A 121,896-nucleotide genomic window follows, 5' to 3' on the forward strand; every position below is an offset into this window, starting at 1 on the left:
AACCTACATGTGTCAGCAGTGCAGGTGAACAGTGTAAAACTTGTGAAACATGGAAACATTTTTAGAAGAAAATCCTCTTGGTTCTCTCATAGGGCTCATAGGGTTAACTCATAGGACCACATTAGCATTCATACTGCAAATGTAATATGACCATATGCGCCTCAGTGAGGATAAATGTTCTCTTGTGTCCCTGCATAGATGGTGATGTATGAGAAGCCACTCTTTCAGGGTCAGAGTAAGGAGCTACTGGAGAACACACCCAGCCTAGAAACTGCAGAGGGAGTACTTCATGTCTCCTCTCTTCGAGTCACTGGAGGAGTGTGAGTGTTTTTTTTTCACACACACACATAAACAATTTTTCAGCAAGCGCAAAGGTGCTAGTGACTCTGTTACAGTAAACGATGCACGTCACACTCTTTTCCAATGAAGGTGGCATTTCTAAGGAAATTGTGCTGCATCTGGTCGTGTAATCGTGCATACTTGTGAATAAGCGTCGATACCCAGAACCACATTACGCGTGTGTGTGGGTGTGAGCACACTTATTTTACGTGCTCACAATCATTTCCTTCCATCCACTTAGAATGACCACAGATGGACATTGTGTGTGCATGTGTGTGTGTGTGAGAGCATATGAGTAAAACATTACTGCAGCAAGACACAACTTAAACAAATTTGTTGTTCTTGTTCCCACCTTCTGCAAACAGAGCCGATAGTTAACACGCTTAAGAGCAGTTGTGTGTTTTAAAGGGAGCACGTGTGAGTGTGTCTGTAAGAGTATATAAACAGATTGCATCTGTGGGCTCTAGTATTTGGGTGCGGAAGATGGCTGATATGAGTTTCTTTGTTTTGCTGACATTCCCTCTCTATTACCTGGGACAGGGATTGCATTTTCACGACTCTTAGTCATGCACTTATATGGCAGTACTGAAAGAAAAGAGATTTTTACTGTATGTTTTAATGGTTGGTATGTTTGTCAAGATTTATAAGATGTGTATTCGTGTGCATTTGGTGAGCTTATTCTAAGTTCTGTGCTGCGATGATTCAATGGTTACTGTGGCAAAGGTTACAGTTATGCACACTGTCTTACAGGTGGGTGGGCTATTCGTCTGAGAACTACAGAGGGCAGCAATGTCTACTGGAAGAGGGCGAGTACAGCGACTGTAGTACACTCTTCAGTGGACCAGGAAATGTTCTAAGGTCTTGCCGCTTCCTTCAAGCTGTGAGTACACACACACACACAAACACAGACTAGCTGATTTGTTATTATCTTGCTAATAGTTTTACTAGTAATTATTTTTCCCATAGTTAAAAGAAAATACACAGATCAGGCATAACATTATGACCAACTGCTTTGGTTTGTGTTGGTCCCCTTTTGTTGCCAAAACAGTCCTGAACCGCATTAACAGCATTAACTTCCAGTTTAGCACTGTTCCTTCATTGGACTACTTTTGGTAGATTCTGACCACTGCAGACCTGAAACATCCCACAAGAGCTGCAGTTATGGAGATGCTCCGACCCAGACATCTCGCCATCATAATTTGGCCCTCGTTAGGCTTCTAACACATCAGCTTTGAGTACAGAATGTTAATTTGCTGCCTAATATATCCCACCCACTAACAGGTGCTATGATGAAGAGATAATCAGTGTTATTCACTTCACATGTCACGACATCATAATATAATGCCTGATCGGTGTACGTTTATATTGTATATAGGTTGTATATATTTCTTTGCATTTTTTATTTTTTTTTAAACAATTTATTTGTGTGGCAAAGAATCAAACCTCATCAATTTGTAATGTCTACAGCAGATTCTGAAATGTTTTAATCTTTACCTCCAGTCTTAGCATTATTGAGCTGGCATATGTCACTGATTTGACTTTCTCCTGGCTTTCATGTAAAGGTGTATGAAAATGTTAATTAGAGCAAAAGGATATTAATTAATTTTTGACTGAAGAATTACCTCCAATCAGTTTGAAATGGTTTTTTTTTCTATCTGCCTACTTCTCCTTTTCATCTTCCTGACTGTTTATACCATTGACACTTGACATACCCACAGTGTTAAATGTGTTGACTAGTCAATGTAACCCTTGATGTATACACTCGCAACATACGCAAGCACACTGGCATTCACTTAAATGTGCCTATTATCATCTTTCTTTTATAACATCCCGTTCACTAGAATTTTTAGAGAAGTCATATTTGTGCATGTGGTGGGGCTGAAACTGGGTCAGAATTTGATGCTTTAAGGCTTTGACCCAGTTTGACTCACATGTTTACCTCTTATTAAAAGGCACATTATAATCCATAGTAAGTATTTGCTATAGCCAGCTAAAAAACACGTAAAGCCAGAGAAGTAGTAAAGGGAGGAAGTAAAGACGGATAGGTGACTGTTATGGGTAAGGTAAAGATGTTTCAACCGTAGCCTTTTATTAAAACGTTCAGGCAGATGTGGTTTTTTTTTCCTGCTAATCTAAGGAACTCCTGTTGCTGGATCTCATTGTGAACATGAATCTGTGGTTCAGCAATGATTTTTACAAACAAGCCAGTGTCCAACAACTATTTAAATCATTCTGTACTTTAATAGAAAAAATTTTATAATTTTCTATTTATAATAATGGTTCCTGGAATTGTCGAGTGGGTTTTAGTTAAGGTGGAAATGTTGTGGTTATTTCAGGATTTCATTGAGCCTGCAGTGTCGCTTAATAACTGTGGAGAGCAGGTCGAGCTTGTGGACCAGGATGCAGCAGACCTGCAGCAGAGTGGGTCGGTGAATGATGCAAACACCATCTATGTTAAAAGTGGAGTGTGAGTAAGACAATAAAGCACTTTTTATTCATTAGCAATTTAATATATCACAGGGTCTAGTTCCTCAAAAATTCTGGGCTCAGAATTTTATTTGATGATATATTCTTGATGATTTACAGGAAGTTCAATTTTCAATACCTGGTATTGTTCAAGTTTATAATCATTTAAACCTATTTACAATGATAATTAGAGGCACGTTCACAGACTGCGAAGTATAACACTCATATAATGAATTTGTTAAAGATACTTTAAATGCATAAGGGAGGTTGTTTTAAACATGCATTTTCTTTATTATTGTGCATTTTTTTGTCTGTTACTTATTTGTTCAATAAATGACTGCGTCATCTCTAATGCTGTTCATCTGGCAAAATATTTTGTCCTATTTTTGCTTTTTTGTTTTAAATTACCTATGAGAAAACGTACAGCTTTATGCACACACAAGCATTATTTTATTAAGTTCCCAGGGATTCTGTCCCAGATTTGATTCTTGCATTCACATTAAACTCTTGGTTAATTATTGTTGAATTTCTATGGCTTATGCACTCTAAAATAATTAGCTGTAAATAATAAACCATTTGAGTAAACCTGCAAAAAATACTCTGAATATAACCAGATTATTTGCAATGTTTTCAGGTGGGTAGCCTACAGCGGCAAATATTTCACAGGAGAACAGTGTATACTTGAGAAGGGCTGTTACTCTGGATCATTAGATTGGGGTGGCATTAAGAGTTCACCTATCTCTATTAGGCCTGTACGGAGGGTAAGTACACCCTGGATTGTTGGTATACAAGGTTTAATAATGGACCATTTTTTCTTGTACTTGTACTTTAGTTTCTGAACTTATATATAAAAAGAATTTCAGTCAATGTCCTAAACCGAAAAGCCTCAAGTGGACATGAACATAACTGACTTTAAAATCAATTTACTTTTTAAGGAGCTTTGTGGAGAAAGGGATCCAAAATTCATGGTGAGTTTGTTAAGTGTATCAAAATAAAGCAGTTATTTGCTGCTTAAACAGATTGAAACTACTTGTAGTTGACAATTCTGTCATAATTGGCAGTCTGTAATTGCACTGCTAAGTCAGCTTTCTGTCCAAGTTTGCTTTGTATCTTATTGTGTGTGTGTGTGTGTGTGTGTGTGTGCGTGTAGCTGTGTGCCTACAGCAAACCATGCTTTGTAGGAGAGAGCAGAGAATTTGACAACGCGGTGGCAGACTGTGGCATGTTAAATCCTATGTCATTTCGATTAATTCAGGGCAGGTGAGATGTCCGATTCCACTGACATGAACACCTTGTTCAATACACCCCCAGTGCTGCAGTAAACTGGCAGATACAGTTAGCATTTACAGTAAAGTCTCCCTGTGTCCCTGTCTTTCAACATTTAGGTGGTTGCTGTATGATGAAAGGGGTTTCTGTGGTAACCAGTTTGTCCTTGAAGAGGGCCTTTATCCAGACCTCACCTCCTTTGGCTGCATGGCAACAGGCGTTAAATCCTTTAAACCCATTCAATATGTAAGCCTTGATTCAGACGCGTTTATTTAAAAACTTTTTTTTTTGTAGTACTTCTAAATGTGCTGCATTTAATAGTAACCGCTATTAAATTAAACTGAATTGAAAGCCTTAGTTCTTTTGCTATCTTGCTATTAGAATATAGTTTTAAATGCTCATTGACGTAACTGCTGAAAATCTGAAGTGGTCACATTAAATTATAATTTATGCATTTAATTTATACAGCAGTCATACCAAATGACGCTTTTAGTTCACAGATTATGATTATTAATCTAAGCCTGTCTGTGTTACCCTTCGCAGAGTTTCTCTGAACCCTCCATCAGTCTTTTTTCACTGAGCTCATTCGAGGGGTTGGAGACTGTGACAGATTTACCCATGGAGACCATGAGCAACTTCTTTACTCAGTCTCTTAAAGTCAACAGTGGCCTGTAAAGCTTTTGATTCTAAATATTCATTCATATATATATATATATATATATATATATATATATATATATATATATATATATATATATATATATATAAATATATATATATATATATATAATATATATAAATTTATATATATATATATATATATATATATATATATATATATATATATATATATAAATTTTGTCTATATAATAATGGGTGTATGTCTGTTGGTGACCCTTACAGGTGGGTGCTGTATGAATTCAGCCAGTTTAAGGGCCGGCAGCTGCTACTAGAGCCTGGTGAGATTCAATGTTGGTGTGATTACAGTGGCTGGGACACCATCGGATCCCTCCACCCACTTAGACAGGTAAGCTGCAACCAGTCAAAATGTGATAGAACCTGACCGGTTGTATGAGAGAATGAAAGTCTCACTCAATGTGTATGAAACAATTAAAAACTATCAAAAATTCTGTACAATACTGCCTGGCCAAAAAAAAAAAAAAAAACACTAATAGTTGAACTGCCTTTTGTCTTTGATTAAGGCACACATTCATGAGATTGTTTTGCTAAGCTTATGCAACATCTAAACATTTTTTCCCATCCAGAATTACATTAATTTCTCACCAAGATCTTGTATTGACAATGGGAGAGTCTGGCCACTGCATAAAATCTTCTTCAGCACATCCCAGAGATTCTTAGTGGGGTTAAGGTCTGGACAGTGCGGTGGCCAGTCCATGTGGCAAATAATGTCTCGTGCTTTCTAAACCACTCTCCCAAAATTTGAGCCCAGTGAATCTTGGTATCGTCATCCTGGAACATACCCATGCCATCAGGGAAAATCCATTGATTAAAAAAATATGTTCCAATAGTATTTTCAGGTAATCAGCCAACCTAAATTTTTGTGCATATAACGTTGCTAAAATAAGACCTAACTAAGTGAAGCAACCTCAGATCATAAAGCTGCCCCCACAGGCTCTAGGCACTAGGCATGATGGATGCATCATTTAATCTGACTCTTTTCTTACTCTGAGAGGAACAGGGAATAAATAAATAGCCACATCTGGACTCATTAGACCACATGACCCTTTTCCATTGGTCTAGAGTCCAATCTTTATCCTCCCTAACAAACTGAAGCTTTTTTTTTCTGATTAGCCTGACTGATAAGTGGTTTAAGTAAGGCTACACAGCTGTTTAATCCCAATGAGTCTTAATATTCATGCTCTTTCAATTCAATTAATTTTTATTTGTATAGCGCTTTTTAACATTGCCTCAAAGCAGCTTTACACAGATGATGCGGTTATAAAGAATGAATAAGAATGTTCTTTATAAGTGTAAGTGTATGCTCTTGCTTTCACCATTAACATAGCCATGAGTTCTGTTTTTTTTTTTTTTCTTCACCAAAAGTTTTGTGATCTCTAATCATGATCATTGAATTTTTTTTCCAACCACATTTCTTCCTCGAAGATGACGGGTTACCACTGTACTTCCAGGTTTTAATAATGTGTTGGACGGTTCTTAACTCAATTTTAGTAGTTTCAGCAATCTCCTTTTTTTTTTCATTTGACCATTCTAAACCAAAGGCATCTTTTCCATGACCACAGGATGTGTTCCTACATGGTTGTTAAAGAAATGAGAAGGTACTTACTGTCTCATTTAGGTTTAAATAACTTGCTTCCAGCTAAATCATATTAATTGCTGCAGTATTTATCCAGTGGATAAAATCTTACCGATCTGCTTAGTTAAATTCAGACTTTTATTTGCCAGGGAGTGTATATTGTAACAGAGAATTGCTCATGTTTTTTTACTAGTGCTGAAAATAGACTAAAAATTAAAATAAAGAGAAAACGAATTCTCTCTAGCATCTATATTCTTTCTTGTTTTCAGTTGTATTTTTCTGAAAAACGTAATTTATTCAGCGCAAAATCTCACCCACTCATTATCAGACTTTTGAGACTTTGTGTGCGTGTTTGTGTCTGTGCAGTGGTCTGTAGTGCCCTGATAAAGCCCACTCATTCCTAAAAAGATATGCATTTACATAAGTAGATAGTGCTGACAGCAAGGTCTGCGTGTGTGTTTATGTTTAGATACGGCCTGTGTGGGAGTGAAGATGTAGGATGAGCGCTTCAGGGATTTTCTTTCTTTAATTAGGTTGTTAAAACACCTATGTGTACATCGTATTACATTATCATCTGTTTAGTTCAGGCGAATGTTTGCTAAGGTTTCTATGTACAAATATGTTGTTCTTATTAAGTCTCACATCTAGTACATCTCTGTACTGTAGTTAAGAAGGTGGTGATTATACACTGCTATTTAACGTATAACTAAAGGTTCTTCTCTCCACAGCGACGGGTGTATGTACGGGTGCAGAATCGAGCTCTGGGGATGGCACTGACTTTAGAAAGTACCGGAGGACGCCCATGTCCAGCCCGAATCTCACTGCATCCTGCTGAACACTCACTACACACACAGCACTGGATGTACACACAGTCTCAGCTCAAGAGCAAGGTAAGCAGTGCTGAATATAGAGGAAGACTGGAAAATGTGCTTTTTTCCATTTGATCATTTGATCATAAAATTACATGCTATAGTGGGGTCCAGTAGTCTGTGAGCTTTAGAGAAAATGCTGCTATACTTTTCATTATTAAGTTACAGCTCTAATTTAAAAAAAAAAATATTAAGTGGTTGTCTAAATTATATACAATTATATATATATATATATATATATATATATATATATATATATATATATATATATATACACACACACACACACACACACACACACACACACACAGCGGATAAAATAAGTATTGAACACGTCACCATATTTCTCAGTAAATTTATTTCTTATGGTGCTATTGACAAATCTTTACCAGATGTTGGTAATAACCCATCCAATCCACACATGCAAAGAAATCAAACCATACATGTCCATAAATGAAGTTATGTGTAATAATGTGAAATGACACAGGGAAAAAGTATCGAACACGATGTATTTAATACTTCATACAAAAGCCTTTGATGATGGTAAGCTTCAAGACGAGTCCTGTATGGATGTGATTTTGGTGTGATTAAGGTGTGATTTCGGCCCATTCCTCCACACACTTCCGTAGGCCTCTTCTATGAACTCTGATCTTTAGCGCTTTCCATAGATTTTCAGTTGGATTCAAGTCAGGTGATTGGCTGGACCATTCTAGCAGCTTTATTTTCTCCCTCAGTAACCAACTGAGAGTTTCCTTGGCTGTGTTTGGGATCGTTGTCCTGCTGAAATGTCCACATTCGTTTCATCTTCATCTTCCTGGTCGATGGTATCAAGAATGTCTCTGTACATTTTTCTATTCATCCTTTCTTAAATTGTATGAAGTTGCCAGTACCATATGCTGAAAACCAGCCCCACACCATGATGTTCCCACCTCCAAACTTCACTGATGGTATTGTTTTTGGGGTGATGTGCAGTGTCATTTGTCCTCCAAACATGGTGTATTATAGCATCCAAAGAGCTTAATTTTGGTCTCATCTGACCAGACTATATTCTCGCAGTATTTCAGAGATTTGTCCAAATGTTGTGTAGAAAAACTTTAAACGAGCTCCAACATGCTTTTTCTTCAGAGGTGGAGTCTTGCGTAGTGAGCGTGCACACAGGCCATGGTGGTTGAATGCATGAATTATTTTCTTTGAAACAATTGTACCCACTAATTCCAGGTCTTTCTGAAGCCTTCCACAAGTGGTCCTTGCCTCTTGGATAACTCTTCTGAAATCTTGCGAGGATCAGCTTGTGTCCGGCGTATGGTGAAATGATGTTTTTTCCACTTCCAGATTATGGCCCCAATAGTGCTCACTGGAGCATTCAGAGGTTTTGAAATTCTTCTGTAACCAATGCCATCAGTATGTTTTGCAACATTAAGGTTGCGAAGAAAGCTCTTTGCTTTTACCCATCATAAAATGTTTCTTGTGTGACACCTTGGTAATGGGACACCTTTATACAGGCCCTCAGTTGGGATTGAACCAGCTGATATTAATTTGCTGAGAAAAATGGTGACGTGTTCAATACTTATTTTGTAAGTGTGTGTATGTGTGATGTGATATATACAGTGGTACCTTGACCTACGAGTGCATTAATGTACGAGTTTTCAAGGTACGAGCAGTCACTCGGTCGATTTTTTGCTTTGTTACGCGAGCAAAAAATTGAGGTACGAGCTCGAGACGCCGCTGCTAAATGCCGAAGCGAAGCCAGAAAGTGAAGACTGTGAAGAAAATTAGGATAAGCAAAGAAGAAAAAGTAAAAAATAAAGGTTTAGGGATACGTAGTGTACAGGAGTGATAGTAAAAAACGCGTTTTCCCTCCGCCTCCGCTTATCGCCTCTAACAATCCCCCGCCGTTTTCGTTAGCTCAAGTCGTCTCATCTCCAAGGTAAATAAACTGAATAAAACCTTATTATATATTTACATACTCTTTCTATTATGTTTTATAAAAAAATTGTTATTTAGAAATGTATTTTCCTAATTTAATAACATGAAACAAAAACGGGGTGGCATTTTGAGGGTTGGAACGAATTAATGCCATTTTAAGTATTTTTTTAATATGGAAAATTGATTTGATGTGCGAGCAAATTGAGATACGAGCTCGTCCACAGTACGAAATTAAACTTTTAGGTCAAGGTACCACTGTGTGTGTGTATATATATATATATATATATATATATATATATATATATATATCAGCCAAAAAAATATTTATGTAAACATTTGTTTTACTGATGCCCCACGTCTCAAATCAAACACCAAAATCCACCATAATGCATACATCCAGCAATAAAAAACGTCCGTGTGGAAACATAGCAATGGTTCTGTTGTATCCTGATGATTAAAATAATTTAAAAACACCACAATTATTTAAAATCATTTACAAGAATATTTTTGTTGAGTTTGATTTTACTAATAATAAACATACATTTGCATAAAGCATCAATATTTGTCCATGTCCATTAGAGTATTAAAAACTTGAACGGTATTGATTTTAATGTATATTTAGAACAGATAATGCAATTAATCACGAGTTAACTCATGACAATCATGCAATTGCAATTGACAGCCCTAATATATATATATATATATATATATATATATATATATATATATATATATATATATATATATATATATATATATATATATAAATATATAAAACAATATCATACTATATAAGTAAGTAGTAAGTATAGTAAATAAGACATGAAACAATTTTTATATATTTCAATACTCTGGTTAGTGTTTCTATCATATAGAATAGTGAAGTTTTCTTGTTTGTTTAATTTCTTGTAATTGCACAGTACTGCTCACTGGTAACACGTACTATTTATGTAATTATATGTATGTGCTAGTCCTCATCATCCATGCACAGATTCAGCTTTCCATAACAGACTTGGCTGATATTGCTTTTTTTTTGTTGTTTGTTTCTCAGTCTCAAGAACTTAAGTGCAACATGACTAAAAAAAGACTTCTAACTATAGAGCATTATGGAACTTTAAACTAATTGTAGTGTTGCACATGTCATCAAAACCTGAAGTTTAAATAAGCATAGATGTTATGAACTGGAGTCTGAGCTCTGCACAGTGAAATGTAATCTTGCTCAATGCACAGCTTAGTTTTCATTACACAGCATTGATTGACACATTGAATTATTAGTGACAGCATTACAGAGCACGACTGGTGCTACGTGTAGACCCTGACCATTTTGTAACTAGCATGGAGATGTTTTTGATGTAGACAAAGCACTTCTGCTCACTGTGGATATGGATGTCTGACAAATGCTTTAAATGCATGTACAGGTAGGAAAAGGCTGCATGTCTGTGATTGGTGGAAAGGCCTGTGTGGGTGCCAGAGTGGCTTTGTGGGAAGAGCATGGGCGACTGAATCAAAGGTGGAGTTTAAATGAAAATGGGACGATCTCCTCTCATTTGAACCCCAGCCTAGTCCTGGATCAGAGAGGTATTTTTTTATTATCTAAACATTATTTTGCATACAAAGCATTTAAGAACATTTTATTGTAAAGAAAATAAAAATGTTATTTCCATGCCACTTCACACATTGCATTTTGGAAGCCTAACTGAAGCCTATCAACTGTTGGTGTTTCAGGTGGAAGTGGAATAGACAAGGACCATCTGATCCTGAATGAGTTCAGTCCTGATAGAGCCACACAATTCTGGGACATAGAGGTGCTTTAGTGCTGAGGTCAGAAATCAAATTCCCTGAAACATGCTGGACAGTTTTATATGAAACTGCACTGCCTCCACACAGCTAAAAAGGAACTGGCTAAAAGAACCACTGTTCCTCAAAACCTTCTCCTAAGGAGCCTCATTCTGCATTTTGACCCAAACACACCAACTTGTTCAACCCATTGGGTGACGTTGAGGCAGTTTATGAGCAAAATCAATCATTTGATACAGATTTGATGGAGCAAATAAGGATAAATCTAAAACTGAAGGCTGTCTTTTATGTTAAGGCTTGGAACAAAACCAGAGGCTCAAACTGGACGAGGAGGAAAGCCTGTTTTATCAAGTTTTTCTCATTTTTAATACTCAACAACCAAAACCATCTGCATAATTCCGTGACTATTCAATGGCCGAGGAGGTAGAGGATAAAAGGGGCTGTTTGCAGTTCCTGTTTGAGGCAATATAAACAGTCTAATTTATGCTTGCTGATTTTTCCTTCTCCAAAGCACATTTGCACTACCAAGATCCTCACTTGAACAGGAGTGTTCCCTCTCGTAAGTTTAGTATGTTCCTTTTGCGCGAAACGATGTCCTCTTTCAACCATGAATGATGTCAAGCTCCCTTTACTCAGAAAAACACAGGCCAAGAGCAAGTGCTTACTTCTGTTAGCCAGGCTATGTACAGATAATTAATTAAAGCTGGTCAAAATCACTGGATTTATCACTGAACACTAAGTGTATGATATTCAGGAAGAGATGTATGTATTGAATGCCATGTGCAAAGGAAATAATATGTACAGTTAATAAGTGCATTGTTTTTAAATGTTATTAATATTAAAGATATATTACATTCTTGTGTTCTGGTTGAATGATATAAAGGATGACAGTGACACATGAAACATTTTCAGGTTCCACCCTTTTATCTGATGATTTCAGAATCTGAAATATAACAGGAGCAGAGAACAGGAGAAAGTGTGTGTGTTGAAGTTCCTACAATGGTACTGAGAGGATCCTTGCAACAAGTCAATCAGACCCGCTGCTTGCATCACTACACAATAGCCCAGTTTATAGCAGAAGAATAACCTCTACTGTTATACACAGTCATGTGTCCTTCTCTCATGTAACCATTACATCCATCTGCTGATATTCCAATTGGTAAAGCAGCTTAATCCTGTTTTGACAGTCCAGAGATGCAAAGCAGGTCCATGTTGCTTATAAACAAGACTATGAAGTGCCTATCCATTTCCCTCAACATGACTTCTGATTGCCTTTTTCTTTTTTTTACTGAAGAATTTCATTTTTACCCTCTATCAAATATCAGCTCTTTTCTAGTTAGCAGACCTGCAGTAATCCCTCTGTCCAGAGTCCAAGCACAAGGCCGAGTTTATCAGCATCCTGCTGCAGTGGCAGCTCAGCCACACGGGGGCGCTCTCCATTAAGGAGCTGCTGCAGAGCAGGGAGGTGCAAAATGGGGAACTCCAGACCCTGCAGCATAAATGAATAGAAAACAGAAGCATAAGCATGGGGAAACCTGTGTTAAACAAATAAAAATACCTCAACCTTAAAATTAAACTTATTATAGTCTAGATTTGTTTGCCAGAAAATTCTATTTAGTAAAATTTCCACTCACAAAAACCCAATCACTTAGAAAATGTTTCACATCTTAAAAATGTTTCTTCAACGGCTCTTTTTTTATACCAATATTACTAGTGTTATTTCATTATTACCTTTTGTGTATAGTTATACATGAATCACAATAACTTGGACCAACATAACTAACCTCCAGCTACATACAATTCAGCTGAATTATATCACCTTTAATGCAGTCTCATCCTCTTCGTCCTCCTCTTCATCATCTTCCTCATCAGAAGGATCCTTAGGCCCCATCATGTGTGTTTCCCTTTTGTTCTTCAGCGAGTGTAGCACGAATACTGCCAACTTCATAGCTTCGTCCTAAACATGCACGCGGAATGTTTTTTTTATTTTTTCCATGTAAAGTTGGACACAAATACTAGTAGGCTCAACCGAATCATGCAGACATACCGTGTTGTTTGGACTGGGCTCCAGGGTCAAAACGATGTGCTCTCTAAACCGCACACACACCGAATCCTCCAGCATTGGCAATTTTCCAGCTTGAAGGAAAAAATGGGAAAATAAAGCTTATCAGCAGGTGCACCACTCTGTTTTTACACATTTAAGGGTAAATGCACACATTCGGGTACAGTAACTGGTCCTTATATTTTTTTTGGCTTTGGAAGGTCAGAGGTAGCATTTATTATCTGGAAGTCAACTGGATATAATATACATTTCCACACACACCTGGAGCAAGGTCTTCCTCTTGCAGGTGGTATGGTGGCAGTCTGTTGCAGATGAAGTCTCTCTTCATCTCGGAGGAACGCAGATCATGTTCGTCCTGCTCCAGTCGCTCTGCTAGCTTCCTCAGAATCATACTCACCTGCTTCTTCACATCAGAGCCCATGTGTGCAGACTTAAAAAAAGGAAAAGATACGGTCAAAGTTAAAACAGACAGAAGCCATTCAGAAATCAAACATTTTCTAGAAAATACAAGTACATGTACAACCCCAATTCCAAATAAAGAACTGCTGATTGATGATCAGCTAATATCCTGTATCAGACATGAATGGGACAACAATCATCTTTACCAGCAACTGGACTTCTCAGTTCACACATGTATACAGACTGTTGGTAAATTGATAAAGAACGTTACACAGTTCTACAAAAGTGCCCTGTCGCAATTTTTTTTTCTCGATGCAGTGCAGCCATCCAATTCAAAATTACCTTTAAAATTGTACATTTCAAAATTTGTTTGTTTCTGTGTTCTATTGTTAATAGAAACATGGGTTTATACCCAATGCATTCTGTTTGTGTACATTTAGTTGTAGTTTTTCAGAATGCATATGAATATACAGATGCTGAAAGAAAATTCCCTGTTTGTTTAGTCATGATGCCCCTATCTTTATAGTCCAACTTTGTGTAATTTATAATGCAGCACATTGCATTATTGTGAGATACTGTATCACCCTCTACAGTAGCTCACAAAAGTGAGTAAACCAGTCACAGTTCAGCAACCATTTTATTACATGTTTTCAAGGGACAATACTATAGTGAAGGTAATGGAGTGGCCAAGTATGTCTCCAGACCTGAACCCTATTGAGCACCTGTGGGGCATTCTCGAGCGGAAGGTGGAGAAGCATCATGTGTCTGACATCCAGCAGCTATGTGGAGTGGAAGAGGATCCCAGCAACAACCTGTGCAGCTCTGGGGAATTCCATGCCCAGGAGGATTAAGGCAGTGCTACATAACAATGGTGCTCACACTAAATTTTAACACTTTGGACACAGTGACATGTTCACTTAGGGTGTACTCAATTTTGTTGCCAGCTATTTCGACAATAATGACTGTATATCGAGTTATTTTTCAGAGGACAGTAAATCTGTACTGCTACACAAGCTGTACACTGACTACTTTAAAATATATCCAAGTTTTATTTCTATAGTATTGTCCCTTGAGAGGATATACTAAGATGGTTGTTGAAATGTGAGGGGTGTACTCACTTTTGTGAGATACTGTACATAGCATTGTGTGAGCGTTTCTAACACAACCTTCTGTAGCCTGGTAGAGTGCAGAGTCCAAAGTTACAATTTCCAATAACAATAAATCCTGAAGTGTTTTATTCTTCTTATACCACAGCAATTTGCCAATCTTATTAAACAACCACTTTTCATCCTTTTAAAAGTCACATTACATGTTGAGAAATGTCCACAAGACAAGCTAGTTTCTGTTATCACCTATGATACTGTGGCTCTTAGTTGTTTTCTCACCAGCTGCTTTCTTTTAAAGTTGAGTACATAAGAAAATGCAGCATTTCAGGTCACTTAGAAATCAGAAAGCACACACTCCTCTGTCCTGAAGACTTTCAAGCAGTGCAAAGCAGATCAACCTTTTGCGAAACATTCACACTTTTAAGAACTTATCTAATAAATGTAAACACCTACTACACTTTTGTTGATTATTAGACTCTGATTGCTTAATGGAGCATGTTATACTGTCTGGTCTTGTGAATAATGTGATTCTACAGAAAACATAAAATTAGCACTTTAAATTGAGCCTGTGATTTGCTTTCTACCAGCACTGTCAGAGATCATGCTGATCTCCAAAAACCAATCAATAACATCTGACCTATCAGATTAAAGAATTCAGCATCACTGTAGTATAGGTACATTAGTCAGGAAAATTTCTTGACAAAATTAAAGTACAGTAATACCTCAGTTCTCATCTGTATTGTGCTCCGAAAGTCATGATGAATGTTGAAACTGACAAAAAAAATATTTTTTTCTGGTTTGTTTTTAAAGTACTGTCTGTATAAGGAATAAAGAAAATAAATAGTACAATGATGTTTTGAAGGGCATACAATCATGTAATCACATACTGTATAAAAAATATTTTACTTTACTTCAAAGTGGTTGTAAAGGTTTACACTTTTTTCACTAAATATCTTCTTGTGTCCCTTAGTAAAAAAACAAAACAAAAAAACTAATTGCTATTCTTTCCAGGCTTCTTGGTAGCATTTTTAACCACTTTAGAACACATGATTCGGTTTGAAAAACCCATAAGGGAATGCTTTGGAGGGCACTTATTGGTGTCCGTTTTGCCACGAGACTGAAACGCTCACGAGTTCCATCGCGAGATTCGGGTTTGAGTTCATTTTATCAGTCGTCATAACGTGACGAGTAACTGATTTGACTAGTCCCACAGTTGACAAGTACCGAGGTATTACTGTACTAATTAGTGTGGATTGACAGCATGTACAGAATTTTTTTATGTGGTCCTGCAAGAAGTAACAAGAAGAAAAATGCTCTTACAGTAAGGAGGTTTCTGGGTAAACCATGACGCAAGCTGAGGTCATTCTTCATAGAGTCAAACATAAACCCAGGAAAGACATCCAACACAAGGTCACCCCATGACCTTGGGAAAAAATGACAAAGATATAGTTTATACAGAAATATTACACTACCTTATGGACACAATTCATCACTTCAGGTGGTGTGAGCTCACATACATGATTTGATATGCGCTGAGAGTGAGGTGTGTAGAGTGCTCCACTCCTGCTGGTGTGTCTGCTTGGTGAATGGTTCCTCTGGGGAAGTACAGCAGATCACCTGCCTAAACACACACACACACACAGCAAAACCATAATGATGCACAATGGTAACATATGCAAGCAAGATTAAAAGCACTGCCCTGTGGGAAAAAACATCCAAACAGACTCACTTTAAATCACTAAAGGAAGGGAAATAGTTAACAATAAAGCGTACACAGATTTCTGTCCATCGGTGAAAGAATAACTGAAAAGGGATGACTAATATTCTGCCAAGGAAACTGAAGTGAAAACATTAGCTCAATCTTAGTAACGCTTTTCAGCACACATTTGCAGTTCACTACAGGATCAGCAGAGGGAAGCAGAGTAAACAGTTCAGCATCTACTTGATGGTTCTTGTGCACTGTGCTCAGGGTTGATCCTCTCTGTTGTTACCTTCAGTATGATGTCATGAGTGGGCTTTCCAATGCGCTCCTCAGGCTCTGTGCTGTACTCTCGGGCCAGTGGAACAGTCGGCTCGTACAGGCGCCAGTGCTTTTGACCTTCCAACTGCAGAATAAACACCTACAACAAGGGAAAAAGGCGCTCAGAAAAAAAAAAAAAAAAAAAAAACAGCTGTAGGTTTACCAGGGGACACCAACATGGTGCCGGCAGGCAACAGGTCACACACAAGGACCACGTGAGTCGCCTGCAGGCCTTTTCTAAAAAAATAGCTCACCATAGCATCATTTCCCAGCGAGCTGCATCTATCTGTTTCCTACCTTGTTAAATCATTGTTGTTAATTATTGTGAGAAATCATTAACATGATCAGTGTCTTCACATAGATGAATATTTATTTAAATATTGTTGTTTTAATAGTTGTAGTAGTTATATGTGTTACTCGTTGTATTCTTTGTTGGATAAATCTCGCAGGACCTCAAGTGGGAGTTGAGCATACAATTCAACATACAATTCAACTTAAAGTCAGTGAAGGTGCACCTGACTAGACCTTCATCATTGAGTCAACTCTTACCTACTCCATCACCATCAGGATGCTACTGCCACTGCTAAAGGCAAAGTCAGACTGCAGTTTGTCATTCGCTTTGCTGAGAAGCTGGTTGACTGCAATCTTCCACCTCTACAGGACCTCTACAGGACCATGAAGCAGGCAGCTAAGATTGTATTCACCCCCTTTTGGCAGGAGGCTGCGTTTTACCAGGACCAAAACCGCAGGCCGCAAAAAACAAAAATCCAACCGCAACCGACCTCATCAACAATACCAAGGACTCACCATCATCTCTTGTCTGCCTCCATAGACATTACATTCATGCAAATCCCACAGTCATTCCATATTACAATAACTTTACATTAACGCAATCAACAAAGACTGCTATATTGCTATCAACTGCTTCTTTTCCTTATTAGCCGTTAAGTCTAATTACATTTGTTTTATGGTGACATTTTATATTGCTACAATCCTTCATGCATTTATTTGCTAATTTTCATAGAAAATGAATGCAGGAGAAATTGTGAACATTTCAGTAAATATCAGTGTGAAGGCATCCATAGGAGGGGGCTTTTTTATTTTTACTTGCCACTTGTACATTACAGTACAGTGAAATCCCAGCATCATAGGAAGCTGGGTTCAAAGCGCAAAGTAAGCCAGGATACAGTGTCCCTGAAGCACAGAGGGTTAAAGGCCTTGCTCAAGGGTCCCGGGTAGCAGCTTGGTGATACTAAGGCTTGAACCAATGACCTTTCAATCAGTAACCCAAAGCCTTAACCACTGAGCTACCACTTCCACTACCATTAAGGAATACTGGCACATAATAGTACTCAAACATCTCCAGTGCGTATCGTGCGGAGTCCCGCCCACACTTCGGCTACTCAAACCACATCTCCGTTATGATAATGGAGAGAGACAAAACTAAAGAGATGGTTGTTGACTTCAAGAGAGCACAGAGCTGCCATTCACCACTGATCATTGATGGATTCTCTGTGGGATTGTCAAGAGTGGTGTTTCTCTAGTGGAGAACTTCACCTGGTCACTCTACCCCAGCTCAATCACCAAGAAAGCTCAGCAGTGCCTCTCCTTCATGAGAAGGCTGAGGAAAGACCATCTCCAATTACCCCACCCTGAAAAAAAGCCATGATTTTCAATGCTACCTCTACATCATCATAGTGAGGAGGCAGACCCTGAGAATCCTCAGGTGTGATGTAGACGTTGGATCCGACCAGCGACCCGAAAAAACACTCCAGTCGCTCCTGAATATGCCACAGCTCATCCTGTACACACACACACACACACACAGACAAAAAAAAAAGTCTGATTTTCACTTCATCGTCCATTTCACACAAACATTTCTGCTTTCATGTTGAAAATCTCCATCACTCACCTTAAACCTCTGTGGCTGGTGAAACTGAATAGTCACTTTCTTCTGAGTAAAATCCTTCCTCAGCTGGTTATATTTCACTCGCCCTTCATTATTCATCACCACCTTTTCACCATTTACGCAGCGTACTACGTTCAGATCTCTGGCGTACTCCAGGCCCTGGGCACACAGTTGCTTAAGATCTGACAGCTGAAAGAGGGACTGGTAATAAGCTACGAGTGCTGGGTCTGACCTCTGCAGCAGCAACGGTTTCTTCTCCCAGTACTCACGAAAGAACTCATCCGCAGTCGTGGGTGAGATCAGACTCTGGAAGAGGCTGGCTGGTGAATCGAAGCACAGTGGAGACTCAGAGCTCGTGGAGTCCATCTTTCTGTGTTTAGCAGGCACTTTCATGTCCTCCTGCTTCTTCTTCGCAGGACAGGTTACTGCTGATCTGCCTTTTTTAGGCATCTCTGTGGAGCACAAAATTAATGGCATTATCAGTTTCAACTTCAATTCAAACATGACTTTCAAATCAAACCATAAATGAGTCTGTGGAACTTGATCATATATTCCCAACCCTTAAAAGCAAACAGAGCAGGAGGTATTCCTGGAACAGGATTGAAAGGCTGTGCAGTAGATAATAAGCAGGTTTTTGTGCCATGATTAAGTACAACTGCTACTAAGGAACAAAATATGATGGAAAAACAAACGCATTGCATCGCTTTTAAACATGACATCAAATCCAAAACCATCACATTCTCTGTTCATTTGGTCTCCAAAGTGCCTCCTTCATTCTAACACATTTTAATGCTCTTAAGAGTTTGATGTACAACATAGACGTGGCTTTTTAGTTGCCGATACTTTCTCTACATGTGCACTATTCATCCAAGCCTCATTTCTGTTATTTAAACAGTCGACACAAATCCAAACAGTTACCTTCTGATAGCGACGTCAAAAAAAAAAAATCAATGAAACATGTAACTGCGTCCCACGTGAAAATGTCGTGTCACAACGCTAAGCCTCCGATTAGAAACACGTTTTCACTTAGGTTCCACTTTGTCCTAATATTACCGATAACTGTACTGTTCAATTCAGTGAGATTTTTTATTCTTTTTCCAGTCAGACAGGAGAAGAAAATATTACCAAAGCAAGAAAATTAATTAAAAAATCTACATATCTACATACAATTACATATATATCAATATATCAATATATCACTCACTGCACTGATCCATATGGTCTGTATTTGTGAGTGCAACTGACAAGAAAGTCATTTTAAATAGCTAAAACAAATGTCTATTTTAAATAATACATGTCTGCTCTACCAACTTTTTTAGTTAGGTATATATATATATATATATATATATATATATATATATATATATATATATATATATATATATACACATGCACTACATAGCCAAAAGTTTGTGAACACCAGACCATAACATTGATATGTGATTGTTGAACAACACACTTGCCAGATTCTTCCCTTCTTCCCGTTGTAAAAGCCTCCACCCTTCTAGGAAATCTTTTCTCTCCATTTTGGAGTGTTTCTGTGGAAAAGTGCGTTCATTCAGACACAAGAGTCAGAGGTTGTGAGATCAGGCCCTGAGTTGTTCCTCTCCTTTCTTGGCAAACCATGTCTTCATTAGAAATACTTGCACTGGTACAGTATCATGGTGGAACCTGTCTGAGGCTTTTAGTTTCAGTGAAGGGAAATATTAATGTTACAGCACATAGTTGGAACTTGTTATACAACATGGATTTAACCACATGGACACCTGCGTGAAAACACATCCATCCATCACGTGAACATACTCTTTGAATTCTAACGTTTTACATAACAGGACAAAAACCATCTGGTCCTCTGTGGGTCTTAAAATTACATAAATATGACCACACATACATGACACATTACACTGTATCATTATTTATTTGACAAAGTAAAAATGAAAAAGCTTTACTGCTTCTATAGGAATTTAATGGTTAAGTAGCAGCCATGTGCTGCAAATTAAATGCCTTCGATTACTTGATCAGCAAATGTGACCACCTCCATAAAAACAGAAAAAAAAAATTTCTGATCTGAACTTGTAACCCACTCAGACTTACAGGTGCTTTTTTGCAGCATGCCTCAATAATAGCAATATCTTTAAAAAATTTTATTATGGCAGTTATTGTTATTGGTTGTGTTGTAGTTGGTGAAGTGCTCAGGTTTAATTTGTGTCATTTCATCAATGGCATTGAATTAGTATGTTGATATCAAGAGTTATTTATTAAATCACAAACACACAAAAAAGGAACATTACAAACACAGTTTTAATAAATCGCTCTCCACTTCATATTTTTCCATCACTCATCTGACCAATGATGAACCACTTAATATGCATACATTTTTACTGAAAGGTTGTTTAAAAAATAAAAAAAAATAAATTCATTGCAATTTTCATCAATGTATGAGATTTTGTGTACATATTGTTTGAATAAAATGATCCAGAAACCGTAAATGAGGCAGACAGTAAAGTGTTTGATTCATTCACAAGTCTTTAAGGAGAGATAAGAGCTGATGCACCTGCATTCTAAGTAGGTGCAGCCCTGCATCTCGCTCCGTTTCTGGGTGCACAGGCATCAAACATCTCAATGTCTGAATGTTGATCTGGGATCAGCTGTCAGTGCACATATTAGCTGTATACAGTAATCGGCAACAGACTGATCCTAGCTCAGCACTCGGAGGTTTGACATGTGTAGCCTGGGATCACTGTGGAGACTCGATCGGTGGCTGTGGCTCCGGGAATTCAAGTTTCTCACACAGTGTAAGTGTCAGTGGTAAAAGCTGAACGATCTCATTAGGGTCTGTGAACAAGGCTGGAGGAACATGCTGCAAAGAGAAAAGAAAGTGGTATGAACAGAAATGACCACAGCAGAAGGCAAAATAAATAATCATGATTTTTGATCGTCAAATAATTAATACAATACTATATTCAGAGAAAGGTTTTTAAAGCAACGATATACCTGTAATAGCCACATTAACGGATTATATTTAAATGTTCATATCAAACATCTGAATGTGGAAATTGTGATTACTTTGACCCTGACGTTTGATGGTCTGAGTATTCGTTTTTCCGAATCTGACAAAAATGGAACCCATTTACCTCCTTGTTTGATGTGTTGTGCATTCTGAAATGCTTCTGCTCCGATCTTTGCAGTCGAACAGAGTGGTTTCCATAACCTTCTTGTCACCTCAAACTGGTCTGGCCATTCTCCATTGATCTCTACACATTTAAGTATTTCCAGATGCAGAACTGACACTCACTAGATGTTTTAGTATTCCATGCCAATCTGTGTAAAATCTAGAAACTGTAGCATGTGGAACTTTGAAGTCCTCAACCATGTCCTGTTCGAAGTCAATGAAATCACATTTTCCTCATTCTAACGTTCAGTGTGTACAATTGCGTATGAATAGCGGGACTGCGCACAAATTGGCAGGAGCTCCTATTAATGTCGTCAGTATTCTACATTTTTTTAAATGGAAGCACAATTGCTGCTTTTATGAATGCAAACTGGGACGAAGAAAAAGTTGGTGGGAATTTGAAAATATTTCACAATACATTACTACTGAAAGGCATTAAAGGCATTAAGGATTCTTAAAACAGGTTATGGTGTAAATATGATGCTTTCTAACAAGTTTAAAGTCAGTGAACAGCCTTTAGCATAGCTAAATTGGAGTTGCTTTCAGACAGTAAGTGTTGCTATGGTCTTTCAGGGGAACTTAATTTAATTTCAAAATGTAATTTTTTTTTACCACTTTGGAGCGAACAGGTTTTAAAATGCTCCAACTTCTTTATGCGGAATTCATAAATGAACAAAATGTTGGAGAGGGAGTTTTTATATAATTTCTTATGATAATTTCAACAACTATGGGTCAGATCTCTGCCTTTCCAGAAATCAGAGTAAATTCCTCTCCATCTAGTTAAACTGTGTATGTGAACGAGGTGAATGAAATACTCGTTTTTAGCAAGACAGAAACGTTTATTTAAATGCAAGATGGCTAATAGGGTAACGATTCTCACCTGAAGTGCTGAAACTTTGCTTTCTCGTGAGCTGAACTCCCGCAGGATGTAATTTTTCCCAGCCTGCAAGCAATTTATTTTTATTTTTCACTGTTACTACTGCTCAAGCTGCTTTATAACAAAAAAAATATGTATCCAACCATATTTTAAATAAAATAAATACTAATGCTGCATTCAACTTATTTGTAAAGTCATAGAAATAAGTTTTTATTTTTGAGCGCCAAATCCTAACCACTAGACCACCAGGGAAAAGTCATAGAAGTAAGAACCTCACCAAAAAAAACCACTGATATTGTAACTGTTATGAGCTGTTTACCCATTTTAAACAGTAACACACTGTAAGTAGTAAGTGTTCTACAAAAGACATACCTTTATTCACTACACAATGTGGAAATTTCTAATATGGAACAAGCGAATATGACTCTGAAATAATCTAAAGCAAATACTTAAATATATATCAAAACAATTTTGAAGGGAAAGGTATGATTTTTTCTTTTCCTATCCTTAAAGCTGTGAGGAGCCACGTTTATGAATTCAGGACTGAGATCATCCTGAGTTCCTGACTAGGAATTCTGAGCTGAGAGATTTTTTGGTGGTATTTTCAGTGTAAGAGGTCAAAAATTATGAGCAAAATTCATTTATAAGTGGCCTTTTAAGGGGATAGGGCCTGAGTCCAATTTCAGGGCTAGAAATAAAAAATGAATACAGTTATAAAATGTACATGTAAAACTGACCAGTAAACCAGTAGTGCAAATCCCAGTAATATAAAGATTAACATTACATATTCATACACAGTTATTCAGTGTTAAATATACCTTATTTTGTGCCACAGTGGGGACATTTTAAAATTAAAAAAAAAATCAGTCCTGCCATGCAATATGAATTAAACCAAAACAGATTTGAGTATTTTTCTGTTTTATCCAGAGAATGTTTTGGAGTAAAACTAGCTTAACCCACCTCATGATAGAGCCGTGTGTCGCTGACCCGAATCATAACTCCATCGACTCTCAAGAAGAAGCGCAGCAACACAAAGAAACTAGTGGGCATCACTCGCTGAAACACACAACAGAGCACCGAGATTGAATTTAAAAACCTACAAATGATAATCTTTCTCAGTGTCTCTCGTAATATTACTTTTTATAGATATGCAAACCAGTGAATATCACAATGAAAGAGTTTTTTGTGCTAATTAAATGCATAAAATCGAAAAATGAAACACTCACAATTTTCACACTAATCATAGATACGCCATGATCGTGAAGCTCATCCTCGAACAGCAGCACCTCATCAAAGAACATGATCTGCTCCCGAGCTTTCAGTTTCTCCAGGTCTATCCGCTCTGATGTAGAAGACACCTGAGTATCACACACACATCCTTTAGGGTGGGCAAATAAATATTGTTCAGATTTTAGGGGAAGAGAACATAATATTCAATCACTCTAATGTGCCAAATTACATTTAACTGCAGGTGTTCACCAAGCAATGTCCCTTTGTAATCTGTTGTGTAGGTCCAATCATAGCGCTTTACTACGTCCTTGTGCTCAGAATCGGCTCTGCAGTAAAACAGAATTCCAACACAAAGTTTAAAAACAAAGCTGTATACTGTATGATTTTTTTTTAAATGTTTTTTGTGTTTTATTTTTTGTTTTATTTTCCACCTGCTTTCCTGCCACTCCTGGGCACATGCCACTTGCACCGAATCTTGTAAATTGTTCACGCGCTTGAGAGCGTCGATAGCATTGAACTCGATGCCGAAACCGTCGGTGTGCTGAATCCGCAGCACGTTGTCTCCAAAAAGCATCTCTGGTAGAGACGGCATGTGCATTTCCTCCGCTAGCCTTTACAAGAATTTATCAGAAGCAAGATCAGCACAACAATCTACAGGTGGAGATGATGCTAATACACCAACCAGGAATAACATTATGACATTATAAATAGTGAAGAGAATAACACTGATTATCTCATCATCATGGCACCTGTTAGTGAGTGGGATATATTAAGCAGCAAGTGAACATTTTTCTCCTCAATGTTGATGTGTTAGAAGCAGGAAAAATGGGCAAGCATAATGATTTGAGTGAGTCTGACAAGGGCTAAATTGTGACGTCTAGACGACTGGCTCAGAGCACCCCAAAACTGCAGCTCTTCTGGGATGATCCCAGTCTGCAGTGGTCAGTATCTATCAAAAGTGCTCCGAAGAAGTAACAGTGGTGAACCGGCGACAGAATTGTGGGCGGCCGAGGCTCATTGATGCACGTGGGGGGTGAAGGCTGGTCCATGTGGTCCGATCGAACAGACGAGCTCCTGTAGCTCAAACTGCTGAAGAAGTTAAAGCTGTTTATGCTCCATGGGTCAGTACTGTTTTGGCAGCAAAATGGGGACCAACACAATATTAGGCAGGTGGTCATAATGTTATGCCTGATCAGTGTATCTCTATGAACTTGATCCATAACTGACATAGCTGACTGTCAAAATACTCACCGCTCAATATCTTTAGATTTCATAATGTGGGTTTTTGCTGATGTGACTTTCCATGGTCCGAATGTGAAATCTTGCTTGCTGCTTTTAAAGCCATGGGATATCATCGCCATATCTAAAGGTGTTTGGCTGACACAGGGAACAAAATCACTGAAAGTAAGGAGATCTTTTATGCCGCCATCAGTAAATTAAACTACAGGTTACCAACCCTGGTCCTGGAGAACCCTCTACCACAAATGTTGGTGCTTTCTCTGTTCTAACACACCCACTAACACAGCAAGCAGCTTGCTAGTAATCTGGTTTGTTAATTTAGGTGTAGTTTAGCACAGAAAAAGCACTAAAATGAGACACGCTAAGCCAAGGTCAGAACCTGTGCTCTGTAGTATTCAGCAAAACCAGTCTTTACATGCTGTACGTACAGGCAATATTTATACAATTTAGAAAACTAGTTCATTGCTAGCAATCTCACAGTGTGTCATATTCTCTGTAAAATTCATTCCATAAGTTAAATTAGATCAACTAAGGAGATCAACCTCGTCTGACGACCGATCATAAACAGACCTGATACTGAACTGACAGCACCTCATGCTACTGATTGTGCCCCAAAACACAGCGCTTAGCTGCTAGCATGAAGTGTTTTTCTAAATAGATACATATATATATATATAAAAGCCAGCGGCGCTTATTAAACGGCTCTGATTGGCGACTCAGAAACATATCGCTACAAATCACGTTAAGTCTTCCTTATATTCAACATGTAACGTGTACACAATATAACCAAAATCTACCTGCTGGGTCCATGTACATGAAGTTCGACAAGAAAATGTTTCCGATTTGAAACTCGAGTCAGAATTGAATAGTTCCGCTATTACATCTGTGGTTGCTCTTTTCTACAAGGGAAAAGAAATCGACCACTTTTATGTATACTGAAATAATTGAGCTTTTTTTTCTTTTTTTTTTAGCTTTTTGCTTTCTCTCTCTCTCTCTCTCTCTCTCTCTCTCTCTCTCTCTCTCTCTTTTAACTATAACTGTTTTAATAAAAAAATACCGAACCTAAGGAAACACTGGCTATGAAATTGAAAACGATTTTAAAAACCCTATATATGGACTTATAGTCATGTGAAAAGGAACATACACCATCTTAGCCTCTTTTAATTCTTTGGTTTTAGGTTATAGGTCTAAGTAAATACAATCTTGGATGAACAACACGATATATTAAACTGTGTTTTATGTGGAAAAACTACACCTTATGTTCCATTAGTTTAAGGAACCACCTTTAGTAACAATACATTTAAGTAATCATTTACTGAATGATTGTCAGTCTTACACTACTGTGGGGGTATTTTGACTATTTTTTACGATGCTGCTTCAGTTCATTGTGGTTTGTGGCTAATTGTACAATGGGTCAAATAAATACTTGATACACTGCAAATTTTTCAAGTTTTCCCACCTACAAAGAATAGTGAGATCTGTCATTTTCATTGTGCAATTTCTGCAATTACTCTCTAGTCCCCTATGGCTGAGTCCTTAACCTGGTGCATAGTTATACCAAAAACACTTTAAAAGCCTTTCAATGTATGTACTGATTATGGTTTATTGTGACAAATAAAATTTGAGCAGGAAAGAGTGTATGAGTATGTTGAGAGTTGGAGTCTGTGGTGGCCACATTTGTAGGCTGTGTGGGCTACACTGTACAGAATGAAACCGGAAACTCTACCAATAAGAACCATTGAAATAAACCTTTGAATTTTTTACCACAGAACTGCATTAAACACATTAAGGTTAGCCTTGCCTCCTTTTTCTTTTCTGTTTTTTTTTTTTTTTTTTACATTAGACTTATATCACAGATCCACTTCTCAGATCATTTTCAATATTGTAAACCACAGTCTATATTCTATACATTTATATGTCTTTCACTACAAAATCACATGTATAGTAAAAGGCTTTCAGCTCTCTTACTTTGCCTTAATACAACAAGATTGTGGGGCCTGATGTGAGCTGGAAGAAAAAGTGTTCCAGCTGGTAGAGGTGCGTATTTACTAAAGATGCTCCTGTCTATCATGTAATTAAAGGTGTACCATGTAATTACCTAATTAAAAAAAAAGAGTGCTGGGTCTTCTATTTGACTTACCTTTTTAAAGTCTTCTTCTTCTTTCGGCTTCTCCCATTAGGGGTCGCCACAGCGGACCATCCGTCTCCATACCCCCCTGTCCTCTACATCTGCCTCTTTCAACCCAACTACCTGCATGTCTTCCCTCACCACATCCATAAACCTCCTACTTGGCCTTCCTCTTTCCCTCTTCTGAAGTGATTTCTCGAAAATCAAGCAGCATGATGATAGAACAGACAGCCATTGACTTTTATGAAGGTAAACTTAGAAAAAATCTGAGATTAAAGAATATATATAAAGAAATGTTGTTTCCCAAGTAGTAATTTAAAGTTAAAAGAGTATTTCTTAGTTTCTTTTCACAATCAGAAAATTATGAGGACTTAACTGTTAACTTACATTTTACAAGCGTGGGTAGACTTGAAAATGAAAGATCATAACAGCAGTAGAAGTGGGCGGCGGAATCAGGGACATACCCTAAATAAAGTCCTTTTTTATTTTATCATGAAAATAGACAATTGCTCCTGGTGTATGTATGTATGTGTATTTATTTATTTATTTATTTATTAGCATGAGACAGTTGCTACAGAGAACGTTTAAAATGGTTAAATGTGACATAAAAACTAGAGTGACCTTGATTGAGATTTAGGGCAGAAATATAGAGAAGATCAGAAAACACATACTGTGCAGTTAAAATGTGCAGATGTGCATGCTAGCCAGGAAATTTGACATTTAAGCTGAATGTCATTTTTGTTGTTTACTCTGTTTATGTGGTTTGCATATTTGCAATGAAGAATGCAATAGAGGAAAGTCCCATCATAGATTATTGTCATAAAAAGTGACAATCTGTATGTCTATATATATATATATATATATATATATATATATATATATATATATATATATATATATATAAATACAGTAAAAGAGAACATGATTGTTACATATGTATTTATTTCTCATTCACTAACACAAAAAGTATAACTGACCTGGTTGTTAAAGAACACTTTAATCTCAAATTTCTTAAATATTCAAGAGCCAAGAAATACAAATTTCCAATGAATTCTTTTTTTAATTGACATTTCCCAAGGAAAGTAACTGCAGTGAGACTATTTTAGTGTTTAGTTAGGAAAAATAGACGAATGAGCATGGCCCTGATTTTAAAGTCATGTGAGTCAGTGATTCTCATTCATTTGTTTATTAACTTTTTATTTATAAGACATCAGCTGTTTTTATACATCAGCCAGACTCATAATAAACTAAACTATACCGTAAGAGTGACAAAAGAAATACAACAACGGACATTTAGACATTTAGTGCCACCCAGATGAGGATGGGTTCCCTTTTGAATTTATATCTTTTTAAGGTTTCTTCCTCATGCCATCTCAGGGAGTTTTTCCTTGCCACAGTCGCCAATGGCTTACTCATTAGAGACAAACATTCAATTATAAAGAACAAACGTATACATTATTTATAATCGCTTTATCTCTGGAAATCTTTCTGGTGACAATGTCTATTGTTAAAAGCACTATACAAATAAATGGAATTAAATTATACTATGATTGCTTCAATCACCACACTATACACTGTTATTGACCTACCATTGTGTTGTGATTTTAAAACACACAAAAAAACTATAAAAACATTAGAAATACAACAAGTACTGTTATATGCTTTTATAATCAGCTGCTTCTGGGTGTGAGTAACACCCCTGGGTTTTATGCATGATGCTTGTTGTGCACAGAAAGAAAAAACATTAAAGAGGAAAAGGAAGAGAAAAAGAGATAATTAAGTTAGACAAAAAATAACATAATAAGAATAAAAGGCAATAGTAATATTAACAATAAACAACAACAAAAATGGAAATAATACTTATAATAAGAATAGTAGTAACAATTAACAAGTTAGATTCCTAGCAGCCCAAATGCAGTTTCACAAGACATTTTTTATAATGGTGTCTGAAATGCAAAATTAATTAAACAAAATTAACACATAATTCAGTGGGTGCATAATTCACATTTTTTTAAAGTGTTCGGTTGTTAATGAGTGTCATAGAGAGAGAGATGGGCTGCCATTGCTATTGTTTCTGCATGGAACAGGCTGATGGCTCCCAAGTGTTGAGTAGACCTCTGGAACAGGCTGATAGTCTCCCAGTGTTGAATAGACCTCTGGAACAGGCTGATAGTCTCCCAGTGTTGAATAGACCTCTGGAACAGGCTGATAGTCTGCCAGTGTTGAGTAGACCTCTGGAACAGGCTGATGATTTCCCAGTGATCCCAGTGTACGATGAGACACAGGCTCAGGCAATGGAGCTGCTTCTACTTCAGACCTTGAAGAATTTCTTTTTCCTAAAAGGACATTTATTATTAGCAAACTGCCTTGGGATAGGAGGAATACTCTAAAGGCACATTTCTTACACTCCTTGTTGATTTCGTTAGGTAAGTTTTATGCAAATTCTATACTATATACACTTGATCCCTAAGGCTTTTTCAGTATTAAACTATGTTTATTTTTTTTTTTGAGAACATAATGTAGCTAAAGACACACATGTACAACCATGTACAAGCCAAACATCAGTGGTCACTCTGAAAATAAAATTTCCACTCCAGTTGGGGGTTCAAAGTTAATGGTGCAACATTCTCAGCCAGCAATCGAGACAAATGTGTTAGCTTCTAAGGGTGACCTGTCTGTGGATCTGATTGTTTGGATGAGGCTACAGTGATCATCTACTGTCATTAGGATGGTGCATGTGAAAAGAGAAAAACTTTGTCAAGCCAATGAAAATAAAAATGTTATTAGGGTTCTGTGGGTGTACATGTGGATTTACATTAATAACTCAGAGACTCCTATAGCTAACATTTCAAGTTTGCTTGCTTTCTGCAGTGGTGGTTTACTGAGGTAGTTTTTGTATGCTGTACTTGTTTGAATTAACATTTGTTTTGTGCATTTCATTTAGTTTTAGGTGCTGTTAAAGGGGTATGGCAATCAGGCAGTCCTACGTATTGCAACATTTGCTGAAAGGCTTCTGATCTGATTTCCCTTTTTTTTTTTATTTAAAGAAAAATAGAACTGCAATTATCATTTTAAATGTTTGTGATTGATATTCCAGTTACTTTGCTTTTCGTAGTAGTTCTGTTCCTAATCGGTAGCTGAACATGCAGTATTTTGTTCTGGGAAACTGTAAAGAACAGCACATTTAGATTTAACCCTTTTTGTGTTTGTGGCACAAGGCATTAAATTTGACTTTTTTTCAGGACTATTTTCACCTACCAGTTTTTTCAGCAGAATATACATTGCTTTAATGCTTTAATAATTTTAGGATATATTTGCAAAATATCTGCTGAGTATTGTACCAACATTTATATAGTGTACTGATGAAAGTAAATGTAAAGAAGACTGGCTAAAACACTAAGTATGATTGATGCAAATATGCCGGTTTCCCTTAATAACAAAATCTTTCATCATAAAGGCATGAACCAGAGAAAGAAGAATTACTTAGATGAAGTGAACAAGACATGATGAAACTTACTGGAACATTTATAACATCCGGCAAGGATCAGCCCAATACCAGCGATCACACCACAACTGATTCCTGAGACTAATGTAACCAACACTGAAAAAAATTACAAATACAATTATACATATACATATACTTTACACTATACACTTGTATAATCAAAACTTACACAAAAATCTGTACCTGTTAATCTCTCTTTTATCTCAGTGCACTCAGTAGAAGTAATGTTTACAATTATTGGCTGACTCAGGGCTGAATGATTCACCCAGCAGTAGTACACTCCTAAGCCTGAAGACAGGGGAAGGGATGATGTAATGCTCCAAGTCCCATCTGTGTTATGTATTTGTTTCCATCTGATATCAGAGGAGTTCAGGACAACAGAGGAGTTTTGGTAACTGTTAGGTTTTTCACTTCTGAGCCAGGCCTGCTTCAGCTCATATGGGTAAAAGCCTTTAGAAGTGCAAAGCATGGTAAGAGATCCACCAGGCCCCTTCTCACATGACACAGATACAGATGGAGATGCTGCAAAGTTTCAGACAACAGACAATGAAAAATTAAACTAAATCCAGTTTTATTCGTACAGTGCTTTTAGCAATGAATGTCGTCACAAGTCAACTTTAGGGAAATCAATATAGTTGGAATTTTTAATTAATACATTTATTCCCATAAGTAATTTTTTTTTATTGGAAAAGGGAAATGATTGGAAAGGGCGTGATGGCTTACTTGCTGTTTCTGAAGCAGTTTTTTTACAGGGTCAGGTTGCTAGCCCAATGCCCAACTCTCCTCCTTTCACAGCTGGGCTTGACACTGTCCATTGGAGAGTACTTTAAATACTTTATCACAACTGAGCACCTGGTGGGGTGTTATTGGGCCTTGCTCAGAGTCCCAAGAGTAGCAGCTTTGTATTTGTCCGGGACTCAAACCCACAACCCATGGAGCCAAAGTTCAATGACTTAGCCGCTAAGCTACCACCTCCCCCGTCCGCATAAAATCTCCCTGAAGAATCTTTGAGTGGAACCAGACTCAGGAGGAAACCAATTCTTTTCTGGTGACAGCAAATAGTGTGATTATAAATCATTTCCCTTTTACAATATGTGGTATACATAGACATGGACAACAAGTGCAATTGTGTAGTCCGAATATTTATTATGATTATTTTACCCGTTTACCTTATTTCTGTTTTGTAGGTTTTATCAACTTTTCACTGAAGAAGACTTAAGTGCACACTGGAAATAACATTTGCTGATGATTTTATTATCATAGCATCATATCTATGTATGTTAAGAAATTTTAACAATGAAGATGCTTCTGCTCATCTAGTCTTTGGGAAGCTGGCTGTCTATACATACTTGATTTAGTGGTATCTTGGGAGCCCTTTTTACCGTTCAACACGCTTTCTATCTTCTCTAATGTGACAGAAACACTGATAAAATGATGATGCTGTTTTCATATCATATTATTCTATACCAGATTTCTAATAGATTTTGGGTTTGGTGGACAGACTTAAGCAGTACAATGTTGGGCCACAACGCTGCTGGTAATTAACACTTTGGTTCTATGCAAGGTTTAAAGGTTTATTGAATTAATTTCATAAAAACATTTTTATTTATTTATTTTACACAAAATATTTTCTGCAATGTAGTGGTCATAAAAAGCACAACATTATAATGTATGTGACAAATAAAATAATTTAAAAGAGCGCCTCGAACGTATTTGACTTACAAACAAAAAGACAAGTAATTCTAACGTACCCTTCACATATGCCATATGCTAGTTGTATTGTAATGTAAAATGAAGAAAATTAACACATCCAGTTAACAGTTATAGCATATATAATAATGTAATAAAAGGTATGTCAATAAATATATTAGCCAATTAATCATAAACCATGACCATACACTCTTGACATGACTCATATTTAATGTTTTATTACCATTTACAACAAATTATTTTATTAATTAGATTTATTTATTTTGTAAAGCTGTATTTCTATGCCATTTAAAATAATGTACTAATACACACTCCTTGAATTTGTCTGGGTTTTGTTTTTTTGAGTACCACCTATAAATGTTATGGATTATTATTATTTTATTTTTTTTACAGGAAAGTAATACACTAATTACTGTACAAGGAATTACTTATTCATTATTCTACATTTGTAATAATAATAATAATAATAATAATAATAATATTATTATTATTATTATTATTATTATTATTATTATAAATTAAAAAGAAATGAATAAGAAAAATAAGAAAATTTTATTTGTGAAATACTATGCATATCCTACATACATGTTAGAAAATAGCAGTAAAATGTAAAAACTAGCACTTTATATTTATAGGCTTTTGCTGGATCATTGGCAGATCTATTAAATGATAATTTTCATTTTGCTCATTCCGCACATTATTTACTACATACTTGTGTTTTCATCTGCCAACATTAGCAACATCAACATATATGTAAAATATATGTAAAATAAATGATCTATTAATCATCCGGATCCAACCATACAGAAGTACAATGTCATCTAATTAATTTGTAATAAATCAAGGCTTGTAGAGGTTTCAAAATATTTCTCAGTTTAAGGATTGTTAGCAAACACCTTACCTTGGACATCAATGAATATGCTCTTCTGTGCCAAACACCTTGTAGGAGGTGGTAAATAGTTTTCCACAGTACATTTGTATATGGCTGAATTATTAAACTGAAGATTTAAAAGCTGAAATGATATTTCTCCTGTTTGTGGTGTCCATTGAAATTTTATGTTGTCATTGCAGATTTGTTTACTCCAGGATAGTTTATCATACTTGTATTTACACAATATGTGTTTTGTTTCCAGAGATACTACAAGCTGTTGACTTTCATTCCTGTTGTAATGACAATTGATGGTTGACAGTTCCTGATGGATCTGATGACCAATGATGGCCTCTTTCTGCAATTCAGAGCAATTCTCTGTTCTCACGGCTGAAAAAAATAGCAAGATATTTTCATTTTCTCCACAGATCAAAACAAAACTATACATGTATGTATACAAGCTACATCATGTTGATTTACAGAGAATGAAGCATAGCTGTGACCTTTTCAATTATATAAAAAAGTAAGAATGCTAATAACAATTATTATGCACAATTATCACTTAGAGCACAGAACACAAAAATATATTACCTGAAGGAAAACACAGAAGTATCCACACAGGGTACATAAAATAGCTCCTTACTGCCTATGAAAAATACATTGTTTATAGCTTTTTTTTTTTTATTCTGAAGCATAAAATGATAAATTAAGCATGTTTTACAATTATTAATGATGTTTCAGTTGATAAAAAAGATGAAAGACAATATTTTTCTTTTCACAAATTTACGCTAAGAGTAACATAATGCCAACATCCCATAGCTTAAGTTGATATGCAGTGATTTAATTAAACCTAAAATATATTGTACAGCAATATAGTAACATCTTTCTTACCATTGTAGACAATGCAACATTTATGGACCCATTCCTCTAATGATCATTTTGTCTAATGCAGCCTGAAATACAACAGGACTGTGCTCTCTCAGGCAGGTTTGTGGCTACAGTTTCCTTTTTGTGAAATGCAAGTCAGCAACAGTTGCTTACAGGTCACACTTACTACAAAAAATAGACCCTTCAGACTGATGCCTCTTTTGGTGAAAAGGCTAGATTTATATTATTTTACATTTATTTATTTATTTATTACCTCAGTAGCCAAGAGGCAATTGGCTAAATAATATTCCTATCCTGGATCATATTATAATACCAGATGTAAAAATAAATAACTGCTCAGGGTTTTATAAGAATCTGAATTGTTTTGAAGAAATCTGAATATGGAAAACCCTTAAGCATGATGACATAATGACTAAAGTCTAATGTAAATGTATTACATTAGATTTTTTTTGTTTTTAATGCCCTTATAATGTACTCATCAAGAGATACCAACTCAGATCAAAAGATTTATAGATTGTATGTATGTATGTATATATACCACAAGAGAGGATCAAAGATAAGAATGACGAATGGAAGGTGCGAGGTGCTGTTTGTAAAAACACAGGAAGTGTGCAACAACACAACAAGTTGGACCATATACTTTAAGCTTGTTTAATTTGATGAGAAGAATTTGATTTGATTACATTTTATTTCCTATGCTAAGAAGAGAACAGGCAATCCTTCTTACACAGAAACAAGGGTTTTTGTATTTAAATTTCATGTCTGTAGTTTTCATCAGAATTACCTGTAAACATTTTAAACATGACCAAATTTTCATAATATGGCATGTAAATATTGCAAACAGAGCACACACACACACACACACACACACACACACACACACACACACACACACACACACACACACACGCAACCCCAATTCATCACTTTTATGTAACTATTACTCTTATTAATCCAGTGTGTCTAAATCATGTTCACATATGGCTTCTTCTTTTCATGATAGAGCTTAATCCTTCTTTTGTTGATGACATGGTGACCTTTGTTCACAGTCAGTGATTTCTGGCTATTTTACTAAGCTCATGCAGTGATTCATTTACAAAATCATGGCTGTTTTTAATGTAATGCTGCCCTATAACCCAATTTTATGATTAACATTATTCATCATTATTATTATTATATTTTTTCCACAATTTACAGATGCAGTTTTTCATAAATTAATGAACCTCTGCCCATCTTCACTACTGAGATATTCTGCCTTTCTAACATACTTTTTTAAAACCTAATCATGTTTCTGATCTGTTACAAATTAACTTAATCTAATTAGTTGCAAAAGGTTCCCCCAACTGTTTTACTTCTTAGTTACACTTTCTACACCTTTTATTGCCAAATACCTTGGTATCACCAAACTTTTGTTTTACTGATGCACCAAATCTCAAATCAAACACCAAAATCCACCATGAGGCACAAATCAGGCACTTAAAACCATACGTGTGTAAACATAACAAAAGTCCTGTTTGGTGTCCTGATGATTTCTGTAATAAAATAAAAAATAAAAAAGTCAACTTATAAAAAAGGTTCAATGTTGTTTTTTTTTGTTGTAAGAAATCTTACTGGTTTATGCTGTAGGTAAAAACCATCCCACACAGCCTATTTATTCTACCCTCTGTACCTCCTGCTTTTGTGTTGTGCTTAATACAACCATAGTTCGGCTGTGGGCTCTGAGGTAGATCACAGTGGTCACAATTTCCTTTATGTAAAAATGATATGACATTTAGCCATGACACTCACACATTACACACACACACACACACACACACACACACACACACACACACACACACACACACACACACACACACACACACATACACACACACACACACACACACACACACACACACACACACACACACACACACACACACTTAGGAAAAACTAGAAAAAGTTTCTATAAAAACAAAAAGCCCACCACAGTATAACAGAAGCATTTATTGTATACATGCTGCACTCAAACACTTGTCAAGGTATAAAAAAATAGTGGAATATAATTCATCAGACTGAATCATTTTTTTCCATATTGTTGTTGTCAGCTAAGCAGTGTTTATGACTCTCAGATTCACACACACACACACACACACACACACACACACACACACACATATGACCAGCTGTATATCTTTAGCAGAGGCCAGAGGAAACAAGTGATATAATTTTTTTATTTTTAAATAAAAATGGAAATCTTTGGTCACAGTCACAAAAAATTACATTTGCTAAAAATAGGAGTTGTATTTAATGAAAACAACACCATGCCATTGCTTGCTACTATTAATAGAAGAAAAAGAATAGAAAAATAGGGGTGATTCTATTATGCTTTGGGGTTGTGTGGCAGTGTTTTGCAAATACAGTAAAACATTGCACAGGGTTAAGGAATTAGAGTAAAAAAATGGTTGCAAAGAAAGGAAAAAGAAAGGCTTTAAAGATAGTCCTCATTGTCATCTTATTTAAACAGTCAAAATTTGTGAATAGATCTTAAATAGGCCCAAGAATATCTCAGAACTAGAAACACATTTTATTATCTGAAAATAGCTTGCAAAGACAACATAAATAAAAAGTTTTAATTTGAGATTCATTCGCAATCTGATAGCCACAGAATCAGTGCAACAAAAGTATACAGATGCTTTTATTCAGTACATATGTCAAACATGTTTAGGTGTTTTTCCTTGCTCTTACATGTGAAAAATGTTTTTTTACTGTGCTTTGGAAAGTACATGTGACAAGTATAAAGCACCTTTAGTGCATAACTTTTTGTGGTGTGTGCAATGACAGGAAAGGTATGAGGGTCCATCTGTGTTGTTTTTCTTGTTCGAGTCAGAGGTGTTCAGATTTTCTTCATATATGAAGAATTGTAATCTCAAGTTTATTAGAGGGACCTCGTGCAAAGCATTCTGCGAGCACTGTCAGGCCCTTTCACACATGATGCAAACACTAATATATGTGCTGCAGGATGACAATGACAAGACAACAGTGCTGTAAACACAATATATAATACAGGATATATAATTATCATTATAATACATGATATATGTTTTTCCTTTCATAGACTGCTTTAAAGTTGAACTGGGTTTTATGTCTACAGGCTCTGCTGAAGCTTGATGATGTCAAAAAACCTCTGTATTGAGTGTGCAAAGGTATGAACAGTTATTCACATAAAACCCAGCCTGTTTTTATCTACAATTAAAACTGAGTACACATAATATTGTTTTTATATTTATATTCATCAATTGGATCAAGGATTATGTTTAAATATAAGAGTAAAAAATAAAATGTTAAATGCTATAATATATAATCGCACTTACAATTTACATGAATAAATATTCTCCTCGGTCACACATCTTGTAGGAGGTGGTACATGCTGTTTCACACAAAGCGTGTAAATGACAGAGTTACTTATTTGAAGATTTAGCAGATTAAATGCTATTTCCTCTTTTTCTTGAATCCAAAGAAACGGTACGTGGCTTTTACACTATGCTTTAATTCAGGACATATTTAATAAGATTTTACCATTTCCAGTCTGCGTTGTATTCAATTCATTGCAATTCTGTGTTTTTACAGCTGAAAGAAGCAATAAAATAAAGAACTAATAAATAACATTTAAAAAAATATTGTTTTTTATTCACAAGCCAATTTAGTTTTTTACATTAAATAATGAGAGAGAAAATGAAAGTTAAAATACATTACCTGAAGGAATAAACTTCCAAATAAGGTCTGTATATAATATGAACAGTCCTAAATAGGTCAATTATTCTTCAAATTGATATAATTTTAATATTTTGATATTTTTTTATATATTGTGAAGCACTGGGTATATTTTAATGTCCTTGTTTGTACTACCATTTTTATACAGTAGCTAAAAATGACTTTCCATTTGACAGAGGTCTTGTTTCAAAATGAAGAATTTATTAAAGGCAATTTTGGGGTACCAACAAAAGTTCCACTATTACATAACATGAGCAGATACAATAGATAACAACCTAAAAAAGGGTGTTCAGTGACAACATTTCCCTCTTAGTAAGTGGGGGTGTACTTGCAGGGTTAAATTCATGAGAACACAGGAAGTTTGTGACAGAAAAACATTGTCTACTTACTGCCCTTATTTAATTTTTTCACCCTCAACCACAGCTCAGATACATGCACAGGTCTGAAGAAAACAGCATATGTAGCATGGATACTTCATATGACATTTAGTGAAATGTCACAGATACTGTCCGTGATATGGAAAGCTATTCTATATATTGACGGTAATGAAGGGGGGGTTTGAAACGGGATTTAATTGTCTAAAGAACATTTAATCATTGGAATAACGTGATTAAAATTCTCAAATGATTTGGTCATATAGCTGCTCAGTATAATTAGACATGCACCACTTTACAAATTCGTTGATTCTCTCTCAATTTTCTAGAAATGGTTTATGAGAATCATGGTTATGATGAGAATAGCAATGAAACTATTGTGATATTGGCAGATATGTGATGTGACTAATAACAGTGTGGAACTGTGGAGGTTGTGGTGAGGGTAAGGGTTGTGACTGCATTATGGGTAGATGGCAGGAGGCTCTAGATTTTACATATACCATTATGTATGTGATTTTACAGTACCATTAAAGTATAAACGCAGTTAGTACTGTAATTGACAGCTGACTATAGATTTTTAAAACTCAATTAGATCAACAGAAGGAGGCAAGCTATTCTTTTACCAGACTAGGCTCAGATGTAGAAAGCACGTTCAGAGACATTGTGTCCACATAAACAAGGTACGAGGCTCATAATTACACTACAACAAGATTGGCAAGATTTTGCAGAGCTGTTGCTGAACTTGAGTAGACACATTATACAGCAACCTACAAGTACCTAGCAGAGTTTGCACAAGAATTTGGGAGACTGTGACCTCTGCTGGCTCTTCTAAAGTCATCAAAACCGTTTCTTGTTAGCAGAAACGTTTGTTTCAGGCTTCGCTGTTAATAGATTATAAAAGTGAGTCAAATTCACAGGGGGCAGGCAACAATAGCAATTAATTTATAATATCACGTGGTAAAAGTTTAAATCATGCCAAACATTACTGAAAAAACAAATTGTGTTTACTTTGATTACTAACTGTGTATATGAAATACTAAAACATTGCTAGCAAACCTTAAAAAAAACAATGGCAATTGTTTGCGGCATTTTTTCAGACGCCCTTATCCAGAGCGACTTACAACTGAGCAGGGGAGGGGTTTAGGGCTTTGCTCAAGGGCCCAGCAGTGGCAGCTTGGTGGTGGTGGGATTTGAACCTTTGACCTTCTGATCCAATGCCTTAACCACTGAGCTCCCACCTCCCCAATAAGCCAAAGATGATTCCAATGACTATAAAATGCACAACTAAACCCGCAGCACCTGTAAAGACATCAGTGTTATGAGGAAAACACTGCACTATATTGTATAGTAGCAAAGAATACGGTAATTATACATTGGTCTCAAAACTTGGCAAAACATTTTAAGGCTTCAATCATTTGATTTTGTATTAATTCTTAAAATAGAACAGTCTGACTTGCATGTTTTATCCTGCATTTCACCACTGGATCACTCTAATTCATATGGTCATATTCAGAATGCTTGATTTTTTTGTTTATGCATTTATTTATGTATTTTTTAAGAAAAATATAAATGTATAAATAAAATTGAGTTATTAGGAGAGAGTTCGGAGTTGGGACAGTTATAGGGTCAGTTGCAACATTTGACTTTTCATCTATACAATAATAAAAATTGTATGTATTATGTATTATTCTATAATCATATGCGCATATTTTGTGTCAGGATAGCTGACTGATGTGGGTTGGAAGGTATAATGAGCATGCAGAATATTTCAGTTTGTGACGACACTATTTCTTTATGTTTGTTTGTTTGTTTGTTTAGTTGTTTGTAAAACCCTTTATTTTAGATTGGATATCTTTTGGTGGGGGACCACATGCAAACCAGAAATTCAGAGTTTAGAGATAATGGTTCGGCATCCAAATTTTCTGTCAGCCCAAACCAGTGTCGTGGGTTGGGCCTATGTATTGGCCAACAATCAAACTTATGAATGGGACAAACCTTCTTCTTCTTCTTCTTCTTCTTCTTCTTCTTTTCTTTTCTTTTACTGCTACCAATAGGGGTCGCCACAGAAGATCATCCGTCTCCATAGTACTCTGTCCTCTACATCTGCCTCTTTCAAACCAACTAACTGCATTACTTCCTTCACCACATCCATAAACCTCCTCCTTGGTCTTCCTCTTTTCTTCCTTCCTGGTGGCTTCATCCTCAGCATTCTCCTACCGCTATAACCCATGTTCCTCTTCTGCACATGTCCAAACCATCTCAATTGCGCCTTTCTCACCTTGTCTCCATAACGTCCTACATGCGCGGTCCCTCTAATAAACTCGTTTCTAATCCTGTCCATCCTCATCACTTCTGATGAAAACCTCAGCATCAAACTTAAGTAAGGGCTGTGGGCTAAAAATAAACGTTGCATTATACCAAGCTTTATATAAAAATTAAGGTTGCCATGGTTCCTCTTATTTATTATTTAAAATGGAAAACGAAATAAAAAATAGAAAACATTACTTTGTAACTTTCTAAGATTTAAACATTAATTCATCTTGCAGAATCATAAATGACCACAAGGCGGCAGTTTAACGCGTGTTAAAGCTCCTGGCACAGAATCCATTTCGAAATATTGGCACATTAATGGACACTTAATGGGTAGAAAATGACAAAATACAATTTATCATTTATGATTTTGCTTCTGATTAGAAAGTGCATAATAATCTGTAGGGATGGAAACACTCGTGTCGCTTAAATAATGGAGAAAAATCCAGTGAATTTGAAAGTGCATTAGAAGCTCACATAATAAAGCTAACATGTGCCTTTACAAGAAATATAAACCTGATATACTGTATACACAATATATACACACAAACTCAAATCTTGGAAATAAGCATGACCAGGAAATTATTATGCATTATATTGTGTTTAATAATATTTCTGAGCTGTCAGAAATGTCAAACCTGCTAAAATCAACATTAAGTGACTTTTTTGGTAGATTGTTAGATATACGATAGTTTTGTCGTTTGTTTATTTATTCTACTTTGTCAAATACACACTAACAAATTTCAAGGCTTTTTTTTTTTTTACTATATATTACATTTTGGATCTAATGATCCGCTGTGGCGACCCCTAGCGGCAGTCAAAAGATGAAGAAGAAGAAGAACAAGAGGCAGAAAAAGAAGACGAATACGATTAATAATAATAATAATAATAATAATAATAATAATAATAATAATAAAAATATAAAAATAATAATAATAAGGAGAAGAAGAATTAAGAATAATAATAATAATAATTGATAATAATAATAATAATAATGATAATAATAATAATAATAATAATGAGAAGAAGAATTAAGAATAATAATAATAATAATTGATAATAATAATAATAATTAATAATAATAAGAAGAAGAAGAAGAAGAAGAAGAGGAAGATTTAAGAAGAAAAGAAGAGGAAGAAGAAAAGAAGGAAAAGGAGAAGAAGAAGAAAAGAAGAGGAAGAAGATTTAAGAATAATACGAAGTGGGAATAAGAAGAATTAGAAGTATAAGAACAATAATAATAATAATAATAATAATAATAATAATAATAATAAAGGATATCTAAAATGATATAATTTTAACTAATACGTTTTTTTAAATCCAACTATTTATGCATCAACTACTGTAGTATAAATCTCTAATATATAAAAATAATAAATCTGATCCACAGACTGAAACTTTTGTATAGAATTCATGGTTATAGTTAAAAATCTGTTGTTTGTCTGAGATGTTCAAATTTGTTGGACTAATGAACTTGTGCATGCTTCATTTTTATTCATTTTTTTTTAAGTTAAAGGGCACCACAATCATGAACTTACATGACTCTTACATCCTGAGACTCTTGGATATTTCGAATGTGCTAAATCATCATTTACTGTAACGCATTTTATGTTAGTAAAGATGTGTGGTTATTTTATTATTATTTTGTGTGTAGTAGGGGTTGGGGATAGAGCTGTGAACATGACACGGTCTTCAAGCTATTTGCAACAAATAAATCAGGCAATAATGTGATAATCACGAGAGTACCCAAAATCTGTGTACCTTGTAAATGCTCTAAATTTACATTTATCATGGATTCTCTGGTTACTGTTTTGTTAAAGCCACAGCCATTGTATAAAAAAAGGCATTCAAACCAAACCTACACAAGATCATGTGAGAATTCAAGAAGGAACGCTGACTTCACATAAAAACATAAAAATAACTCCTTGTTGTTTTATTCACATTTTTTAGAGATCTTTTATAACTCTATACAAAGATTTTTTTATATTTTATTATGATTAATGACACCTGTATGTGTGGAAATGCTTGTGGCAAAATGTGTTTGTAGAAGAGCTAAAAGTGGATGGCACTGAAAGAGCTGCCCTGAATACGTGTTTACCACAAAGTTTTTAACTGTTTCCCCTCGATTGTGGTTGGTATGTCTAATAGGTGTTCGGTTCTTTTACGTGCACATACACCACATCACATCAAGTCCTGTCAAGATGAGCTCAACAGCTGCAATCTCCAACAGCTGCAAGCGATAAAACAACAACTTCACAGCCACTGCCTAAAACTGACTATTAGGGTTTTTATTCCAAAAGCAATGCAATGCTGCTGGCAACAAAAGTGAGTAAACCCTAAGTGAACATGTTACTGTGTACAAAGTGATAATATTTAGTGTGAGCACCATTGTTATGTAGCACTGCCTTAATCCTCCTGGGCACGCAATTCATCAGAGCTGCACAGGTTGTTGCTGGGATCCTCTTTCACTCCTCCATAATGACATCACAGAGCTGCTGAATGTTAAACACATAGTGCTACTCCACCTACCGCTTGAGGATGCCCCACAGATGCTCAATAAGGTACATGTCTGGAGACATACTTAGCCACTTCATCACCTTCACCTTCAGCTTCCTCAGCAAGGCAGTTGTGTGTTTGGGGTCATTATCATGTTCGAAAACTGCGGTTCGGCCCAGTTTCTGAATAGAGAGCATCATGTTCTGCTTCAGAATGTCACAGTACATGTTGGAATCCATGTGTCCCTTAATAAACTGCTTCACAGTACCATCAGCACACATGCAGCCCCAGACCGTGATACTACCACCACCATGCTTGACTGTAGTCAAGACACTATTTTCTTGGTTCTCCTCACCAGGGTGTTGCCAAACATGCTGGTCACCATCTGAGCCAAACAAGTTTATCTTAGTCTCATAAGACCACAGAACATGGTTCCAGTAATTCATGCACTTAGACAGGTTGTCTGCAGCAAACTGTTTGAGAGCTTTCTTATGAGCCAGTTTCAGAAGAGGTTTCTTTCTTGGACGACAGCCTGCAAACCGACTTGTTGCAGTGTGTGGCGTACGGTCTGAGCAGTAACAAGCGGACCTTCTGCTTCTGCAACCTCTAAAGCAATGATGGCAGCACTCATGTTTTTTTGAAGCAGCTTCTGCACCTGACACACAGCACAGGAACTCGGCTTTTTATATCGACCCTTGTGAGTCCTGTTTCAAGTGGAACCCGTCTTTAAAAAACTTTTGTATTACCCTGACCACTGTACTGTAACTCAGTTTCAGGGTGTTCCTGATCTTCTTATAGCCTCGACCACCTTTGTGTAGAGCAACAATTCTAATTCTCAAATCCTCAAAGAGTTCTTTGCCATGAGGTGCTATGTTGAAAATCCAGTGGTCCGTATGAGAAAATTGTACTGAAATAACAAATTTTAACTTTAAATTTGAACTATAATACAACCTGATGGAAATGTTGGGAATAAAATAAAAACTAAAAGACTTTCAAATGACATGAGCCAATATTTTATTAATAGAACATAGAAAACATAAATGTTTAAACTGAAGAATGTGACAGTTTTATGCACAAAATGAGCTCATTTAAAATTTTATGGCTGCTACAGGTCTCAAAAAAGTTGGCACGGGGCAACAAAGGAAGAAAATAAATCTTCTAAATATTTAGCTGGAAAAACATCTAGCAACTAATCAAGTTAATTGACATCAGGTCTTTAATATGATTAGCTATAAAAGGGATGTCTTAGACAGGCAAAATCTCTCTGAAATAAAGATAAGCAGAGGCTCTCCAATCTGTAAACGAATGCATAAAATGATTGTGGGATACTTTAAAGATAACATTTCTCAATGTCAAATTGCAAAAGCTTTGCAAACCTCATCACCTACAGTACATAACATCATCAAAAGATTCAGAGAGACTGGAGAAATCTCTGCGTGCAAGGGACAAGGCCGAAGACTTTTGTTGGATGCCCGTGGTCTTCGGGCCCTCAGACGACACTGCATCACTCATCCGCGTGATTGTGTGATTAACATTTTTTAAATGGGCCCCGGAATACTTCCAGAAACCACTGTCAGTAAACACAATCCACCGTGCCATCTGCAGATGCCAACTAAAGCTCTATCATGCAAAAATAAATCTATATGTGAACATGGTCCAGAAGCGCATTTAAAATTAACTGTTTCAAAGTGGAAAAATGTTCTATGGTCAGACGAGTCCAAATTTGACCTTCTTGTTGGAAATCATGGACCTCCTGGCTAAAGAAGAGGGGGACCTTCCAGTGTGTTATCAGTGTTCGGTTTTAGAGTAACATATGCTCCCCTCCAGACGACGTCTATTTCAAGAAAAGCCTTGTGTATTTTAGCAGGACAATACAAAACACATTCTGGAGCTATTACAACAGCATGGCTTTGTAGTAGAAGAGTCCGGTTGCAGAATTGGCCTGATTGCATCCAGATCTTTTACTTGTAGAGAACATTTGGCGCATCATTAAATGAAAACTACGCCAAAGACGACCACAAACTCTTCAGCAACTGGAAACCTATATCAGGCAAGCATGGGACTAAATTCCAATCTCAATGCCCAGACACTCCAAACTGTTTTGAAAAGAAGAGATGCTACACAATGGTAAACATGCTTTTATTTTTCATAAAAAACGTCCCAAAAATCAGGTTGTAACAAACAACATTTTTTCGATGTTCTTACTAGTTTTTATTAATGTTTTAAATGATTATTTTACATTCTTTTAGATCAGTGGTTTTTAACCTTGTTGGAGGTACTAACCCCCACCAGTTTCATATGCGCATCCACCGAACCCTTCCAATGATGGCCAAGCGGGGCATGTCATCACGAATCCTATTAGTCGGGTTTGTGTCTTGACCTCCGCCGAACCCCTGAGACTGACTCACTGAACCCCTGGGGTTCAATCGAACCCAGGTTAAGAACCACTGTTTTAGATCAAATCTACTTTTAATGTACAGTTCATCAAGCTGCAAATTTATATAACGTCCTTTGGACAGAAATGCCACCCATTGCTTGAATGGTTCTTATATGTTGATGCGATTTGACTTGATAGGTGTGTTTTTACTCTCATGACTTAACAGGAAGAAGGATTCATCACTTTACAAGTAAACAAAACTCCAACTGAGATGATACGGGGTCGAACATAATGTCACAAGAGACATTCAGATGAATTTTTTATGAATAATGACCAGTGAAGCAGAAAAGGCAACTAAATCTGTGGCTGGCTTGTGGTGGAAGTAAAATTTAAACAAAATGCCAACTGCTGTAATGCAAAACTACTAACATCTATTCCTCTTAGTGGATTAAGATGTCCAACCATTTCACGCATGGGGATTGTCAAAATGACACGTTGAGCCGTTTGTGTATGTGCATAAAAACTCTGGAAACTGGAAGGAGTTTCCTCTAAACCTGCTTCCCATTGACTTCAAAGAAAACTCCTAGTCATGCATTACATTACAGTGGACCCTGGGGTGCAGCCTGTCGTTTACCCCACTCACTTTAATCCTCAGACAATGCAAAACTGTTAAAACAGAGCTTGAGTGCTTAAGCAAGCACAGGACATAAACCTTAAGCTGAAGCCTGCGAATTTTGCCTTGACCAAATAAACTAAGTAGGTTATCGCTTCACTATTCAAGCAATCTCTCACATGCCAATGGTTAAGAATACCAAAGCATTACAGCATTTCTTCAGAATGGCAAATAATTTCCCAGATTTTAGCAACTGTGTTATGCCTCTGAGAAAGCTGACAGCACAAAAAAACAACAATTGCACTGGTACCAACAGTACTAGCAAAGACTTGACAGACAGACAGAGGGAAAGACAAAGAGTTGGATACACAAAGGTGTGTGTGTGTGTGTTTACATGTGGGAGGAACACCCATGGGATAAACTGGAACATTGTCTACACTCCAGGACTCGTTGAGATAAGTATGTTTTAAAATCTGTAGAAAAAATAATACTCTTATTTGGGTGAATTATTTATTTTAGCTGAACTTACATTGATTTGCTTACCTTTCTAAATTTTGTGCATTCATAGGGCTGCATTAAAACACCTTATTTTGCTATATTTATGAAGTTATTATTTTAAATAGTGGTCAAATGATGTCAGAATCTTGCATCAGTCAGAAAACATTGCTTTCTCAAAACTCCAGCAACTAGTCTCATAGATATATACAGATGAAAATCAGAGGGCTCTGTCACAACTTTTCTTTAAATGTGTAGCAGCCATCAACTTCAAAATATTTTTTTTTTTTAATGCCACATTTCCTCAGGGTAAGTTTACTGAACGATGTATTGTATTGCAACAAATCCAAAAAATGGCAAGCCAAAAAACTGTCACAACATTTTGAGATTTGATGCTGCTATCAAATATTTTTCCTCCTTAAAACGGTACATTTGGTATGTTTTATATTTTCTGTTGTGAATAAAATACAGGTTTATGAGATTTGCAAATCATTGCATTCTGGTTTTATTTACGTTTTATACAGCGTCAGAATTTATTTTGGAATTGGGATTATAAACATTTTATAATGAAATCAAGTCAAGTTGAAATCACAATCCAAACAAAAAGTGGATAAACACTGAAATCACAAACAGAAAAAGAAAACAAAGGGAAAACAAGAAATACAGTATAAATAAGATAAAGGGTAATTTAAATAAACTGTTAAAGCAGTCAAATAGAGCATAGACTATCAGCAAAAGGCTCTTGATTTATATAATCTCAAAGTTTGCCAATAGTGGGTTGCTGAAATTGATGTAAATATATACTGTGTTGGAAGGAAGGAGCAATAATGTGAGCTATTACACGATAGTGATAACACAAAGTATTATAAAGCTCTTTCTTGAAGTAGATGCATTTGCTTCAGCTCGTGTTGTTGATAGACAAGGTTAGACCCTAGTGTGTGAGACAGGTTTAAATAGAATCAGCAATAGACCAGAGATGGTGTGCAGCTAAAAATGCAAAAGTTAACAGTTGTTACAGTTTTTCTCAGTCACTTTGAACCTTTTCTCAGATCAGAAATGAAATTCTTAAAACTACTTGTTCAACCTCCACGCCATTTAGTCAGTTTTGCACATCGTAAAAATAATTTCTTGTTACTTTGATCAAACTGCGAATGCTTCAGTACATACATTTAATCGATTGTGTACAATTTTCTACTGTTCAGTTGTTTATGCTATGTTGAGCAAAACATATTATACTGGTTTCAACTGAATAGTTTTAACCCCCAAAACATCTCAGCATCAGTTCATTGTATAAGTCACTGAATGCAAAATGGTTGAACCAGTTGTCATAATTCGTCAATCTTAAACTTTTTTTTTTTTGTAAATTTGACTGAATTGGTGAATTGTGCAGATGAATCTTGAATATCACTAATGAAGGATGGCATCAGAACAACCAATAATCAACTAGTTATCTAAAACAAGTCAAAGGTAAATCTTGTGAACCTTCCTTTTGCAACAGATCAAAACACAGAATTACAATTTCTGAAAATAGATGAACAACCAAGAAAAAAACGGACACTTGCAATGAATATAAATCAAATATGCAATTAAATATATAAAAACAAAAGAATTTCAGCTTTGTGCATTTTCAATCATTGTAATCCAAACTGTAGTTTATATCAAGAAATACTGAAATTGTGCACCGTCGTACTGACAACATCATAAATATTTCGACGATCTTGTTTGTGAACAATGAAAAAGGGACTTTCTGATGGGAATGAAAAGTTCATTGATACAAATACTTACCTTTGAGAAAAGTATAGGCTTTTGCAAGATACAGAATGTGTTGGGCTGTTAGTATAAATTGTTTTGCGAATGCATTTACTGGTATGCAAATATTAGGTTGAATTAAGAAATGCTCCAAAGCAACTGAGAAAAACTATAATAATAATTAAAAAAACACACTAATATGTGTTTACTGTGATCATATAGTGTAGATATACTGTGTAAACAAAAACTTACTGAAATGTTGATAGTAAACTTCCATGAAAATAGAAATGGCAATCAGTAAGCCAAAGAAGGTCCCAACAACAATGAAACGCACAACAAAACCTGTAAAGGCATCAGTAGTAAGAGTAACACTCGTTATTCTTTACATAATTGAATACCAAAAGTCAAACAGTAAAAAGTTGATCATTAATCCGATGAAAATTAATCTGTCGTTCAGATGCAAACTTCATACCTGTAAATTTTACTTCTTGCTGAGTGCACTCAGTGGTGGATATGCTAACAGTGATGGGTTTGCTCAGTGCTGAGTGATTCACCCAGCAGTGGTACATCACCTGCTCAGCTGTGTTTGAAGGCAGGTGAAGGTATGATGTAAGGTTATAAGATCCATTAGTGTTGTTTCTGTAGTTCCAGATGATTTGAGGGGTATTCAGGTTAGCTTTATATGTTGGTGTAAATGAAGTGTTGAGGTAACTGATATATTCTCCATCTTTGAGCCAGGCCTGCTGCAAATCAGCAGGGTAAAAGCTCTCAGAGGCACAAAGCATCGTGGGAGCTCCATTAGGCCCTTTTACACATACCAGAGAAACAGATGGAGATGCTGCAGAGGGTGATATTGAGAGAGAGAGAGAGAATATAGAAAATTATACCTTCTGTCATCTTTACATTTTTAGTCTTTCATTTAAATAAAAAAAGGAAGACAGACAGACAGACAGACAGACAGACAGACAGACAGACAGACAGACAGACAGATAGATAGATAGATAGATAGATAGATAGATAGATAGATAGATAGATAGATAGATAGATAGATAGATAGATAGATAGATAGATGGCCACATTACAAGTACTTCCCATGGCTTTGACAATGGATGTAAAGGTGAAGGAGGAGAAAAACTTGAGATTTAGTTAAAAATCGAATCTCAATCTACCTTCTTCTCCTGTGGAGAACACCTTTCACCATCCCAAATCATGGAAGTTGCAGGTGAAATTTTTCTATGTGTTCATGCCCCATTCAGTCACCCTAATCTCATAAAGGACCACATTGAGCCACCTACAGTTGTAGTGATACACAACTGCCCCTGCACAAGAAACCGGTGGTTTGGGAATTGGGGAGGTGGAGGTACAGAATCTGGGCTTACACTTGGATCATGGGAAGGTGCATGCCATAATTGACAACAGCAATTATGGCTTACCCAAGACCCATAACTAAAAAGAGCGGAGGGATTCTCTGGCTGGTGGGCTATTATTGTTTTTTTGTATCTAATTATTCATAGACTTTCATTCATGTAAAAGCTGGACTTTGTAGTTGACCACTTTTACATTACCATCTTTTGTTTAACAGATGGATGCACTGAGCAAGGAGCTCTCTTCAAGAAACATTACAGTCTAAGTGTAGGGGAAAAACACTTTTAACCTAGCTCTCATCACATCCCCTTCAAGCTGCTAATATGGCTTGATGAAAATACAGAAAACTATTTCAAACCATTCTATATGCAAGCATCTTCAAGTATGTAAATAAAAACAAACAAACAAATAAATACATTTACAATTCTTACCTATAACATGAATGAATGTTCTCTGGATAAACAGACAATGTGTAGGAGGTGGAATGTGCTCATCTATTGTACAGGTATAAACACCAGATTGATTTATCTGAATATTTAGCAAGTCAAATGATATTTGAGCAGTTTCTGGAATCCATACAAGTCTGATGTTGTCCTTACACAACTGTTTAGTCCAGGACAGGTTCAAATAAAAGTATGTACACAGTAAATTATTTCTTCTCAAAACGACTGTAAAAGCACCATTCCTGTTTTTGAGACACGAGTCCTGTTTTTGAGAACAGTTGATGGTGGTTGACAATCCTTGATGAACTATTTGGGTTGAATTATATTTGCTGCAATCCCATGCTTTCACCACTGAAAGAGATGTTCAGAAGTATGATCCAATCATCTTTTTAAAAAGTGAATAAAGTGTATTTTTTATGTAATGCTGTTGTAAAACAAAAAATAAATTTTAAAAGTCTAAAATGTATATTTGTTTTAAAACTACTTATCTAATAACATTCATATGTCTATAATTTGAAGCACAGGAAGTGGAATAAATGAAATACCTGAGATTAAAGATAGAAGTGTCCACAAAAAGCGAACCAAAATCAAATATTTTAACAGTATCTAAAAATTCAAAGGAAAATTAATCAAACAGTTTTGAGTTCTAACATTAGATATGCAGTATACCAGATTCAGTTAAATTCATTTTTATTTGTATATCGCTTTTAACAGTGAACATTGTCTCAAAGCATCTTTACACAGATTATGTGGTGATAAAAATGAATAAGATGTTCTTTATAAGTGTAAGTTTGTCCCTGATGAGCAAGCCGGTTTGATAAGAATTTTAGATTTAGCATCAATGATGATACAAGTGAGTAAGAGTAAGAAGTGCCACTCTGAGAGCATATGAATAGCCTTTAGGTGATGTTACCTTAATTGTGACTATTATTAGCCTGACCAACCACACTGTGGCATTTTTATATTTAGGAAAGAACTTTAAAAGAATATTATTAGGCACTTACCATATTCAGAAAGGTAAAGTTTCCTCTTGAAATAACATCAACTGCAGGGGGGCTATTGTGTCTGAGTTTCTGCAGAAACCACAAACAGACCACTGTGAAGACAGGAACTGCAACACCTCTGTACCAAGTATATACTTTAGCCTTCAGCCTCTTTTTTTTTTTACAAACTTACTAGGTAAGCAAAACATGTTTTACAGAAACTTTATTCAAGCCACGCTTGAAGTCACATGCAAAAATAAAAAATTGGTTAGTTTGCTTTTTGGATGTAAAGGCTACAAAAGGAAACTGTAAAAAGCTAGGGTCAACTGTAACACTTCACACCACAGGATGTTGCTTGCTTTCTATGAGTTACGTGCATGCACCAGTTCAGGTTCTTGTGAAAAAAACCTGTTCAAGTTGCCCAAAGTCACAAACTACCTAAAACAAAAGTGCATGTGTTTTTTTGTTTGCTGAGATAAGCTTTTTAATAATATTTAAAGTTTAAATATTTAGCAGAGCAAGCAAAACTACACTAACTTCCAGTTAATCACTAGTTCGATCTCATGAATATGTGTTGAGATTACACCACAGTTACATAATGGCACACTGCTGCATGCTCAGGTAGTCAAAGTAAGAATAACCAGCTGATGGTGCCTAAAAGACATGACCTTTTTAAGACTTTGTTCTTTCATCTACTACTTACAGCTTTCTCAGTTGCTTTGGAGCATTTCTCAGATCAGAAATGAAATTCTCAAAACTACTTGCTCATCATAACAACATTTTATGTTGCCTTGATCAAATTGTAAATGCTTTTGTACATTCATTTAATTGATCAAAATATATTATACTGGTTTCACCTAAATAGTCCTAACCCCCAAAACATCTCAGCATCGGTTCATTGCATAAGTCATTGAATGCCAAATGGTTAAACCAGTTGTTTCATCTAAATTTCTATTAAACTTTTTTTTGTAAATGTCACTTGAATTGATGAACCTTTTTGAAGATCAACCAATAATCAACTAGTTCTCTACAACAGGTCAAAGGTGAATCTTGTGAACCTTTAATTGGAGAGTGTATACAGACAGAGCAAAACAAAAAATTATACAATCTGAAAATGGAACTAAGAAACAAACTAACACTTGTTTAGTACAGGAAACGTACCGGTCTCTTGCAATCAATATAAATCAAATATGCAATCAAATAAATAAATCTGTGCATTTTCTATCATTGTAATCAAATTGGAGACGGAGACGGATGATCCGCTGTGGCACCCCCTAATGGGAGCGGCTGAAAAAGAAGAAGAAGAAGAAGAAGAAGAAGAAGAAGAAGAAGAAGAAGAAGAAGAAGAAGAAGAAGAAGAAGTAGTAATCCAAACTGTAGTTTGTATCATGAAATAATGAAAATGTGCACCATCATACTGATAACTTGACTAAACATTTTGACGATCTTGTTTGTGAACAATGAAAAAGGGACTTTTTATTGTGATGGGAATGATATGTTCATTGACACATACACTTACTTTTGAGAGATGATCTAAAGATTTTGAGAAAATGACAGGCTTTTCCAAGAAATCCAATGTATTGTGCTGCTTGTACAAGATTGCTTGTTTTGAGATTGCACTTACTGGGCCACTCAATAACATTCACAGAGTTGTCCTGTAGCCACTCCTTTGTTATCTTAGTTGTCGTTGTCCTATTGGAAGATGAACTGTTGCCCCAGTCTGAGGTCCAGAGCGCTTTGGAGCAGGTTTTCATCAGGGATGTCTCTGTACATTGCTGCATTCATCTTTTCCTCAATTCTGACCAGTCTCCCAGTTCCTGCTGTTTAAAAAATCCCCACAGCATGATGCTGCCACCACCATGCTTTACTGTAGGGATGGTATTGGCCAAGTGATGAGTGGTGCCTGGTTTCCTCCAGACATGACGCTTGGCATTCAGGCTAAGGAGTTCTATCTTTGTTTCATCAGACCAGAGAATGTTGTTTCTTATGATCTAAGAGTTCTTTTAAATGCCTTTTGGCAAACTCCAGGTGTGCTGTCATGGGCTTTTTACTAAAGAGTGGCTTCTGTCTGGCCACTCTACCATACAGGCCTGATCGGTGGAGTGGTGCAGAGATGGTTGTTTTTCTGGAAAGTTCTCCTCTTTCCACAGAGAAATGCTGGAGCTCTTACAAAGTGACCATCTGGCTTTTGGTCACCTCCCTGACTAAGGCCCTTCTACCAGATCGCTCAGTTTGGCCATGTGGCCCACTATAGGAAGAGTCATGGTGGTTCCAAATCTCCCTCTTAAGGACTTTTAATGCTGCAGAAACTTTCTGTACCCTTTCCCTGATCTGTGCCTTGATACAATCCCGTCTCAGAGGTCTACAGACTATTTCTTGGACTTCACGGTTTGGTGCTCTGACATTAAATGATAACTGTGTGTGCCTTTCCATATCATGTCCAATCAACTGAATTTAGACCTGATCTCAAGGATGATCAGTGGAAACACAATGTGTCATGGCAAAAGCTGTAAATACTTATGTACATGTGATTTTTTTCAGGTTTTATTTGTATTTTTTTTAAATAAATTTGCATAGATTTTAAACAAACTTCTTTCAGATTGTCAGTAGGGGTATTTTTTTGTAGAATTTTGAGGAAAATAATGAATCCATTTTGGAATACACAATGGCTGATAGGGGAGAAGAAATTGATTTTCTGGAAAGGTCAGCCAAAACAGTCACCATTTATACTGTTGCATTTTCTGTCCCATAGACTTTGCACAAAAACACGCAATCTGCTTTAATTTTAAATCACCAGGAAAACCCTAATGCACAGGGGAAAAAAACGAGTTTATGAGGTTAATGTTTGCTTCTGCTAGAAAAATGAAGACTTGTAAAATTGTGTTTACTCTAAAAAAAAGAAATGTGTGCTTACTCTAAACAGGATTTTTATTGATGTTACTGCTATGATGGTAGCAGCTGAATGAACTTGGAATAGTATAGAAACATTTTGTCTGCCAATTTACAGAGGAATGCATCCAATCTATTTTGGAGAAACGTCATCATGTAGCAAGATAATATACTAGGAATATATGAACTTGTGAAAGACTTTTAAATTTGTAATTTGAACACTGCCAGTTGCTGACAGTGGTATGAAGTCATGTAACAGGAGTGAAGGGGGTTGAGATGGATGCAACTGCAGGAATTGTGTGAAAGGAGCAGGCAAACAATACAAAACCTTAAGCAGAATCAAGGTCAAAGGAGTTGACTTTATTTACAAAATATATTATACAAATTAAATGTTACATGATAATAAGGAAAGTGGATATAAGTGCAGATAATTTATAAAATTGAAATTTATAAAATTGCCCCCACTGCAGTTCACATACCTCCCAAACCGCTGCACCAACAACGCCATCTTCACCACACTCCACCTAGCCCTCAGTGACCTGGAACACAAAGACTTATATGTATGACTGCTGTTCATAGACTTCAGCTCAGCATTCAACACTATCATTTCTCAGCAACTGATTGGAAAGCTGAGCCTGTTCTCAACACCTCCCTCTGTAACTGGATCATGAGCTTTTTAATCAAAGACCTCGGGCAATCTGGATCATGAACAGCACCTCTAAAACCATCTCACTGAGCACTGGTGCCCCCAGGGCTGTGTGCTCAGTCCCCTGCTGTTCACCCTGCTGATGCTTGACTGTGTAGCAATGCACATCTCGAATCACATCATCATGTTTGCTGATGTCACGACTGTGGTGTATCTTATCAGCAAGAAAGATGAGTCAGCCTACAAAGGTAAAGTACGGGGTTAACAGAGTTTTATTCAAACAACATCCTGTCTCTGAATGTAGATCAACAAAATAGGTGGTTGTTGACTTTAGAAGGACACGTTGTGAAAAATTTGCAAATTTTTCTGCTGCTAGTATTTATTTTTATATGGACATTCCATTTGCATTCCATCTTCTGTACCATACTGGTCGATGATACAGTGTCACTGTGTTTACTGTTTTAACAGTCACTGACTACTTGCATTAGTTGTTCCTTTTTGTTTGCACTAAATGTTGTTAGTTGGTTAGGGTTGAGCTTTGTGTACTTCTGTGCTCCTTTTTTTGTTGTCTGAAGTAGCACCTTGGTCCTGGGGGAACATTGTTTCATTTCACTGTGTACAACACAGTATATGGTTGAAATGACAATAAAAGGCTCCACCACACTACTTGACACAACAATACTAAGAAAACTTCAACTTTTGCACTTTTTTTATTCTACGGCTCCTGGTGTGTTTCTTTGTGGGCTGGGGGTGACGTCCTCCACAGGACCAGCAGGATAAGTGAGATCTTCAGTAGAGCGGTTCAAAAGCAGGTTGTTGGAGCAATGCCTTCCGCAGTGCAAAATGGCAGAGTGACATCCTCCAAAGGACTGGCAGACAGATCAATGTCCTCTGTGGCGTGTTTGTCTTTGGGTCAGCCGGCCTCTCCGTGAAAAACTCCATCAATAGCTGAATATCAATATGTCAATATGAATTGGCCCCAAATCATACTTTGGGTTTGTCTTACAGGTGGTCCCCAAAAATCTTCCAAATCAAGCCCAAAGGCTGGCTTTCCTGAGCACCTCTATTGATATCCCAACCAAGTAAAAAAATGTTTGAAATTAGTAAGTGTCTAGTTACTTTTACATTGAGCAAAGAAAAAAAAAAGAAATCACACTACGCTCTTAAAACAACAAAAAGTAATACATAAATATTAGAATCAACATTGGTATGAGCCAAATTTCATGTTATTACTTGGCTGTCAATCAGAGTGCATCAATTGCAACACCACAGGTGATGCTAAAATGCTAATGCTAGGGGGCATGCCGACTATCAAAAATGTCTCGGGTTACTTAAGTGTAGGGCTAAAACGATTCCTTAAGTAATTTGATTACAAAAATTCATAGAGACAAATAATTTGCCTCAAAGCTTTATTTAGTCCATTTAACTATACACAGAGCATTGTGTTTCCCATGGACCATTATTACTGACGCACCACCAGCTAAACTCTGGAGCGCCCTGAACAGGTAAAAACAGTAGATGCTGCAGAATAAAAAATGGAGCAACCGAGAGAAAACATAGAGGGGCGAGGAGAACATTCAGGCCAAAGAAAATGACAGAAAGTTTGGGGCCATTTTAAAATAAAACAAATAAAACACCGTACAGTGCAGTTGCCATTTTTAAAAGTACTTTGAAATTGATTTTTGTATTTTTATTTTTATACAGTGCGTACAAAAAGTCAGCAGTGGCTGCGTAGAGTAGGTAGTGGAGCACAAGCTGGAGATAAATGCACGGAATTAGTTTGTGGAAAATTACAAGCAGTAGTAGTTTTCTTATTGCCAGTTTCTCTGAAGGTGCACTCGTTTTGACACTACGCTTTACTGAGGGAGATTAGGTGTTCAGTGTCCTGAAACGTGTCAGGAGGCAACCAAACATATAACATTTTCGCTAGAGACCACTACCCCACTAAAAAAAACAGTGTTTGCAAGTATAGTACAGCAGTCCCTTGAGAGAGAATGTCTCATGCCCCTCCCTGAGGGGACACACTCCCATGGTCCTGGGTGAACAACCCTCGGATGTCTTCTTGGACAAAAAATATTATGGGTGGCCGCAGCCACAGCCCCTGACACCTGAACACTGAGGGGGAGAATTTATAGGGGAGGCCTCCAAGAACCTACTGACAATTGTATCAACAGAGTCGCAAATAGACTAGAAGGTAACACGGGGCCATCTAGGAGAAGCACCTCATTCCTATCCCTGATGCCCATAAGATTGAGTCACAGATGTCTCCACTATTTGCTTGGGTGCAAAGAGAGACACATCCATGGCTTGGCATAGCTCTGAAAACGCCTCCTCACTAATTCCCCCGTCCGTTCTCATGTCCTTCTGCAGGTTAGCTGGTACACCTGCAAAACCACCCTGGTGGCTTGCTGCCTGGAACACCTTTCCCACCAGTGCAGATGTAGATCTGCATGGCTTGGTGGGGAGGGTGGCTTCTAAGCCATGACACACTGTCAGGAGAGAGATAGCATTTAAGCGTCTATTTTACCTGGAACATCATTGTATACCCCTGTACCCTTGCACCCATGATAGTCAAATAAATTGAAACTTTGGGCACAAATATGTCAGAAGAATATGGCTTACTCTATGAGCCAGATACACTATATTGGCAAAAGTATTGGGTCACCTGGTCATAAGTATGGTAGGTGATTTTTGACCACTGCATTTCACATTTAGTCCCAATTTGCTCTTTTAATTCTCTTCACTCTTCTGGAAAGCTGTTCCACCAGATTTTGGAGTGTGCTAATGGATAGTGGTGTTCCTCAGCCACAAGGGTATTACGAAAGTCAGGTACTGATGTAGGTGAGAAGGCCTGGGGTGCAGTCAACATTCCAATTTATCGCAAAGGTGTTTAGTAAGGATCATAGCTCTATAGCAGGCAACTCAAGATCTTCCTCTCCAAAGCATGTGAAGGAGCATATCTTCAAGGAGCTCGCTTTTTGCACAGGGGCATTGCCATGCTGGAACAGATTTGGGTTTCCAAAGATGTCCTATACATTTGAGTGCCCCCAGCTTTGTGTTAACAGTTTAGGAAAAAAACATATATAGCAGGAAAAGTGAGGTGACCCAATACTTTGGCAATATAGTGTAGCTCACTATGGAGATCGGGGGGGATAAAATAGGAGGGGTTGACGTTAGGGTCCCGCCACCTGGCCACCAGAAATCTGTCGTCCAGGTTGTAGTGTGTGGGGTTCTCTTGCTCCCGTGGCCAGTCTTAAGCCTTGACACCACACGAGTCACCACCTCGAGTACTTCCCATTTCTCATCATGTGAGGTACACCCAGAGGCGGGAAACGGGCACAGGGAAATAGTGAATTGGCGAGAGCACAAGAGTAGGGTGTGCTTGCTAGATATGATTTATATACTGGTATATATATATATATATATATATATATATATATATATATATATATATATATATATATATAATTTTTGTTTGTTTGCTTTTTAAACAGTGCATGCTGAACACACAGCACACACACAGTGTGGTCTCTGAAGACAAAGAAACCTGAAGGTGTTTCTACTTCATGCGCATTCAGATGATGTCACCCACCGAGGTTATATAAGGCAAAATCTTGGCGTGTTTGACACATGTTTTACAACCGGTCTAACAAAGAATGTTCCCATAGTGTTATGAAATGCAGCATTGAGTGTAGCTTGTGAAAGGGTACCCCTAAAAATGATTCAAAAACTGGAGATGTGAAATGTAATGACGTAATAAATTATCAAGTGCAATAAATGGACATCTGCTAAGATATGAGCAATGCTGTATCCATCTGCTGATGCTTATCCCCTGACATAAACTAGCGTACATTATTCACTGCTAACAATGATAGGGGCTTTTATATATGACTCATCAGATTAGACCATATGCTTAATAAACAGCCTACTGCATGACATAAAGGTGCTGCCAGTGGTAATACTGGTAATGCAAACTTTTGCTGAACTCCCTGAGCTCCACAGATACTGAAATAGTAAGTATATACATTGGTAAGAATGAGGGTGGGATCAAAACTTACATAAAGCCCAGTATTGTTAAACTTCAACTGCTAAACTTCAACACACATAATCTTGATCAATATTTACTAATGCACCTTTAATTAAACAAGCTGTTCATTTTATTATTATTTTTTTTTATTTTCCTCCCCCCTTTATTTCTTTATTTTTCCTCCCTCCCCTACAATTTTTTCAACAATCCCCCCTACCCAACCACAAAAAAAAAAAAAAAAAACCCACCTCACAAAATCACAAAGTTAAGACATAAACAATGAGGAAATACTGAACAACATTGTTGGCCCATTGCACCTTGCATCTGTCAACATTACCTGTTACAATACGCACAAGCCTTACAACTCAATTTGGGGGAAATGCTACACCCTTTCCAAAATATGAGATCATTGGAGTCCATACTAAATAGAAAAGTTTGGTGGATCCTCTAAGATGAGTGTTTAATTTTTTCCAACTCCAAAAATAGCATCAGATCTTTAAGCCAGAGTGAGACTAAAGGTGGTTTATTTGATTTCCAATCGAGTAATATTCTTCCCAGAAGACACGCAAAAGCACAAGCATCTTGACATTTCCTGGGCATGACCGTACCTTGCTCAGGTACTCCAAAAATTGCCATTTCAAAACAAGGCTTAATATCCCTAATATATGCCTCAGACAGGATTTTAAATATAGTTGTCCAGTAATCAAACAGTCTGGGGCAAGTCCAAAACATATGAGCCAAATCTGCCCCAGCAGAGCAACAATGCTCACACGCGTCATTTACATTGGTGTAAATCTTGGACAGCTTAACCTTGCTGTAGTAGAGTCTATGGAGGACCTTGAACTGAATCAAGCCTAAACGAGTGCAGGAGGTCGCCCTATTCACCCTGAATAATGCATTTTTCCAGGTTTCCTCTGATATGTCAACTCCTAAATCTCTTGTCCATTCCGCATGGATTTTGTTCAAATCTATATTTTTTATTGACATTAAAGTGTTATAAACATTAGAAATTACTCCCTTCAAGTGTATTGAAATATTTAAAACTGCATCCATTCCCGCACTAGAAGGAGCGGAGGGATATGTGGGACAGTGGTTTTGGATTAGATGACGAACTTGAAAATATCTAAACAAGTGTGATCTTGGCAGACTGTATTTTGAAGAGAGAGCTGAGAATGAGGCAAAAACATTATCTATAAAAAGATCACTAAATCTGACAAGACCCGACTGTTGCCACTGACTGAAAACTGAGTCCAGTTGACCTGGAAGGAATAGGTGGTTCTTGCATATAGGGCCGGCTATGGAGAAGTCTCTAAAACCAAAACACTGCCTGAATTGAAACCAGATCCTGAGGGTATTAGCTACAACTGGGCATTGCATGTATGATGAAATACAAAGGGGCATTTTGGATAAAGCTAAAGCAGGGAGGGATGAAGAGGTACAAGAATACGCTTCTGAAATGCACCACACATCATTGGGGTTATGAAGCCAATAGAGTACTTTTGAAATATTTGCAGCCCAATAATAGTATCTGAAATTAGGTAGTGCTAATCCCCCTTGAATTTTTTGTCTATGGAGAAATTCCTTCCGAATCCTAGGTGTTTTCCCACCCCATATAAATGACGAGATTAGGCTGTCTAAGTTCTGAAAAAAGGATTTGGGTAAAAAGACTAGGACACATTGAAACAAGTATAAGAGCCTCGGTAAAACGTTCATTTTTACACAATTAATTCTTCCTGCAAGGGGAAGAAACAGCAGGTTTCATTTTTTTGAGATCAAGTTTTAACTTGTCAATTAAAGAAGCAAAGTTTTCTTTGTAAAGATTAGGAAAACCCTGTGAAATATTTATCCCTAGGTATTTAAAACCTGATACAGACAATTAAAACAGAATATCATTCCCTGAAATTTGGAGGCCCCTACTGTTTACGGGAAAACAAACACTTTTTGAGAAATTTAATCTATAACCTGAGAATTCTCCAAATTGATTAAAAATCTTAACTACTTGTGGAATACCTACAATTGGGTCCGAAAGGTACAACAACATATCATCAGCAAAAAAAGACACCCTATGTTCTATGTTTCTACTGCTAATGCCGGTAAAATGTTTTGAGCATCTTAACGCTGTGGATAGGGGTTCGATGGCTAATGTAAAAAGTAAAGGGCTAAGAGGGCACCCTTGTCTTGTACCCCTTGATAGAGGAAAAGACTTTGAACGTACCCCATTTGTAATTATCGACGCCACAGGAGAGAAGTATAATAACTTATCCAGTGAGAGAAAATATGTTCCAAAGCCGAATCTTTCCAGCACCGAGAATAAATACTTCCACTTAAACCTTTCAAACGCTTTTTCGGCGTCTAGTGAAATAACAACCTGAGCAAGTTCAGATGAGTGGATTACCCCCAGCAGTCTCCGAATATTACTAAAAGAATGACAACCTCTGACAAAACCCGTTTGGTCACTTGAAATTAAATTCCCTATTACTGTATCTAAAGGCAAGGCAAGGATTTTTGACAAGATCTTAGTATCAGCGTTAAGGAGTGATATTGGCCTGTAAGAATTACATTTTAGGGGATCTTTGCCAGGTTTTAACAATAGATTTATGTTCGCCTCGTTCAAAGTTTGCGGCAAGCTTCCCCTTACAAAAGAGTCCTCAAACATATCAAGGAGAATAGGGGCTAATTTAGTTGCAATTTTTTTGTAAAAATCTATTGGGAAGCCATCTGGGCCAGGGTTTTTTTTGTTTTGCATTAATGTAATAGCATTTAGAATTTCCTCAATTTGTACATTTCCCTCCAAATAGGTTTTCTGCACTGAATCAAGAGTGGGTATATCTATACTGTCCAAAAATTCCAGCATTCCAGAGTTTAATGTTGGGCTTTCAGACGCATATAAATCTAAAAAGTAGTTCCTAAAGGTTGTATTAATTTCAATGGGATTAACGATTAAATCATCACCGTTTTAAATTTGAGGTATAATTTGAGAGGCAGCTTTAGATTTTAATTGGTAGGCTAAAAGTCGACCTGCCTTTTCCCCATGTTCATATATATATATATATATATATATATATATATATATATATATATATATATATATATATATATATATATATATATACCCTCTAGCACGTAATAAGCACCATTCAGTTTTATTTGTTGAGAGCAGGTTATATTGAACTTGAAGGCTCAACCTTTCCTTATAAAGTTCTGGTGAGGGGGACACAGAATAGAGGCAATCCAGTCTTCTAATAGAGTCATTTAAATTGTCCAATTTTAGTTTACGCTTTTTATTAAGGGTTGAAGTATATGAGATTATTTCTCCCCTCATGACTACTTTAAGTGTTTCCCACAATGTAGATGCTGATATAGATTCTGATCTGTTATGTAGTAAGAAGTTATCTATGGCCGTAGTTACGAATGTACAGAATTTAGGGTCTGATAACAAGGACGTATTCAGTCTCCAAAGAGGCCACTCATTGTACCTCAGATTGCAAATGAGATCTAATTGCACAGGAGCATGATCTGATTCCACAAGAGGTAAATAATCGATTTGTTTAACAGAAGGAAGGAGAGCTTTATTTATAAAGAAGTAATCGATTCTTGAATAGGAGCGGTGTACTTGCGAGAAATAGGAGTATGCTTTACTGCGTGGGAACAGAAATCGCCAAGGATTAACGGCTCCCACTTGATCAAAGAATGTGGATAAGGCTTGGGCCATCTTAGAATGGGATAATGACCTGGGGTTAGAATGATCGAGGGGTGGACCTATAACAGTATTCATATCACCACCAAATATCATAAGATGGAAGTTAAGATCTGGCAGAATAGAAACAAGCTTATTAATAAAACTCACATCATCCCAGTTGGGGGCATATATGTTAACTAATAAGACAGGAACATGATACAAACTCCCATAGACTATAACATATCTACCCTGGGGATCCGTAATAAAAGCAGAGACCGTAAATTGAATGTTTCTGTGTATCAAAATGGCAGTGCCCCGTGCTTTAGAGTCAAAATTAGAGTGAAAAATCTGTCCCACCCATGATTTCCTGAGTCTAAACTGGTCGTTAATACGTAGGTGGGTTTCCTGTAGAAATATTATTTCAGATTTTAATTTTCTTAAATATGCCAAAATCTTGCCCCTTTTGGTTGGGCCATTTAGGCCTTTTACATTCCAGCTAACAAATCTAACTTTTGACCCCCCAGGAAATTTAGCTAAATCGGCCTTATTAGCCATGTGCAAATATAAATTTAAACATTCAAAAACAGCACTCAGCAATACAAGTTTCCTCACCGTTAAGAACTTCTGAAGACATAACATAAAACAAAACTTCTTAAAATAAACGAAACGCAAAACCAAACCTCCCATAATACTCCCTATGCTTGTTCCCACCTACGTATACAGCCTCAGTGACACTATTAAATACTACATTGTATTTAATATCATGTCGCCTGGCCCAGTGCAGTGCCCTCTCCTTTTCCTGAAATCGGTGGAAGCAGACAATGAATGGTCTTGGAGATTGTCCTGCACCAGGTTTGGGGCGAAGCGCGCGATGTGCACGCTCAAGTTCAGGAGGACAAACACGCTCTACATAGTTTCTTTAATCAACCCTGATACGAATCTAAGGGGGTCTTTTCCATCTTCACTGCCTTAATCGTCGCTTCCGCTGCGACCAACCTTTCAAAGTTTTCACCAGCTAAAACTTCAGTGGACGTGAGTCGATGCTGAAACGAGCTTACTGTCTCCCTTAACGTGTCAAGAAAGGCTTGCAACGGCTGGATTGAATCATAATTTAAACTTGCCATGTCCTCCTTTAAACTGGCCCGTTGTTTTGCCAGTTCGGAGATTAGCTGACTCATCGACAAATTGTCTGTGTTGTCTTTAACAGGTGAATCCTTGCTGTTAGCAGTTTCGTTAGACACCATGATTGCTAACTTGGCCGCTATAGTTGCACCTGATCGTGTTGCTGGTGCAGTACCTTGCTTCTGCTTCAAGTTGCTCATTTCTCCTACCGAATTAAGTGTAGATCTTATATTTTATATCGTGAAGCAATTAGATTTAAAAAAAAGAAGACGCTTTAACAGGTTTGAAAGGAGTGTGGTTGGGAGGTCCTCGTCCCTGCTGCTCTCTCTCACATCGTCAAAACCGGAAGTGGAAGCTGTTTATTTTTAATAGATTTATATATCATTTCTTTTATGGAATAGATTTTAATTATAGATTACTGCAGTGATAGACCAATAATAGAATGGATAGCACTGTCTCTATAAAGTTTTTGTACAGTGTAAATTATTTATTTGTGTCTATGATAACCATGGTCCATGATAACATTAAACTGTTTGCTCATACCCTTGTAAGTTGCATTGGAAATTGTTTAATTTTTCATTATGTTAATACATTTACATCTAAATATAACGTGTATGAAACTATTACTTTATATTACTTTGCACTTTGTTAATCATTCAAGAAACACTGTGGTCTTTTTATTTAAACCACAAATGCTGTGAAGAGCTATGTCCTGAAAATGTTGCAACAAAATTGCAAGGACCCAGGTTGTGCAGCATTTGCCATTTATTTACATTTATTTACAAAACCACTGAACAGAGATGACACTAGTAGTCTAGGTCTGCTTCTATTAAATACAATATAATAGCGTGACCCCAGTGATAAACTAGTGACTAGTCATAAATACAACATAATGCAGAGGCCAACACTGGATCCGGTTCTTATTTTATGATGGCAGTTGTTTAGTAATTGTTAGTTCTCATAGATGCATTCTTCTCTCTGAGTCTGCCTGATTGTTTGTGGATAAGATCCTGTAGTACTTCTTTTATTTGATGTGGCACCAAGCTGAGCATTTTGTGGATTTAAAACTGGGTTGATTGTAGTAGTGGAAAACGTGAAGTTCTCGTAGATTTTATTTCTGTAGACTATAGATCCATTTGCAGCAGCCCGTTTCTTACCTGCCCATTTACATAGAGACAGAAACAATTTTTGTATGTTAAAAGAAATTTCCCCAAAATGCATTAACTGCTGTAAATATGCTCTCTATTAACATCTAATTAGGAAGTGTTAAAGATTTTTGTGTTTAACCTTTATTATGGGCATTTAAACATAAGTACGATGTCAGCAATTCAAAGCAGTGGGTTTTTGGGAAATATACAAGTTCCTCTTTAAATGACCTAAGCTTTCATGTGAACTGGATAAAAAACCCAAAAACAGATTTTTGTCTATACACATTGTGTATATTGTAAATATATGAGATGACTTGATATACTAAGTTTAATAAAGGGACTTACATTTGAAGATGGCAAAACCAAGAACACAAAGAAAAAGCAGCCCTGCACATGTACTGATAACTGCAATGATAATCCATTGTTTCTTGAATTTTGTTGTTTTTTCTCCTTTCTTACAGCCCCCTGAAACATACAAACACACACCAACACACACAAAGATTTAATCAAAATACACTGCACTTTAAATAAAGGCAGGCAGTTCTTTGTATTGCCTTTAAAAAAATGAAAATAAAAAATTGTGAAGGAAGGCGGGTGAAGTAACAGAAGCCACTTTAAGATTTTCAGAATTCACCGAGTCATTCTTGCTCTCTGATTATCTCAGATATCTTCTCTATACTGTAAAGAAAAGCTGTAATGTACTGAAAGTTGAATATTATGTCAATGTTCTTTTAAATAATTTAGCCTTTAATTATTTACTATTAAATCTCCACTAGAAACTACTGTTATTACAAGTAATACTTATAACATTATTAACCATAGCTGTAATGAAAGTAGAGATTAGGCCTGTTACAACCATGACAATGACTATACAGTTTATAGTACAGTATAATAAAATGTAGTATGAGCTAAATATTATCACTGTCTGTCTTATATAAGGCAGTTCTAACACACATCCAGTATCCAATAAATAAATGTATTAGTATGTTTACAAAATATGTATGAAAAAAATTACTTTTTGGTGACTCATGTAAACTGACCTAAAGTAGAACACAATTTATGTATGTATGATAGAAGAAGATTATAATAGTATTATAATAGTTCAAACAGCATTTAAACAGCTCTGCAATACTCAATTCAATACTTTTAACTACAGCTGATGCATATCTGCCCCCACTTTCTATTTAAAAAGGTCATAAAGAATCACTAATTGACATAAAAAATGTTTTTTGATTGATTTAATGAGACCTAAAATAGAAGACAAGCTATGTATATATCGAATATTAAAGAAAATTATAATAGTATTATAATAATTAAATTCATTCTCACAGCCCAACAATTTTCAATTTAATGTTTTTAACGTAAAGTAAATAAAAACCACCGCTTAGAGGTGTTCTTTAAACTGTTGACAAAAAAGTCTCAGAGACTGTCCGGTTCACTCCAAAGGCAGGGGCTGTTCATTTTGGAAGCAAAATGTAACATGTAATAATTATAAATCCTTCGAGAAACAAACTATTTAAAAAAAAAACAGTGGGTATCATGTGCAAAACCTCTGTACGCTGTATCCCTCACTATGGGCCTTATTCAGAGTTGGCAGCTTAAATCTAAAAGCAATGTGAATATATATACACATATGCAGATATAGACTGTGCAGCTGATTAGAAAATTAAGAGTAGTAGAAAATGTGGACAGAAGAAGAAATGATATTGTATATTACATAATTGTTTTCTATCAAATATATGATAAACGGCAGAGCTATATAAATTAAACAGGTTAATATACTGTATAAATGATGCTATGTAATGATATGGTGTACTGTGTAGTGTAACGTGCACACAGGAGGCAGAGTTTTTTATTATGTTATTAACTTTGAGTTGTTTGAATGTTTAAAACTTTTTTTGTTACTCTAATGTTATGTAACTTTCAATCAATTAAAAAATTATTCCTTAAAAACTGATAAGATAAATGAGCAGATACCAAAAATAACAATTAATACAACATAATACTAAGTGCGTCCTATTTATGTGTTAAATGTATTCATAATCCAAAACGAACAACTTTGCATCCAATGTCAGACTTTGGAACTCTACTTGGAATTCATTCTCTCATTCATGTATGTATATATGTATGATATAATATATGTTGCATATGTACACTGCTTGAACAGAAATGGTCACACTCTGTAAAAAACTGTCATTCAAGTGCCCTTTGCTTTGATAATGGCATGCATTCGCTCTGGCATTGTTTCACTAAGTTTAGGCAATGCCAAAAAATTTGTCCTAAATGCATTCATTTAATAAGGTCTTCTTCAGCACCTCCCAAAGATTCTCCTTGGGGTTAAGGTGGACTTGGTGTGGAAAGATCCATATGGAAATATTGTGCTCCAGAACCACTCTTTGACAATCCTGGCATTTGCATTTTGGAATATGATGTGATATCAGGAAAGATAAAATCCACTGATGGGAAAACCTGATCATTTAATACGTTCAGATAGTCAGCTGACCTCATATTTTGGGCACATAACGTTGCTGAATGTAGATCTGACCGATTGAATACAATGTAAATATAAAATGATTTATGTCATGTAAATATAAAATATAAAAAATTATATTCAGTACTGCTTAGTGCAAACAAGGTGTGTGTGTGTGTGTGTGTGTGTGTGTGTGTGTGTGTGTGTGTGTGTGCGCGCTTTTATGAAACATGTTTTTGAGTTGCTGGCAATAAAAAATTGCAATCGAATAGGGGTGTAACCGTACAAATTCGTGGTCACAGTACATACCTCAAATATCAACAGTTTACATTTTTAAAACAATTTTAAATAAAATGCCTGCTTGGTTACTTAATATATAAAATAATATATTTAAAAAATGGAATAAATCACATTAATGCAATACACTTTATTGTGTGTGTGTGTGTGTGTGTGTGTGTGTGTGTGTGTGTGTGTGAGACTACTAATTATATTTCGGTGCAATACAAATCGTATTTCCGGTACTGAATGAGTAGCCACAGTAATACTGCGCTAACTAGTTTCTTTTTTTTTTATACCCCTGGCATTGTTGTGTATGTTTTCAAGTTGAATATGAATAAAAAATAGAAAAAAAAAACAAGGCTCAAAGTGCAAGGCGGAGACTTAACAAACTTGAGGTCTGCCACTTAATATGTTCGTGAGGGAACTCAGTTTTAACAATGTTCCACATGTAAAAAGGATTGCATTTAGTACACATGTGTAACGATGCAAAAGCCCTGTGCCGAAAAAGTTCAGTATGAATACATGTACCGTTACACCCATATAATCAAATAATCTTTTAATAATTGTGGTAGATAAAAAAAAAAGGCTAAAAACCCATGTGTCATAGTTCTTCAGGTTGGTTTTTGGATTTCTTTACGTAGTTTGTGGTCACAATGCTACTGCGGCGAAAAATGTTATTGTACAAAAAATGGCACACTGGGTTAGCGGAAGCAAGATTTTGAGAAATCATGTGATTGAGCAAGTAATGAAGAAATATCTATTGAACAAATCTGTGAGCAAATTATTGGTCATGTGAACATTAAAAAGAACTAAAATCCAAACTGTCTTCTTTTGGTTTAATCATATATCTTAGATGATCTACCTTGATTGAAAATAAATGTCTACATTTGAGAGTAGGTAAAGGACTTACCAAAGTTGCATGGAAGTGAGATGCTGGTGACTATGACTTTATTTGAGTAATTAGCATGGCACTTGATCGTATCTCCATCTGTCCAGTTTGGCTTGCAGAGGGTCAGTGTGCTGCTTATATTGCTGGATGTATGATGGAGGTAAAGACCTGCTCGAGTCCAAGAGAAGTTCACCTGCTGTGATTTCAAACTCTGCACAGAGCAAAACAGCTCCACACAGTTGACAATAGTGGTGTTTATCCACTGCAGGGTAAGAGATGGTACTGAAAGTAGAGAGACAACACTGAAGTCAGAACATCATGGTGATATTTGCTTGTGAATTCATACATTACAGTATATTGTACAGGCTTCCTGAGATAAACATTATTATTTAACATATACATAACATAATAATATGCATGTATTTTATACATGTAAGAATGAATATACTGTACATATACACATTACAAATACTTAACAGAAAACATTTTAAAAGTCAAAGTAAATATAAAAAGAAAATTAATCATCATTACCATTAAGCCTCAGGATAGTAAATGTATCCACTGCTGGTGGTGGTATTACTCTGGTCATCACACAATTGTAAACACCAGCATCGCTATTTTCAACACCTGTTATAGCCAGTCCTTCTATATTCACTTTAAACCGGGGTTTGCAGCTATGGTCATGAATTGTATTATTTTCAATAGAAAATGTACATAAATGTAACGCTTTATCCTTTATCCACTTTGCACCAATCTTCATAGAGGTGTTAGAAATGGGAAATTGAAATGGACATGGTAGAAAGGCAGTCTCTCCATTCGACACTGTAATGTTCACTTCACCTACAGATTAAAAGAGGGAATGCATAAAGAAATTACAACTAATTTAGAACAAAACACTTACTTTAAAACTATCAGGCTTGATAAAATGACAACATTAAACAATAAGGCAATACAGCAAGATGTTATTATCGTCCTAAATCGAAACTCTTTTTTTTTTTTTTTTACCCATTGTTTATGTTCCCCCCAAAAGGCTAAATAGTTATGTGCTAGTTATGTATCATAATGCCTTGATGTATTGTACTATGAAACATCAACACAATCACATTGCATAATATTTTGTGAAAAGGCTTGATCTTTACATCCTTAAGTACAGTTTCTTACAGATAGGTAGAATTAAGAGCACAGGGAATCATTTTCTTTACTATGAAACCAAATATAGATTTAAGCTACTATTTAGAAACAATTTTAATGAACTATAGTTATATCAGTTTGAAGAAGTTTAAAATGTGTCTGTCTTTTTTTCAGCTATTGATCTAAATATAAACATGACTATGTTCATCCATCAGATGGCACCCTAAAAAGTACAAATAAAAAATAGTCAAACAATAAATGCAATAATCTATGCAATAGGTTTCTCAAAGCTGTTTTAAAAAACATTACAAATTATGCTTGTGACCAGCATAAGTATAAATTGACATCTTATTTAGTAATGTAACACTATTTTAAGAGGCATCTGTAGTTAGAGCTTTGCGATAAACAGATCATAAACTAAGCTGAAATTGAGAATAAAATATCTTACTGGTGATCACAGAAGACAAAAGTTGTAGCACTAGAAGACGGCACAGGAGTTTCCTTGATAACATGATTAACACAAAGTTTGAAACCGTTTTTCCTCGACTAGAGTGGCTGTGTGTAAAAAGGGTCTAGCTTTTTCCTACACATTCTCACACGCACACGCACACACGCACACACACACACACACACACACACACACACACACACACACACACACACACATCACAGCAAGTTCTGTCTAGATGAACTCACATTTCCATTTCACACTAGTGACGAAATAGTGACTACGCTGCACTCTACAGTTAGCAGGACTGCCTACAGATTATTATTAACATTCGGATAAAAAAAATTTATATAATAATGAGGTAAATCCTAAATAAAACCTAGAAAAATTAGATGTTTAATCTTACAATGATTTCCTTAATACTGTTTAAGGTTTGTGTGTTTAGAGCCATATTTTTTTTAATCACAGATAAACATAGTGACATTAGGGAAAGATAGTGAGATTAGGGAAATGTTTTGTCCTAACCTCTAACAGTTCTGCTTTCTGTAGAAGCTTACATAAAAACAGGTACTTTAGTATGCAGGAAATGCAAGCCACAGCACTTTGTTACAGAATTTCGTAACAGCAGCTAAAAGTAACAAAAGCAAAAACACAATGTTATTTAGAAATGTATATATATACACAATTGTGCCAGAGCCACACACACTACTGTGTAAAAGTCTGTTCTGTGGTGAAAATGGTACACCACGCATTCAGTCAGTGGTGGTCCCTGTTCTACTGATATATATATAGATGCAAATAGGTCTACACCTGACTATAATTTAATTTGAAGTATACATTACTACTACATTTGTTTAATAGTTTGATTTGAATTTATTTTTAAGTTTTAATAGCGTTCTATTGTATTTTCTGTAGTGTTTTCTCTCTGCTGTAGCAATTAAATTTTTCACCTAAGATTAATAAAAAACAACAACTAGTGAGGTGACAACTTTGTTGGTGTGGGAGGTCAAATGGCCTGACTGATTCGAGCTCGCAGGAAGGCTGTGATATAATACACACGTAAAGTCTTGATGTTGGGCTACAACAGAAAAACATTTTGTCGTTCCACTTCTTATCAGCTAGGAAAAGAATGAGGCTGCAGTAAGCATAAGCTTGATCTGATGAATTTAGATTACTGCAGAGATGCTCGGCCTAGTATTTAGTGTTTCTAATAAAGTGACCATTTGAGTAATGTTTCTCTAATTAAGAAAAAAAGATTGGTCTAATGATCCTAAGTTTGAGGAAACTAATGATCCTCTAACCTGCTTTTCAGGAAGTGGTTAACACTATGTAATTTTAGGACTGATTACATCACAGTTGCAATATGTATCACTGTATGTATGTGTAAATATATTTATATATATATATATGCAGTGGTGTGAAAAGTGATTTTTTTTTTTTTTTTTGCATGTTTGTCACACTATAATGTTTCAGATCATCAAACTAATTTAAATATTAGTAAAATACAACACGAGTGAACACACCCTGCAGTTTTTAAATGAAGGTTTTTGTTATTAAGGGAAAACAAAATCCAAAACTACATGGCCCTGTGTAAAAAAAAAAAAGGGGTTGCCCCCCCTGTTAAAACTGTGGTTTATCACACCCAAGTTCAATTTCTCTAGCCACACCCAGGCCTGATAACTGCCACACCCGTTCACAATCAAGAAATCTCTTAAATAGGACCTGCCTGACAAAGTGAAGTAGACCAAAAGATCCTCAAAAGCTAGACGTCATGCCGCGATCCAAAGAAATTCAGAAACAAATGAGAAAGAAAGTAATTGAGATCTATCAGTCTGGAAAAGGTTATAAAGCCATTTCTAAAGCTTTGGGACTCCAATGAAACAGAGTGAGAGCCATTATTCACAAATGGCAAAAACATGGAACAGTGGAGAACCTTCTCAGGAGTGGGCCAGCCGACCAAAATTACCAGCACAGCGACGACTCATCCAAGAGGTCACAAAAGACCCCACAACAACATCCAAAGAACTGCAGGCCTCAGTTGCCTCAGTGAAGGTCAGTGTTCATGACTCCACCATAAGAAAGAGACTGGACAAAAATGGTCTGCATGGCAGAGTTCCAAGACATAAACCTTTGCTGAGCAGAAAACATCTTGATGATCCCCAAGACTTTTGGGAAAAAACTCTGTTAGGTTTAGGGGGCAAACACTTTTTCACACAGGGGCATGTAGTTTAAAATAAGTTTTAAATAAGAAGTAGAAAATCCTTCATTTCAAAACTGCATGTTGTGTTCACTTGTATTATCTTTGACTAATATTTAAATTAGTTTGATCTGAAACATTAAAGTGTGACAAACATGCAAAAAAATAAGTAGTAGTGGGGCACCACTGTGTGTGTATATGTGTGTGTGTGTGTGTGTGTGTGTGTGTGTGTGTGTGTGTGTGTGTGTGTGTGTATGTGTGTGTACATATAAACACTATATTTCAAAAGTATTGGGTCACCTGACCTTTCCTGATATATTTCCAAACTGTTACCACAAAGCTGGAGGCCCTCAGTTGTATAGGACTTTAGATGCACTATAATAAAATTTTGCATTCACTTGAACTTGGAAACCCAAACCTGTTCCAGCATGGCACTGCCCCTATGCACAAATGTCCTGCTATAGAGCTCTGATCTCATGATCGGAACGCTGACTGCACCCAAGGCCTCTTCACCTCACCTACATCAGTACCTGCCTTTTGTAACACCCTTGTGGCTGATGAACACAAATATCTATAAATATCCATAAGCACAGTCCAAAATCTAGTGGAACGTCTTCCCAGAATAGTGGAGGGAATTATAAGAGTTTTAAACTAAATGTGTAATACAGTGCTCAAAAATCACATACAATACTTATGAACAGGTGGCCCGATACTTTTGGATGGATGGATGGATCTACATTATGTGCATGTATATATGTATGCCTATCGAAAGTTGTCTTCTTTTGCTTCTGTCGGCTGCTCCCGTTAAGGGTCGCCACAGCGGATCATCCGTCTCCATACCCCCTTGTTTATGAAATACCAGACTTGGAAAAGTGACCGTAGCACTAGCTGTGTCAGTATCGAGAACAAGAGTTTGTGTTTAATATTATTAGTATACAGTAGGTGTGTATAATATGTATGGTATAGTCTAGTACAGTAGGTGTGTAATATGTAGTTCACTGTAATGGCTCACCATCAGAAATACGTCTGGTGTTTTTTTTTAACCTTAAATCTGTTTTACATGCTCTGTTCAGCCACAGCACCAGATAAAGCAACAATTTGAATGACACTATTCACTGTTACGATGTGTGTTAGACTACAATATTAGGTCACACGGTGTGAAGATGTCACTGATCTCATTAATGCTGAAATTTCCAGAAAGAGAAGAAAGCCCCCCATTTGAGGCTATTTATATTGTGAACACAAAATGCACTAAGTGTCTTTGTAGCCCACTCCCTTGGGTCATTGTGGAGAGCCTAATGGAAGAGAGGAAGGAATGGGAGGTAGGTGACAAGATATTAGCTACAGAATTGACTTTATTGTGCCACAATCACTTTCACTTTTGAGCCTTTTAGCATTTAACACACACACACACACACACACACACACACACACACACACACACACACACACACACACACACACACACACACACACTACTGCATGTACATCTCTCTCTCCTGAGGCTTCAGTTTTTTCACTTTTATCCTCTTGGCTGAAGGGAACACTCATTAATAGAAATGCCACATAGGTGTTTGATCCTCACCACTCACCTCCTCTGGCTTCACCCCCATTCACAAACTGGCATTCAAACACTCCCCTGTTACTAGTTTGCTTTACCAGAACAGACGATGTCTTACTTAAAAAATGTAAAACTATATGTGAAAAACATGTAATGATATTTAGAATTAGTGATAATGTAATATTTTATATTCAAATCATGTATAAAGAGTTTAACAGGAAATATGTAATTACTAATGATGCATCTACTAAAAGGACACTGCCACTGAGGAGGAAAGTGCTTACATTTCTGGAAAACATCAAAACAATATGTAGTACAAGAAATATTGTTGGATGTAGGTGAAATTGTACTTGCTATACTGCAGTAATATTCTTTTGACATATATTTCATGCCAAATATATTAAAATATCCAGCTACATTAATTGATTTACCACCTTTCTCACAGGTCGGTGTGTCTGAAGCTCTTCCACATTAATAAAAGTCCATTAGATCTTTTTCTCCTGCCATCTGGGCCTTGAAATTGAAAATAACAACAAAAAAGAAAAAGAAAAAAAAAGCCAGACAGACAGCTGTATGTCTATATGTTACTTTAATAGGTGTTAAAGGAATAACATTTGCGTCAGCAGACAGTGTTATGACGTAGGACTTGTTGAGAAGGGTAATGGCAAAGGGACCCTTTTTCTATACAAGGGTTTCAATAAGGCAAGGCTGCATTGACAACAGGGCTGTAACAAGCATGGCGTCATACAGTACGAGTGACACTAATTAGATCAAGCACACGTTGTACGAACTCATTTGAGGACACGGAAAAAGGTAACCCTTAAACAAGACTGCTTTAAAAGCCAGTGGACATACATTCTTGTACACAAAGGAATAAAGATGACCATTTGAAATGGATGCAGAATCCAGATTCTTAAGACTCAGACGATTTTGGAAAAAAGTAACAAATTAGCTTTAAACAGAGGGTTTGGCAACTATGCCGTCAAATTCCCTGTTTTTTTTTTGTTTGTTTCCTCGTCAAATATATTCGGATGTTTGATTATGGGATGATGTTTCTTTTAAATCATTTTAACAGAGAGATGATACATTAATGAGGCCATGTAGCTCTTCAAGAGCCCAAATTCGGTGTTACATTGATGACTGGAAATTGTTATAAATTGTATCGCAGTTGGGAGCAAACTCCTCCATACAAAGCGGTCACGTACAGAAAGACTGGAATTGGAATTAGAAAAATACAGGTACAAAATCCATTACATTCAAGAGACAATTCTAGCACAAAAAAAGGGTATTATATTATAAGCTTTATAACTATTATAGGAACTCGAGATTCATAGAGGCATCTTCTACAGTACTTCGAAAAAACGGGAATGACATTTAATGGCGGCATCGGGAAAAGGATCGAACCTCATTTATAAATCATGCAAGGATGTTCGAAGAAGTGCACCTTCAATCAACGCATTATTGTACATAATGCCAATTTTTCAATGCAATAATGTGTCTTCAAATACAGAGGGCTGAATAATCAGAGCACGTAATCATGAAAGGGGACGTGGCCATGGAAAAGGGGGAAAAAATTATTCAGAGGGTGACATTTTGGTTTGGGTTTAAGGTGCGAATACAGTTTTTGTAAAAGAGGCATTTTAAAAACACTTTGTACACCATGCCAACCTGCAGGTAAAGGCTGAGGAAATTCCATCAGAAATATAGAATTTATTGTGCTAACATTATGCATTTATGCATTTATTACCTGAAAACAGACTCACCGACTAGAATGAACTTTCCTGGTTTGTCCTTGCACACTATCAGATTACTTAAAAGAGACAGCGCTCCCTTGTCTTTGGCAAATGTCTGGAAAAACAAACTACCCACTTGTTAGTTATTAGCTTATACATGTATGACAAGTTGGCCGTTTATTAGCTACACTTGCAGCATGCCTAATGAACTGTCAACTTGGTGTGTATCAGGGGTGGACAAATGAATAAGCTAGATCCAAGACTGGGCTTCTAAAGTACATCCAGGACTGTTTTTACTCACTATGACCTCACAGCTCAATAGACTAGATGTCACAATCTTTTTTTTTTTTCTCAACTTTTTTTCCCCACATTCGCAAAACAAATTGTGTTTGTTCCTGGAACAAAATGTTCTTCATGTTGGTCAGGCCACATTGATGCTTTAACCATAGTGCACAATATTTTTTCGGACACTTTGGCTCTGCCCGCTGTACTATATCTAAATGCTTTTAACAATGGGATTCAGCATGTAGAAGAGAGACATACAACCTAATATGTGATAAGAAAACACCATAATGAATGTAATAGTATAACGATTATGGCCGAGGTGTCCTCTACCTGCAAAATTACCGTTCTGGGCAACCAAATCCTTCGCACTGTGTAGCACATTAGAGCTTTATTCATGTCCAGTTGGCTTAATATTTGTCCACCCCTGCTGTATGTATCCATATTTATAGCCACAAGGTTGCCAGCTTATTAGTTACACTTACGTATAAACAGCAACTCTTTTACGATTTTATAACGTACTTTCTTCCGTTATAGCAGATACATGATGGGAAGAACTTGTTTGCTGCAAACCTGGATGTGCACGAAACACTCGGGAAGACATCTCTTAGCGAAAGTTGATCTTAAACGTACATTGAGAAATTGTGTGAACTCACTGGAGCGTAAGATACTGATCAGCCCAAGTATTTCTCATTACATTATCAGTTGGAACGACTCATCCTTTTCCTCAAAGACCACCTATAAGGTTTACTTCTGAGAAGTTCATAAATAGAAATGCTTGAGATTTGCTGAAAATAAAAATAAAAAAACTCAAACGTCTAAACACCACAGGGAATATCAGTCTGTAATGCCCTGATCCAGTGGACATTACAGGGAAATATTCCTCCTACCTTGTTTGAACACCGTATCGGCGCTCGTTTGAGCCCGTTAACCCTTTATGTTCAAACACAATGAGGTTATATCCCTTGGCTCTGACTAATTGTGGAGAACAGAGGGACATTCAGACGCTCACAGGTACACACATCTCACTGTGCTCATTAGATAACAGATAAACATGGCAGCGCCGGCTGCCTCACATGTGCATTCCCAAAAAAGCAGGGACTATTTCTCTAGAAGCGGTGCATTATTTCAGTGCTCATTGGCTTATTATAATTATATATATAAATACACACACAGTATCTCACAAAGGTGAGTACACCCCTCACATTTCAGCAAACATTTTATTATATGTTCTCAAGGGACAGTACTATAGAAATGAAACTTGGATATAGTTTAGAGTAGTTAGTGTGCAGCTTGAATAGCAGTACAGACTTACAGTCCTCTGCAAATAACTCCATATAAAGCCATTATTGTCAAAATAACTGGCAACAAAAGTGAGTACACCCTAAGTGAACATGTCACTGTGTCCAAAGTGTCAATATTTAGTGTGAGCACCATTGTTATCTAGTACAGCCTTAATCCTCCAGAGCGCACAGGTTGTTGCTGGGATCCTTTTCCACGTGGCTGGTGGATGTTAGAGACATGGTGCTTCTCTACCTTCTGCTTGAGGATGCCCTACAGGTGCTCAATAGGGTTCAGGTCTGGAGACATACCTGGCCACTCCATTACCTTCACCTTCCTCTTCTTGTTGTCATTTTGGCGGTGTGTTTGGGGTTCGGCCCAGTTTCTGAAGGGAGGGCATTATTTTCTGCTTCAAAATGTCACAGTACATCTTGGAATCTATTTTTCCCTCAATGAACCGCAGCTTCCCAGTACCAGCAGCACTCCTGCAGCCCCAGTCCATGATGCTACCAGTACTGTGGCTGTAGGCTGTAGTTGACTGTAGGCAAGACAAAATTTTCTTGGTACTTCTCACCAGGGTGTCACCACACATGCTGGACACCATCTGAGCCAAACAAGTTTATCTTAGTCTCATAAGACCACCGGACATGGTACCAGTAATTTATGATCTTAGACAGGTTGTCTGCAGCAAACTGTTTGAGGGCTTTCTTATTAGCCAGCTTCAGAAGAGGTTTTATTCTTGGACGACAGCCTGCTTGTTGCAGTGTGTGGCGTACGGTCTGAGCACTGACAAGCGGACCTTCTGCTTCTGCAACCTCTAAAGCAATGCTGGCAGCACTCATGCGTCTGTTTTTTGAAGCAGCTTCTGCACCTGACACACAGTACGAGGACTCGACTTCTTTGATCGACCCTTGTAAGTCCTGTTCCCAACATACAGCTGTTATCACTTAGGGTGTACTCACTTTTGTTGCCAGCTATTTGAACATGAATGGCTGCATGTTATTTTCAGAGGACAATAAATATTTACAGCTATACAAGCTGTACATTGACTCCTCTAAAATATATTAAAATTTCATTTCTATAGTGTTGACCCTTAAGGAAAAAAAAAATATATAGTAATCCCCCGCTTTATCGCAAAATTGCATTTGCCACAAACTAATTAGTTTGGCTGATTTTCCCGGTCTCTCGCGGATAACACGACAGACCAAAAAACTTATTGTTTTTATAGAGTTTTATGTTAAAATAATGACAATTATTAATAAAAATATACTTATTCATTATAAAATGAAGTAAAATGTTTACAGTACAGTACTGTATACATATAATAGCATTTTTCGGGGTGGCATGGTTTTTGTTTATCACAGGCTTTTTTGGAACGTAACCACCGCGATAAACAGGGGATTACTGTATATAAGATTTGTATACGATTTATTGTATATGACAATAGTCTTCATTCAGTAGAATTGACCTTAGAATCATACAAAAGAAGAAAAAGGCCAGCAAAATAACTCCCTAAAGCACACTACACATTTAAGGGAAAAAGGAGGATCGTATTATAGTTCCTAAAAACATCTTACTTAGAAAATGCGAACTTCACAGATGCGATTTGCGAAAAAACTGAAGAAAAAAAAAAAAAAACAAACACACAAAAAAAAAAAGCATCAGTCATTATGATGTTGGAAATGTCTATTAGAGTGCTCATTGTGAAGTCGATATTGAGCTTTCCTTCATTTTGACTGAGAGATGAGCGATCTGAACGCAGAATCATGAGGGTATTTTTTTTTTCTTTTGCAAACCTTTCATTCCCAGAGGAGGTTGAAAGAAAGGCTCTATGATGGTTTATTGGAAAAACAAAAACAGTGCATGTCGAGCCAGGAGCAAATCATCAGCCAGGTGCGATCCTCAGTGCTATGGGCACTGCGTGTTACAGGTTACATGCACGAGAGAGAACTAATTCTCTGCTCGATTTGCTACTCTCCCCCTTCTCTCTTACACTGGAAACTCAAAGGAATGGGCAGAAGCAGCAAGAAAGCCTAACGCCATGTAAGAGAGAAACTGCGTACGACTTCTGCTGGCACGAGACTAGGGGTAGGAGGTGCATCAAAATTAACACTGTTACCTCATCCCAGAAATGTATTATGCGCACGTTTAGTGCGAATGGTAGAAAACCAGAAGAGAAAAAAATTAAATTGCCTAAAAGTCTGAGCCACACTGAGGTGCCAGTTTATGATGCCATCTAGCAACAAATAAACTGCCATCTGGTGTAATACGGTATAGCTAAAAATTAGTGCAGTGTCTGTTACGAAACTACCTTAGGAAACTAGTAGCACTCTTTTGGATTAGCTATCAAGACTCAAGCACACACACACACACACACATTTGGATTTGCTATCAGGATGCTACACGCACACACACATACACTCATACTGTTTACACACATCCACCCACCCACATTGCAGGAAGGTCAAGTATTGACATAAAATGCATTGTATCATTCAAGTATACTGCTCTAAAAAAATCTATTCATCTATATAGCTGTGCACGTGAGAGCGGAAGGGTGCCCAGTACAGTAACGGGGAGCTGTTAGAGAAAAAATAAAAAAGAGAGAGAGAATGGCTTCTGACCAGGTCAGTGTTCAATCACTTATTAACTTGTTTGCTTTGGATCACAAACGTGCACTTTTGCAGTCTCACTCACGCTGCTCTTGTGAGAGATGCAGTCATGGATGCTTGCGCTGGATCCAAAAAGGGTCATTGACCAGAAAAGAGGCATCTAGGCATTAATTGTGCATTGTCAAGGTGAAGCCTGCGCTGAGAGGGACTTGGGTTGAGAAGCAGGCTGGCTGTGAGGTATGGGGGCTGTAGAGCAAAATTACACACGCGCGCACACACACCTAGTGTGCAATGCATGTGCGTTTGGCTCTGGGCAGGAAAGAGAGCAGGAAGCCACAAGATTTTCCTCTAACAGAGAGAGGTTTTATGCAGAACGGTTGAAAATGAGAACAAGACTTGAGAGAGCTTCCCTAGGTCCATTTTCTCATATTGCAAAAAAAAGAAAAGAAAAAAAAAAGGTTTACTTTAAAACAGCAGCCATCTCCAGTTTCTGAATGTCTAGAGCAAATGGAGGAAGCCAGACCACACCTCTACATGATCTCTCGTGTTTGTGTGTGTGTGTGTGTTTGTTAAAGCCTCCATGGTAACCTAGTAGCGCATCTTCCTCCTCTTCCATTTCAGCTTGCTCCATGCGCTCTCTTTCTCTCCCTCTTTAGAACTCGTTTTGAATGTGTATATATATTCCCCAGCACAAAGCTCTCAGGTACGTCCCAATTAAGTCCACTCGCAGAAGAGGTCAACACCCTCACTGATCAGCACAAGAGATCAGCATGGGAGTCTGAGGTGCCATGTCCTTCACCTGACCTTCAGCAGCCATGCTCACTGCTCGCTGCCCTCTGAAAGCACACGCACATACATGCAATTATTAAGCAGAGAGTTTTTACACATATACACTACTGTGGTTTGTATGCACTGTAATTCTTTGATTCATCTTTATTATTTCGAACTATTATTTCTACAGAATTGCGAACATGTCGATTAAAAAAATCATATTACATATTTAGACAAAAAAATCGAATTAGGCGTGCTGGGTATTACCCACAAAGCCACGGAAGCTTGTGTGACTGTCCAAGCCTATCGACGCTATCTGTGGAACAATGCTTAACAGCTAATTTATTTATATAACTGCACCTGAGACCACCCCTCTTCACGACGTTTCACGTTTCGAAGATTTACATGTAATGTGTTTCCATGTGTGCGTGTTTGTGTGCCGTTACACACCGATGCACGTTCTCCATGGCGGCGACCTCGGCGAGGGCCGCTAGGCTGAAGAAGGCCGGCAGGCTGCCAGACTCATCTGGTCCGTGGTCAGTGGAGCAGCTCTCAGTGTTGCATAAAGTCTCATGAGTTAATGGCTTTCCATCCTGATCCTGGGTCAGATCCTTCACTTTGTCCGCTGCAATGACAAAATCACACCTCTTTAGTTTCCTGTACAATTGCAACATGTCTCACATGACGATCAGTATGCTATTTTTGTTCAACTCAACTTCAGACTGAAATCTTTTGTAATAATGCCGAACGGTGCCAAAACACACCCAACAACAAATATTTTGGGGTACATTCATGCATTTATCCTGTCAGCCAATCACGGCAATGCATTACATCATGCTTATATGCACCAAGAGTTTCAGTTCAAATGTTTACATTAAAAACCACAATGGAGGAAATTTTTTTATTCTGCGACAGACTGTTGGCGCCAAATGGGTCTTTCAGAGACTGCGGATTTTCTTGCATAACAATGTCTAAAAATTATACAGTGACTACAGAAAAGAAATCTAGTAAGTAGTATATCGTATAGCAGAAATGCTATGATGGAGAGAAAGGTTAGAGCTGGTTTGAGCTGACAGGAAGGAAATTCATTGCAAATTAATCAACATTCTAAGAATTTCAAAGAACACTGTGTGAAATTCATGTCATGGAGTCAAAAGGCTGTTTTAACAGCACTGTGCTAATATTCAGAAATAGTCTAGCAAGTGTTTGCGCCTTCAATAGTTTTTAATGAACTGATTTGGTTCTGTTTCTTACAATATAAACCTAACCATGACACTGTCAGGTGTATACTGAGTATATATGAGCCATACTGCATATAAGAAGTATAGGCAGATACTGAAGATGAAATTAATGTAGTGTATGTGCATCAAACAGCAGCACATGTGCATCCCACGCCATCCAATTCGCTCTCTTGCTAATGAACATGGCCTTTTCCTCTTCACATTTTAATCAGGATGAACTGCACTTAATGTCGGTTGCAATTCAAACCACAAAAATACACTGAGCAGGCATAACTTTATGACCACCAATCAGGCATAGCATTATGACCATCTGCCTAATATTGTGTTGGTCCCGCATTAACTTCTTCAGCAATATGAGCTACAGGAGTTCGTCTGTTGGATCGCCAGCCTTCACACCTCATGTGCATCATTGTGCCTCGGCCGCCCATGACCCTGTCGCCGGTTCACCACTGTTGCTTCTTTGGACCACTTTTGATAGATATTGACCACTGAAGAACCCCTGAAGAACACCCCAGAAGAGCTGCAGTTTTGTAGATGCTCTGACCCAGTCATCTAGCCATCACAATTTGTCCTTCGTTAAACTCGCTCAAATCCTTACGCATGCCCATTTTTCCTGCTTCTCACACATCAACTTTGAGGACAAAATGTTTACTTGATGCCTAATAATATCACACCCACTAACAGGTGCCATGATGAAGAGATAATCATTGCTATTCAATTCACCTGTCATAATGTTATAATCTCAATACTATGCCTGGTCCATGTAAGTAACAAATAAATGTAAGTTGGAGACTAAAGTCTGTTTTTATGTTACTGACATTATATTACATTTTCATTTAATAAAAAAAACGTAACATATACTTTATAAAAATGTATATACTTTTTATGGGGCAGTGGTGGGTCAGGGGTTAAGGCTCTGGTTTACTGAACATAAGGTCAGGGGTTCAAGCCACAGCACCTCCAAACTGTCACTGTTGGGCCTTTGTGCATGGTGCGGAACCCTATATGCTCCAGGGGCACCACACCATGACTGACTCTGTGCTCAGACCCCAGGGATACGCAAAAATGACAATTTCCCCTTCGGATTAATAAAGTAGTCTTTTTATTTTTATTTTTTAAACCAAACTAATTATGCCATGCATGCCATTCATTAAGAGCAGCACAACTGTCATTTGATCAGAAGTTTTGACGAAAGGCTACTGAAAGTAAACCGTGAGTTGAATTTGTATTTGATCAGTATACACTCCTAGGCAAATGTATTTATTTATTTTATTATTTTTTTTTACAGATTTGCTGTCAAGAAAATTACAAGCTTATTTATTTGCCGTGTTGGGCTTGACCCATGATAGTACGAGCAGTAAAATCGATTGTGACAGCTTCAGTGTGGGTGATTTTGTATGCTTTGTGACTCACCCTCAGCAGGCGACAGTCGCCCGTCGGCTGTGCGCACCAAGTGGGTGATTTTGCTTTTTCTGGCTTTTCTTTTCTGGCTACCCACAGGCACATCGCCCATCTTACGGGTCTCAGTGGAAAGAGAAACGACGCCCGGGGAGTCGGACTTCACCGTGCCGGTGTCACTGGCTGTTGATTCGGGCTGTGCTATGGCTACAGACAGGACACATCGACAGATACAGCATTAATAGAAATGCTAGATGAAAGCACTACAAATAACATGCTACAGTACACCACACTTCTGGCTACAGGGCTACATTTAACTCTGCACGGTTCACTTTAATGCAGTACTGTAGTGAATGTAGTGGGTCACATAAGAATTTGTAAAAAAAAATAAATGTTTTATGGCTTGTTATTATCTAGAAAATAGATTGTGTCCCCCCTTTTTTTTTTTTTTATGTGACCTACTTTGTTCAACAGCAAATGTTATAAACCACAATAGGAATCAAATGGCTTAACCACTGATCTGTTGAGCTACATGAAGTTCTAAGCACATGTAAACACACACACCCACACCAGGTCACTCATGCACACACAAGCAAGACCCCAGAAAGCTGATCAAGAGAATGAAGCCGATGCAGAAAGTGCAGACGCATGATGCATGTGTTCTCTGCGTCACCTTTGTCCAAAGTTCCAGCCTTTTCCTTTTTGTGCTTGTACTTGCTAACAATCTTGTGGAATAAAGTCTTTTTCTGAGATGGGGATGGACCTGATTATACATAAAACAGAAAAGAGGAAGACGGCATGCTATGTTAGATGGTTATCACGACATGCTCTGAAGCACTTCCTGTTGGTATGACTAAATCAGGCAATGAGTGAATGGGTTAGGAGGAAGTGATTTAAAGGCGACATACTCACCCTTGTTAGGCGCAGGATTTTCCAGAGGGTTGGCTCCGTTGGCTTTCTTCCTTTTGATGACCGCTGTGCTCTTTTTGTCGAACGTCAGTGGACTGTACTGGGGGAGGCTGTTAAACTTCTTCTCGAACTCCTCCTCCAGCTTCCCTAGGTTGCTGCAGATAAAGTAAATAATCATTTCCTTAAACCTCCCTGTGTGGGTTTTTCCTCTTTTTTTTTATAAACCCAATGGTACTTCCTTTGCAGCCAATAAACCTAGTCATTTGTTGTAAACTACTGTTAAGACTCATTACATAATATACACATGTACACACACTTTTCATCATTTCATCTCTGATTAAACTAATGGAGGACTTACCCTGGTGCTGGCTCTTCTTTGGATTTGGACTTTTTCAGTTTTTTGGGGTTGCTGGCAGCAACCTGAGTGAAATTACAGCTTTCATCTGTCCATCCTATCTCAGACTCGGACACAGCGCCACGCATGGAGCCTCTCTTTCCTGAAAGTCACACACAAATATTCCGATTTATTCTGTATTTCTATCAACTTGGTGACACTTGAGCATTAACAGGGTAAATGATGCGAAACGTAAACCAAACACTTAAAGCGTAATATGTAATCAAATGGAAAAAGGAAAACGTCCAAATAAGGTCACGTAAAATGTATTCCTGTAAGTATTAATACTGCTCCTCCCAAACACTACCATGATTACATAATCCAATGATAGTTATAAGCAAAGAACTTTAAATATCTCGTGTTATTTTCAGCTGGGGGAAGTTTCTTTTTTAAGATTTTTATAACATTTAGGAAAACTCTGATACCTCTGTCCACGTTGGCCCTCAGTGATGTCAGCATTCCTTCAGACACCAGGGTCTTGTACAGTGCTCCCTTACAGCTTCGCTCTGATTTCCGAGATCCGCAGGCTTCAGGTTTGGGCTCGATGTCCTTCTCTTCTGTTTGAAATACAACTGGTTTAATTTCCAGGTCCCTCTCTTCTTCTTTGTTTGGCAGTGGAGGGTCCGCTTCTACACATGTGTTTTGTTGTGCTGTAGAGACGTGTGGCTCTGAATCCTCCACTCTGTCCACTTTAACATCAGCTTCCTTTTTGCACTCCGGATTCACCTCTGCTTCATCGCTCAGAACAGAGCATTCCGTCTCGAGTTGCTTGCAGTCCTCTTCTTCTACCTTCTCCTCTTCTTCCTCCTTGGTCCTGAGCTGTTTCTTTGCTTTGGGTTTGGTCTTTTTCTTATCTGCTGTTGAAGGCTGATCCGCGGCACCACTTGAAGTACGTGGCCGCTTCCTGGTTGTCTCCTTCTCCTGTGAGCCCCAGGCTCCTTTGGCCACCGCCTCAATGGTGTACAACAAGCTCTCGAGGTCCGAGTTAGACGAAGAACGCTTCTTGCAGGGTTTCTTGGGCGAGCCAGGGCTCTTCTCGCCTTTTGCCAGATCGCTTGGTTTCTTCTTCTTCTTCTTACAGGACGTTGGGGAGGATGACGGTGGTGTTGGTGAGGGAATGTCCGTGGTGGGGGTTATGTTGGGAGCACTGTCCTGCGCACAGAGAGAGGACGAGTCCATGGCTGGTTGGGAGGAAAGGGCCTCCATTTTCTCTGCTTCAGAGGCTAAACACATCTAAAATACAAGCACAGCGATCCACATAAATATATCTACAGACTCTCTGGCAGAACAATCATCTGATAAAAATGAAACACAAGTGCACTGATTACTGACCAGATTAGAAAAGTTTCAAAAAATTTCACACCATCTAAGTAATCTAAATTGGTGTTTAACAAGCAGTCGACATTCGAGTGAACATCGAATCGGTTAAAACTGGTAATAAACTGGTGGTAATACAAGCAAAGGCCAACAGGTGGCAGCATTTGCATTCACACAGGTACATTTATTGATTCCCGGGCACACAATGGATGACAAGGATGACACAGGCATCATGCGCACACATATGCATACATATACAATACTTTGCAGAAGCATTAGACATCCTTTTTAATACTATTCATTTATTTAGACTGCCACTTTTCCAAACAGCTCTCTGACAAAAAAAGACAAGATATTTCCTTACAGTGTTTCTTTGTATGTACGCACAATATATTAAAGTGTTTGCACAGTACTGTAGATGTCTGTTACTCTCAGTAATTACATATCAAATGCATCAATAGCAGTGCACAGTGTATGTTGTGTGTGTTTTACCTCGGCAAGTTGAAAAAGAGCAGACTGGCCACACTGCTTGATCTCAGATACCGACGCCTGAGAACCGCTGGATGATATCTGCACCAAAAAAAACAAAACAATTACCCGGTTACAGGTACTGCATACAGGTACTTCACTTTTTTTAATACCTGGGTAATTCCCACACAAAACATTATACATTTCTGAATATCATTATGTTCATTTCATTAAACAGCTTCCACATTTAATATTAATATGATCACTCCAGTGGCCATACTTTGGAAACCCCAAAAAAAAAACACGGCAACCCACAGCGGCCTTCAAGTTTTACAGCCACAACCACTGTGAACGGTCATGTTCACCACATTCTTGCACATTTTATTCATCAAAGCAGGTTGACATGCGTTTCCTTTTCTTTGTGCACTCAGAATACGACAACTTTTGGCACAAAGTGAGAACTCAACAAACATGCTAAAGTAATGGTTCTTGGGATTCTTGTGACACTGTTATGACTGGATGTTATGGGGACGGTAGCAAAAAATGGATTCAGTTTAAACGCATGCTGCTAATCTTGAATTGTAACAAACTGAGGATGAGGTAAATGTAAAAAGATCATTCGACACCAGCCATGAGCTGGGAAGATGTTCCACTAGATATTGGAGTGTGCTTATAGATATTATTATGAAAGGCAGGTACTGATGTAGGTGTGGTGAGGAGGTCTGGGGTGCAGTCAGCTTTCCAATTCATCCCAAAGGTGTTCAGTAGGGATGAGATCAGAGCACTCAAGATCTTCCTCTCCAAAGCATGTAAACCATAATCATCATGGAGCGGATATATATATATATATATATATATATATATATATATATATATATATATATATATATATATATATATATATAGGGGTTGGGGTAGAGGCAATAAGCAGAGGTGGAGGGAAAACTCATTTTTTACTATCACTCCTGTACACTACGTATCCCTAAACTTACATTTTTAACTTTTTCTTCTTTGCTTATCTTAATTTTCGCTTTCTGGTGTTCTGCTGACAAACTTCTTACATGCCATTTCAGACATTCGATCTTGAGATGACCTTCATGCTATTTGGATCAAGGCCAAAAATCTAATCAGTTCCCTCGCTGGCGAGAATGTCCACTCAAACACTCATTCTTGTGACATCGAACAGAAAAATCTTTAAGGCAGACAAAAGGACACAGATAGATGGACAGATGCAAAATCCATCCCAAAACTGTTAGAGATGATCAACTTGCCAATTTTCATGAAGCCATTAGAAGTCAAGCAAACACACAGATAATTCCCACGTCTCCTGTATTTGTCAGTGTTGATGCAACTTCTGTTTTGGTTAAAGGAACGACCAAATGACTTCCTTTGTATCTCAAGGATAAAAGACTAGAGTTGCATTATTATTAAACATCTGCACAAATATAGAAGTAATTCCAGTGGCAAAATCATGACTGATGCTGCTGACCTGCCTGAAAGCACCACACTGAGCAGCTGTTGCGTAAAGTTTGAGCCTGAAGTATGTAAATGTGTACGTGACCATCTCTGTTTGGCAAACAGGAAGGAGGCTTTTTGAAAAGAAAAAAAAAACATGCACAAACATTGCTGTGACCTTTCTGTGCCCTTAATGCACCACTCAAATCGATACCAAAATCTAATCTGTTCATCTGCTGGTTTTACTGATAATCCCACATAAATTCTACAAGCATTCAAATGAAATTTGGATGCTAACGAGAATCTCAGACAAGCAACTCAAAAACATAATGCTTCCTTCACTGCAAGGTTTTAATATAGCAGAGGCGTAACATCAGCAGAACACCACGTTGTGATAAGCATGAAGATAATTTACTTTGAGACCTGCCCTGAACGCCACCCTACGATGAATGATATTCTTCTAACAGCATGCTCCGTCAAGTGTGTTTTTCCACACTCAAAAACATACACGCACCACACCACTGATTGTTTTTTTTTTTTCTGATTAGAACAGCACAACCATCCAACAAGATTCAATGAGGTTTGCATATCATCACTCCTACAGCTTTTTGGTAAAAAAAAACAACTTATTTCGGTTCTCTTTAAAAAAAAAATGCAGAATGATGTTCTATTGGCTAAGAAACATATCAAACTATAACTACCGTATTTTCCGGACAATAAGCCGCTATGTTTTTCCCACACTTTGAACCCCGCGGCTTATGCAATGAAGCGGCTAATATATGGATTTTTTCTGGGTTTTTCCCGGTTTCACAAACTTCAAGCCAAAAAAATGAACCCCATAACATTGGACCAATGAAATTGCAGAACGGGTTCAGGTGAACCAATGAAACTCTTTATATTAAATCAGATGCCCTCCCCCTAAATTGGGCCGCACCACATCATAAATATGGATGAGGTTCCTCTGACGTTTGACCTGCCGCTCACTCGGACTGTCTACAGAAAATGCGAATCATTCATCACGCTGAAAAAACGCACTTCACCTGTGTTCTGAGCTGCAAGGCATCGGGAGAAAAGCTTCACCGATGGTGATTTTTAAACGCACGACGATGCCAAAAGAAAAACTCCCAAGAGAAATTGTTGTAAAAGGAAGGAGTAAGACAGTGAACAATGACTTTCTTGGTAGGCTACTGTTTAGATACAAGCCGTGTAACAGACACTGTCTTTCGTTAAAGCCTGTGTAAAGTTCATTAGTTTCAGTGTAGACTTAGAATGCAATGTAGACTGCGGCTTATAGACAGGTGTGGCTTATAGACAGGTGTGGCTTATAGACAGGTGCAGTGTATTTATGTTCAAAATAAAAATCTTTGTCAAATTCAGTGGGTGCGGCTTATATTTGGGTGCCCTTAATAGTCCGGAAGTTACGGTAACTAAAAGTATTAGAAATGACAGGTTTTATAAACAACAACGCACTGGATTTGGTGTTACTACAGTATCAAGCCTGAGACTCACCTCAGCCAGCTGGAAGAGAGGACAGCGCATGCAGCTGCTGGGTAAATCTGGCGAGTTGGGCTGAGAAAGGCCACATACCTGAAGAACAAGAGCAAGAAGACGACAGTGAGAAGAATGTTTCAGAAATGTAACCTTACATAAGATCTTGCGTGTGGGGTGGGAAGTGACTGAGCAATATTCAGCTCAGGGATCAAATTTTTTCACGGCTGCTTTCTTTAAAGTACAGTGATTTCATTAAAGAAATCAGGGGCTGCAGAGGGTAAAACATCTCCTCAGCCGGTTCTTAGCCGTTATTACAGCATGAAATACTACTGTTTTGTTTATTCGCCAAGAACGTATTAATTAAATGAACAAGGCATTTGCCGGAGCGGGGAATACTAAAAAGCTAATTAAAAGGTCAACAGCTTACAATTAACCAGCAATTTTTTAGGACCAAGCGAAGCTTCTTCAGCTGAGGAACTTCACACGCTGCATTTGGATTAGTCATGAGAGGATTATTAAAAATAACAATTACGTACATCTTCACATTTATGTACGAGATTGGAATTTAGGGCTTTTCTCACCTCGGTCTGAGGAGCCGCTGCACTTCGGCACTCTGAAGTTTCACACCCTTCAACAAGCCGAGCTGGACACGAGGAAGTCTGCGCAGATGTAAAGTACAAAGCATTGAGCAATCATAGTTGTGGTCATGCACATGGCTGTGTGTCTGTATCCTGCAGTTTTACCTCAGTCGGCTGGAAAAAGGCAGATTTCCCAGTATGCTTTGCAACATCTGCAACTCCGCTCTGTGAACTATTAGAGATCTAAAAAAAACAAAAATAATAAATAAATAAATAAATAAATATGATAACACATCTAAGCACTCTTGTCTATCTCCTTTTAATCAGCCCCACCGGACACCGAACCAGATCGCGTCCGGCTCCGCCCTCAACTCACAAACTGGTGCTCGTCCAAGCACCCGTTGCCACATACACATATTTTGTATAGTTTATTCCTTACGCTAATGTAAATTGCTCCGTTTTGCCAAATTATGTACTGAAATTTGTTCAATTATTAACAAATCACAGTTTACAGTGCTGATGACCATGTAGTTTTAAGTTACGACGTCTCATCGCAACGCATCTATATACAGTAGTAAGTCAGGGAACAACCCGTAATATATTTTTTATAGTCTTAAATATAATATAGATTACGACAATGAAACCACTGGACTCACACGCTAGAAAACAATCTCTCTTTATTTGTCCATACATATGCATATATTTCATTTATATCAGGTTACGATCAGATCAGAACTAATCCTGACCTTTTAACACTTTCAAATTGATTCATAATTTGCCTGTAGGCTCGGTTCTTTAAATCAGCGGTCCCCAACCCTTTTTTGTGCCACAAACCTTTTTAATGTCGGACGATATTTTCACGGACCGGAATTAATGACGGACAATATTTTCACGGACCGGCCTTTAAGGTGTGGCGGATAAATTCAACAAAATGAAATGATACGAGCGGCATAAAAACTGGTATTTTCTAAATATATTAATAAACATAAATCCACTGTGTTGTTTTTTGTTCATTTTGCTCGCTTGGGGGTTTGAATTTAGCAGTAATGTATTATGTGTAAGCTGCCGGAGCAGCCCCTTTAAGAAGGTAGTGGATGGAGGTAAGACATGTGATTGAGGCATCTTCACATGCATCAAGAGTCAGTTATAGACAGATGTGGGGGAGATAATCCGGTAATTTTCCAAAATAAAACATCATTCAGAATCAGATATTAAATAAAACGGAAATAATGTAAGATATGTATTCTCTCTGTGCGGCCCAGTACCAATTGACCCATGGACCGGGTGTTAGTGCGCGGCCCGGGGGTTGGCGACCACTGCTCTAAATAATGGTTTTCTTAATCGAATTAAGCCTAATGACACAGTCATGGGTTCATTAAGACAGCAGAGAAAGCATGAATTTTCTAAAACTTCCTCACTTGGAAATAAGTGTTTATAATCCTTTACTATTCCAGACATGCACAAACAGCCCTGGGTGTAATTTATTTCTTTTTTGCTTCTAATTAAGTAACTTATAAACATGTCAACGGCAAAAAGGCCACAGAGGCAGTCAGTACATTGTAGTATGTCAGACAAAACTCACACAGCAGAGCTTTTAGGATGAATCCTGCTTGTAGACTTTTGAAAATATTGCCTTAATCAATACAGCCACATTTTGGCCAATGATGTAATAATGTTTGTCTATAAAACAAAGAGACGCTGCTCATTGTTTTTCGATGGGCCCCCTAGGGCACTCTTTAGTGGCATAAACGCAGAGCTGACGGCAATTAGGATCACTTAGTAGCGGCGAAATGGAGTTTACTGCAGATTAACAGCAACGAGAGGAGTCCGCCGAGACACACGCATGCCAGGCAGAGCTCTACTTTGAAACGAAAAAAGCATTCACAGGCACAGGCATGAGCACCAGACAGACGCATACTAACCCTGCTTTTAAATGTCCTTCATACTTCATGTATTCATAACATTGGATACCTTTTTTTTTCTTCTTCTTCTTCTTCTGAATTGTGATCTTGAGAGTGATAATGAGCACATGCTCTATTTCAAGCAAATCAATTCGACACTCAGAAGGAATATGTCCTAGTTATATTTTTCCTCTAATCTTTTGGTTTTATGTATTGTGTTCAGACAGGGTTGTGTTTTCTTACATATGCAAAATATTTAATTTCATCACCACATAGAGACCAAACCAATAAGGAAATCAGTCATTATTTAATTAAGAGGGCAAACAGTCGATCTGCAAACTGTTCTTACTGTTTTATATATATATATATATATATATATATATATATATATATATATATATATATATATATATATATATATATATATATATTGGAATATCTGATCCTAGGTGAGTAGCTTTACTTTAAGATGTTTGTACATTGCACCACACAAGCCCATCTATCCGACTTCCCGAAGCACAAACGCACAATCTCAACGACGACATATTTCCTCATATCATTCTCTAATGGCACAGTCAGAGTAGCGAAGGCTTCTACTGAATCACGGCTCGGCCCCCGTAACAGCGGAGATGGGCCTGTCACAATCGATTTCACTGGCCAGAGATCATGTGTTCATTATAACAGGGAACAAAGAGAACTTGTTTCGGGGCGTAGACGGCAGAATGAACACCTTGCTCCTTCGGCTGCTCGTTGCATTTACGCCATACAAAGCTCATCTGTGTCCTTTTAGCGTGTTTACAAAGCATCAATCATTTTTAGAAAATGCATGGCAGACATACATTATGCATCGTAGTCTTGCTGGTGCCAGTTGCAGCGGCTCATGAAATTCTAGCTCTTCGTGGGACTTTTGCCTCAATACATCACTAATGTGTTTAGATCCCGGGTCTCTGAGAGATGCAGATCTGATGCTTTTGCCTGTGCAAATGCTGCTCACGCTGTCAACATTGTTTTGAAGTAAAAAAAAAAATAAAATAACGTTGCACATTTCTGTTTTAGGCTATTAAAGTAGATGCCTGTGTCTATTGTGTCTGGTTTCCTTTTCTGCCCTTGTATACACACACAGCACTGTGGTTTCTATAGGTTTCATAAACATACCTGCTCAATTACTTATATATTTCAACATACAAACATACTGACTATAACCACACCCCATAACCACTGTTAGTCCTTATAAACAATACAGCTAGAATATTATTATATCTTACTACAATCTACAGTCATAATACAGCATCCTGACATAAAGGCCACTGTAGACTTCTAGTAGTCAATATGCCCTGCTGTTTCCTACTATATATAGTGTCCGTAATACCCATTTCAATCTTTATCTTTAAAAAAAAAAAACTTTAGTTTTACACATTATACCTGCTTTTAGCAGATATATTAAACCACATCTGACACAACAGCTTGATCTGTGTTTACTGGCACACTACATTTTACATAAAGTCTGTCTAAACTTTGATGAGTGGAGCTGTGATACCAATTCGATGTCACTAGGGGGCAGAAGGCACTACTGATTATGGCAGCAGGTGATGCTGTTTTACACTGATAATGAGATCATCTTGACAATTCACTTACAGAAGATAAACTCAGGGAATACATTTATGCGACTTGTCAGAGTGCTGTTCTGTATATTTACTTTATTTAAAACCCAGTAAGTAGTTATATTTATGCAAGGTATTAATATATTTTTCAAAGATAGGCATGTAGGATTTTACTTTTTTGTACAGATTTTTTAATTTTTGGTCAAAAAGGAGTGTTATAATCACTAAGCCCCAGATATGTATTATAATTAATGAACCCCAAATAAGTATTATAATCAATTAGCCATATATAAGTTTTATAATCAATAAGTCACAAATTAGTATTATGTTGTGGTTTGAAGTTTCGAAACTAAACGACACAGATCTGGACACTTTCACCGAATGTCCTTCCTCAGATCCCTTAAAACCTGCCAGTAGAACTCGTTATTGGCAGTCTGGCCCCTGGGGACTTTTCTTTTTAGATTGTGATGAATGGCTCTTCCACTGTGAGGACTGTTGCTCCGAGTCAGGGTCGTACCCATACACCCAAGTTTCTTCGCCCGTAATGAACCTCGACTTGAAGGACGAGTCATCCACGGCATGCTGACAGAGATCTTCAACACGGTGTTCCTTTTGCTTCTGGGTCAGCAGCCTGGGGACGAACTTGGCAGCAACACGGCGCATGTTCAGATCACACGTGAGGATTGTCTGGACTGTTCCGTATAACACACCGACAATGGCAGCAATGTTGTGGATTGTTTTCCAACGATCGTCATGCACAAGTTGGCGAATCGTTTCAACATTGTCGGGGTTGAGCTCGTTGAAGTTCTTCCGCTCTTGAAGCGTGCGTGCCACTCAAAACACCTCGGACGACTCATTGCAGCATCGCCGTAAACTTGCCGAAACGTCTCTGTGGCGGATTTGCCCAGTTTTACAAAGAATTTCACGTATGCTCTTTGTTCTAACTTCTTGTGCATGATGACGTGGTCAGAATATCACCAGTTGCACAGGACAATGTCTGTTGGCACACTGACTTATGAAGGTTGGTGCGCCCCGTGACTGTGCATGCAGCCTTGTGCTGCCATCTGTTGGCGTGTTACAAAACTAGCCTTGAAACTTTTTGATACCAAACAATTATTAAACCCTAGATAAATATTATAATCAGTAAGCAGAAGATAAGTATTATAATGAATAAGCCCCAGACAAATATTATAATCAATAAGCCACATTTAAGTTTTATATGAGGTGGTATCAAAAACATTTAAGACTAGCTCTGTTTACATGAAAGTACTTTGTTTATCTATGGTTACACACCATCACCTTCAAAATAGTCCCCTTGCACCGCAATACAGCGCTCCCAGCGTTCCTGCTACTTCTGAAATATGTCTTGGAAGTCTTCTTTGCAAGGAGTGTCAAGCATCTTCTGCTATTCACTCTGGATCTCAGCAATAGTGACAAAACAACGACCTTTGAGCCGGATCTCCATCTTCGGAAAGAGGGCGAAGTCTGCAAGAGCCAAATCTGGTGAGTAGGGTGGCTGCGGAAGTGAGATCAAGTGGATTGTTCTCAGACGATCTTTATGCATAAGTTCTCGAATGGTTTAGACGTTTTTAGGGGGTTGAGCTCGCCGAAAGGTCTTCCTGATCTCTCGTCTTTTTCGAAACACCTTCAATGACTCACTGCATCGCTGTATGTCACGGCAAATGCCTTTGTTTCAGATTTGCACAATTTCACAAAGGATTTCATGTTTGCTCTTCGTTCTAACTTGCTGTCGATGATGAAATCTCAGATTTGTAATGCACGTGGTCAGACTAGCAGCAGTTAATCACTGCGCCACAGATGAGTAATTATTTATTAATAATTAATAATAATTATTATTATTAATGTGTATATAATTAAGTGTATAATGCTGTTATGGGCTGTGTCTCAAACGGAAATTTAAGTATACATTCTGGTATTACTACTATTTAAAAAATAAATAAATACAAAATATATATAGAATTTTTTTTTTTTAATTTAAAATTCAAACACTTTCTGTAAGAGGAAAACTGAAAACAACTCTAGAGTACAGAGGATATCAGAATAAAGTTTTTAGCTGTTTAATTACTCGGACATAGTAATTTATATTTTATTATATACTGATAATTTGTATTTTTAACAAATCAAGCACTATACTAGTTAAGTTCATTATAATTGACTTCATTTTGAATGCAGTTTTTAAACTTAAGCGACTTAAAATGCCCTTCTTCCATTTTACGTGGCACCATATCCAATTTGTTTGTTCGCCCTGTAGACACAATCTATCACACCTGTACCCTGGTTTTATATTAACAACCCATGTGTGCACATGATAAGTAGTTCAATAGCAAAAAGCAGACGTAAGATAGCTACCGACCCAAGAGTTTCGCAGTGGACTGTATTTCACATAAAACTAAATTCCACTCATAGTTTGAAAAACTATTAAGTTTTAAAGCTTCTAATTGATGGGTCCATGCTGTTGTTTTTAAAGCAAATTCCTATTGGCTGAAAAAATAAATTAAATAAATAAATCTCAAAAATGTCAACAACAAAAAAATCAATTTTTTTAATCTAATATGCTGCTGAACATGCCCTTTTCATCTTGTTAGTCAAGAGATTTAAAAATAAATACTAATTTAATGAAAAACATTTTTTATATTTATTTCTTATTTCATTGTGCGCAATTAATAATACGTTTGCGTGCCGTTTGAAAGACACACAAGTCAACATGCACTTTTCAAAGCCACTACAAAGCCCGAATAAACCCAACCCTCAATGCAGTAAACAGGTTTCCGTTGCCCCGACATGCAGTCATAAACCTCCTCCGTTACAGTCCTGCTGCAACTCACTGGGTCTCAAATTAGGGTCCTTCAGGGGAAACCATACCGTGGTCCATGGTTTATTTGATCTCAATTATAGTCATAGAAATTCCATTATTACCTAATAATATTTTACATGTTATTGAGATCTTAGATGTATTTGCACGCTTGACTGGTTGCTGAATTGAATGGGTTTAAATCCGAACCTTTATAAGTAACGTGTTGCCTATAAATAATGTCAACATGTGTTCTGTTGGATCAACTTTTAGAAATAAAATGTTCTATGGTTTGGATAAATAGCCAAAATGTTGTGTACACGTTTAAATAAAGAGCCACATTTGAACAGTTTGGTAATGTTCATTTAAAATCTGTACTGAGAAGAATTTATACCACAGTCATAGTTGCAAAATGTTTGGGATTCCCTGCCGTAACTGAACTGGTGCAGTCATTTCCATACTGAATTTTTTTTTACCATTGAAATACAATGGTAATGGTAAAGGTTGAATCTCAAACCCATGTTAATACCACTATCCTGCTCTGGACAATCTGTAATCTTTCCGAGTGCTACAGCAAAACTAGTCGTAGTACTGTTGTAGTACCTCTCTGGCAGTCAGCGCATGCTCCCCAGCTAGCAGCAGCATGCTCAGGCCACCCATCTTAGTCGGATCTACACAAACAAACACAGAGAGAAACAATATATCAACGGTAATCACTGACACTTACATGGTTTGGACACATGACCATGACGCACGTATGTGCTTGCAGAACATCCTATTACAAAGGCACAACATTAATATGGTGATGCTCTTTATCATATCGTGCTGTCATAGAATTCATTATTCTGGAAGGGATTCCCTCTAAAATTTGGAATGTTGCTTGTGTGAACATTTCACCCCAAAAGCATTAATGAGGTCAGGTAGTGATGTCTTCTCTGTGCAGACCACTCGAGTTCTTCCAAAAAGCTTCTTCGGTTAGTTCCAGTGAAATAATAATATAATTCTACAAAAGTCTTCCTAGACAATCTTCTGCCTCCAGCTTTGAGGGAAAAGTTTGGTGAATGTTCATATTTGGGGTTCATGGGCAGGCATTGACATATAGTTAGCCATTTGGAACGGCCCTCTGAACAATGCCAGAGACATATTTTGAAAATGTAATTTTAAATATATGTTTTACTCATATAATTTGTACTTGATAATAAAAGTCGACTTTCGAAATAAAATTTCCCTCAGTTGACTGCTGGAACTATCGGCTACTCGCAAAAAATAAACCGATAATTTTTCGCGCTTCTGGTCATTACAAGAGCGCCCTCTAGAGACGAATCACTGATGCCACATGCTGGGTTTTTTTTACACTCTAGACCAGGGGTCACCAACATGGTGCCAGCGGGCACCAGGTAGCCCACAAGGACCACATGAGTTGCCCGCAGGCCTTTTCTAAAAATAGCTGTTTCCTACTTTGTTAAATCATTGTGGATAATTATTATGATAAAACATTAACATGATCAGTGTCTTCACATAGATGAATATAATTAATTATTAATAATAACATATAATAAAAGGTAAAATGAGCAATTTTGTTATTTCAGATTAAACTGAAAACTGTGCGTATCAAACTGGTAGCCCTTCACATTAATCGGTACCCAGGAAGTAGCTCTCAGTTTCAAAAAGCTGTTGGTGACCCCTGATCTAGACTGTGCGCTGCACAGAGAGCGCTATGTTATTTTTATTATTTATAATTTATTAATTATATGTTTATTAATAATGTTTTACATGGAGTGTTATGATTCTTTTTTATCCAGAATCCATTTAAAAAACTACTGAATAATTAATCGTTTATTAACAAGTACAATCTAACTTATCGGTTGACCTCTAGTTATTAACAAACCCTAATAATTTAGACTTACCTACCAACCATATGCATATGCATAGGTGGGCAAATATTTTGATTTCAATAGCAATGATAGTAATATAGTAATAATGCTCTTTTAATAGGCGATACAGCTCTTGAAAAGTAATGTTCATTAGTACTATACGTTGCATAACAAAATGATAAACTATGGTAGCATTAGAAAGCATAATTATACATTTAAAAACAATAAAATCTCCACCGTAATGCCGGTAAACACTCCGGTGTTCATTTCTGGACCAAATTGGCCGCCATTAAAGAAAAGAAAAATTGTGTGGCCCCCACAAAAAAAAGTTTGGGGACCCCTGGTGTATACAGTCACCTCTAAAGGTACTGGGGAGACTTGATATTTCTTTTGTATTTGCGATCAAAAGATATTTAATATTCAATATTACCCCTTTAGCAAAAAGATAGAATGATCAAAATATAGAAAAAGAAAAGATCTGATTATGATCCAAAACTTATAAGCTCTCTGCACAAGCAGGGTGGACGTAGTGTTAAAGGATTGGACCTGCATCTTTTTTCTGTTTATTCTGAAACTCATGATAGTAGCAAAAGAGCGCATTCAAAAGTTAGATAAGTGTTTGCCAAAAAATGCATCCAAGCTAATTAGGGGGAACCTCCCCATGAAGCAGGACAATGACTCCAAACATACTCAAAGCATTTCATCAGGGGAAACAGTGGAAGGTTTTAGATGGGCCAAGGCAATCACCATTAAAACAAGTGAGCATGCATTTCACTTCCTTAAAAGGGAGACTGGATGGAGAAACCCCTCCAAAGTAGTACACAACGGATGGCTGTGCAGAATGTACCATGAATGTGAACACTCTAGAGATTGTTTTGTGTGAAAACCTCAGGAGATCAGCAGATTATGAACCTCAAACTAGCCCGCCAAACAACAATGCTAGGCCACTGAGATGAGATCTTTCACCATTCTGACGTTTGATGTGAACATTAATTAAAGCTCTTGACTTGTATCTTTATTATATTATATATTGCATGATATATTAACATTCGGTACAACCAAGATGAGGATGGGTTCCCTTTTGAGTCTAGTTCATCTCAAGGTTTATTCCTCAGACCATCTCAGGGAGTTTTTCCTTGCCACCGTCTCTGTGATCAGAGACAAACTTACAGACGCTTAACGTACATTCCAACTTAATCTCTGTAAAGCTGACAATGTACATTGTAAAAAGTGCTTTACAAATAAAATTAAATGAACTGGCACATAGACCACACCAGTCTGCGAATGTAATTAAAGCACACAATATGATATTTGTTCTGGTGTGAATGCATTATACACTTAAGACACACAAATATGCAAGCTTTAAAAAAAAATCCTTGTGCACAAAGGGAAAACTGATGTAAATTACACTTTGATGTGCACCAGTGTGATGCAAATTAAAAGGCAATTGTCAAGGTTGCCAACATATACAGTAAATACTTGGTTTGTGTTGCACCATTTGGCCATTTAGCTTCTGTTTCTGTGGAAGCTCCAATCCCTTGTGTTCATGCTGCTCTTTAATATTTGCTTCATTCATTCATTTTAACTTCAACTCTGGTCTATTGGTTTCCATCAGCGTGCCTGACAATTACGGTGCGAGACAGAAAACTACATCTGGTGAACGTTTTGTTGTGTGCTGATAAATGACCACACCGCGGCACGCTGGAAATTCATCTTGCTTCTGAATATATGACACTTTTAGTTTGAAAACTCGCAGCCTTATTGATGGGGCTATGCATGAGCAGGCAATCCAATTCTTTGCAAGTCAAAATGTGTTCAGAAATCAGAGCTTAGTGCAATCTTGAGTTGCAGATTTGTGCCTTTTGTTACATCTCACTTTGTGAATATGTCGCAGTTCCCAAAGTGATGAATATGGAGATCCGTGAAATTACGGAGCAATGTGAACAGTCTGCAACAATAGTTCAGGACCACAGGTTGCTTCTGATCACCATCGCTGCACACCTCAACATCTTTTAACTGGGATAAATAGACATCCGGTGCCACCCAGATGAGGATGAGATCCCTCTCGGGTCTAGTTCTTCTCGAAGTTTCTTATTTATGCTATCTCAGCGAGTTTTTTCTTACCACAGTCACCACTGGCTTGCTCATTAGGGACGAACTTACAATTATAAGGGACAAACCTATTCATTGTTTATTACCACATAATCTGTGAATTGAAATGATTTGAATTTCATCTGCTTTTGTTTCAGTTTCGCTCATGTGTCCACTCAAGTCCTGTCCTACTCGCCTTTCACCATTTTGATAAGTTTGTAATTTATGCTTATCCAAATAGCATGCCTATGCATGGTAGCTTGTATTTCGTTGTATTTCCTGCTTATAACACTTGGCCTATTGCTTTGTTGAAGGTCACAGATTATCCTTTGTGTGTCTGCGTGACATCTGCTATAAACAGTCACCAACTGATATTATCTGATCAACTCTAAATAGAGTTCTAAACTCTAAACTCACTAGAGTTCTACCAAAAAATGCTCACAAATTTTGCACTTGTATTGTAAATCCCATCATTCATCACATCATAATAAAAAATTTTTATTATGAAATTCAAATTAAAAAAACAATTAGCCATTAGATAAAAAAAATAAATAAATACTATATCTGTATCTCATGTAACCTACCTGCCATGGCAAAGTTTAGCTGTGGTGTGCTGTCAGTTTTGGGCACTTTTTTGGCAGCAGTGATGTCCTTGGCGTTGCTGGGGGGCAGAGACCAGGCCTTCTTACGCACATTACCCACTGCATGAGTAGGACTCTTCACCGGTTTGCTGGTGGCAGGACACCACTTATAGCCTGGGTTTGCTTTCATAAAGGCATCTTTGTACTGCACAAAATAGAGAGATGATTAGTGTATTCACATTCCTCACTCACAGCTACAAATCTCTACTAATTGGTCCATTGTAGTTGCTTAATTTGGTGAATATGCTTTTGCATAAATAACTGTATAATATGCTGGGATTTGAGGCTAGAAACTTTGTATCTTTGTAAAACACTGAATACTAAACAATTTCCATTTTACTTCCATTTAGCAGACTCACATTTAATGTCGGTACAAATGCTGCATGTTGTATACAAAAACACGGTTTTCCCACGCATTCTTTATCTGCAAAGCTCAGGTATTCACTGTGCAAGTGAAATCTGGCAAGATACAAAGCTATGATCTATTTATAAAATTCTTGTTCTGTTAGAATTAAGTCTTGGTCTGTTCAGACTTGTCAGGTGACTGGCTCATAAAGCTGGTTGAGGTTGCCAAGACTGTGCAAAGCCATCAGATTCTTCCTTGCATGTGCATGATTTCAGTTTTTATCATTCATAGTTGTCAAGTGTAAGAAAAGCTAATGAAGAAAAATGTAGTAATATGAACATGTAAGGTTTGCAACCGACTATGCTGATGACACTCGACTCATCTTCTTCTTTCCTACCTCAGATACCACAGCTTCCGCTCAGATCTCAGCATGCCTGGTGGACATATCTTCATGGATGAGTGCTCATCAACTAAAAATCAACCCCAGCAAAACCCGAACTGCTGGTCATCCCAGGTGATTCATCTCCAGGTCAGGATCTCAGAATCTCTCTTTATAACACTCTGCTTTCCCCTTGGGGGTACCTATATACAATCAACTGTTCTTCTGATTTGTTCTCTACAACACCAGAAAGAATCGACCATTCCTGTCCACACAGGCTGCCCAGGTGCTTGTTCAGTCTCTTGTCATTTCGAGACTGGACTACTGCAACTCTCTGCTGGCAGGTCTTCCTCTGAACGCTATTCGTCCACTGTAAATGGTCCAAAAGCAGCTGCACAACTTGTGTTCAACCTGCCCAAGTTCTCCCACACCACCCCACTGCTGCGCTCCATCACTGGCTTCCGGTAGCTGTACGCTTCAGATTCAAAACACTGATGCTTGCCTAAAACGCCAAAAATAGACCAGCACCTTCTTACCTCGGAGACCTCATCACACCTCGCACTGCACTACGCTGTCTGAGATCCTCCAGCACTGCTCGACTGATACCACCTTCTCTCAGAATGAGAGGTAAGTATACTTCAAGGCTCTTCTCTGTTCTGGCATCGAGGTGGTGGAATGAACTTCCCCTAGATGTCCGTATTGAGTCCCTGTCTATCTTCAAGCGATGGGTGAAGACCTAAGTCTTACTGAAACACTTAAAATAGCACTTATCCAGGTTTGCTTTGTCTTTTACCAAAAAAAAAAACCCTCTCAACAGAGTTGTAGGCTGATTTATCTTAGGTTTGTAATCTAGCGTACCAGTGTAGATTTATTCATTGACATAGACTTAAAGCACTTTTGTATGGATAAGGTCCTCTGCTAAATGCCATACATGTAAATCCATATGTAAATATATTTAATGTCAAATGTAATTTTTACAAATTGCTCTGCTGGGAAAACTTAAATGAAACAACGAAAGGGAACAAAGCTGAGTGCTCTTGTTAAATCTGGGAATTGTCAGGGATTTGCTGGTGATATGTCCCACCTCCTTGGCCATGTCGGTGTATTTCTGCTTCTCACTGGGCTCCAGCACGGCCCACCAGTCCGCCAGGATCTTGGTGGCTCCACGGTTGTCCAGTCTCGGGTGTTTCTGGCGCACCAGCGAGCGGTGCCGCTTACAAAAGAGCAGGAAGGCGTTCATGGGCCGGCGAGCGCGCTGCTCCGAAGAGTCATCGTCACAGTCATCCTCCATCGCCACACACTCAGGAACCTCACGGCTGTGCTCAGGGCTTTCCACTGGAACCTGCAAAAACACGTGCATGTTAATAACGCTGTTGCAGTTCGGTTTAGAACTTAACATTGTACATGTAGATATTGTAATTAGGTTGTATACATATCAAACAATACAACAAATACAAAACTGGTTGTACGGCCTGTTTATAAAGTGTCTATCAGAGACTAGCATTTCCAAATCCAAGCTGATCTGTATGTTTAATTATGGACAATCAGCTTTATGTCCACACGAATATGTTTTTAAATCGCTTTCACGTCGCAGTGTGGAATGTGGCTTTCAGAGGCATTCGATAACGATGCACAGACGCATTTTTATTCACATGACGGTGCCTTTTCCTGACATTGCTGCGACAACATTTATAGATGCTTCAGTGTGAACTTTTAAAAAATGATTGATAGTGTGGAGCATTTTTAGATGAATTTGGCATTTTCAAATTTATCTAGATTAGTGTAAGACATAGCCCTAAATTTAAAGCCCAGAGAAAACGCTGAGATGCACTGTGGCCACTGCGAAACAGATCCATATCTGCACATCTGTAGCTGTCACCACTGTTTTTTAATATATTATTAAAAGGGAAATGATAAAAGCTTACCTAGTAAGGCACAAAGCCTCATTTGTTATATTCTACTTACACTCAAACCCTGTGACTGTTCAGGCTTTCAGGCATTCCAAATGGTGTTTTACCAAGATGTCAGAAAAAGGCTCTTATGAGTGACATATCCATAGTGACATATTTCTTTGCATATCCCAGCTTGTTAGGAAGCTTGGGTTAGAGTACAGAGTCAGCCATGATACAGTGCCCCTGAAGCAGAAAGGGTTAAACACCTTGCTCAGGGGTCCAACAGTCGCACCTCCGACCTTCCGATCTGTAACCCAAAACCTTAGCCAATGAGCTACCACTTCCCTTCAGTGAGGTGGTAAAATGTGCACATATGTTGCTACGATTAATTCCAAATTTTATGCTTGTTTATTGCCTTCCCTTACCCAAGACCACTAGCTGACACACAAACTTAACTGTACCAATCATACTGCAATGAGTATCGTCCTTGGCATGAAACATTTTGGAATAATTTAAATTTTTGGTTAAATCTAGTACATTTCCACTTGTTGCTGCTTAATGCTTGTTATCTCTATCATGGCACCTGTTAGTGGGTGGGATGAGATATATGTGTTAAAAGCAGGAAAAATAGACAAGTGTAAAGATTTGAGCAAATTTGACAATCGCCAATTGTGATAGCTAGTGGTCCAAGGAAGGAACAGTGGTGAACCAGTGACAGGGTAGTGGGAAGCGAAGGCTGGTCCGTGTGGTCTGATCCAACAGACGAGCTCCTGTAGCTCAAATAGATGAAGAATTTAATGCTGTTAATGCTCGAAGGCTCAGGACTGTTATGGCAGCAAAAGGGGGACCAACACAATAATAAGCAGGTGGTCATAATGTTCTGCCTAATGTTATACTTTTCTTCTACTTTCAAAGTATGCCATTATTAGTATTATCTCAAGGCATGTGGATGCAAATGATACACAAAACACACTTAAGAATCCATTACAAATTAAATAAAAGTGTCATCATGGTACCTTCTCCAGCTCTTCATCCTCATCCTCTTCCTCTTCCTCAGAGAAGTCCAGGGCTTTCTTCTTGGAAAGCAGGGGGTGCCTCTGAAGGCACTTGCGTTTGGGGCGCTGCTTGCTGCTCACCTCGCCCTCCACCGGCACCTCCTTCCCCCCTCCTCCGCCCTTCATGCTGCTGAGGACCCTAACAAGAGCAAAGGTCAGAAGTCAAACCGGGGTTTCAAAGACCAGCTTTAAAAAAAAAGATAGAAAAAAGGCACAGAGGCGTGACACGCTTGTAATTACTTTGGTATTTTTTTTTTTTTTTTGGTGGGGCAGGGTGGTGGCACGGAAGTGTCGAGACTGGCTGTGATTCTATTTCAGAGGCAGACATCACTGAAATCTTTAATTCGTGTCTGATCAAACACAAAATCTCGCAACTGTGCTACGACCCCCTCATGAGGGAGCTTTGGCTTTGAAACAGACAGAGAAACCTTCAGGATACTTCGTTCATCTGCTGCAGCCTGGCTGCACCTATACAGTATGTGTGACCTTTACACACTTACACACTTACACACTTACACACACACACACACACACACACACTCCCCTCTGCTAATACGATCACACAGATACACGCCTACACTGTCCTACCACAACATTCGCACTCACTTCATTCTCATTCACCTAAACACACACATGGACACACACACACACACAACATACATTATCTGCAGTGCAGTGTTTAGCATAACCTCTGCTAAGTATTATGCACAGTCATCTGTGACTAGCAAACATTTCACTGCTTTCTAGCTGGTTTTCTTCCCTGAGTATCTGCTGCCCTCTTGCTGTTGAATAAATCACTCCAGTAACACGACGGCTCTGAATGAAAACTCAGTCTACGGGTTACAAAGTGATTCGGAAGTAAGAAAAAAAAAAAAAACACACACACACACCCATTTCACATTAATGTATAAACATGAACACTTCCACAATGATTCACCATCAGCATTTTTATGTTAAATAAAAAAAAAAAAAAGTTATGACACCTGACAACACAAAAGAAATGTATTATTTTTTGCATTTAGACACCAAGATTAAAGCTACAATTGACCAAAATCATTTGTTAGCGTGAGCAATGTGTGGAATGAAAACAAAGTTAAGAAAGAAACGGACCGAACTGGTACTGTGAAAGCTGCCATGTGGACCGGAAAGCGCACTTTGTTACCGAATGTAAACAAGACTCTGGATGTGCATTTGTTCAGGAACTGTGTCTGTTTTAATTGATGAAATCATTATATAATGTTTCCTTATTATTATTATTGCACCAGTATATTATTACAAATTACACCAAAAAGAAACAAATAAATTAATAAAAATAAATACGTTTAAAAAGTTTGAATTCGTACCTGCCCATTTATGAAAAATAAAATACTGTTTATGGAACATATGGTCAAAATAACTGGAGGGGAAAAGAAAAATGCTTATCTAACATTAAATACTGCTCTAGTCTGCCACAGCAGCAGTTGACAGCTCACTTTAGAACGAGTTCAGATTAAGACTCGCTACGATTGATTTGAACACATCAATTCTGCTTTTATGTCTTTATGAATATATCAAACACAGCGTGACGAAAGATTATTGGATTAGCATTCGTCGAATCGGGTTTTATTTTGGGTCAACTCCTGGAATTAGCTGAATAACTCTGTGAATGAAAATCAATAATTGTTCTCTCGAGTGGATTCCACAGTCCATGGACTGAATTCCTTAAACGGACCCAATTGAAATGGGGTTGACCTCTGCTTTCCAGCAGCCAGATAACAAAAACTGATTAACTGCAATGCTACTTCTGAGGTTGTACTCTGAGCTTAGAGAGAGAGAGAGAGAGAGAGAGAGAGAGAGAGAGAGAGAGAGAGAGACATGCAGTTCTTCTGGGGATAAATTCCTTTAGAAAATGGTGACATTTCTTTGGATTTTCACTGAAGTTCAAATGTCGAGCCAAATCTGGGGACAGTAGCACCTGCATGCACTGAGGAGACAAACATTTAGAGAATGTCTTTATACATTCAGTTGCTGCTAGCAGACAATAAATAATAAATAAATCAATCAATAATTTAGGCTTTATTTGACTTCTTTTGCCTGATTACAATTTTTCATTCTTTATAATGCGATAAATTATTAAGTTTTCCACAATTGATGCACTAAACCAGAAAAGTCACAAGAGCTAAGTCACAAGAATATTCTGAGAAAAATGTCTATAGATATGACACTATATTACACACACACACACACACACACACACACACACACACACACGTATATAAACATATATGTATTTGTGTGTAAGTGTATATAGCATACGTGTAATTTCACACACACACACACACACACACACACACACACACACACACACACACACACACACACACAGTAAACTGGTCCTGGTTATATAAACGTTTGGACACCTCCATCCTAAAGACGACAGGTGTAATTAGAGTAACAGAGTGAATAATATGGGGAAAATAACAATTGGAAAATGGTGGTGAATTTTTAGGTGATTTTTTTTTTAAACGTAATGAGTCAATTACACAATCACACCATTAGTAAATTAGCCATCTAATGTCGACATGGACGAGATGCTCAAAGCTGATATGTCAGTGAGACAATAGCGAAATATTTCGATTGACTGGGTCAGAGCAGTTCCAAAAATGTCGGGAAGAATGTAAAATGTAAATGAAAACAGAATGCAATAGTTCGCAAACCTCATAAACTCATATTTTATTCAGAGTAGAACATAGAAATCATGTAAATGGTTTAAACTGAGAAACTGTACCATTTTAAAGAAAAAAAGAGAAGGTAATTTGATGGCTGCAGCACTGCTCAAAAAAGGCTGAAAAAGTAAATGTTATTTTAAGGAACAGTTGAAGGAAATTTTGCGACTAATTACATTAATTAGCAACAGGTCAATGATACGATTGGGTAAAAAAGAAGTATCTTAGCGAGTGTCGCAGAAGTAAAGATAGGCAGCGGTTCACCAATCTGCAATAAATTGGAGAAAAATTTTAGAATAATGTTCCTCAGATTGCAAAGACTTTGAATATCTCATCATCTAACTGTTTTTAAAAGAAGAGGGGGTGCTACACAGTGGTAAACGTGGGCTTGTCCCTAGTTTTTGGGAAAACGTGTTGCGGACAACAATTTTTTTTTAACTTAACTTTTATTATCCTTTCTGTGGTCTGTTGAATAAAATACGGGTTTATGAGATTTGCAAAATCATTGCATTCTGTATACATTTATATAACTGCTGTTATAAATAACTATGTTAAATCACTACATGATCACTAATCATCACCCCCAATATCTTCATTTGTAAAGTGTGAGATGTGACACTTTGCTGTAGGCTTATTACATTTTTTCTGGGTCAAAATCTTCCTCCCTTTTGACCATTTAAGCTTGACTTTATTTGCTGGTATCCACGATAAATACAGCTGATGTTATCATAGAGCTAACGTATTTTCTATATTTACCACGACAGAAAGCAAGGAAGCCAAGTCAGTTCAGAGCACCTTAGGTGAGGTGAAGGAGACACTTTCGACAGTGTCTGTTAATAATAGAGAATTCAAAATACCTAAGAAGTTTTTCACAGACTCGCATGTAGATCTCAGGTTTTCTAAGGGTAAAATGTAAACAGCTTAACGGTCGGCGTTATTGTAATAAACATTACTTGATAACATGACAATAGGGATGTCCGGTCAAGGCACAGACTCCACAAGACCTCTGAAGTGTCATGGTATCTGTCACCAAGATATTAGTGACGGATCCTTTGAGCCACGAGGTGGAGCCTCCAAAGATTGGACTTGTTTGTCCAGCACATCCTACAGATACTCAATTGGTTTGAGCTGTGGAATTTGGACGCCAAATCAACTCTTAACATTTTGTCATTTTCCTGAAATTATTCCTAAAGTATTTTTGCACTGTGACACTGTACATTATCTAAATGAAATAGGCCATTTCTACAAGAATAAAAATTGCTGTTGTACTTGGTCTGCAACGATGTTTAGTAAGGTGGTACAAGTCAAAGTAACATCTACATGATTGCAAGGACCCAAAACTTCGAAGCAGACCATTGCCCAGAGCATCACACTGCCTCTGCTGACTTGTTCTCCCTCCATACACAGCATGCTGTAATGCATTGCGTGCTCTGACATCTTCTCAGCAATTTGTGCTACAGTAGCTCTTCTGTGAGATCAAACTATATGCGCTAGCCTTCTCAATCCTTGCGCATTAACTGGGCCGGGTGTGCCCATGACCCTGTCGCTGGTTTCGTGTTTGTCTTTCTTTGTACAATTTCTCACAGATACAAGCCCACTGCATATGAAAACACCCCACAATATCTGCAGTTTTGCAGATGCTCTGACGCAATCATCTAGCCATCCAAATTTGACCTTTGATCCTTATTTTTGCCCATTTTTTCCTGCATCCAACACAACTTCTTTCCTGTTGACTTTCTGCCTAATATACACTGCATGGATAAAAATGTGTGGATTACTGACCAAAGATATCTCTGTGCTGTTTGAACCTTCCATTACACATTTAGTCCCCATTTGATGTTATAATAACCTCCACTCTTCTGGAAAGATGTTTCACTAGATTTTGAAGAGTGTTTGTGGAGAATTTCTTAGTAAAGTCAGGTAACTGTTGTAGGGTGAGGAGTCCTGGGGTGTAATCAACATTCCGATTTATCCCCAAGGTGTTCAGTAGGGTTGAGGTCAGAGCCCTGTAGTAAGCCATTTAAGATCTTTCACTCCCATAGAAACCATGTCTTCATGAAGCTCACTCTGCATAGGGTTACGATCATGCTGGAACGGGATGGGGAGTATGAATTCAAGTGAAGCGAAAATGTATTGCTAGCGCATCCAAAGACGTCCTATACAATTGTGTGCCTAAGTTTGTGGTAAGAGTTTGGTGAAGAACTTCAAAGAGCTGAAAAAGTCGTGTCAAAATTAATGTGTCTAAATAGTGTCTCTCACACCCCTTGCAACAAAAGAATGTTATTCACATCAAATTTTAGTCATTCTGATTGTGATATGTTTTGAGTAATCAATGTATACATATGTGTATAAATGCGTGCAATCTATTATTGTGATTTATTCTTTTTCACACAATGACTTAGTTCTGTCTAGCACTACTAACAGTTTTTGGATTATGTACCCATAAGAAACGAATAAAACACCACAGTGGGTTGTTATAAGTTGTTAAAAGTCATACAACCATGTCACAATGCTATTACTACAACAAACTGAACGAAACCTAATACCACAGCGGTCACTTTATAGATTCAATGTTCTAGATTGTCAGCTTGACACAAAGTTATTCCTGTTATTTGTCTTAAATTTCTTTCTTTTGTGTTAATAATAAATAATATTGCTCGTCATGGTACTAAGTATATACACGATTTAAAGTACTCTAACATGAAGGCTTTGTCGTAGTGAAAAACTTAAAAGTAATAGCTTTACCTGGGGGAAAAAAATACAGGTAGTCCCCCAACTTATGATAGAGAAGACACCATTGTAATTTAAAAATATTCAAGTATTTTATTTTATTTTAAGTAGAGACATTGCCGGGTTAGTATACTGTAATTTGTTAATAATTTAAGAAATTAGAGTACATAATTTTATCAAACAGAACAATTTATATAGTCTTGTACTGTATAAACTTTACAATATATTAGGGCTGCAACTAACTATTATTTTGAAAATCAATTAGTCTGACGATTTTTTTTTTTTCGGATAATATATAATATATAAGCCGCACCCACTGAATTTTACAAATATTTACATTTTTAACATAAATATGTCGCACCTGTCTATAAGCAGGTATCTACATTTATGTACTTTACACAGGCTTTAACGAAAGACACGTTGTAACAGGTGAAATATGTTGCGCTTCCTTTAGGAGCATAGCAGTATTACTGCGGGTGTCCAAGATGAGGATTATGTCCTTATTATTTTCTGATGCTCATTTCTAAGTTTCTTTGACTAACCCGTAACGCTGTTGCCAAGAAAAATAAAAAAGCACGAGTTTTGGAAACCTGTCTGTGCTTATATGATTTCTGTTGCAACTGGAGTTAGCGAGCTCTTCCTTCACCCTGACTCAACACGTTACAACGGCTTGTATCTAAACAGTAGCCGACCAAGAAAGTCATTGTTTACTGTCTTCCTCCTTCCTTTCACAACAATTTCTCTCGGGAGTTTATCTTTTGGCATCGCCGTGCGTTTAAAAATCACCCGATGGAAGTTTTTTTCTCCCGAAGCCGTGCAGCTCAGAACACAGGTGAGGTGCGTTTTTTCGTTACCGTTCGGAAATTTAATTGGTCTAATGAAATAGGGTTTGGTTTTTTGGCTTGAAGTTTGTGAAACCGGGAAAAACCCAGGAAAAATCCATAAATTAGCCGCTTCGTTGTTTAAGCGTGGGATAAAAGTAGCGGCTTATAGTCCGAAAAATACGGTATACACAACCCTAATTCAGGTTATTAATTTATAAAAGTGTACTTAAAAATGGCAAAAGCCACATAGTGAGTTTAACTATCTTTAATTTATACATTTTAAAGCTAATAGTAGCTGCTTGTTGAGGAGTGTGGGATTTCTCCTTTAAACAAATTCCCCCAGTTTCTTTCTGTAAAAAAAGAAAGAAAAAAAAAAGAACGCAGCATTTGAGTATGCAAGCTGAAGCAATTTGTGTAAATCGACATTTTTATTGTATTTTGTAGATGCCAAGTTGACAACTATGCTTAAAAAATCTATATAAAATACATTATTATTTTGACAATTTTTGTTGGAAAAAAAAATTAGACATTTTTGTTCAGTTGTGAAGAAATAAGCATCTAGAATATATAATAAAATCTTGTATAATAATGAAATTGTATATGCATTCATTAAATATGCAAACATTAAAAACAAGCATTTGAATGTAGTAAAGCCACAGTAAATCATGTTTAAAAACAGATAAGTTCTGGTTGTAGTAATGTACAAATGATATAAAAGGAGAATGAAACAGAGACGTGCAGCAAGCTAACAGGTTTGATTTTAAAAAAATAAAATAAAATATGCACTGCTGTACAAATGCATAGGCATTCGCTCAAAACCACAACAGTGACTAAAAATGTAATCGTTTACAACATCGCCGCTGTTATTTGCTAATTTTAGATTTAGTATTGGTTTAACTGAATCCTGAATGCGACTGTCCTGAAGTTAGCAGTTAACAGTTTACACAATAGCGCTTCATTAAACCTTACCATTTTCACAAGATAAGGATTACACAGTTTTTGCTTACCGTGCTGATGTTTCGCCTTCATCCGTGGCACCAGTGTGTTTTATTTTCACATGCTCCTGCATCAGTGTGGTATTCCATCCCACCCACGCGCCGCTTTGCAATAACTTGCAGGTACAGTTTTCTTTGTTGCGTTTAATATAAAATGCTCTTGGGATGCACATTTTTTCCTGCCGCCGGTCGAATCCTGGTGTCTGTGTTATTTTAGCGTCACGCTTAAGCAGTCCAACTAATTGATAACGACATTCGTTTACAACTAATTTTATTATCGAAAATTTTCGATTTTATCGATACAATATATATGTGGCAACATGCTTATAATCTGAGTTTGAGAGGAATTGAAGAGTCCACCACAATACAAGTCCCTAAAAATTTGCCAGTACTACAGAAACAATAAAGTTTTGCCTAGAAACCATTATTGCTTTTAGTTTTCAACCACGTTATAGAAAACTGATCAATTAGACTTTAGTATTCAACAGTGATGTGGTTCAGAGCGTTTTATATAGCTAGAATCATTAACAATCCTAACAGTGAAGTGTTTTTTTGAGCCTCTGGAGAGTACTAATTTTTGCTCCAGCCATGATGTGTAGTTGATTTCTGTGTTCGTCCTAGAAATATTGCACATATTTCAGGTGGGCAGGATTTATATCAGTATAGACCCCTTTATAAACTCCATTGTGGGATTAAATTTCAGTTTACTATGACACATAATACATGGTATATAAAAATGCCCGTCAAATAAATAAATATGAAATTCAAACATTATTGAATGGACACTGGCCAACAGTCCTGTCATGAAATGCAGCTTTCGCTGTAACAAACAACATTCCACTCTACTCTCAGGAGAAACTGCATCACTCACAAGAAGGTTTTAAATAAACACGGTCACCTCTAGATACATATCATCTAACTCTAACCTAGCATTACACCCCAAACTGTACTTACGCTAAACCGTAAGGTCGTACACCTGACTTGTTGAAATTGCTGTTTACACACACAGCTGGGACGATCGCCTGTTAAATCAATTAGCTTCATTTCTCCTGCAATACATCTTTTTCACATGTATTAAACTTGATGTTATATATATTTATTTATTTATTTATTTATTTATTAGTTGTGGTTATTGGAATTGTCTCCTTTTTGAATTCCCATTTTCCCAAGCACCAGATGAAACACAACAAGACTTCAAAGCCTCTAGATGTTTGAACTACATTTCCTGAACGTTTAGCCTGGAAAATGATTTATACTAAAAACAAGCTGTGTCAAAGTAAGCCTTATTCACCTTTGATTTACGTATATATATATATATATATATATATATATATATATATATATATATATATATATATATATATATATGTATATTAAACTTTCTTTCGGCTTCTCCCGTTAGGGGTCACCACAGCGGATCCCCTGCTGGATGCCCTTCCTAACGCAACCCTCCCCATTTATCCGGGCTTGGGACCGGCACTGAAAGTGGCTGGGGTCGGTTCCCTGACCGGGGATCGGACCCGGGCCGCAGAGGATGTGACGTCTTACGGTAAACCCTTTTTCATTTAGCATTTTTACTTTCTGCTTCTTTACACAATATTACTCATTTAAACTATATCAAATTTGAATATGATTAGAACAAAAAAATTGCAGCTCAAACATTTAATAATGTAGACGTCCAAATAACAGTTAGTGGGGTTTTTATAACCATATACAGGACTGTGTAAAAGTTTAAGGCAGAAAGGGGAGAGGGGATAATATGCTATAAAATAAAAATTTTAATTAGAGGCAATAAAACTATAGAATTGTTAATAGTTTATTTTTATAAGTTAAAATATAAGAAAATCAATAAACAGAAGAGAAATCTAAATCTAATCAATATTTGGTTTGACCACTCTTTGCCTGCAAAACAGCATCAATACTTCTAGGTATACTTGCACACAGGTAGGTTGTTTCAAGCATATTACCACACAACTACCGTATTTTCCGGACTATAAGCCGCTACTTTTTTTCCCACGCTTTGAACCCCGCGGTTTAAACAATAAAGCGGCTAATTTATGGATTTTTCCTGGGTTTTTCCCGGTTTCACAAGCGACATGCCAAAAAACTGAGCCCCATAACATTAGACCAATGAAATTGCAGAACGGGTTCAGGTGAACCAATGAAATTCTTTATATTAAATCAGATGCGCTCTCACTGAATCCCACATCAGAAATATGGATGAGGTTCCTCTGGCGTTTGACTGTATACAGCAAAGGCGAATTATTCGTCACGTTGAAAACAACCGGGCATAAAAAAAACGCACTTCACCTGTGTTCTGAGCTGCACGGCATCAGGAGAAAAGCTTCACCGATGGTGATTTTTTAAACGCACGACGATGCCAAAAGATAAACTCCCGAGAGGAATTGTTGTGAAAGGAAGGAGGAAGCCAGTGAACAATTACTTTCTTGGTAGGCTACTGTTTAGATACAAGCCGTGTAACAGACACTGTCTTTCGTTAAAGCCTGTGTAAAGTTCATTAGTTTCAGTGTAGACACCTGCAGCTTATAGACAGGTGCGGCGTATTTATGTTCAAAATAAAAATCTTTGTCAAATTCAGTGCGTGCGGCTTATATTTGGGTGCGCTTAATAGTCTGGAAATTACGGTAATCACAGATCTTCTGTGGATGTAAAGTTGGCTGACTCGAATACTTCTTTTGCTTCATGTAATCCCAGATAGACTCGATAATGTTGACGAAACCATCACTTCTGCTCTTTTCTATGCTGAAGTTTTTAATGGTGTAGGATTTATGTTTGAAGTCCTTGTTCTGCTGCAGAATAAATTTGGGGCGAATCAGACACCTCCATGATGGTATTGCAGGATGGATCTGCATGTATTTATAAGCAGTGAGGACGCCATTAATCCTGACCAAATCACCAACTTTATTTGCTTCACTGTTGTCTGCAGACACTCGTTATTGTACTGTATTGTAGGTATTGCTTTTTGTCCACAGTTCTTCTTTATTTCATTTACTTGTCTAGACAGTAAATGGGTATACCTGGGACATCTTCCGAAGTTGAAAGCACGATGTGTCTTTCTCTGCTGCATCGAAGCCTTGGCTGACCACTGTGTCTACGGTCCTCAACATTGCCCATACTTTTGTGAGTTTTCAAAATAGCTTGAACAACACATCGTAAAACCTCAGTCTGCGATGAAATTGACCTTGCAGATATAGTGTCTTGCCATGGTGTATAACCTGTGACATGGAACTGTCTTCCACACACTCACTTTACTAGCAGAGATTCACCCAGTCTCGTTCCTCCTACACAGCTGTTTCTGTTTCAGTTAATGGCTGTGTTTTACATTTAACCATGAAATTAATGATCATAAGCACCTGCTTGTTTTAATTGGTTAATCATACACCTGACACTGTCCCTACAAAATCTTTGACTTTGTGCAAGTATACAAGTTTAAGAATTGAAAGCTAAAGAGTAGTCACAATAAATATTGATTAAATGGAAAAATATATATATTTTTGCTTGCTTTGTATTTTATAAATGAATAAAAAAGGAACAATTTCCAATAGAAATCATATTTGAAAGCAATACAGTAAAACCCCGTTGTACGAGCATAATTCTTTTATGAAACTTGCTTGTAGGTCCATTTGCTCGTACTTTCGAACTGATTTTTCCCATAAGAATTAATGTAAAAGTGATTTAATCCGTTCTGAAACCTCATTCGATCGCTTTTTTCTGCACTTAAAAAGTATTTGTAGCCTATTTTAACAAACAAATACACCGCAAATTACCGTAATGTAAAAATAATTGAACACTTACCCATGTGGTAGTGGTTGATTGCGAGTGTAAGACACACACCACGCTCGTAACCTTCTTGGTTTCAATGGTAATTCTATTTACTTTTTTTTTTCCCAGCACCATTACTGATTTTCTTGGGAGACATTTTTCAGGATTTTTAGTGAAATAAAAATAACACTAAAAAAGTTACGTTTTTGCTGCACTGAACAATGAGAGCGACCGAGCGATACGTCATCATTTGAGCGACTGATGTTACCCTTGGCCAAAAGCGGGGAACCGGCAGCGTGGGTTTGCTTGTGCCTTTGAAATTTGCTCACAAATAGGGTAAAATTTTGCGAGCAAGGTCACTCGTATCTCTGTTTGCTCGTACTATTAGTTGCTCGTACAACGGGGGTTTACTGTAATAGTTTACAGAATTTAGTCACACCTGCCGAAAACTTTTGCACAGTACTGTATATTCTTTAAGTAACAGTACTTTTACTTGAATGACTATTTTAATGTGCTAATCACATCTAAAAACAACAAATTTTTATGAAAATATTAACGATTTTGCAACAGTAAAGCAAGTAGATCCTACAGTCACTCCTCGTTTTCATTAATACATTATCTTATATTTTATTATTTTTAGATTATGTAACAAATCAGTAAAATTAATTCATAAAGATTTAATAACGTTATTATACACTAAGATTAAAACTTGATTTTTTATCCACGCTAACATAATCTGCTCTACAGTAATAAACAGTAAAACTGCATAGACATTTTCATTATGCATTACATGTTCGAATATAACAAGGTACTGTATTTATGTAGCACTTATATGTCACAATACTAGAAATGTTAACAATGGTAGGTTTTAAAAGACCATGGGAAATCAAATGCTCGATAATTAATTGAGGGAAACAAGCAAACAAGTCAACTATCAAAAGTCATCGATTATTAAACTGATCCACAGTTTAACAAAACAGTACATAACATCACATTTCTTTTAGCGGAAAAACTAATTCTAACATTTCTGAAATACGAAGGTGATGCATTCCATTCAACGGGGCAAAAAGAATTGATAATTACATACATTAAATACATTTGGACTCCCAATGGATTTAGGAGATGTGCCTTGTAGCCAGAATTATGTGGACATTTCTCTTAATCCTGGAGTTCAGATGTTTCAGTCACACCTAGTGACAAAATAATAGACACACAATCTCTCTAGACAATACAAAGAATGTTCAGTAACTTTAATCATGGCATTTCCATTGGATGCCACCTCTGCCATAGTTCCATTACCTATCTAGTGCTGCATCAGTCAAAATATACTGCCTCTGGAAGCAACATCAGCTTTTTAATTGTGCATTAGGAGCTTCATGAAATGGGTTTCCATGGCCAAACAGCTGCACACAAGCCTAAGACATTTTGTGCACCAGAAGGGGTGGTGTATAGCCACTGGACTGGAACAGTGGAAACGTGTTTTCTGGACTGATGATTTGCACTCCACTATCTAGAAATCTAAAGGACAAATCAAGCTTTGGCAGACGCCAAGAGAACTCCCTCCTACCAGAATGCATAGTGCCTACAGTAAAGTTTGGTGGAGGACAGATAATGGTCTGGGGCTGTTTTGTAGTGTTTGTGCTCTATCACTTGCTTCCAGGAAAAGGGTCAATGCTACAATTGTAGACTTTTAACTTTGTGGCAAATGTTTGCGCAAGACATCCAGCATGACCATGCTTCTACATACAAAGGGAGATTCATAAAGATACACTATATTGCCAAAATTATTTGCTCATCAGCCTTCACATGAACTTGAGTAACATCTGATTCCAGTCAAGTTCTTCCACACCAAACTCACTAATCCATGTCTTAATGGAGCTTGCTTTGTGCACTGGTGCGCAGTCATGTTGGAACAGGAACGGGTCGTCCCCAAACTGTTCCAACAAAGTAGGGGGCATGAAATTGTCCAAAATGTCTCAGTATGCTGAAACATTAGGAGTTCCTGTCACTGGAACTAAGGGGCCGAGCCTAACTTCTGAAAATCTACCCCACATCATAATCCCTTCCTCTACCAAACTTGTCCGCAAGACAGTGACGCATGATTAGTCACTCCAGCGAACACGTCTCCGCTACTCTAGAGTCCAGTGGTGACGTGCTTTACACAACTACATCCGATGCTTTGCATTGCACTTGGTGATGTAAGGCTTGGATACAGCTGCTCGACCAGCCATTCCATGATGCTCTTCAGCTAATCTGAAGGCCACATGAAGTTTGGAGGTCTATAGCTATGGTCTCTGCAGAAAGATGGTGACCTCTGTGCACTATGCGTCTCAGCATCCTCTGACCCACTCTGTTATTTTACGTTGCCTAACACATCGTGACTGAGTTGCTGTCGTTCTCAATCGCTTCCACTTTGTTATTTACCACTAACTGTTGACTGTGGAATATTTCGTAGCGAGGAAATTTCATGACTGGACTTTGCACAGGTGGCATCCTGTCCCGGTACCGCGCTGGAATTCACTGAGCTCCTGAGAGCGACCCATTCTTTCATAAATGTTTGTAGAAGCGGACTGCATGCCCAGATGCTTGATTGTATACACCTGTAACCATGGAAGTGATTGGAACACCTGAATTCAATTATTTGGATGGGTGAGTGAATACGTTTGGCAATATAGTAGATGTTTTGGATAACTTTGTGTTAAGAACCTAAGAGCTTCTCATCCTACAGTGCCTGGCCTTACAAATCCTCTTTTCACTGAATCGCAAATACTGATGATAGGCAACAAGCCAAGATTTTGTAGAAAGCCTGCCCAGAAGACTGGAGGCTGAGATAGCCGCAAAGCGGTAGCAGCCCATGGTTTTGAATGAGAATCCCAACAATCTCATATAGATGAGACAGACAGGTGTCCATATAATGTCTGTTACGTTTTTGTCTGGCAAAGTTTGCTCAGTACAACTTTTAATGTAATAAAAAAAAAAGGTGTTTTTGGGAAACTTCTACCTTATAAATTACATAATATGCATATAATTCAGCGATTGCTTTTAATTGTTTTGTAACTATGGCTAAACAGAAAAGCTGTGTACACAGTAACCGTGATTTCACCATCATTTCATTTCAGTCAAGTTCCACCTGAGCCATGCTCATATAGGATTAGTGAACAAGACAAAATAATAGTATGCTGTTGTTTCTGATGCCTCAATGAATGTGCTGCTTTGTTATGACATAAATAGGGTCTGTGACCGTATATATACCTGCAGGACGGTAAATAGAGTGATAGATACATCTCCAGTTGCTACACTGTTTCCATTGTTATATAATAGTATACAAAATGTTATTTCAACTCATTTAAACCAGCAGTCACCAACCTCTTTTTTGCACCCTGAACCATTTTCAGGCAAAACTATTTTTTCATGTACCTGAGCAATGGGTGTTACGTGCATAACTAAACGCAATAATGTACATATCATAAAACTAGTATACAAATATGAATTTAATATGAATATAATTATAATGCAGAATCAGGGAGAGATTCATTTCCTGATGCACAGAAAAAACTGCGACTGAAACAATGTGGGAAATTGGCACCGGCAGAAATGGTAATTTTTCAAAAAACAAACCCCGTACAGACTGTGAAAGTGGGAATAATGGGGGCGTTTGGGGGACATTCAAAAGTTCTTATTGTGACTGTGCAGCCATGGTTGGGGAAAAAACTATTGCACAATGACTTTCCTCAAGGAGTATTCTCTACTTTTCAACTGTTCTTTTTCTCCGTGTTATAACAAAAAGTCAATTTTACAAACCTTTTAGTCAATTCTTCAATATTATCAATACGGACACTGTTGCAGGTCCTTTGCATAATGAAAAAAAAAACACAATGCAAACAGATACTATATAATAAAAATGCATTTTTGTGTGCATTAATCTCACCATGTATTCGGTTTTAGACCTTTCCTCCCAACCCCCGTCATTCGAGTGTGTTCCTGAGCAGGATAGGTTATGAGCGAATGATCATGGCATACAGTAATGTTGAGGTGATCTCCCGGCCGGGGCGGATGTATAGCGAATGAGGTAAAGATTTGGAGACAGAGGTATAAAGAAGCTGTGTGGTGTTTGAGCTTGAAAACCGAAATATGGCATGATCTGAAGGGTGTACTTACTTAATCACAGACTACTATGGAAATGCTGGATTTGAAAGATGAAGATGGATCTGTCAGTCAGGCTGTGACATGCGATGATGGTGACCTACAAAACACACACACACACACACACACACACACACAGCTCGTCCTTAATGCAGGAATTCACAGCGTCGGTCAGCTACATTTTAAAAGGACATTTCACCTCGGCATATACGTGTGTGTGTGTGTGTGTGTGTGTATTCGTCTGTTTGGCTTCGCGTGTGTGTAAGAGAGAGAGAGAGAGAGACGTGCAGCGATCAAGCTACTAACTACTCTTCAATTATCGTCAATGTATCGAATCGTCAAGTACCGATGCCGAATCCTCCACTCGGTTCCTAACCTGTTCCGTGCTTGATCGGACAAAAACCGGACGATAATCGAGAGTGCAGTTCCGCAGGTAGAGCCCTGGTGCAAGCCAAGTGCCCCCCCGAGATCCGCGTTATCAATCAAGAAGTACATTAAAAGCCCCCACATACCGCCTGTATTCCTTCTGTCTCCACATCAGGCTGGTTAATTAGGCCGCCTGAGCCCTGGTCCGAACCTGCTCGCTTTTACATCACGGTGCAAAATGTCGATCTAGGGGTCTGACAAGCCAAAGACAGACAAGCCAAAGAGAGTCCATCTTGCTTTAGGGAAATCGAAGCAGCAGAAATCTCCCTCCTGTCAAACTCGTCACGGGGGAAATACCAAAAAAGCTTGTTTCTGAGAGAAATCCCAGTTCGGTGGTGGTGTTAGTTAATGGGAGTTCGCACTTTGCTGACCAGGCGGCCTCGACAGGTCTCTCCAACCGAGTTACGGCAAAAGAAAAGTAGCTCGCTAGCTAGCTTAGCTCACTGATGCGAACTGCTGATCTGCTCTACTCTACTCTGCTTCACGAACGTGTCATGAGCAGATCTCGAGTCATCGCTTTGCCTCGACATCGTGCCACTTTTTTCCCCAACTTTTCCTCCTAGATTTGGCTCGGTTTGATGATCATCAGGGCGGCGTGCTCACCGGCTCGCTTGCATGTCTTTTTTTGTTGTGTGTGTGCATATATCTAAGCAGGCGTTCTGATGAGGGGAAGTGCCCCTGTTCTGTAGCTCTGATGAGAGCAAAATAAGCTGTTTCTCAGCTCGGGTTGTACATGTCGTCCGTGTGCATGCTCGATCTCACTGAGCTTCTGGTTGCGATTTTGGGGGGCTCAGACTGCCCTCAATCAGCGACTACGCGTGTGGATCACTGGAGCCGCGTATAGGAAATGGTGCTCAAGTCGCAACGCTGCGAGCCGACCGACGGAAATTTCGCACCGACCTGCCGCGAGCAGCCCCATAAATCCGCACTGGGGCTGCTGAGCAGGAAAATCCATCCGAGTTTTCTGTCATGACGGCGTCGAGAAACGGAAACTTACCCCATGAAGGCGAGTCCGAACACCGAGGCCTTGTCATTCCAACCTCCGTCCACCTTCAACTTACTGACATCCTTCTGCACTGGCCGTACTGTACAGAGCAGGCAGAGGCAGGCGCACACACTCACACACACACACACACACACACACACACACACACACACACAATTCACTCACTCACTCAGTCACACTTCACACGCCTGCTGCTGCCGCTGCTTCTTTTTTTCCCTTCTCTCTCTACCGGATGGACGTCCCCGTAAACGCTGCAAAAGTGCCCAGAAAGAGTGTGTCTGTCAGTCATCTAAACGAGTGGCTGGAGCACTTTCGATTTACTCGAGACACTGTTTTTCTGGGCATGTTTTTCTCCAGCCCTCCCCCTCTAACTGCGTCCCCACTCACTGCCTGTGTGTGTGTGTGTGTGTATGAGGATGTTGTATTGGGTTGTAATGACTGGCCTAGCCATTAATTAAGCAGCATCCAAATGTCGGTCTAACGTCAACTTTTCGCGTCAAAGATCTGTATTGAGACACCGGAGATCTCTGCGTAGTGTGTGTGTGTGTGTATGAAAGAGAGAGAGAGTGAGTGTCATGCTTCCTGGGTGTTGTATGAGAGAAATGGTCAGTGAAGTAGTGTTGCTCTCAAGCTCTTACCTGAAAACACTTTCAAGTGACACAATGTTGTTGCGATTGTAAGCTTGTCCACCTTCTGTCACCCTGCCGATTGTGTGTATCTGTGTGTGCACTTTTTTCTCTCTTGCTACTGTACACAGAGTAAGTGTGTGTGTGTGTGTGTGTGTGTGTGTGTGTATCGCCAGCCGCGATTGGCCGCGTACTTGAGAGGCAGCGACACACAGCCACACAGAGCGCTGAACATTTCCAACCGCCCAGCAGAGCCATACATTCATCCAACATCTTAATGTCTTTGGTTATGCACTCACACACACACACACAGACACACACACACTCATACACACGCAGAAACATAACACAACGAGCTCGGCGGTTATGCAGGAAACGTTCACTCGATGTGAACAGCAACGACATGGAGGCGCTTTTGCTCGCCTGAGAAGCCAAAAGGCTGCACCGCCAGTACAATGTCAACCAGCATTATTTACCGAGGGGACACACTGATGCACTGCTCCACCACGCCGAGATTATAACTGAGCCGAGATCACTTGATCACTTGGTCACTGCTGTGTGAAACGCATTCCTCGTTGCACTCTATCTAAAGCACTTTACTATCTATCTGTCTATCAGTGCTGTATAATCCCATTCTT

The 121,896-nt window shown here is 37.6% G+C and overlaps 7 protein-coding genes across 18 annotated transcripts in view; 1 reads left to right on the forward strand and 6 right to left on the reverse strand.

Moving 5' to 3' along the window:
• The window catches only part of LOC124393030, a 39,654-nt gene extending 27,860 nt beyond the window's left edge, over positions 1–11,794 (forward strand). For all 5 annotated transcript variants that reach the window (XM_046860326.1, XM_046860325.1, XM_046860327.1 and 2 more), the window contains 12 exons: positions 199–320; positions 1,090–1,219; positions 2,676–2,806; positions 3,440–3,566; positions 3,741–3,773; positions 3,956–4,065; positions 4,191–4,317; positions 4,615–4,742; positions 4,975–5,098; positions 7,075–7,236; positions 10,560–10,719; positions 10,867–11,794. In XM_046860326.1, the coding sequence (XP_046716282.1) occupies positions 199–320; positions 1,090–1,219; positions 2,676–2,806; positions 3,440–3,566; positions 3,741–3,773; positions 3,956–4,065; positions 4,191–4,317; positions 4,615–4,742; positions 4,975–5,098; positions 7,075–7,236; positions 10,560–10,719; positions 10,867–10,955 (1,443 nt within the window). In that variant the 3' untranslated portion in view covers positions 10,956–11,794. The remainder of the gene's footprint in view (positions 1–198; positions 321–1,089; positions 1,220–2,675; positions 2,807–3,439; positions 3,567–3,740; positions 3,774–3,955; positions 4,066–4,190; positions 4,318–4,614; positions 4,743–4,974; positions 5,099–7,074; positions 7,237–10,559; positions 10,720–10,866) is intronic.
• A 49-nt stretch (positions 11,795–11,843) lies between these two features.
• Positions 11,844–20,102, reverse strand: riox2 (ribosomal oxygenase 2). The gene is made up of 10 exons (XM_046860330.1): positions 19,894–20,102; positions 18,438–18,886; positions 18,208–18,327; positions 16,497–16,625; positions 16,023–16,126; positions 15,826–15,928; positions 13,262–13,430; positions 12,986–13,074; positions 12,758–12,895; positions 11,844–12,427 (listed from the first exon to the last, which is right to left on the reverse strand). The coding sequence occupies exons 1-10, from the start codon at positions 19,958–19,960 to the stop codon at positions 12,275–12,277; spliced, it is 1,521 nt and encodes a 506-aa protein (XP_046716286.1). The 5' UTR covers positions 19,961–20,102; the 3' UTR covers positions 11,844–12,274.
• A 570-nt stretch (positions 20,103–20,672) lies between these two features.
• Positions 20,673–25,904, reverse strand: tiprl (TIP41, TOR signaling pathway regulator-like (S. cerevisiae)). Of its 2 annotated transcripts, none has more exons than XM_046860332.1 (8): positions 25,750–25,904; positions 24,965–25,090; positions 24,145–24,324; positions 23,943–24,039; positions 23,710–23,841; positions 23,444–23,539; positions 22,487–22,549; positions 20,673–21,294 (listed from the first exon to the last, which is right to left on the reverse strand). In XM_046860332.1, the coding sequence occupies exons 2-8, from the start codon at positions 25,072–25,074 to the stop codon at positions 21,172–21,174; spliced, it is 801 nt and encodes a 266-aa protein (XP_046716288.1). In that variant the 5' UTR covers positions 25,075–25,090; positions 25,750–25,904; the 3' UTR covers positions 20,673–21,171. The 2 variants fall into 2 exon arrangements, with proteins under 2 accessions (XP_046716288.1, XP_046716287.1); XM_046860331.1 differs by lacking the exon at positions 25,750–25,904 and adding an exon at positions 25,523–25,637.
• A 2,238-nt stretch (positions 25,905–28,142) lies between these two features.
• LOC124393611 lies at positions 28,143–34,172 on the reverse strand. 3 transcript variants are annotated; one of them, XR_006927346.1, is made up of 7 exons: positions 34,055–34,172; positions 33,755–33,809; positions 33,197–33,553; positions 31,309–31,630; positions 30,769–31,107; positions 30,598–30,681; positions 28,143–29,416 (listed from the first exon to the last, which is right to left on the reverse strand). XR_006927346.1 is itself a non-coding variant. In XM_046861546.1 (6 exons), exons 2-6 carry the CDS (start codon positions 33,789–33,791, stop codon positions 29,118–29,120), a joined length of 1,116 nt encoding a protein of 371 aa, XP_046717502.1. In that variant the 5' UTR covers positions 33,792–33,805; positions 34,055–34,172; the 3' UTR covers positions 28,143–29,117. The 3 variants fall into 3 exon arrangements, 2 of the variants coding, with proteins under 2 accessions (XP_046717502.1, XP_046717501.1); XM_046861546.1 differs by lacking the exon at positions 31,309–31,630 and having other exon boundaries at positions 33,755–33,805; XM_046861545.1 differs by lacking the exon at positions 31,309–31,630.
• A 12,747-nt stretch (positions 34,173–46,919) lies between these two features.
• LOC124393112 lies at positions 46,920–51,166 on the reverse strand. Its single transcript, XM_046860456.1, has 6 exons — positions 51,034–51,166; positions 50,575–50,635; positions 50,018–50,380; positions 48,694–49,059; positions 48,474–48,563; positions 46,920–47,403 (listed from the first exon to the last, which is right to left on the reverse strand). Exons 1-6 carry the CDS (start codon positions 51,034–51,036, stop codon positions 47,336–47,338), a joined length of 951 nt encoding a protein of 316 aa, XP_046716412.1. The 5' UTR covers positions 51,037–51,166; the 3' UTR covers positions 46,920–47,335.
• A 12,895-nt stretch (positions 51,167–64,061) lies between these two features.
• On the reverse strand, positions 64,062–77,036 carry LOC124393557. Its single transcript, XM_046861469.1, has 5 exons — positions 76,987–77,036; positions 75,262–75,359; positions 68,183–68,443; positions 64,869–64,988; positions 64,062–64,532 (listed from the first exon to the last, which is right to left on the reverse strand). Exons 1-5 carry the CDS (start codon positions 77,034–77,036, stop codon positions 64,327–64,329), a joined length of 735 nt encoding a protein of 244 aa, XP_046717425.1. The 3' UTR covers positions 64,062–64,326.
• A 1,549-nt stretch (positions 77,037–78,585) lies between these two features.
• Positions 78,586–121,414, reverse strand: LOC124393690 (HMG box transcription factor BBX). Of its 5 annotated transcripts, XM_046861666.1 has the most exons (18): positions 121,271–121,399; positions 120,624–120,883; positions 119,216–119,300; positions 103,982–104,159; positions 102,158–102,415; positions 100,292–100,493; positions 96,346–96,413; positions 89,594–89,671; positions 89,432–89,509; positions 88,869–88,946; positions 85,929–86,006; positions 84,545–85,352; positions 84,084–84,222; positions 83,729–83,880; positions 83,490–83,579; positions 82,832–83,023; positions 80,628–80,802; positions 78,586–80,242 (listed from the first exon to the last, which is right to left on the reverse strand). In XM_046861666.1, the coding sequence occupies exons 4-18, from the start codon at positions 104,144–104,146 to the stop codon at positions 80,152–80,154; spliced, it is 2,652 nt and encodes an 883-aa protein (XP_046717622.1). In that variant the 5' UTR covers positions 104,147–104,159; positions 119,216–119,300; positions 120,624–120,883; positions 121,271–121,399; the 3' UTR covers positions 78,586–80,151. The 5 variants fall into 5 exon arrangements, with proteins under 5 accessions (XP_046717622.1, XP_046717623.1, XP_046717621.1 ...); XM_046861667.1 differs by lacking the exon at positions 120,624–120,883 and having other exon boundaries at positions 121,271–121,414; XM_046861665.1 differs by lacking the exon at positions 119,216–119,300.
• Between the last annotated feature and the right edge of the window lie 482 nt (positions 121,415–121,896).

Source organism: Silurus meridionalis, chromosome 11 (assembly GCF_014805685.1).
Source record: "Silurus meridionalis isolate SWU-2019-XX chromosome 11, ASM1480568v1, whole genome shotgun sequence".
In the NCBI taxonomy this organism is placed as follows: Eukaryota; Metazoa; Chordata; class Actinopteri; order Siluriformes; family Siluridae; genus Silurus; species Silurus meridionalis.

Bases quoted from the DNA above. Each gene is read 5' to 3' on its own strand.
- LOC124393611 (XM_046861545.1), bottom strand. The intron at 31,108-33,196 runs GTAAGGTGTTTG...GAAACTTTGCAG, and splicing joins CATATTCATTGATGTCCAAG to CATCTCCATCTGTATCTGTG. The intron at 29,417-30,597 runs GTAAGTTTCATC...ATGTCCTTTTAG, and splicing joins CGGATGTTATAAATGTTCCA to GAAAAAGAAATTCTTCAAGG.
- riox2 (XM_046860330.1), bottom strand. From the start codon at position 19,960: ATGGAGAGAAAAGATTTCCTAGAAGGGTGGAGGCTTTTACAACGGGAA. The intron at 18,328-18,437 runs GTGAGTGATGGA...GTGTGTGTACAG, and splicing joins ACCAGCCACAGAGGTTTAAG to GATGAGCTGTGGCATATTCA. The intron at 15,929-16,022 runs GTATGTGAGCTC...TTTTTTCCCAAG, and splicing joins CTCAGCGCATATCAAATCAT to GTCATGGGGTGACCTTGTGT.
- LOC124393112 (XM_046860456.1), bottom strand. The intron at 49,060-50,017 runs GTAAGAATTGTA...CACCCTCTGCAG, and splicing joins AACATTCATTCATGTTATAG to CATCTCCATCTGTTTCTCTG. The intron at 48,564-48,693 runs GTATGAAGTTTG...ATGCCTTTACAG, and splicing joins GCAAGAAGTAAAATTTACAG to GTTTTGTTGTGCGTTTCATT.
- LOC124393690 (XM_046861665.1), bottom strand. The intron at 86,007-88,868 runs GTGAGTCTCAGG...TTTTTGGTGCAG, and splicing joins CTCTCTTCCAGCTGGCTGAG to ATATCATCCAGCGGTTCTCA. The intron at 83,881-84,083 runs GTAAGTCCTCCA...CTTTATCTGCAG, and splicing joins AAAGAAGAGCCAGCACCAGG to CAACCTAGGGAAGCTGGAGG.
- LOC124393557 (XM_046861469.1), bottom strand. From the start codon at position 77,036: ATGTCTCTAACATCCACCAGCCACGTGGAAAAGGATCCCAGCAACAAC. The intron at 75,360-76,986 runs GTGCGCTCTGGA...ACAAGTGGGTAG, and splicing joins AAGGATCCCAGCAACAACCT to TTTGTTTTTCCAGACATTTG. The intron at 64,989-68,182 runs GTAAGTCCTTTA...TGTATGTTTCAG, and splicing joins CTCACTTCCATGCAACTTTG to GGGGCTGTAAGAAAGGAGAA.
- tiprl (XM_046860331.1), bottom strand. From the start codon at position 25,548: ATGAGGTGCTGTCAGTTCAGTATCAG. The intron at 24,040-24,144 runs GTGGAAAATAAA...GTTTTACTGCAG, and splicing joins CAGGAGTGGCAGGAAAGCAG to AGCCGATTCTGAGCACAAGG. The intron at 22,550-23,443 runs GTGGGTTAAGCT...AATTGCTTGCAG, and splicing joins ACACACGGCTCTATCATGAG to GCTGGGAAAAATTACATCCT.